The sequence below is a fragment of the Crinia signifera genome, chromosome 2 (assembly GCF_055691185.1).
Source record: "Crinia signifera chromosome 2, ASM5569118v1, whole genome shotgun sequence".
Taxonomy (NCBI): domain Eukaryota; kingdom Metazoa; phylum Chordata; class Amphibia; order Anura; family Myobatrachidae; genus Crinia; species Crinia signifera.
Genome location: NC_139218.1, coordinates 247,377,468 through 247,521,646, shown reverse-complemented (window position 1 = coordinate 247,521,646; position 144,179 = coordinate 247,377,468). Strand labels below are relative to the sequence as shown.

Sequence of the window (144,179 nt, the reverse complement as noted above, 5' to 3'; positions counted from 1 at the left end):
TTCACAGAAGTCGACATGTGTCAACTTTTTCACTGTAACACCAACATAACTTTATTTAAAAGTAAAACCAATGTGGGGACACATAGATAGTGATTAAAATGCAACATTAGAACATAATAAATATACATGTAATGAGGGTTAAAATGTTGTTTTATTAGGGTGTTTATTAAGGTACTCAATTGAGTTATTAGAAAACAATTATTGAATAACAATTAGAATAATTAATTAAATGTCTTAATTATAGTTGAAAGGGAAGATTTGCAGTGCCATATATGTGAAGGGTATGCCACCCTGCACAGACATACGCTCACTCTCACGATTGGTGACACACGCTGAGTTTTCCATTAAAAAAAAGGCGAGACACGTCCATGCACTGTGGCGTACGCTCCAATATACGGAAGATGTCGGTGTGAAAACGGATGAGACCCGTCCGTATACGGTGGCGTACGCTCTGTTGTACGCCAGTTAACGGTGTCTAAGAGGAGACCCATCAGTATACGGTGGCGTACGCTCAAGTGTACGCCACTCCCCATTGTCGGTGTTTGTGACCGTCCGTATACGGATGTTTTGTAGGCGGACTTACGCTCACCGTCCGCATACGGGAAACGTACGGTGAAACGGACCGTACGTACGTTGCACCGACCGAACCAGAATAAGGTCCATTGTCCTTTCAGGATGCTGAGATACCTGGGATATGAACCCATTACCTGTGCAGGCAGATGCTCCATTAACTATCTTACCCTGACTAGAAATCGAAAAAAATATATTTGAAATCTACCTTGTACTTCTTGAAAAAATCATCAGTATTGCTGCTGAGCAGATCTATCTAGTGTGTAGCTGAAAGAGATTGGTTGTGTGGCACACTACATAGATCTGTGCAATTGCAATGTTGATTATTTTTTACAATCAACATTGTATAAATAGTACAATTATCTTCATCTAGTTAGAAGTCTAATCTGTCTTGTTTTTATGAAGGATTAAGTAGCTCAATGAGGAGGATGTTTAACTGGATTTCAACAGGTTATGGGTTCAAATCCTGGGTATGGCAGCACAGTATAATGTGATATGTAATGTAGGGTATTGTAACCAGGGCTATTTTTGTGCCGGAACGCCCCGAACGCCGTTCCTGAAGCTCTTTTGCAAAATGACGTCATCAGGAACGGCGTTCCGGGACCTCCGCGGCCTGCCCCACTGATGTGCCGCTGCGTGTCCAGCCACCCGCCCGTCAGCTGCCCCTGCCCCTGGTATCCCCTGCACACAGTGAGACAGACGCTAGAAGTCATAGTTCACCTCTAGCGTCTGACAGGAAGCACAGCTTTGCGACTTCCTGGTAACGCTGCAGAGCTGTGCTTCCTGTCAGACGCTGGAAGTGAAAAATGACTTCTAGTGTCTGTCTCACTGTGTGCAGGGTAAGGCAGGGGCAGCAGCAGCAACTGATGGGCGGGTGGCCAGGCACATATTAACCCCTTGGCAATGAGCTAAAACCCCAGGCAACGGAAATTAACCCCCCTTGGCAATGAGCATTAACCCCTGGCAAAAATGATTAACCCCTTGGCAACATCCAATAAGCCCTGGCAACGCATATTAACCCCTTGGCAATGAGCAAGAACCCCTGGCAATGGACATTAAACCCCCCCTTGGCAATGAGCAAGAACCCCTGGCAATGGACATTAACCCCCCCCCCCCCTTGGCAACGAGCAAGAACCCCTGGCAACGGACATTAACCCCCTTTGGCACTGAGCATTAAACCCCTGGCAACAAATATAAACCCCTTGGCAACAACCAATAACCCCTGGCAATGCATATTAACCCCTTGGCAATGAGCAAGAACCCCTGGCAATGGACATTAACTCCCCCCCCCCCCGGCAACGAGCAAGAACCCCTGGCAACGGACATTAACCCCCCCCCCTTGGCAACGAGCAAGAACCCCTGGCAATGCATATTAACCCCTTGGTAACGGACATTAACCACCTTGGCAACGGAAATTAACCGCCTTGGCAACAAGCAGGTAATTTATAATTTATTAGAAGCCTTGCTGTGGGGGGCAACTTGGTGTGGCATAGTCAGTGTGTATCGATTTTTGTGTAACATCCCATTTTTTGGGACGGTCCTGCGGGAATTAGACACATGCATGTGCATGCATCCAATCAGGCAGGCAGGGGGGCTGAAGGCATGGCCAGCAGTTCACACAGCACTGGCCATGTCCTCACAGCAACAAAACTGCGCCCCAAAAAATTAGCTGCGTGCCTACGGCACGCACATATACAGTTTTCCTTTCTCCACTGCAAAAGTTGGGAGGTATGTATTAGGTGTGAGGGGCATTGCAATGTGTGGCATAATGTATCAGGGGCATTACAGTGTGCAGCATAGTATCATAGGCATTGTGGTGTAGTGCATCATGTTTCAGAGAAATGGCGGTGTGTGGCATAATGTGTCGGGCATTACAGTGTGCAGCATATTGTGCAGGTGCATTATGGTGTGCGGCATAGTATCAGGGGCATTGGTCAAATTTTAGTAGCTCTGAGTGTTTGTACATAAGGAATTCTTTGCTGCTGGCAATAGTGGGAGAAGAGGCTGGATGTGCTGCTAAATCTAACCGAACACCCCCCTGCAGCCTACCTAACCTCCCTTCCCTCTGACAGCCGAACGAACCCTCTCCTCTCACAGCCACAACAATTTATGCCCCGCCCCTTTAGTAGCTCCACCCACATCACCGCCCACATCTGCCCCGCCCACAGTTCCTGAACATATTTTCCTACAAAAATAGCACTGATTGTAACTGAATAACAAATACCACTGAATAAAAGTACATACATGTTATATACAGAGGATTTGTGTCTAAATCTATTTTCTGACAGTGTTTTATAAATGCGTGTGTATATTACAAACACACACATATATACAATGTGGGAATGGGCATCATAGCATGAATTGCTATGATCCGGGATCAGTTTTGTGGTGCCAATCACCCATGGGGGGGGGGGGGAGAATTCTTTTTCTGGCACGAGGCACCAAAAAGTTTTTTTATATTTTAATATACCGCAGTTTAAGTTTTATACTCTTTTCAGTAGAGTAGGCTCACTTCCATTTATAATTGTTTGACATTTCGAAGACAAGTACTCTGATTGACGGGAAATAAGCCAATCAGTGCCCTATAATTCTGAAGTGCAACATGAAAATAGTTTTATTTTGAAATGACAGAAAATGTGTGTGCACCGCGCAATCAACAGCGGCTGGCACGGGGTTGTCAGACCCCAAATAGAAAGAGTTAATAAAAAGGGAATGTGCCAGCGCTGGCTGTTCCAATAAATGGATCAGATGGTTCTCAGAAAATATAACCATTTTAATAATTAATAAAAACACAAGTAAAATATAATATATATTAATCTAATATATTGATGCGTGAATCTTTAGACTGAGAGTCCAAATTGCATTATTTAAAACGTATATCACCGGGATATTTGAACTTAATGGTTTGTCATATATTGCTGACAAATATTTATATTACCATCCTGATTGGTCTGGTCGATAATTGGATGTATCCAGACGAAAGTGACGTGATAGTCCTGGGTTGCCCTATATTTTCAAGGGCTCAAGGTTCCCACTTTATACAGTCCTTCTCTTACTTTGCTGGAAAAATTACGGATTATGCGGTTATCCCAAAGAAGATTGGTCCAGATGTTAATGGCGAGGGACATCTGTGGGTGGATTGGACAGGTCACTATATTTTCAGAGATGGTGTCAGCAAACCAATTTAGTGGAGCTCAATGCGTTTCCCCGGAAAGTTGTACATCCGGCTTCCTCAGGAGCAAGTGTATTTTGAAATGAGGAACCCGGAAACGTTTCTATAATTAGTTACAGTAATACTGCAGTATGTATGTATACCGGTAAGTTTAGACAGGCTAAATCAGTGATAATGCTAAAAATATAATGCTGTGTACAAAGTTTTGTTTACATCTCATGGTTAAGTTTTATGCTATAATTGTAACATTATGATATATATGTGGTTTATCATGCAACTAAACAAAAAAATGTAATTGAATTTCACAACTCATCTTAAATTGTCTGTAATTTCAAAAATAACAAACAAAGCATAATCTTTTATTCATTATGTGCAATAAATTACATCAAATTGTTAAAATTAACGTAAGATTAATAAGCTTGTTCAACCATATGTTGAATGCAGATGGTGCTCTACAATAAGAGCACTTGTTTCTTGGCACACTGATCACACAGACCATCTTTTACTGTGCAACCCTACAAGGAAGTGGGAAGGTTCTCATTTTGTGATGGTTCATATTAAGGGGGAAATTTACTAAAGGAAATTTGTAAAAAATAGGTGTATTTGTATCCAGTAATACACTTAATTTTGACATTTACTATCCCGAAAATACGGCAATTCGTATTCGTATTGATGTGCTATCAATACGAATACGAATTGCCATATTTTCGGGATAGTAAATGTCAAAAATAAGTGTATTTCTGGATACAAATACACCTATTTTTTACAAATTTCCTTTAGTAAATTTCCCCCTTAATATCCCGAAAATACGGCAATTCGTATTTGTATTGATGTGCTATCAATACGAATACAAATTGCCGTATTTTCGGGATAGTAAATGTCAAAAATAAGTGTATTTCTGGATACAAATACACCTATTTTTTTCAAATTTCCTTTAGTAAATTTCCAATGTCTAGAAATTCACTATTGTGCCATCTGTAAAAGTGTGCCTCACATGAAAAAAAATCAGTCAACTGTAAAAATAGTCTTTAAACCACACTTTTTTCTTTAAGAATTTAGATATAGGTACTGAAGTTTTGGGACATCTGTAATTTTGATGATACATTGCTCATTTGTAAATACATAACATGTAATATTCCTACTTAAAACAGCAAGGGCATTTCCAAACACAAATAATGTACCAAGGGCCTGATTCAGGTTAGTTTAATGGACAAATCATGTACACTGCAGGAGGGCAGATGTAACATGTGCAGAGAGAGTTAGATTTGGGGGAGTTATTTTGTTTCTGTGCAGAGTAAATACTGGCTGCATTATTTTTACACTGCAATTTAGATTTCAGTTTGAACACACCTCCCCATATCTAACTCTCTCTGCACATGCCGTTGATTGCTGAAGAGATGACGTGTGCATATGCATAGCATGTCTTCAGTGCATGGAGGGAGCTGGGGGCTGCCAAGCTGCTAAGCCATGCCCCCTCTCAATGATGGCCATGCCCACCTGACATGTAACTCTGTCCCCTTCTCAGGTCCCGATTTTAAGGACACAAAGGTTGGGGTTTATATATATATGTATGTGTTAAAGTCCATATCCAGAATCCTCCCAGCCTTCCTGTGTGGAGTCCAAACGTATCCTTCTTATCAATGGATGACTGTATATTGTATATCCTCCAAGGATAATGCACTCACTAAAATAAAGAACTAAGATGGGACTATAGTGTACTAAGTTAAGTAGGTACAGTGGGTGTCATTAGTAAAACAGGTGATGGCCCCCTAGTTGCTACGTCCTTCACCATTTATATAAAGGTGTGCTCAAATTAGTATATACAATATTCACCCCAAAGTGAAGTTTTAAGGGCTAGGAAGGATTTCTGCGAAATGCCCTTTAGTACATTGAGGTGATACTAAAATAATGTTGCTTAATATGCCCATTAAACTTAAAGATCACTTTAAATAAACAAAATTAACTGAAGCATCAATGATCATTTAAGGTTTCATTCCATATTGCAGCATACATGTATTACTGTGCTGCTGTCAGTCTCGAGCGATATTACAAGATGCATTCCATACTTAATAAAAGCTCTTGGGATTTATTTAACATAGATTTGATTTTAGTGGCACTCAGGGTACCTAGCATTACTTACTGCTTGTCACTGTCACCATAGGCAGATCTCCATGGAATAATGCTTAAATGAATTATTTATTTATTGCCAATAGTTGTACAGTATGTGAGAGGATTGCTCACCTTACATGCACCAAAGAATAACTTGAATTAATTTATTATTACTGTTAACTTGTAAGGACTGTATAAGCAATCGTAGCCTACAGTGTATGACAGCAAGTTACATGATGGATGTTTTAAGGGAAGAGAAATGAGTGGGTGATGGAACTATGCAAAAGAAAATGAAGCATTGGAAGAGAAACACACAAAAAGAGAATTAGAGACAAATTGAAAAAACCAAGACAAGGGGTCATTTATGATCAAATTGTGTAACGCATCTGGATAGAAAATTAGTTTTTCATTGTTCTGACATCTACACTTTGTATGCTACCACGCGCTGATCTGTGCAGCAATTTGGCATCTCTGGGTAATGTACATATCAGAGAGCAAAGCGGTTTCTCTTACACATAACAATTTAGTTTCAATTATGCACCACTGTGTGTGTGTCTAAATTCTAAAAATGAAATTTCATGGTATTTAAACAAGATGTAGAGGAGGAGATGATGACATTGCAGACAGGAAGGTGCGCCACAGCCTGCAAAAATCTATCATTTATCTGTGGATGTTTCCCGTTAATCTACAAAGTTTACAACAATGTTTGTACAGATGATAAAATTATGATAAAATCAAATTAAAGTCAAATTCAGCAAACTTCAGAAACTGTATAAAATATCTGCTAACCTCCCATGATTGGGAAAGACAGTAAAAATGGATGTGGATATAAAGGTAAAGTCACCGCTAGGCATAAAAGTATAGCCCACCCGATCCCCTCCATAACTCCCAACTTTCAGCTACTGTGTTGAAGCACTCTACCATCTTGCTGGAGGTGCATCTGCGGTCTTATGAACACTAGACCACGCGCCCATGTGTGATAATATAGGTACATGGCAATGTTTCTTGCTCCTGTTTTTCATAATGCTGGAAATATCACCAGCCTCTTCCGGAATCAAATGGCATCCATACACTGCTGCTCTGCAAATAGAGCATGGTACCGAATCTTTCCATTGGGCGGGATGCCCGGAGGGAAGACCTGAAAAATAAGGACATAGAAACCATGAAGGAAAAGAAACATGAGAATGATATTGTACAAACGCTTCACCCTATGTAAGTTTGTGAAGACGAGTAAAAAATGGTCAGGGCTGTTATTATAAAGACTCTAGAGGGAGTGTTAGTAAAGATGTTGAGGAAGGTAAAGTGGATAATAATCTGCCATTGCAAAGTCCTTTGGTAACTGATTGGGATTTTACAGTTGATGATTCTGACTATCCTGTCCCTGAGGAATGGGGTATAGGAGAAGTGAGTATGATTGAAAGCTGTTCAAATGACTATATCCCTGAGAGTGAAGAAGAGGTTGCAGTTAGTCCCAAAAGACAAAGGCATCCCCCTCAGTGTTAACATATGACCAATTGGGGGTGCCCCAATATAATCCAAGGTTTTAGTTATACTGAAAGTTTGTGTTAAAAAAGATATAAGTATTTTTATGGTGATCCAACTTCATATATTTCTTTGGATCCCCAGGGGAAGTATTGTAACTCTATACAGGAGTCATCGTAATAAAATGTAGAAGGTAAATATAGGTACTGTAGTTATCTGAGGTCAAATTTCTGGTAAGTGACATGCATAAGTCAGTAATTTGAATTAAATATAAACGTTGGATCAGCATTTGTATGTGCGAATATGGTACTGTAAACTAAGCAACCACATGTAATATTACAAGAAAAATGTTCAAAAGGTGTATGATATGGATTTGTTTTTTTTAATTAACATTGTTACAGTGTCACATATATTCACATTTCAGTAACCTACCTTAACAATGGAAAAGAGGGTTACACGTTTTAATGGCAGCCATAAAACACTGGGCGTTCCCCTTCTGCCGCCCGCCCCTAGCAGACATCGGCCCACCTGTGTTCACAGGAGAACTCACAGCATTTTCATGGGGACGCCCCTTGATGCCAGACCCTGCCCATCCCCATCCTTCCCCTGCCTGTCTGATAGCCTTGGCAAGTGTGATACTTGCCAAAGTCATTCGCACAGGGGGTCTGCACATGCGCAAATTCTCCCACGCGCATGTGCAGACACAAACAAACAGAAACTGTGAGCAGATTATCAGTAGTATTGTCGGATACAGAGTCAGCGGGCTTTTGGGAAGGAAATACTGAGCTTCAGTCCCAATACAATTTATTATTTTAAAGATAGAGGGGTAATGGTTCCTTTGGTCCATGTAGTATTGTGACAGTTAACAAAACAAAATATAATTGCTGCTGCTCATAACAGAGTCCCATCCCAAATGTCAGAACATTCCTGGTCACACATTATAGCAAATGAAAGTAAACATGCTGATTTGTCACATCACGTCAGTTCCAACACTGGTTGTCTTGGGTATGGGGGATCCATTATTTAGGGGTTAAACAATTCTTTAAATGATTCCAGCCCTAGGCAGAACAGTTTGGGACTGGTTGCCATTATGGCAGGTGGCACTGTATCTCCCCCTGCTATATAGTCAGCTAATCAGCTGGTTCAGCATGATGCTGATTATTGGAAAATAAGGGTAATACCAATACAAGCCTAGGCTGAAAGGAAGGTGATTATGTTCATCTGTGCAGTGCTTCACCCAAACTCACCTGCCAGTTGTATTATTTGGGCAGGTTTGCCGGTACTAGTGTAGTTTCACGGCGCCACTAAATCGCATGCAATATCGGGTGGCGCCGGGAAACTACACAAGTACTGGTTTGTCATTATTTTAGGGACAGTTTTCAAAATGATGCATAGCAAGTCTGCATAATCTATACTGGTCTGTGTTACAATATCGATAGTTGCTTTGGTCATGTTTTTTGCCTTTAGTAAATAGTTTGTTTACAACACCAATGTAAAAATGACTAAAATATGAAACCCAACTTTTGGTAACTATCCTCTTAAGCTTGTATTACACTGTCTACTAGTATGTATATAGCTGCATATGCTCCCTATAGATGGTAAGCTTGCAGCAGGGCCCTCCTACCTCCAAGTCTGTCTGTTGTTGCCCAGTTTGTCTTATCACTGTCTACTATTGTAAAGCGCAACGGAATCTGCTGCATTATATAAGAAACTGTAAATAAATAAATAAAATATGCTGTTCAAGGGGTTCAATCGCAACAGGGAAACAGGCAATTACACATTTGTGGCTGAAGTGCCATTTGTGGATGAAGTTTGTTTGGATCCTGAGAAAAGCGACTTTGGTCATTTCTTGTTGGACTGGAGATTACATAAGGAATTTTAAAAAATTGTTAATGGACTTCAGACTAACAATGGTCATCTTCAATGTTGAGGAGTCAAACCATCAACATGCAGCATGTTTACAAGGATAGGTCAACCTGATGAAGTTTCTCATTTTCATCAGCGACCATCACTTGTCGCTGATGAAAACAGGACACGAATTATCGCTCTGGAGCTTTTGACTGATAAAATCAGCATCTGATCTGTGTAGTTTTACTGTAATTGTTCAATTAAGTGATATGTGCTCAGAGAGGGTAATATAATACCATCAACATTCTTACATTTATGTTTCTACATAACATTTATACTGTATGAGATAATAAAGAGTTACTTACAATAGGTTTCTACCTACATTAAAGTATCGTTAAAGGAATCATGACTTAAGCAGAGGAAAACTCAGTAAGTAAATTTTAATAAGTTAAATTATCAGGCAGTGATAACTGTCATCATGAACATGAGGAACTAAGAGCAAAACAAGTACATTTCAATGCCAGCATTGTGTCGCAGTCAAGCCATCAAGCCGATACAGGGGAATGACCCAGTAGATATTATTTCATGAATATTGCTTTTTTTTTTTTTTAGCCCAATGGCTCTTTTCTTATTCAAAAGATAAACGCACCATGGGAAACAGTGAGATCAGCAAATATAAACCCAAAATAAAATCTACTGGCCTCATTCAGAGATGTATGCGAACTGTAGGTCCACTTTGTAACTTCTGAACATGCCAAAACTGCAATGAGCCAGCCAATTAAAGTACAAGATATACATTTCCTAACTGGTCAACATGGGGCATCTAACTGCACCAGTAAAAGTGCCAATCTTGGGTCACAAACGAGTATAGCTGATACATATGAGCAATTTACTAAAGATAAATATAAAAGGAATATAAATTAAGAATGTTTGGAAGCTAGACCCATTGTGTATTTTGCCTTGTTTGCTGCACTTGTCTTGGGCAGTGTGGTTGGCATAGCAGTTATCATTATTGCCTCAAAGCAATGAAGTCTTGAGTTTAAATATAGATTGTAATATATATTGTAAGCTTCACTGGAGAAGAGACTGATGTGAATAGCTAAAAGCACTGAGAATATGTTTGCACTAAATCATTCACCATGAACCCCTTGGGTGGTATACCCGGAAATTTTCCTGGGCTCAGCTGCGCTGCCGCAGTGAGCTGTCCCGGTAAAATTTCTGGGCATACCACTATGCTGCAGTAGGTGCGCGCCAGCTGTGCATCACTGGTGCACCACCTCTAGGCCCCCCCCAAGCACCTCCACTCCGGCGATCGTACGCCAGAGCTCCCCTGACCCCTACCGCCAGCCGCTATTCACTTTACAGCAGTGACAAAGGCGACAGGCTCGGGGATGTTCGGGACGGCTTGGGGGGGGACTCGGGAGCGCTCAGGAATTCAGGCGCCCGAGTCCTCCTGAGCCGCCGAGAACATATCCGAGCCTGTCGTCTGTGGTCACTGCTGTAAAGTGAATGGCGGCTGGCAGCTGGGGCAGCGGTGGTGTGTTCTGTGGTGGGTTTTGCTGGGGCAGGACAAACCTGCCCTGGTAGGTTTGTCCTGCCCCAGCAAAACCTACCACTCAACGGGTTAAATAAATAAATAAATAGGTAGACTGTTCTCAGTCTTAACTGTATGAATATAGAGATGTGCTTTAATGTTTTGGTTTACAGCATAAACTTCTACTGGTAACATCATCAGCTCACTGTATTTCTGTCTCTTTACAGAGTTGTATAATTATCTTGAAATACATTTATATTTTGACATCAGTGACATCATATAGTATAGTCCATTGCTACTTAACATGTACTTTGACTTCCAACACAATTTAAGTCACGGGAACATTCCAATAAAACTGACTAATAATGCACACATTTCGTATAAGATAATGTTACATACCGTAACCAAGGAAACATGGCCATCATTATAGCTTTACAAGAGATATGTACAAGGCAGCTATGCAGGGATGCTGTATCTTGGATTACTTACTGTATGCTACAGTATTTGAAAATTTACATTAACGCAGAAACGCAGAGTTTAGCACTAATAAAAAAGAATTGTACCATGTAATTTAATATATTGTATTTAATTCTGAAGTGGAAAGCATTTTCCTGCCCCTAATGATAATTATAGTCCATGAAACTTTATTGAACAGCCATTGTATGTAATTTTACTTCAAGAAGTTACTTCATGAATGTAACATACTCAAATATAAAAGAATATATGTCAATCTAGATAATCAGGTAAAAGAAAATATTCTCTGTATTAAATAGCTTCTATTGTAGAAAATCACATTACTGGAACAATATGCAGCAAGGAATTATATTCTCTCTGACTACTTTACGGACATATTCTTGCCTAAAATACGATTCTAATGTGAAATCATTGACATTCTCTAGAGCTTTTTTTCATTGTAATATATTCTCTACAGATCCGTGTATTTCTTGGCTTTTTTATGAATAATCTATCACTCAAATCCTCAACTGTATGCTCCTGGTTTTACTATTCCATTTGATATGATGAATAGTACTATGATAATCAAAAAATAAGCTCTTATATCAAACACATGGGTAGATATTTTAAGTGCAATAAAATATAAGAAAAACAAAGACATATTTATTGACTGCATTAAAAACAAAACCCATAGACGTAATATTTTAATGCTTAATGAATAATGTTATTTGAACTGGAATTTATCCAAGATAAGGCAACATGGTGTACAAGGATAGTACCATCAATATTACAGTTTTAAAGGCTAAATCGGAGTATAAAAAGAAGTAATTGAATGAATGCTTTCTAATATGCAGTGACAGGGAAGCCTCTCGTATTATATCCAGTTTATGTTTGAAAGGCTGATGAGAAATGTAAATATCTCTACAGAAACCATATTGCTACAAAAGGAATCAATCTGCTACAAGAAAAAAGCCTTAAAGAATACCTTCTAAACCAAACCATTGTCATTCAGTGCCAGTATTCTACATGAACAATCTATCATTACCTTTACAATAATATAGAAATTCCCTATGGAATTTGATGTAACACATTAGGGGTGAGTTTTATTTAAATTAAAATGTATTGTGTGCATTATATTATTATTATTATTATTATTATTATTATTATTATTATTATTACTTATAGACCACTTACTAATATTCTGGGACACAGAGGTGGCAATGACACTGTTATTATTGATTTCCTAGAATGCTGGTGGGGCTAGAGGCTGTGGAACAGTTTCTTTTTCCATACCTCCCAACATTTACAGATTGTGATGCGGCACTCATGCAGGGGTGCTCCAGAAAGGGGGTGTGGCATTGCCAAAAGGGGGCACAGCTTTGGGGGAATGCCGCAATCACAAAACAGGTCAGGTTTTCATCACTGTGTGGGCATGCCCAGCTCTCTGTGAGCTGCTCTGTCTCCAGTGAATATTATGCGCATGTGCCCAGCATCTGTTCACTAAGTCTCTGCTAAGCAGAACAGTGAGTGATAGGGGGACTCTTAACTGCCCACCCTTAGATATATAAAAAAATCTAGGGGCTCATGTACAGAGATACACTGTACCGCCAAAAAAATGTATGATTCCAGCCAGGATTGCATGGGCAACATAAACACAAAAGCTTAGAGAGCGATAAAGTGGTGAGAGATATAGAAGTAACCAATCATCTCCTACAGTAACTGCCATATTATGTTACAGTCTATTGGGCAGATGTATTAAGCCTTGACAAGAGATAAATGCAAGAGTGATAAAGTGCTAGATTCTCTAAGCTTCAAAAGTGATAAACAGCCAGCCAATCAGCTCCTACCTGCCATGTCACAGACTGTGTTTGAAAAATGTCAGACAGGAGCTGATTGGCTGGCTGTTTATCACTCTCCATTTTATCACTTTTAAAGCTTAGAGAATCTGGCCCAAAGAAATATAAACGTTCAGCCAATCACATCCTAACTGACTTTTCCAAACACAGCCTCATACATCGGCCCCTTTATCACCCTTGCATTTATCTCTTGTTAAGGCTTAATACATCTGCCCCTATGTTTGAAAAATAACAGTTGCAAGTTGATTGTTGGTACATTATCTGGTTTGTACATTATCTCTCTCCACTTTATCCTGTTCCAAGCCTTGATACTGTAAATCTCCCCAGAAATTTTACAACCAGAAAACAGTGGTATAGGCACGAGATTGAAAGCAGAAGAAAACAGAAGTATATGATCCTGGTTTATATCAGATGGTGGCTCAACGATGGTAGCAGCAGCAATTACATCAGCCCCATAATGCATTTACTAGTTAAATAAACTACTTATACATCAGAAGCTAAGCATGAACTATATTGGAATGCTCAGCTCTTGGGAAATATACAAATGTCCTGACTATCCGTAAAGCTAAAGTATTGAATTATTTTGACTACATTAGAAATATACTAGAGCTGGCATGCTTCTATTCTCTAGCCCTTTCCCAACAGCACAGCAATTACTTTGTACTTATATAGTATTAGACTGACATCTAGTGGTAGCAACTATAATTTCAGGTAGCGATAAATCACAAATAACACATTTTCTTGCTCAGAAAAAAATGGATGTTTCAAGTGGCTGAGTGTCGTTTGTAGGAGACGTGCTTACAACCTAATTTGGGCACTAAATAGACAATCAAACATCATTTGACATGTGAAACTACCCATCAATATATCAATCACTTTTCCTTGTGATCCCACATACGTGGAAAACTACTTGCAAGTTAAGGAACACATGACCGCACACAGGTCTGCCATAAGAACTGTGGGCCTTATTCTGGTTCGGTCGGTGACACGTACGTACGATCCGTTTCACCGTACTTTTCCCATACGCGGACGGTGAGCGAAAGTCTGCCCACAAAACATCTGCATACGTACGGTCACAAACACTGACAAAGGGGAGTGGCGTACACTTGAGCATACTCTACCGTGCACGGACGGATCTCCTCTTAGACACCGATAACTGGCGTATAACAGAGCGTACGCCACCATTTACGGACGTCTCTCGTCCGTTTTCCCACCAACATCTTGCGTATATCTGAGCGTAGGCCACAGTGCACGGACGGGTGTCGCTTTTTTTCAATGGAAAACTCAGCATGTGTCACCGATCGTGAGAGTGAGCGTACGTCCGTGCACGGTGGCATACCCTTCACATATATGGACCTGCTAATCTAGCCTTTCAACTATAATTAAGAAAATTAATTAATTATTCTAATTGTTATTCAATTATTGTTTTATATTACCTCAATTGTCTACCTTAATGAACACCCTAATAAAACAACATTTTAACCCTCATTACATTTATATTTATTATGTTCTAATGTGGCATTTTAATCACTATCTATGTGTCCCCACTTTGGTTTTACTGTTAAATAAAGTTATGTTGGTGTTACAGTGAAAAAGTTGACACATGTCGACTTCTGTAAATTGAGTGTCCTGCTGTTTAAAGTATATAAAAACACTTACTGAATGTGTGTAAATGGTTATAAACTAACTACCTTGGCATATATAAGCAGGTCTTAACCCCTTCCCGACATATGACGTACATTTACGTCATATGTCGGGTGCGGGGGAATCAAGCCAGCTCACGGAGTGAGCTGGCTTGACAGAGAGCAGGTAATGGCTGTATATTACAGCCAGGTCCCTGCTCTCACGGCCACGAGCGGCGAGTTCGCCGATCGTGGCCGTTTAACCCTTTAAGCACCGCGGGCAAAGCGACCGCAGTGCTTAAATAGCTGATCGGAGGGGGGCGCCCCCCTCCGGCGCCGATCGGGGCCCCCCGCAGCGAGATCGGAGGGTGCCGATCGGTTGCCATGGTAGCCAGGGGTCTAATGTAGACCCCTGTGCTGGCCGTGTATGCATACCTATTACATCCTGCCTCAGGCAGGATGTAATAGGAAGTGCATAAAATCACTACGTTCAGCCATAGAGCTCTATGGCTGAACCTAGTACAGGCGATCGCGCCCCCTAGTGGTCAAGTACACTAGGGGGCCTTGTAGTAAAAGTAAAAAAAAAAAAAAAAAAAAGTTTAAAAATAAAAAAAAAAAAAAAAATATTAAAAGTTCAAATCACCCCCCTTTCCCCATTTCACAAATAAAAATAAATAAAAAAAAAAAAAAAAAACATATTTGGTATCGCCGCGTTCCTAAAAGTCCGATCTATTAAAATATAACATTAGTTATCCCGCACGGTTAAAGGCGTAAACGGAAAATAATTCCAAACGCCAAAACTACGTTTTTTGGTCGCATCGCGTACCCAAAAAAAAATAACTAAAAGAGATCAGAAAGTCGCCCATATCCCATAATTAAATTAATTAAAAAGTACACTTCAGCCCGCAAAAAATGAGCCCTCACCCAGGTCCGTAGGTGGAAAAATAAAAAAGTTATAAGCCGCAGAACATGGCGACGCAACGCAAATTAGAAAAACCGTAAAAGTTGCGATTTTTTTTTTTAGTGGTAAAACATAACGAAAACTATATAAGTTTGGTATCACCAGAATCGTAACGACCCATAGAATAAAGATAACCCATCATTTTAAACGAACTATGAACTCCAAAAAAACCGTAACCAGCGCAAAATTGTGGAATGGCGTTTTTTTTTTTTTTTACCCCACATTGAATTATTTCCTGATTCCCCAGAATATTATACGGTATAGTAAATGGTACCATTACAAAGTACAACTTGTCCCGCAAAAAAAAAGCCCTCATGTGTCTATATAGCCGGAAAATTAAAAAAGTTACGCTTATTTGAACGCAAGGAGGAAAAAAAAAAAATAATTAGCATAAAAGGCAATGTCGGGAAGGGGTTAAAATGAATCTTACCTACAATTAAATCAACCTTTACATGTAGAGAAGTGTAGAAAGATATGCTTCCAATGTGTTTGTGGGCTGTGTGTGTGGCTTGCAGGTAGTGAAATAATGGTTTTCACTTAATAGACTGCAGCATTGCTTATTACATTCAGGTGTATGAGTTTGAGTAGTAATCAGCGTTAATTAGCAGACCCAGGTGTCCGCTCTCATACGGTATCTCTAGGGGTGGTCTGGAGGTATCGTTGGCGTCCGCCTGTTTTCTGACTGAAATGCACTGTGCTTTTGCCGATCGAGCGGTTGTAGCACCGTACATTTTTTGGTGCACACCCCCGTGTACGCCCATGTTTACGCCCAGTTTTCCTCATTATTTCGGCCGCTCCCCTCAACACGCCTCTATGACGCCCACAATGACCGTACTCTTGTGGACAGGTTTTTTCGCACGAAAAGACCGTGAGCGGTGTGAAGTCGGCGCGCCTGCGCATTGCGAAAGGTACGCATGAGCAGAACAAAAAAAAAACGATCCGCCCGTTTACGGTCCCACCGTAGCAAGCAGAATAACCCCCTGTGTTAGGTAATGGCACGTTACCAAATGATAGCGCATCACTTTAGAGAAGCCAAGCACAATCTATCCAGTCTACGATAACGCATGATTAATTATATTCCCTCCTTATTAAGGGGTGGAGATTGGGGTTGGCTCTGCTTAGGTCTGACACTTGAATCCAGACGGGTTCAATGTTTGGATGTCATTTCCCTTCATGATTTCAATGGTATGATTTCATTATCATATTTTCTATTTAAAAATAGAAAAATGTACATACTGTATAATTATTTATTACTATTGATTAAGCTTTTTATTTGATGGAACAGTTTTGACACTTTATACAGTGCTGAGCTTACTCTAATGTATAAAATGCATTTCAATCTCTATTCATTAAGTATCTATGCAAAGCATTATCTGCTATTACTGATTCTGCAGTGTTTGGGAGGTTGCCATGGAAAATGTTATATGCACTGTGCGATGCCTGATTCAGACCCTAGTGGTGAAGTGCAGAAAACACATACGCAAGCCCTGAAACTGCGATCACATGTGATCACAGTTTCAAAGGTGGCAGTGGGCAGTTATGATGCAACAGGGGGAAGCGACCAACAGTTTTGTGGGAGTGGTCCGTACAAGGTTGTCTTATCTGGAAGGCTTGGGAGTGAAACGGAGGCTAGGTGCTTTGATATATGGTTTTTGCATAGACGACAGAAGGGAGGACAGCAATTGGATAAAAGAAAAAACTGTTTTAATAAAGATACGATGGTACAGAAGATGAGGAATGGCATAAGGATAATGCTGTAGATAATGAGTAAACAAAGTCAATGATATGCAACACTTATTGTAGAGCTTGCAGGTGATTCGGATGAAGAGATGACTTGACTTGAAGATTTGAAGTAATAAATGAAAACTTGAAGAATTGGATGATTGGATTGCCGAATTGGATGATTGAATGATTGAATGAAAGATTGGATGGTTGGATAATTGGACGATTGGATGATTGGATGGTTGGATGATTGGATGATTGGATGACTGGATGGTTGGATGGTTGGAAGAATCTGGGAAGGGTGTGCTGACAACCCTAATAGCTGTAACCAGGAGGGATCGCAGAGGAATAACCGTCAGGCTGGAGAAAGGATGACCCCTTTTGGGGGCTAACCTTGTCCGGTCCGTGAAGGCGGCAGCAGGAGGTCTGCGATGTGATGGTTGAAGATAGCGGGTGTAGCAGGATACCGGATAGAGTCTCTGGAACTAGAAGTAGCAGCGCTACCAGCAGCAAGGAGAGTCAGATGCCTAGCATAAGGACATCATTGTACTGACTGCTGGTTTGGCCCAGCAAGTCAGTATTTGAAGGGAGAGCTGCACTGTGATTGGTTGAATGGAAATTGGCAGTGCAGCCTGATAGGAGAATCCAACAAGATGGCCGCCGCCAGGGGGGGGGCGACAGGTTTCTGAAGCAGGAAATGTGTGCAGCATGCACCAGCCAGCATGTCCAGCCAGACCCAGACAGGACACAGAACACTATGGCAACTCAGGCCCCACGCCCCACGCCGTCCAGGCCCCGCATGTCACTGATAGCGGAGGTGAGTGCCAGAGTCTGAATTACCCTGTTAGGAACACCAGGGGCAGCCATGGCATGGGAGGCGTGAGTGGCAGACATGGTGGTCGCGACAGCACCCCTCCCTTTACGAGTGGCCCCAGGACACTCCTTAGGCTTAGCTGGGCATTTCCTGTGGAAGATTTTGATTAATCTGGGTGCGTGTACCTCTGTGGCATTGGTCCAAGACCTCTCTTCCGGGCCATAGCCTTTCCAGTCCAGCAGGTACTGTAGTCTTTTGTACCTTATACGAGAGTCCAGGATGTGAGCCACTTCATATTCCACGCCCCTGTGAGTAAAGACTTTGGGAGATTTGGGAAGACCAGCATGATATTTATTCAGAATTAATGGTTTGAGCAAAGAGATATGAAACGAGTTGGGAACCCTTAAATAATGAGGCAATTTCAATTTGTAGGCAACCGGGTTGATGATCTGTGTGATCCGGAACGGACCGATAAACCGAGGTGCAAACTTCATTGAAGGGACCCTAAGGCGAAGATTTCGAGTGGACAGCCATACCTTATCACCTACTTTCAGGATAGGAACTGCTCTTCTCTTTCTATCGGCAAATCTCTTGTACCTTTGTGAGGCACTGTCCAAGGATTTCCTGACTTTCCTCCAGTGATGACGAAGTTGCTGATGAGTTAAGGTTACCGCTGGCACAGATGTCGACAGGAGCCACTGGAAATCAGGAACCTTGGGATGGAAGCCATAGTTAATAAAGAAAGGAGTGGAAGCAGCAGATGAATGATACTGATTATTATGGCCAAATTCAGCCCACGACAAAACCTTGACCCAGTCATCCTGGGAAGAGGACATATGTAAGTGTAAGAATGTCTCTACATCCTGAATGACTCTCTCTGGGGGTTATTCTGGTTTGTACGTTATTAACGTACGCCGGCGGATCTGTTTTTTTTTTGTTCTGCGCAAGTGTACCTTCCGCAATGCGCAGGCGCAGCAACTTCACAACGCTCACGGACGGGTCTTTCCGTGCGAAAAAACCTGTCCGCAAGAGTATGGTCATTGTGGGCGGCGTAGGGGCGTGTTGAGGGGAGCAGCCGAAATAATGAGGGAAACTGGGCGTAAACATGGGCGTACACGGGGGTTTGCACAAAAAATGTACGGTGCTACTACCGCTCGATCGGCGAAAGCACCGTGCATTTTGGATACAAAACAGGCGGCCGCCACCGACACCTCCAGACCACCCCTACAGATAATGCATGAGAGCGGACGCCTGGGTCTGCTAATTAACGCTGATTACTGGTCAAACACATACACCTGAATGTAATAAGCAATGCTGCAGTCTATTAAGTCTAAACCATTATTTCACTACCTGCAAGCCACACACAGCCCTCAAACACATTGGAAGCATATCTTTCTACACTTCTCTACATGTAAAGGTTTGTTTCATTTTAGCTAAGATTAATTTTAAGACCTGCTTATATATGCCAAGGTAGTTATTTTGTAACCATTTACACACATTCAGTAAGTGTTTTCATATACTTTAAACAGCAGCACACTCAATCTACACAAGTTAACATGTGTCAACCTTTTCACTCTTATACAAACATAGTTTTTTTTAATTATGATAAAAATACATAAACCACATCTAACAGCTACAAGGATGTTTCAGCAATGTTTTAAGGCCATGGCCACTGTTTAGTTAAAATGTATTTTTATTAGGGTGTTCATTAAGGTAGACAATTGAGGTAATAGAAAACATTAATTGAATAACAATTAGAATAATTCATTTAATTGCCTTAATCATAGTTGAAAGGCTAGATTAGCAGGGCCATATATGTGAAGGGTATGCCAGCGTGTACGGACGTACGCTCACTCTCACGATGGTTGACATACGCTGAGTTTTCCATTGAAAACAGGCGAGACCCGTCCGTGCGCGGTGGCTTTACGCTCAGACAGCCGTAAGCTGTCGGTGTGTTAGCGGAGGAGAACCGTCCGTAAACGTTGGCGTACGCTCTATTGTACGCCAGTTAGCGGTGTCTGAGAAGATCTGTCCGTGTACGGTGGCGTACGCTCAAGTGTACGCCTCTCCCCTTTGTCGGTCTTTGTGGCCGTCCGTATGCGGATGTTTTGTGGGTGGACTTTCGCTTACCGTCCGCTTACGGGAAACGTACAGTGATGCGGAACATACGTACGTTTGGCCGGCCGAACCAGAATAAGGTTCTCTGTTTGATTAGATTGTGGATGGTAGGCTGTACTAAAGTTGAGCTGAATTTTAAGGACTTTACACAATGCTCGCCAGAATTTAGCCACAAACTGTACCCCTCGATCAGACACGATCTCCTCGGGTAGTCCATGGACTCTGAAAATCTCTTTTATGAATAGATTTGCTCGTTTTGGAGCTGAAGGTAATCCCTTCAGAGGTATGAAATGCGCCATCTTTGAAAATCGATCAATAACAACCCATATGGTGTTATAACCATCAGAAGATGGCAGATCCGTAATTAAGTCCATCGACAAATGAGTCTGCAGTCCCCGTAGAATTGGGAGTGGCCTCAATGGCCTACTGGCACTAGATTTGAAGATTTATATTGGGCACAATGAGGACAGGACGCAATATAGTCTTGTACATCTTTTTTCAAAGCAGGCCACCAATACTTCCGCGACAAGAATTCATAGGTCTTTTGAACCCCTGGATGCCCGGAGAATTTAAAGTCATGGGCCCAACACAGAACTTGACTCCTTGAATTAGGTCTAACAAAGGTTTTACCTTGAGGCACAGATACTTGCAGTGTGGTTGTAGCAAAGGCACGAGGATCCAGAATTGGACTTCCCTCAAAGGATCTGGACTCCTCCTCTGTCTCCCATGACCTAGAAAGAGCATCTGCTTTACGGTTCTTTGCTCCTGGAGAAAAAGATAATTTGTAGTTAAATCTGGCAAAGAACAATGCCCATCTGGCCTGCCGAGGGTTGAGGCATTGCGCATTTTTAAGATAAAGCTAATTTTTGTGATCAGTAATAACATTAATGACATGAGCTGCCCCCTCTAGTAAATAACGCCACTCTTCTAGTGCCATCTTGATGGCCAACAGTTCCTGATCTCCTATGGCATAATTCTGTTCAGCCGGGGAGAACCTTTTAGAGAAAAACCCACAGGGATGTAATTGTCCATCACCTTTTGCATGAGAGAGTACAGCTCCTACACCAATGGCAGAGGTGTCAACCTCTAATGTAAAGGGTGATGTGATGTTTGGTTGAGCCAGAACTGGTGCTGTGATGAATTTTCTCTTGAGGATGGTAAAGGCTTTGGAAGCTTCAGGATCCCAGTTGGAGGGTTTTGCATCTTTACGAGTGAGCGCAGTGATGGGGGCAACAATTGTAGAAAATCCTTTGATGAATTTCCTATAGTAATTAGCGAATCCGAGGAACCTTTGGACCCCTCGGAGAGTGTGAAGTTGAGGCCATGACTGAATTGCCTCTACTTTGGCTGGATCCATTTCTAGACCGGAGCCTGACACAATATACCCTAGAAAGGGTATGGATGATACCTTGAAAATACATTTTACAATTTACAAAAAAGAGGATTTTTCTAAGACGTGACAGTACCTCTCAAACAAGTTCCTGATGCTCCTGACAATTACTGGCAAATATGAGAATATCGTCGAGGTAGACCACAACATGCCTATACAGAAGATCTCGGAAAAGTTTGTTCATGTAGGACTGAAAAACTGCTGGGGCATTACTCAACCCAAAAGGTATAACAAGATACTCATAGTGTCCATCTCTGGTATTAAAAGCATTTTTCCATTCATCTCCCTCACGAATGCGGATTAAGTTGTAGGCTCCACGCAGATCTAATTTAGTGAAGATGGTCGCTCCCTTAATTCGATCAAAAAGTTCTGTGATGAGTGGTAGTGGATAACGATTTTAATGGTGATTTCATTTAGGCCACGGTAGTCAATACAAGACCGTAACCCTCCATCTTTCTTTTTAACAAAGAAAAACCCAGCTCCAGCAGGAGAAGATGAAGGACGAATAAACCCTTTGGCTAGGTTTTCCTTTCTGTATTCAGACATTGCCTGTGTTTCTGGTAAGGACAAAGGATACGTACGGCCTCGTGGAGGATTCTTGCCTGGCAGTAACTCAATGGGACAATCCCATGGTCGATGAGGAGGTAACTTGTCAGTAGCTTTTTTGGAGAATACATCAGCAAAGTCTTGATATGAGGTACCTGAGGTAGGTATGTGGTCGACTGGCATACATCTGAAGTCCCTAGTTTTTCCATCCTTCATCGTCTGAACTGTGACTCAAAATTTATAGTTTACATCACCACATGTCCTTGCAAAAAAGTATATGTGGGGAAGACTGTGAGAATGCTAAAGGAAAGAATTGGGATGCATAGATCCTCCATTAAGAAGGCACTGAGTGCTAGTGATGCCAATACGCTCCCTGTGGCGCGGCACTTTGTTGACGCGGGACACACAATGAGGGATTTCAGATGTATGCCAGTCGACCATATACCACCCCTCAGAAGGGGAGGAGATAGGCACAAATTACTACTACAGAAGGAGTGCCAATGGATATATAAATTGGCCACACTATCACCCTCTGGACTTAATGAGGAGTTTCCACTTTCTGTATATTTGTGACATTCATGACTCATAGAGATATGTGAACTGTCAAGAATGTGATCCTATTTCTCACTTTTGTACATATGAGCACATTTATGTGTGGTGCTTCACTATAGTTGATATGACTGCTGGAGTGGAGGATCGACCTGACAATGTGTACTTGCAACCATGTACCAACTGAATATATTGCTCCTTTTATGATTGATGGTTAAAGTACCGGGTTAATAGGCTTATATGGATAGGTGTAAATTGCCTCCTTCAATATGGCCGCCCGCTACGCTGTTTGCACTGTATCTAACAGACACCGCACACAACCAAGATGGGGGTGCATGTCAGGATGCGTTCCGGAAGGGTATGCAGGTGACGGGGCAGCGATGCTGCTGTGCGCCTTCTCCCTGATTGGTCCGGCGTCCACAGGCGATATCTGATGACGTGGGTGATGCGGCGCAAAGTGCTGCGGTCCACCTCCATTATCCTAAGGCCTGATACACCTGAGCCTATCGGTGAGTGCGTGTAGTACTGATTTACATGGTGCGGATACACCCATTGATTACCATGGAGCTCTCCCTAAACAACCGGCCCACTACCTTATTTGGGCTTCCGATGAGGTGACGCAATTGGGGCTCTGACCATGGGTTGGTTGATCTGACACACACAGCAGGTAGTAATCCATTGATTTCATGTTTGGGTGACTATATAACATGTTTCTGTATCAGTTGATGTGGGTAAGTCTGTGAGAAAGGCTTAGTGCCGAAACAGGTCCGTCGACTGCCGACTATTTGACTAATGAAGTCTGATATGGATGGGTGAATATGCTTGTGATCCCCTACCGTCATTCTGTTTCTGTGTCACTAGTTTGAGTTAAAGTACTTGGCTGATACTTGAAACAAAATATATAAAAAGTATCTTTGTGAGAGATTTACACTGAAACAATTGGAGTGCTGTTTTGCTTATATCCTTGGATATACTGTTTGCTTATAATACCTTCTGGACTGGCACCTGAACTCTATAAACTACCCTAAGAGTGCGGATTCCCCCAAGTATATATATATATATGAAATCTGTACCTCCCAAAACACAATTATTAATATAACATTTATATAAAATTTCTTTAAAATTTCATTTTCTTAAGTTTTCGTCCACAATGATTAGGCCCAGTCCATGTCTGGAAAAATATTTATTTTATTAAAGATCAGAAACCCGACGCGTTTCGTCTAAAAGACTTCATCAGGGGTGATCACAATTGGAAAAGACAAATTCATGCAGCTGATCCTGGTATGGAATATTTCTGCTGATCGAATAATGTGTTAAATCACAATTTGGAAAAGACAAATTCATGCAGCTGATCCTGGTATGGAATATTTCTGCTGATCGAATAATGTGTTAAATCACAATTTAGGTCTAAATGGTAAGATCCGATAATAAGATCCGATAGTTGTAAGATCCGATAGTGGACCTTTTCTGAACTTCGATGAATTTGTGGATATCCTTTATAATATCAGGATAATGTATTCTATGACCTCCTCGCTCTGCATCCAAAGTGGGAATCATTCCCACTTTGGATGCAGAGCGAGGAGGTCATAGAATACATTATCCTGATATTATAAAGGATATCCACAAATTCATCGAAGTTCAGAAAAGGTCCACTATCGGATCTTACAACTATCGGATCTTATTATCGGATCTTACCATTTAGACCTAAATTGTGATTTAACACATTATTCGATCAGCAGAAATATTCCATACCAGGATCAGCTGCATGAATTTGTCTTTTCCAATTGTGATCACCCCTGATGAAGTCTTTTAGACGAAACGCGTCGGGTTTCTGATCTTTAATAAAAGAAATATTTTTCCAGACATGGACTGGGCCTAATCATTGTGGACGAAAACTTAAGAAAATGAAATTTTAAAGAAATTTTATATAAATGTTATATTAATAATTGTGTTTTGGGAGGTACAGATTTCATATCCAGTAGCGCACCCCAATCCCCCCTCTTTTCCTATTTATTACTATACTGTTCCTCACTAACAGGAGGAACTTTGGTGGTGCTGCACACACAAATTAGCGCAAAAACAGAGTCAATCCCTTTCTTCTATATATATATATATATATATATATATATATATATATATATATATATATATATATATATATTTATATGTGTGTGTGGAAAATGCCCCTAAATGCTCAGTAAATAACATCATCTCTGAGGGATCCCCTGTTAGATGACCCAAAGTTTAGAAATGGAAAGAAAATATGGTTTCAGAGGGCGCTGAAAGTTGACAGATATAAACAACTGTATAATTAAAATATAAGGGTAGAAATTATAGGTAGAAAAATACCATGCAAATTAGTAAATGAAAACCATTTTTACACCAAAACACTGGGTCATGCATGGGTTTTTGGACCCGGCGGCGGGAGACGACATCATCTCCAAGCACCGGTAAATCGCCCAGCCAGGACCCCCGCAAAGCCAACTGATACACTGGGGCAAGTCCAGCACCCGGAAAAGCTGATAGGCTGCCTCAGCCTATGTGCGCCCCCATCCTCTTTCTGTCTGTAAGGTGAATGGATGCTGCACACAGGCATCCATCACTTCCTTCCCAGCTCCACTACTGTCTGCATAGTACTGCAGCGGAGGCTGTATGCGCCCACTGCCCAACCTCCGGACTGCCGTCGGGAGGTATGGGCTCCCCCATTGGTGTAAATGGGTCCTGGGTCAGATAACCCAGATGACCCCCTGAACCCGGGTCTCATCAGTATTCAACCTAGAACATTTCCCAGGTTGAATTGCCAGGTAACAGGACCCGGGATATTTTTTTTTTTTAGCTCATTTGCTCCCAGCACTGACCCGGGTTAACTCGGAAATTACCGGAGTTATTGCTTTGGTGTAAAAGGGGTATTACTGAGATGGGAGTTCTATTGAAGATGGCGTTGAGGTGTAATAGGATTTAATTTTTTACACAGTTAAAAAATCCCACTACTCAGCTGGTACTACAGTATCTATGTGAAGCATTCTCTGCTACTACAGTAACAGCAAATGAACGGCAGCGGAAAGCAATGATGCGGTATCGCACATCAGCGTTCCCCGCTCTTCACCAGGGCATACACACTAGGCGGTTGTGAGCTGAAAGCAGCTCAAAACACCAAAAGTGAGCTGCTTTCAGCTCAAAAAAGTATTTTCTCATTTCCAGTAGATCATGCTGCTTCCTTGTATAATCTATATTGAAACAATTTATATTTCTGTCCACCTGGATAATTGTCTATGGTAATATTGAGATCAATAATTTTAAATCTATAGTTAAGAACAGAAAAGCTAAACTGTCAATATTAAAGATGTTGAAGATTCATTCAATAATATTTTTTATAATCAACTAAGTAAAGTTCAATTTAAATTTTTGTAAACATAAAATATACACTTTTTGGAAAACGAACACCTAATAAAAATATTTGAACATATAAAGGATACACAGAGGGATAATATTTAAAAAGAATCCACCCCAAAAAAACTTAAGTACAGTACTGCCCCTAGAGTGATGGAACAAAGCAGCTCTTCTCAAACTGTCCTCTGTTAGCAGGACAGAAACATAGAGATAGTTAGAAGTAAAGGATATTAAGAAGGCGCTTTTTTATATAATCGCTGATGCCAGTAGAGTTGGTACATATTTACCAACTGATGCCAGTTAAATTAGTGGATACCTGAATACCTTTCAGTTTTTACAACAGGTTTATTGAAACAATTTTCATTAATACATATGATAAAACATTTTTTGGTACTTGTGTATTATCACGGCACCCGATTTAATATAAATCGCATACGATATCGCATACGATTTAGCGGGCGATTTGCGACGGATTGCGAAGCGTGGCGAGTGGACGCGGTACGCGTCCTCCCGAGCTGTTCATACCCCCACTATCCACGTCGGACGTGGAAATGATCCCAAAGTGTGGCGAGGGGACGCGGAATACACGTCAAGTAATCCGTGTCCCCTCGTGGGGCTTGCTGCGCTCACCGTGCTTTGGGATCATTTTACGCGGCCACTCGCCACGCTTTGGGCTCAGTGGCTCGCTGCGCTTGCCACGCTTTATAAAATGAATGGTACTTGTGTATTATCACGGCGCCCATCACATACCATCGCATACCACTAAATAAGGTATGCGATGGTATGCAATGCGATATTCGCATTAAATGATCTAGAATGTACAATTAAATATCGCATATCATCGCATTCCAGCAATTGGCATGCGATGCGATGTGATTTTTTATTGTACAAGCACCCTGATGGGTGCTTGCAATGTTAAATGCACCTCCATTGTCAACGCGAACCCCACTATTAACGCCAACCCGAAGTGTGGCGAGCGCAGCGAGGCCGCAAAGTGCGGTGGTACGCGTCCTTCGACCTTTATATACCCCCACTATCCACGTCGGCGTGGAGTTGGTTTTAGATAGTGTGGCGAGAGCAGCAAACCAACGAGCCCAAAGTGTGGTGAGCGCAGCGAGCCCTGTGAGGGGACGCGGATTACTTTACATGTATTCCACATCCCCTCGCGGGGCTCGCTGCGCTCGCATCGCATGCAGTATAGCAGCATGCGATGCATGCAATGCGATTTTTAATTGTACAAGCACCCTGATGGGTGCTTACAATGTTAAATCCACCCCCATTGTCAACGCCAGCCCCACTATCAACGCCAACCCGAAGCGTGGCGAGCACAGCGAGCACGCAAGCGGTGGTGGTACGAGTCCTCCGACCTTTTCATACCCCCACTATCCACGTCGGCGTGGAGTTGATTTTGGATAGTGTGGCGAGCCAAGGACCCCGAAGTCTGGCAAGCGCAACGAGCCCCGCGAGGGGACGCGGAATACATGCAGTATGATGAACATCGTGGGCGCCGTGATAATACACAAGTACCAAATGAACTCCACGCCGACGTGGATAGTGGGGTATGAACAGGTCAGGAGGACGCGTACCGCATTCGCCCGCCGCGCATCAGGCTAACTTGGATAGTGGGGGTGTGCAATGATGGAATAGCCGATTTTTGCATGCGATTTGTGGCCGATTTGTGGCCGATTTGTGGCCGATTTCGCAGGCGCCGTGATAATACACAAGTACCCATTTTTTTACAAAATAACTAGCCATAAATTATATAATTATTTTTTTCTTTAAGTTAGCGGAAATGGATTTTTTAACCCTGGATTTTTTTGAGTAAAAGGATTCATTACCGGTATTGACACATTTGTAAATATAAAGTTTTTTATACTTATTTTCTTTCTCTCAATCAGAAAAATAATTGAAGATTTAAAAAGAGTTGTACAGGAAAATAAAGATTATATGAATAAACACTTCTTCCCCGGTTTACCCTTTCAGTATGTTAATTGCTTAATTAACATCTGGCTTGATGTTGGAAAACCCGCATTTAGTTCATCAAAGATATAAAGAACAAAATAATTTGCAAATGCAGTGCTTTCATTATAAAAGTAGTTAGTACTCACCTAAAGTTACAAGTTTATACAAGATCCAAAGTAACTTCCAAACTTTGGATAAGTATTCAGATTCTCTTTTATATAATTTTTTTAAATTATTTCACGGATTTCTTCCTGCTTCTTGCACTAGCTGCAATAATTACCACTGGCCTAAAAAGAAGCTGGAATGGCGTACCCTTGAGTACCATCATAGCTTTTTTACTTAGTAGATGTACAATGGGAAAATCAAAAGTTGGATTCAATGGGTGAGATTTAATAGGATGAGAGATTCAGAAAGTGAGAGATTTGGGAAGAAATCTCCAGGTTTTTTAAAGCGGCAATCCTTTAAAATAAAACTGGTTTTGCAGTGTAAATGATTGCCACTTTAAAAAAACTGGAGCTTTCTTCTCAAATCTCTCACTTTCTGAATCTCTCATCCTATTAAATCTCACCTAGTATATCCATATTGTACTATCCATATGGGAAAATGTATCATTACCATGGCCCTAACTGTGTGGAGTTTGTATATTCTCCCAATGCTTCCGTGGGTTTCCTCCAGGTACTCCGATTTCCTCCCACAATCAAAAATTAACCTTAAGGTGCCCATACACGTTGCGATTTCAGCATGCGTTCTGGTACAATATTCTAAAGCATAAAAAGTATCGGTACTCTTTACTTAGAAGGGCGCCCATCTCGGCCATCTCGGGCATTGAATGCACTAAAAAATCAGGTGCGATGCGACAGACGAGATGCCCGAGATTTCCCATAGGGAACAATGTTAAATGTCTCAATTGACCCGATTTTCCTGTTCAATGCCTCAATTGACCCAATTTTTCCATAGGAAACAATGTTAAATGGGCCACAGAGGCCAAATAGGCACCCTGAAGTGAATAATGGCCACCCGAATTGTTAACGCCACCCCACGATCAACGTCAACCCGAAGCGTAGCGAGCGCAGCGAGCCCGCGAGGGGCGGCGGTACGCGTCCTACGACCTTTTCATACCCCCACTATCCACGTCGGCGTGGAGTTGAGAATAGAAAGTGTGGCGAGCGCAGCGAGCCACCGAGCCCGAAGCGTGGCGAGCGCAGCGAGCCCCGCGAGGGGACGCGGATACCTTCACAGGTATCCGCGTCCCCTCGCGGGCTTCACAGCTGTCCGCGTACCCTCGCGGGGCTCGCTGCGCTCGCCACGCTTCGGGCTCGGTGGCTCGCTGCGCTCGCCACACTTTCTATTCTCAACTCCACGCCGACGTGGATAGTGGGGGTATGAAAAGGTCGTAGGACGCGTACCGCCGCCCCTCGCGGGCTCGCTGCGCTCGCCACGCATCGGGTTGACGTTGATCGTGGGGTGGCGTTAACAATTCGGGTGGCCATTATACACTTCAGGGTGCCTATTTGGCCTCTGTGGCCCATTTAACATTGTTTCCTATGGAAAAATCGGGTCAATTGAGGCATTGAACAGGAAAATTGGGTCAATTGAGACATTTAACATTGTTCCCTATGGAAAATCTCGGGCATCTCGTCGGTTGATCGCACCCGATTTTTTAGTGCATTCAATGCCCGAGATGCCCGAGATTTTTTACTAACGATGCCCACGATCAAAATCGTGGGCGCCCTTCTAAGTAAAGAGTACCAAATTATCTTCAGGCAGTTTCATGCTTCATTGTATCGCATCAGTTTTGGAGTACATGCAATGCGATGCGATGTCCATTAGTGACTATTAACTTTTTTAAAAAGAGGATAAAATCGCATCGCACCCGCACAGTACAGTATATTGCATCGCATCCCCTTCCAGTGCCAAAATCACACAGCACATGAATATCGATGCGTGTATGGGCACCTCTAGAATGTCTGTGTGTGTGTGTGTGTGTACATGTGGTAGGCAATATAGATTGTAAGCTCCACTGGCGCAGGGACTGATGTGAACGTTCAAATATTCTCCGTAAAGTGCAGTAATCACATACTATAATGTGAGAAAGGTCAACAAAAGCTTGTCGGCATGGACATGGTCGATACTCAAAAGGTCAACAGGAGTTTTTCAGTGTCTATGTCGCAGCCATGCTTTGGGCACAGTGCCTCGCTGCACTCGGCACACTACTTATCTTCTCACTCTGGGGTAAATTGACTAATATGAAAAACCTAGTTTTTCGTATTAGTATTTCCCCTACGACTGCATACGACTGTTTCAGTCGTATGCAAAGTCGTGTTCCGGAGGGGAATGTACAAAGCAGTCAGATACAACTGCTTTGTAACCCTCCGATGGTGTAACCATTCTTATTAGCTGGCCATATATACGGCCGCTAATATGAATTAGTAGAGGCAGTCTGCACGGATCAGTCAGATCCGTGCAGGCTGCAAGGTGTAAAAAAAAAATAGAAAATTAAATAAATAAATTAAAAAAAACAGGTCCCCCCCACAGCTGTAACCAGCACCAGGCTGAAAGAGCCGGGGCCGGTAATTAAAAATCAGGGAACCCGACAAATAGGGGTTCCACGATTTTTAACAACCAGCCCCAGGCTCCAGGACCAGGTCTGGTTCCCAAAATACGGGGGACAAAATGACTAGGGGTCCCCCGTATTTTAAGAACCAGCCCCAGGCCAAACCAGCCAGCAGGGTAATGCCACAGCCGGGGGGAGACTTTTTATACAAGTCCCCCCGGCCAAAGCATTAACCCCCTGACCAGTCAGCCTGGCCAGGGGCCCTGGGGGAGTGGGGACACCCCCAATAAAGGGGTCCCCCCCCCTCCAGGACTTACCTGACCAGGCTGAAGCCTGGTGCTGTCCCCGGTGACCCTGGGCTGTGGTCACCGGGCTGATCTTGGTGTAAAAAAAAGATGAATAAACTATTGTTTTAAACTGTGGAACTATGAGTCCCAGCAAGCCTCCCCTGCAAGCTGGGACTTGGAGAACCACAAGTCCCAGCCTGCGGGGCATTAAAGGGCCCACTGGCACTTGTAGTTCCACAGTAAAAAATTAGTTAAATAAATACACACTGACACCTGAAAAATAAAAGTTTAATACATACATTACACACACACTGATACTTACCTATCTTGATCCCGTAGGTAGGTCCCAGAGTCTTGATCCGGTGCCTTGTCCTGGTTCCGGATCCATGTCGTCATTCTTCATCATATCGATCTTCATGTCGGCGTTGGCGTCAGGTCCGGGTCCGAAGAAATCCATGGTGGACCTGTGGAAGGAAATCCAACTTACCTAGGTCCTCCATGGAAGTTCTTCTGGCTTGGTCCGACGTAGTCCAGGCCTTCTTCCGTCTTCTTCCATCTTCTTGCTTCTTATTCACGCTGCCGGCGACTCCAGCAAAGCTCCCCGACTGTCAGAGCCGCAGAGATCCTTCCTCCTCGGCGTCTGTACTAAGAATGAATTCTGGCCAATCAGAAGCCGCCTAGCGGCCAATCAGGAGCCAGGAAAGTCGGCTTCTGATTGGCCAGAATTCATTCTTAGTACAAACACCGAGGAGGAAGGATCTCTGCGGCTCTGACAGTCGGGGAGCTTTGCTGGAGTCACCGGCAGCGTGAATAAGAAGCAAGAAGATGGAAGAAGAAGGAAGAAGGCCTGGACTACGTCAGACCAAGCCAGAAGAACTTCCATGGAGGACCTGGGTGAGTTGGATTTCCTTCCACAGGTCCACCATGGATTTCTTCGGACCCGGACCTGACGCCGACGTGAAGATCGACATGATGAAGAATGACAACATGGATCCGGAACCAGGACAAGGCACCGGATCAAGACTCTGGGACCTACCTACGGGATCAAGATAGGTAAGTATCAGTGTATGTGTAATGTATGTATTAAACTTTTATTTTTCAGGTGTCAGTGTGTATTTATTTAACTATTTTTGGTACTCTTTACTTAGAACAGCGCCCACGATTTTGATCGTGGGCATCGTTAGTAAAAAATCTCGGGCATCTCGGGCATTGAATGCACTAAAAAATCGGGTGCGATGCGACCGACGAGATGCCCGCGATTTCCCATAGAGAACAATGTTAAATGTCTCAATTGACCCAATGTTCCTGTTCAATGCCTCAATTGACCCGATTTTTCCATAGGAAACAATGTTAAATGGGCCACAGAGGCCAAATAGGCATCCTGAAGTGTATAATGGCCACCCGAATTGTTAACGCCACCCCACGATCAACGTCAACCCGAAGCGTGGCGAGCGCAGCGAGCCCGCGAGGGGCGGCGGTACGCGTCCTACGAACTTTTCATACCCCCACTATCCACGTCGGCGTGGAGTTGAGAATAGAAAGTGTGGCGAGCGCAGCGAGCCACCGAGCCCGAAGCATGGCGAGCGGACGCAGACAGCTGTGAAGCCCGCGAGGGGACGCGGATACCTGTGAAGGTATCTGCATCCGCTCGCCACGCTTCGGGCTCGGTGGCTCGCTGCGCTCGCCACACTTTCTATTCTCAACTCCACGCCGACGTGGATAGTGGGGGTATGAAAAGGTCGTAGGACGCGTACCGCCGCCCATCGCGGGCTCGCTGCGCTCGCCACGCTTCGGGTTGACGTTGATCGTGGGGTGGCGTTAACAATTCGGGTGGCTTTTATACACTTCAGGGTGCCTATTTGGCCTCTGTGGCCCATTTAACATTGTTTCCTATGGAAAAATTGGGTCAATTGAGGCATTGAACAGGAAAATCGGGTCAATTGAGACATTTAACATTGTTCCCTATGGGAAATCTCGGGCATCTCGTCGGTCGCATCGCACCCGATTTTTTAGTGCATTCAATGCCCGAGATGGCCATGATGGGCGCCCTTCTAAGTAAAGAGTACCCTATTTTTTTTACTGTGGAACTACAAGTGCCAGCGGGCCCTTTAATGCCCTGCAGGCTGGGACTTGTGGTTCTCCAAGTCCCAGCTTGCAGGGGAGGCTTGCTGGGACTCATAGTTCCACAGTTTAAAACAATAGTTTATTCATCTTTTTTTTACACCAAGATCAGCCCGGTGACCACAGCCCAGGGTCACCGGGGACAGCACCAGGCTTCAGCCTGGTCAGGTAAGTCCTGGAGGGGGGGGACCCCTTTATTGCGGGGGTCCCCACTCCCCCAGGGCCCCTGGCCAGGCTGACCAGTCAGGGGGTTAATGTTTTGGCCGCGGGACCTTATATAATAAGTGTCCCCCGGCTATGACATTACCCTGCTGGCTGGTTTGGCCTGGGGCTGGTTCTTAAAATACGGGGGACCCCTAGTCATTTTGTCCCCCTGTATTTTGGGAACCAGCCCCGGACCTGGTGCCTGGGGCTGGTTGTTAAAAATCGGGGAACCCCTATTTGTCGGGTTCCCTGATTTTTAATTAACGGCCCGGCTCTTTCAGCCTGGTGCTGGTTACAGCTGTGGGGGGGACCCCACTCTGTTTTTTTTATTTATTTATTTTTCTATTTTTTTACACTAAAGCCTGCACGGATCTGACTGATCCGTGCAGGCTATAGCCAAATACGACAGGAACATCAGGGTGTATTTTCCTGTCGTATTTGCGTGGGTGTTTTACACCAATTAGCAGCCTTATTATCAATATTCTTTTGAATGGTGATTCCTGTCGTATCCTATCGATGGTGTAGACATTCGTATTTGTAAATACAAATACGAATGTCCCATCATTAGGAATACAAATTGTAAAAAATAGGTGTATTTCTGCCTACGAATACACCTATTTTTTACGAATCCATATTGGTAAATTTCCCCCTCTGTGTCCAACTGGATAGTAAAGTATGAACCAAATCGTCTACACAAAAAAAAAATGAAAAACTTGTGACGACCTTTTGAGTGTCAACCAAGGCCATGTCGACCTTAAGCTTAAGCTGTCATATTTCTGTCAATGTCGATCCAGGTGTCAACCTAGTCACTGTCGACCATTAGTGGTCAACCTAGTGACTATGAACATAGATATTGTTGACCCAGGGACCGCACACCGTTTTATCATGGACTTTTCTTTGCAGCTTTAGGAGAAATTTACCTCTGCTGCTTTAATGTATGTGGCAATCCCTGCTCATCAGCTGACACAGGTAATTGGTAAACCACACAGCTAACTGGATTCCCTCCATATTTGTTTTCAAATTTTTTAATCTTTATTTATATTTATTATATTAGAATCATGTAAAAGGTAGTTCAATGTCTTTATTTGGAAAAGTCATTCATCACCATATTATAATTAATAGTCATTCTCCCGCAATCAGCTGTGTACCTTTCCTTATAAACAAGGATATGCCTTTGTTAGAGGGAGAAGAGAAAGGACCTTTAGCAAAAAGCACCAGAGTATCAGCAGACAAATCATTAGTTACTACAGAACTTGGCCCGAAGACAACAAAATCTGGTGCCACCTATGATGGCACAACAACTCAATACTGTCCCTTCATGACAATTGGTGACCAATTACTTGTTAAACCAATTGACATAGAAGACCTAAATAGGATCATTAAACACTGCCCAAAACCCTCTGTAACCGCGGCAGGAACCATTGCCTATCTGAAGAAAGCATGTGTAGGCAGAAATTACACCCATGATGACATAAAACTGATTGTCGATAATGTAATCGACCATCACCATGCGTGGGATTGGGATAAGATCAAAAGTTTCAAAAACATTACAACCACGGTAGGAACAGCAAACTACCCCTTAAATAATTCAGACGCAATAGCCACAATGTGGACAGAAATAGAAGCAGGGATGACCAAGATCTTCAAAATGAGGTCCTCATTGCCTGTCGCAGTGGCGTGTAAACAAAAACCCACTGAATCAGTCACTGAATTTTGGAAGAGATTTAAAAGATGCTGGACTGAGGAAGCGGGACTATTTCTTGAAATATTCCCCTTACTCATTTCCACCTTTATCAATAACCTACACCCCTCCATTTCCACGCCAGTTAAACAAAGTATCTCTTCCTGGACTTCAGACACCCTCCAAGAATTTGAGACCCATTTGTATGAAAAGGAGGCAGCTGGATGTTTTGACATGAAAAAGACAATTGTCACAACACACAGTTATCAACAAGACAACAGGGGCCCATCAAATAGACAGAGTAGGGCACCCCAATATGGTCAAAGGAAACCCTTCAGACCACCACAAGGCCCACCACACCAACACCATCGGGCCCCTCTTTACAATAGAGATAATAACACTGGCACAATAGCAAAAGACACAACATGTTACAATTGTGGCCAAGACACACACTGGGCTAGGGAATGCCCATTCCCACCCCAAAGACCACAACAACCATATCGACCTCCACCAGGCACACACAGGTCTCAGCGACCACCATCTTTCACACAAGGGCCACCCAGAGCAGCACGTGGCCCCACACCCGTCCAAGAACATGTACGTTTTAGAGTTGATTGGTCCGACCCCACCTTGTGACGGGGCCCGAAGGAGGGTGTCCTATCTTTTGTACAATTCACCACACACTGGGAAGACGCACCCCTTATCACTTTATATGTTAATGGAAAGAAGCTACCCTTTTTGGTAGATAGCGGTGCCACAACCAGTGTCCTGTGTTCATTACACTATGATGGTGAATTGCAAAAGACTACTCCTTCAATGGGAATCAATGGGATACCCACTGACACTTATCTGACTGACGAACTGACCATACAGTCCATGAACGGACATTACTTAGGAGAACATCAGTTCAGGGTTATTTCAGAATGCCCTGTCAACTTGTTGGGAAGGGATCTTTTCAACAAATTCCACATCTCCATTACACCCTCACCCAAAGGAAGTGGACTTCACGTCACTTCACCACACTTCCTAATGTCCCAAGATTCACTTGATACCTCAATTGACAAAATCAATGCAGAAATTTGGGCCAAGGGTCCCTATGACACAGGCCTCATACCCTGTACACCATACAAAGCCAAACTCAAGCCAGACTCTAGTCACGTGTACAGCAAACAATACCCTTTATCATCAGAGAAAATTGACGGTCTTAGACCAATGATACAGGAGTTTTTAGAAGAAGGCATACTGAGATATGTGATCTCACCATACTGCACACCCATCAACCCGGTCGCTAAGGCTGATGGAAGTATTAGATTTGTACAGGACTTGAGGAAGGTAAATTACCTCATAGTCCCAATTGCACCAATAGTGCCAGACATTAACACACTCATTTCAGCCATCCCTGCAGACGCAGCATTTTTCACAGTTGTAGATCTGAAAAATGCATTTTTCAGCATTCCAATAGATGCAGAGACCCAATTACTTTTTGCTTTCTCTTTTGAAGGTAAACAAATGACTTGGTGTCGTTTACCACAAGGCTATATTGACTCCCCAGTGGTCTATAGCATAGTCCTCCAAGCCACATTGGCACCCTGGCACCCCCCCTGTGGTTCAGTCCTGCTACAGTATGCAGATGATCTGCTACTCTGTAGTCCAACGGAGGAGGCCAGCCGGGAAGATGGTATATCACTATTGAACTGGTTATGTGAATGTGGACATAAAGTGTCCAGAACAAAAATGCAATGGTGTCAAAAGCATGTCAATTACTTGGGTTTTGTGCTCTCTGAGGGAGAAAGGAAAATCAGTCCACAACGCATACAGTCTGTACTGGGCCTGGTCACCCCAGCTACCCAGAAGGATATGCTGTCTTTCTTGGGTATGGTAAACTACTGCAGACAGTGGATTTCTGATTGTTCCTATTACGATAATATCTTGAGACAGTGCACACTCAAAGACAAACCCAAAGTCATACAATGGTCAAATGAAATGTTTTCTGCATATGAAAAGCTCAAAGCAATGTTAGTTAAAAGTCCCGCGCTTGGTCTCCCCAACTATGTTTTGCCATTTCATTTGTTTGCAAGGGACACTTGTAAAACTGTGGCGGGCGTGCTCACCCAAGGTCATGGAGGCAAAATGCGCCCTGTCGCATTCTTTTCAAAGGTAATGCCGGTCACTGTACAAGGAATGCCTGCTTGTCTTCGAGCGCTGGCTGCCTGTGCAATGGTTGTTGAAATGGCTGCCACACTCACTTTAGGACACAACACCATCCTTCACACTACCCACAACGTCCTGTCCATCTTAAAAGGCTTACATACGCAACACATGTCGGCCCAAAGACTTAGTGGTTACGAGGTACTCTTACTAGGTAACCCATCACTTGTTATCAAATATGCTACAAATACAGAAGGACCTGTGCCCATACTTAATGCCCTTTTAGGCTTAAAAGGACCTGATGACGAAGCACCTCCCCCACATGACTGTTCTCTGACAATCGACTCAGAAACTTCACCCAGAAGTGACATGTCGGCTGTACCCATACCCGACGCCGACATAATTTTTGTCGACGGCTCCTGCAGTCGACCAAATGACAAAACATACCAGGCAGGCTACGCAGTAGTTAAACTTCCTCAAACTGTCCTTGAAGCAAAAGCAGTTCCTCTGCAATCAGCACAGGCTGCTGAGCTAATCGCTCTCACCAGAGCTTGTCACTTGTACACAGGAAAACCTGTCAACATTTACACAGACTCCAAATTTGCTTATGGCGTTGTTCACGACCACGGCATGATTTGGCAGCGCCGAGGTTTCACAGGCGCTGATGGAAAAGGCATCTCACATGCCCAACTTATTGCTGACTTATTGCACGCAATCACATTGCCCTCACACATTGCCATTCTCCATTGCAAAGCACATACTGGTGGAAAAGATGATATCTCACGGGGCAATGCCCTCGCTGACACTGCTGCAAAACAAGCTGCTGCCACATCCACATACAACCTCACACTTACCATAATGTCACCACCGTCACTAGAAGACACATACTTACTTACAGAATTACAGGCAACTGCCTCTAACTCTGATTTATCAGATTGGACATACCCAATTCTGCAGAAGAATCCACGGACTGGATTAATCTGCAAAGAGGGGAAACCCTGTATCCCCCAAACAAGTGCCTCACTGTTCATAGCACACTATCACGGAGTAGGTCACCACAGCAAAGTCACGACAACACTGCTCCTCACCAATGATTTTTACATCACAAATGCAAAAGAACTTGTCACCCAATATGTTAGTAGATGTATTGTGTGTCTTAGAAACAACCCTAACAATCCCAATAAAGCAAAACACCAACATCTTGAATACCCCACCACTCCGTTTACTCACCTGCAGATTGATTTTACCCATATACCAGGTACAGGGAAACAGGAATACGCTTTGGTCATAGTTGATATGTTCTCACGCTGGCCGGAGGCATATCCAACAAAGTCCGAAGATGCAAAAACTGTAGCCCGCATTCTCACGCAGGAGATCATTCCGCGCTGGGGATGCCCGCTACAAATCAATAGTGATAAAGGTTCTGCTTTTACTGCCAAAGTCACTGCTGAACTAGTTAAAGCCCTCCAAATAGATTGGAAATTCCACATTCCGTACCACCCACAGAGTTCAGCTATTGTCGAACGCATGAACCGCACTTTGAAGGATAAATTGAGAAAGGCTACTGGGGGCACCTTCACAAAATGGAAGCAAGTCCTTCCTATTGTGTTAGCTGAAATAAGAATGACGCCACAAAAGACTCTAGGTTACTCCCCTTTTGAAATACTAATGGGACGCCCCTTCCCCACCCCCTGGGCAAGGAAACCACTAGTCACACAAGCAGGAGATTTAGAAGTAATCAGAGAAGAATATGTAAGGACTTTAATACACAGACTAGACGAAATTGAACATGAAGTTGTACTTAAAAATCCTTGTCATCCACAGAAACCTACACATCCATTCCAAGTCGGAGACAAAGTTGTGGTTAAAGTCCTTCCACGCAACAAGAATCCAGGTGATTTCTCCTATGGTCCTGAGACAGAGGTGGTCGCTGTGACAAGAACTGCTGTGCTCACCGATGACAACCCAACGTGGATCCACGCATCCAGAGTGAAGAAAATCCCTACTCCAACTACTTTCGACACAGAGGTCGACACTGATCCTGAGATTGACACAGACCGGACCAGTGAGGTACTAACGGGAGTTAATAACTCTGACCTCCTACGAGGAGAAGAATTGCCGGTAGGGGATCCAGACATCGAGGAAAACGGAATTCCTACTGAGGCCGAGAGGACCCTTGAAGGAAATGATTCCCCCTATCTTAGCTCTGCTGACTTTACTCGCTCTTGTTCTTTATAATTTCTGTACCGCAGAAGTGGATATTACCAGTCAGGATGATGTGCTTACCCTTTGGTACAATTCATCTACCACTCGCGTGGCCACTTACCGAATAAACTATGATACGGTCATACCTAGTAACATGTGGTCCATGCCATCCAAATCAGCTCTCAGCCAGACTAAAAATGTATATATTTGTGTCACAGATGATTATTATTGGGGAAATAACTGCAATTATTGGGGAGCAGTGGGGTGGAATTCAGGTATCGACTGGGCATACAAACCCACCTTGGCTATTGATCGAAAGGATAAGTATGGTAAGCCATTACTTTCTAGGATGACTATCACTAAGGATGACGGTAGATATGACTATTATTGCACTATAAATATTGAAAATCCCAGCCCCAGTGATGCTGGAATGTATGTTCTAGGGGTATGGTGGGGAGGTGGATATGCCAGTGATAGACAACAATTCTATCTCAAAGATATGTTTAACAATCAGGAATACCTTTCCCTCCGTAAGCCACCATCCCCCGCCAGGCCCCAGCCATTATCCCCATTCAAACCACACATAAGTACCTTTAAAGATATGGTTGCTATCAGTAATCCCACATATGAGGACACCATGTCCATAGAGACAGGTTTAGCTGATGTGAATTTTTGGTTAGAATGGATGAAATACAATGCACGACAGACTAACCGAACTGACTGTTATGTATGTGCTAAGTCCAGACCCCACCTTGGTACCGTCCCCCTTAACATACCAGAATCAGAGGATGAATGTTTTTTTACCTTATACACTGGCAATAAAACTAAAGATAATGAATGTGAGTTATGGAAGAAGAACTACCCCATCTTAGGAAAAAACACCAATCCAGGTAACACAATCACCATATATCCAGGCAACTATACTTGTTACTGTTCTAATGTCACTAAGGGGGTAGATCTGAAAACATTCCCGGATGGTTACTGTGCCATCCGTAGGTATGTAACCTTACCCATCATGAAGAAATCCCTTGGTGACATTTATTTCATTTGTGGGGACATGAAAATTAGAGCAAAGCTTGACAGTGTATGGAGAGGCGAATGTGCTCTCTCAAAAATCATTATGCCTATCCATATTTTGCCAACAGCCATTGAAACACCTTCACCCCTACCTGACCCACACCCTAGACAAAAGAGAAGTACCCCACTGGAAAGCTTTGACCCACACGTATACATTGATACTATTGGTGTACCCCGGGGTGTCCCAGACGAGTTCAAGGCCCGAGATGAAGTGGCTACTGGCTTTGAATCTCTGCTGCCCCAGGTTACAATCAATAAGAATGTTGCATGGATAAACTATATGTATTATAATCAACAGAGATTTGTTAATGATACAAAGGATGCCTTGAAAGGTATTGCAGAACAACTGGAGGCCACATCACAGATGACATTCCAGAATCGCATGGCCCTGGATATGATCTTGGCCGAGAAAGGTGGTACATGTGTATACATAAACACAGTTGCAGGATGTTGCACCTTCATTCCTGACAATACAGGTCCCAATGGCAAAGTCACACTAGCCATTAAAAAATTAGAAGACTTATCCCGAGAGCTCAAGGAAAACTCAGGTGTCACTGACCCCTGGGCTGCTTGGTTCGGCTGGATGAGCAACTGGAAACATGCCTTAACTCAACTAGGTATCATTACACTTACTGTACTTCTGTTCATCATAATCGTTGCTTACTGTATTTTTCCACTAGGCAGGAGAATAGTTTCCAAATATCTAGGTACCACAACACCTGTTGCTATTATGTATATTGATCTTTCCTCTGAAACCCCTACACCCGATGACTATGCTACATATGTGAGGGAACAGCGTATTAAAAGGAAAAGCACACGTGAGAATCAAATAATTTAAATAAATTATGATTCTAAGAGGGGATTGAAAGGATTTATGCACCATTTTGTATGCTGTTCTCCATCTTGTCTCAAATGCCTTATAGTGAGTGGAAAATTACAAGTTTCTATTCTGCTTTGTGACAGTCTGCTGCTGCTCAAGGCTGCGTTGCTCAAGGTTATTTCCTGTAAGATGTATTTCATATGTTTTCTACAAAAACTGTCTGTTCTCCCATGTCCTTGTATGATAATAACATATATCCCCTAGACAGTAACTGGAACTCCTCCCTGCTACACCCCTGTATCATCCAATCATCTCTTGTCGAGCCCATGCATGCTATACTGTATAAATATGCTGTATGTGTAAACAATAAACCAGTGTTGTACCTTGCATACATGATGGTCTTCTTTTCTGATCAGCATATACAGGGTTAACACTCACGGAGCTCTAAGGGGGGCCACCAAATTGAGGAAGAAGGGATAAAGGAAGATTGGTTAAAGTCCAACTCCCTATCCAGAGGTAGGTTAGAGTCCACCTCAGGAGGTAGGTTAAAGTATCACCTCCTAACAGTACATAAGGACAATCATAAGCTTTTAATGTGGTGTGTATACATATATATGGGATGGAAGGGAGGAGATCGAGATGGAAGGGAGGAGATCGGGAGCAGTGCGGCCCCACACATGCTATAGATACCGGGCATAGGACAGCGTCTATAGCATGTGCAGGGCCGCGCTGCTCCCGATCTCCTCCCTTCCATCCCACCCAGCCCGGGCCGCTGACGCCACCACCGACAGACAAAGGTTGCCAGCATCTATTGATCCTCATTTGAGGGGAATCATCTGTTGATGAGTAACTGATGTGAGTTATTTATTATATATTGACACTAATATTGTTATCACCTAAGCACCGTGCACACCACTCTTTTGTGTATTTTCTTGGTCTTTTGGACCTAAGGGTGAAGGTCCTGTGTGTGTTAAGGCTGCACTGGTGTCACCTGCACCAAAGTGTTTGAACAAATCCAATTTTTTATTAACTCTCTTAGCGCAATGTTCCTACTTTTGCTTTATAACATATCCTTACATTTAAACTTGCCTCCTAGGTTATTTGAACTAGTCAGTGACATTATACATATGTACAGATGGGTCAGGTCCCATCTTTGCAGGGGATGGCGCTGGCGTCGCCAGCCGCCATCCCCCGCCAGCGCCATGGCGATGGCGAGAAGGGGACGCGCGCGCACGCGCGCGCCCCTTCCGACGGCGCTTCCATCCGTTCCCCGGGTCCCCGCCGGCTTGCCGGCGGTAACCCGGGGTCCCCGCCGCCTGCCCGCACCCCCCCCTAACCCCCCCTAACCCTGTCCGTCTCCCTGAGGCGGAGACGGACAGGGTTTCCGTCGCGCTAGCGACGGAGACTGAGACGCGCGTGCGCGTGAGACGCACGCGCGTCTCAGACTCCTCGCTGGCGTGGCTGCTGGTGAGTCGCCAGCGCGTACGTTCTGGCGACCCGCCAGCAAGGATGAAAATAGTAACATACTGTATGATCTACATGCCAGGCTTTGCTGCTAATATTGCCACTTGCTTTTATCTGCTATTTTAGTGACTCCATTGTCTTTACGTTTATACTGCCTTTACTCTGTGTGTAATATTCTCCCATGCATTTTGCGGCCAGTAATGACAAGAGGGAGAGGGCCCCCCTGTCTAAAGTGACACAGGCGCCCTAAAGACTTATAGAAAAAATGTTTAAAAGTCGACCACGCCACAAGACTGCTGCACTGCAGACACCGGGGGTTACCAATCCCAAAGGTACAACATGCACAATCAATGGTGGTGTAAGCACTTGTGCTGTCTCAACAAGTATGTCTGTTTTTTCCTCTTAATAATGCAGTGGCCTCATCAGGGGAGTTTTACACAGACATGCAGGAATAGAGACAAGGGAGAACAGGTCAGTGATGTTCACTTATAAATAAACTAATAAGGGTTCCCCCTTATAAACTGACCTGTCTGCCAAGCCCTATAGGCATATAAAGGTTTTTTCGAAATTGTGAACTTTTTACATCTGGAATAAAGTCTTTTTTTACCTGTTCTTGGACTACCATTGATTCCATCCGGAGCCATTACGAATTGACGAGGTTCCCATTAGAAAAGAAACCTTTCTAGGAATATAGGGCCCAACCTAAAGGTGAGCTTGTTTTTTTGGGGGGGAACAAGGGACCAGAGAACAGTATAAAAGAAACCTTTATATGCCTATAGGGCTTGGCAGACAAGATACTAGCCTGTATAAAAAGGGGCAGAGAAGCTAGGGACACCAAAATAATTATTCCACTGCACAAGGCACTGGTTAGAACTCATTTAGAATTTGGAGTACAATTCTGGGCTTTTCACTACAAAATCGAAATTCTAGAACTGGAAAAAGTCCAGAGAAGAGCAACCAAGGTAATAAAAGTTTTGGAGTAATTAAGCTATGTGGACAAATAGCCGAATTAGGAATGTTTTCACTGGAAAAGAGATGATTGTGGGGAGACATGCTTAACATGTACAAATATATTGTGGGCCAATATAAAGAACTGTCAGACACCCTATTTACTTTGAGGTCAGAGACTAGGACACCTGGGCATGCACTCAGGCTGGAAGAGAGGAGATTTCGTACCCTCCAAAGAAAAGGCTTTTTTAGGGTCAAGGCAGTAAAAATATGGAACTCTCTTCCAAAAGACACAATGGGGAGTATTCAATGCATTTTTTTCTCCATGTGCAGCAAATCCTAAACTGCACAGTCGCAGGGTTCCGGAGCCTGTCACCCTATTCAACGCTGCAGGGGCTTGCTGCCCCTGATGGCAAATTTTAACCGCAGGGAGCCGGGGGATGGTCGCAGGCAGGGAAATGTAAGCCTCCCTGCCTGCCCCAGAATTTGTGGGGGAGAAGGATAGCTCCTGTGGACACAGGCAGCAGAAGCTGCCACCCCTGGGAGAGCTGGCAGGGGACAGGGGTAGGGAGCCGCTTCACTGGTCCCGCTCGTAATAAGCCGGGACCAGTGTGAAGTGAATATATAAATATTTAATGAGCGGCTCCCGGTACCCGGCCCCCTGCTGGTGAATGTGTAAATAATTTTTTTTATATATATATATTAATGTGCTTCAAGCACATGAATTAAAATAAAATGCCCCTTCACAGCAAAAAAATTTCAGATTTTTTTGACACCAAAAAAATTTCAGATTTTTTGACACCAAAAAAATTTCAGATTTTTTGACACCAAAAAAATAAATAAAAAAAACCTTTCTTTTAATGGAAAAGATGTTGAATGCAAAACGGTGAATCAGGGCAAAAATCAGGGAGAAAGCAGTTCTCCATCCTAGCATTGAATACGGCGAATCCCAGTGAATACCCCATTGAAATACACCAGCGAATTGCAGCGAGCATGAGAACTGGCCGGCATTCACAGTTCGCTTTCGGCGAACAGTGAACATTGAATAGGGTGAATCAGATTTTAGGTGAAAAAGATTCACTACAAGGAGTGAAAACAGCCCAATTCGCCGAAAAAAACAAAACGGTGAATTGGGAGCATTGAATACAGGCCAATAAATACATTTTAATTAAGGTTGGACAAGCATTTATTGTATAACAACATCCAGGAGAACAAGCTGTAAACATAATTTAGCCTAAAGTCGAATTGAAGTAAAAATTTGAAAAGGGGATTTAACATCTAGACAAATCTCTTTAAGGGGTCCTGTAAAAGGTTGAACTTGATGGACGTGATGCTGGGTACACACCAGGACGACTAGGGCACGATTCTGTCAATTTAGATCCAATTCCGACCGGTTGTATGCAGATTGTATGTACTTTTGTGTGTTTTTGTCATTTATTTGATCCGATTCCGATCCGATGCGCGTACACGCCACTCGTTTGGTCGCATCTTTGGTCCTACGTGCTGCAGGTAGGATCCGTCAATCCCAGGCCGACCGACCGTGTGTGTGTGTATACATATAACCATTGTCCACCATTGCAGTATTCCATGCACTCCTCTCTGCTAGGCCCCATTCACCTGTGTGTGTGTTTGTGTATATATAGATATATACATATAACCATTGTCCACCATTGCAGTATTCCATACACTCCTCTCTGCTAGGCCCCATTCACCTGTGTGTGTGTTTGTGTATATATAGATATATACATATAACCATTGTCCACCATTGCAGTATTCCATGCACTCCTCTCTGCTAGGCCCCATTCACTTGTGTGTGTGAATAGCAATCTGCACAATAAAATGTATAGTGGTTTTCATAAAAGTTTATTAACATTTTAAATACTTAAAACATAAGAACTAGGTAAACTGGTAACTATAACTATAAAAATTTAAATATGAAACAAAACATGGATATTACTATAACAACTAAAATGTTTTTATCTTTTTACAGTCCCAATGTCAAACGCAAAGGAACAAGAATTTTTAGAAGGGTTTATCGAGAAATATCGTTCCCATGAATGCCTGTGGCGAACAAAATCAAAAGAGTATTCGAACAAAATGAAAAGAACCCAAGCCTTGGAGGACTTGTCTCGCTACAGTCTCCCATTTCACCCAGAGGCCAATGTAGAATGGGTGCGGAAACTCATCCAGAATCTGCGCACGGTGTTCTTAAAGGAACACAAGAAGGTGGAGGCTGCAAAGAAGTCTGGTGCTGGAGTCGACGAGATGTATCAAACATCGCTCTGGTACTACGACAGGTTGACATTCACCCTCAGCCAGGAGTCGATGAGGACAGGAGTAGTCCTGATGGTCGAACACGAAAACCAAGAAGTCACGGCGCAGGAGGAGGAGAATTCGCAGTCTGTATCGGTGAGTCTATTTTTTGGGCTATCTAATTGATTCCTCCTGCCAATCCACAGCCCCCTCCCCATTAAAGTAGGCCATGTACTCTTCCCTCACCTGTTTGGCTCGTGCACTCCCTGTGAAGTGTTGTGGTTTGCAAGGAGGATATCTGCACTACCTCCTCTGGCAGATCTTGGTCTTCTTGGAGTGCTGTGCCTGTAGCCCTTTGCTGTGTGGCTTTTCTGCGGAGCAAATTGTGCAGGACACAGCACGCCATGACAACCCAGTCAATTTTGTCCACCCTCAGGTTAATGGCAGTGTGGAAAATGCGAAACCGGCTAGCCAGGATGCCAAAAGCATTTTCCACAACACGCCGTGCCCTGGATAGCCTGTAGTTAAAGATCCTTTTGTCATGAGTCAGACCCCTTTGCGCATATGGCTTCATGACATGCTCGTGCAGGCCAAAAGCCTCGTCTGCCACAAACACAAAGTTAAGCCCCTGTTTAGTTTCCTGGACAGACGGCAAGTGAATGGTGTTCGCTATGAGCCTTTCGTAGAACTTTGTGTCCTTGAAAGTGCCACCATCCGATGCACGGCCATTCCTTCCTACATCCAGGAAGATAAACTCATAGTTCGCATTCACCACAGCCATTAGTACAATGCTAAAATAGCCCTTGTAATTAAAGTAGTAGGAACCACTATTGATAGGCTGGGCTATGCGGACATGTTTGCCATCAATGGCTCCACCGCAATTTGGAAAGATCCATCGCTGTTTAAACTCCTCTGCGATGACTTTCCATTCATTCACGCTGGTAGGGAACTGAAATTAGAAGTAAATAGAATTGATTAGTAAACATGTTCAATTTTTTTACAGCTTGGTGACTACCCACCTGCAACCCCAGACCTGTCTGTCCTATCTGATAATGCATGCACATCGAGCGAAGCTCCTACTCCGGCACGCACTCCGCCACCCACCCTGGAACCCACTCCACCACTCCCCCGTGCCAAAAAAATGCGTGGCAAAGGAAAAAAAGAAGCAGCAGCACATGAAGAATTTATGATGCGGGCACAGCAAGTCCTGCAAAGAAACCCAGACAAACATGACAACTACTTCACTTATGTGGCAGAGTGTGTTCGCAACATGGCTCCGGACCAACAACTTACTTTTGAAAAGTTATGCATGGAGTTGGTGTATAATGGCAGTTTAGGGTATCTCAACAGTGGCACTAAAATAGTTGGCATGGGTAGTGTACCAGACAAACCACTGTCATTAGAATCACCAGTGCCTACTCCGCCTGCCACCGTACCACCTACCACCGTACCAGGCCAGTCGAGTACACTTCCAACACATACCCAGTCAACACCTACACAGCCTTCTCAACCCCCCCAGTACCGTCAATTCTACAGTTCTCTACTGATAGAAGATCCAGAGTCTCCTGTTTTTGAGGATCTGTCTTAAAAAATAGGCTATTTTATCATTTACCATCGACATGGTTTCAGCTGCAGGTATGTGATGGCCACTGCTCACATCGCGTATGGCGCACATCAATGGGGCCAGGACCATTGCATCTGCGCCATGCGCCATGTGGGCCGCAGCCTTTACATATCTGCAGCAGACATCCTCTGCCACACAAGGGCCACAGTGTCTTTTTTTTATATGCTGCTACCTGTACTTGCATTACCAGAGGGAGAACAGGATTCTCCTCAATCTGGAGAGCAAACTCCATTTATTGCCCTTTTGTCTTTGCCAATAGTATGGGGTACTGTGCGGCAGACATGGTTTCAGCTGCAGGTATGTGATGGCCACTGCTCACATGGCGTATGGTGCACATCAATGGGGACGGGGCCATTGCATCTGCGCCATGCGCCATGTGGGCCACAGCCTTTACATATCTGCAGCAGACATCCTCTGCCACACAGTACCTTATCCCTACTGTTGTAAGGGCCTGTTTCAGAAGTTACCAGAGTGTCTTTTTTTTCTTTTTATATGCTGCTACCTGTACCTGCATTACCAGAGGGAGAACAGGATTCTCCTCAATCTGGAGAGCAAACTCCATTTATTGCCCTTTTGTCTTTGCCAATAGTATGGGGTATTGTGCGGCAGACATGGTTTCAGCTGCAGGTATGTGATGGCCACTGCTCACATGGCGTATGGTGCACATCAATGGGGACGGGGCCATTGCATCTGCGCCATGCGCCATGTGGGCCGCAGCCTTTACATATCTGCAGCAGACATCTTCTGCCACACAGTACCTTATCCCTACTGTTGTAAGGGCCTGTTTCAGAAGTTACCAGAGTGTCTTTTTTTTCTTTTTATATGCTGCTACCTGTACCTGCATTACCAGAGGGAGAACAGGATTCTCCTCAATCTGGAGAGCAAACTCCATTTATTGCCCTTTTGTCTTTGCCAATAGTATGGGGTACTGTGCGGCAGACATGGTCTCAGCTGCAGGTATGTGATGGCCACTGCTCACATGGCGTATGGCGCACATCAATGGGGACGGGGCCATTGCATCTGCGCCATGCGCCATGTGGGCCGCAGCCTTTACATATCTGCAGCAGACATCCTCTGCCACACAGTACCTTATCCCTACTGTTGTAAGGGCCTGTTTCAGAAGTTACCAGAGTGTCTTTTTTTTTCTACGTATATGCTGTTACCTGTACCTGCATTACCAGAGGGAGAACAGGATTCTCCTCAATCTGGAGAGCAAACTCCATTTATTGCCCATTTTCTTTGCCAATAGTATGGGGTACTGTGCGGCAGACATGGTCTCAGCTGCAGGTATGTGATGGCCACTGCTCACATGTCGTATGGCGCACATCAATGGGGCCGGGACCATTGCATCTGCGCCATGTGGGCCGCAGCCTTTACATATCTGCGGCAGACATCCTCTGCCACACAGTAGCCCGTACTTATTGGGAAAGTTTAAACTGGGTCATACATACTTAAATGTTTATATATAGTGTGTGTTTTTGTACAATATCTTTTATATATGGTATTATAATATATTTGTGTTGACACAATAAATCTATTTACTATTTTACATGTTTTACATATGAAAGGCCTAAAAAACCTGTTTTTGTCCTAGGCCTAAATTATAAATAAAAATATTTTGTTTGCACAATAAAGTGTACGGTGTATTTTTCATCCTTACCTTGCAATACTAGTACTGCAGCACCTTCACAATGGCTTTGCAGGTCTCCAGGATGATGAGGCCCAAAGCTTGCGGGGAGATGAGGGATCCAAACTTTAGGTCAGCAAGAGACCGTCCTGTCGCCAGAAACCTCAGGGTCACCACCAGCCGTTCCTCAGCAGGGATAGCCATGCGATACTTGGTATCCTGCTTCTCGATGTGGGGAGTCACCAGACGCAGCAATTCCTGGAATGTGGCATCATCCATCCTCAAGAAGTTCCGAAAATCGTCTGGGTTATTTTCCCTGATGTCCCTGAGCAGTGGCATGTGCGAACCAATCTGACGCTGAAGTAGCCACTGCTTTGTCGAGCATGATCTTTCTCTCCTGCGCTGGGCTCTCTGGCGCCTGAGCTTCAGCACTGCATAATAGAGCAGGTACTGCTGCTGGTGACTACCCATCACTGCATTCTCCATAGTGCACGGTTAAAAGACACTTTGTAATGGCAGGCAAAACAAAGTAATGTGTAAATAGCTATGTCCAGCGTTCAGCAGGTATAAACCAAGCTTCACTAGTAACAAAGCAGAAATACACTGGTTTAAAATGGCTGCTGCTATTCCTATCCCCCTCTGCTAGTCCAGCCCCTTCATTCAAATTTCAAAGGCCAATCTGACGACGGTCGCATGTGTTCTTACAAAAAAAACAAAAAACAGCGATCCGACCGTCTTAACGACCATCGCGGGCGCATCGGGATCGGATCTAGATCGTTCCGCAAAAAAAACACAATTTTTGCTAATCGTTTGCTGGGGACTGCCTGGGAGCTCCCGGGAAGTCCAAGGGAAATCGTTCCATGGTCGTCTATCGGTCGTGGACGACGGTGGTCGTCCTGGTGTGTACCCTACATAAGTCTTCTTTCAAACCTAAAATACTATGTTACTATGTTAATGTAGGAGTGTCTGATTTTCTGCCTAATGAGCAGGTAAACACCGCCCGCGGAACACAAGCGATCTCAGACTAGCATGCAAGCAGATGCATTCACATACGCATCTGCTCACATGCGGCCGCTTGGGAGAGAAATCAGTCAATGGTCGCTCACCATCAAAAAAAATTTCCCCTTCGCAGATAAAAGTCAGTCTAAACTGAATTTCATCCTGGCCAGAGAGTCAGTTGTACGCTCCAAGCAGGCATTGGCAAACCCATGTTTGCAGGGGTCCGCCCATAAAATGCTGGGCGTTCCCCTGCTCCCGCCCTCTGCCCACCCATCCAGGATCGAACGCTTCAGCAAGTGTGAAACTTGCCGAAGGTGTTCACACTGGGGGTTTGCGCATGCGCATATTGAGGCATGCACAAGTGCAAACCCCAAACATCGGACAGGGGAGCGAATTCGGCCTGCAGCAAGCAGGTCTGGATCACCCACTTAGTGTGGGGACTTAGTATGGGTGTTTCGAGGTCAGGGATATACAGTAGTCCAGTCGTGGACACGTTTTTCTCAGTAATTTACATCGCTATCTATTTTGTACAAGTAAACCTCTCCAAAGTGAAGTTGTTTGTAAAAATAAGGATAAATCATATGAGGCTTTTGGTGGATTGGGCATCTAGCATGGCCGGATTTTATTTAAGCTCCCAACTGGGATAAAAATAATCCAACTTCATCACCTGAATAATCCTACAAATTGGATATCAGGTAGCTGATAGCCTGCGGAGCCTTCTGTTACCTTTTGGGAGCTGAAACTACTGTTTGCCACCGGAGTCCGACCTCAGAGGCTTGAGGTCTTTATGACCGCCCTTGCTCAGGGCAGTCAACAGAGCTCCAGCGGTACACTAATCACCAGGACAAAGCTCTGCTAATTCACAAATCCCTACTCTGCCTTCTTTACCCTGCTTTAGGGCTTGGATGTTCATCCCCTATGCTACTGAACCTACTCAGCTGCCACCCTGTTTGCCCTGCCCGCTCCAGCTGCCGGATGGCGGCTGGCTCTATTGGTGGAGGATCGCCAGGAGGGGGAAACACCTGCTGACCTGTACAGCTTCAAGTGGCTGGGGCTACCTCTCTGTTGTCCCTGCAGTCCTCTGAGTCATCCGTCCAGCACCTGTGAGACTCTGAGCACTGGCGTTGCTCCCCCCTACGGTGGTATGGCTCCAAAGGAGCCATGATTATATACACAGTCATCAATAGCGGCCGCTAGAACCTGGACTTGATGAACACCACAGCTTCTCTGGTTTGGTGCTTCTGCTATCTTCTCCGCTTACCTTTGCTCAAGTGCCCAGCTGCAGTACACCCGCAGTGACACAGTATCAGAGGCTGCTGGTTCCCTGCTGTCTTTGCCTGCATCCCGGAGTGATGTCTGGCCGGGGAATCCGAAAAAGTCTGGCACAGAGTGGAGAAGAGCCATCGACACCATTTAGATTGATAGACACCTGGCACTGGCAGTTGGAGAGGACAGAGTGAATCAGTGCAGAGAGGTATTAGAGAGTGGTAATGACACAGTGCACACTGCTTAATTGAGACACTGCTGGGCTACAGTTAACTATTGGGACATAATTCTCAGTAGTACTATTCCCAAATAGTACTTTTGGGTAACAGTTACCCCTTCTTCTTGGACTGAGAACAAGCAGGACTACACATTCTATTCCAGTTCTATTTGCTGTACAGCCTTTCTCCACACAACACCAGCGGTTTGGTGTCGGGTCATCCCCTTTGCTTTTTTCTCGTCCTGGGATCCTTCAGTGTTCGCTGATTACGGTCAATGGACTTTGCTATATAAATTACATTATAGATTTATGGGACTTTTCCTTATAATTACTTTGCTTACTTGTTCGTATATGTATATGTATGGCAGTACGGATGTTGTAATGGTTAGCATTACTGCCTCAAAGCACTGAGGTCATGGGTTTAATACCCAACATGGCCCTAACTGTGCGGAGTTTGTATATTCTCCCCGCGTGGGTTTCCTCCGGGTACTCTGGTTTCCTCCCACAATCCAAAAATATACTGGTAGGTTAATTGGCTCCCAAAAAGATAAATAAAAAAAAATAAACCCTAGAATGTCTGTGTGTCCATGTGCATGTGGTAGGGAACATAGATTGTAAGCTCCACTGGGGCAGGGACTGATGTGAATGGTCAAATATTCTCTCTGTAAAGCGCTGCGGAATCTGTATGTGCTATATAAGAAACTGCTAATAAATAAATAATAAATATGTATCCTGTGTCTCATTGTTTTACTGTACACTGCTGTTAACATTTCTTTTCTATGTTAAACTTTGTAGCTGGGGAGTTCCTAGCTAGAAACACCTGCTAGTTTTGCATTATCCCATTTGATATTATAGCTTTCAGTAGTTTTAGGGAAAATATAATTAAATCTAGCAGAGGTGATACATGGGTGACATCTATTGGTGTCTGTTGTCATAATACTTACACCATTGTTGCTGCCTGGCGGAGTCCCAATCTGTGTGCTTGATAGGTACTTTGTAAATACTGTCAATCCATCTAGTAGTTTCTCCACCCTAATCATTTCAGTGCACCATTGTTTTCATTAATATTGCAGCACCTCTATCTTGTGCTGGTTCAGGACTTTTGTCTGACTTTGTATAGACACCTAGTGGCACCCTTTATTGTTGGCTTTGTATACTGTTTAGTATTGATACACTCCACCACGTCACTGAGACGGATTTAATAATGCTTTCTTTTGATTCTGGGTTTGACACTGAGCTGGCGAAAGCTATAACTTAAACCCTTTTGCCCACATAGATAGGTGGATAGAAAATCTAGACGCATCTCTCCATATTGCAGACCATACAATTGAATCGATATCCATTGGTCTTGGTGAATCGGAGGATTACATCATACGCATACCACACCAGCGACTTAATATGCATAGGAAGCAGACTGTCTCTCAGCTAGGCCAAAATCATTTTCCCCACGTCTGCAGAAGCTGATATTTGCCATAGTCAGGATCTCTAGACTTATTTTAACCCCTTCCTGACAGAGCTAGTTTTTGCGTTCCTGACAGAGCCATTTTTTTCAAATCTGACATGTCTCACTTAAGTGGGGATAACTTTTTTTTGCTTTTACTTATCCCAGTGATTTTGAGATTGTTTTTTCGTGACACATTGTACTTCAAATTAGTGGTAAATTTGGGTCGATACAGTCTGTGTTTTTTTGTGAAAAATACCAAAATGTCGTGAAAAAATGGAAAATTTAGCGATTTGCAAAATGTTAAATTTTCTGCTTGTGAGACAAATAATCATACCACTCAAAATAGTTAATAACTAACATAGACCATATGTCTACTTTATGTTTCCATCATTATTTCAACTTCCTTTTAATTTTTTGGGACACTAGGAGGCTTACAATATGAATAGCAAATTCTCAAATTTTCAAGAAAATTTCAAACACTGATTTTTTTAGGGACCAGTTCAGTTCTGATGTGACTTTGAGGGACTTGTATGTGAGACACCCCCATAAATGATGCCATTTCAAAAACTGCACCCCTCACAGTATTCAAAACAGCATTTTGGAAGTTTGTTAACCCTTTAGGTGTTTCACAGGAATTAAAACAAAGTGTAGGTGAAATTTCAAAATTTCATTTTTTTTGCAGATTTGCAATTTTAATACATTTTTCTAAGGAACACAGTACATTTTACTAGAGAAATGTGACTAAAAATTGATTCCCCCAATTCTTTTGTTTTCAAAAATATCCTATATGTGGCCCTAGTGTGCACGTTGACCAAACCACAGGCTTCATAATAGAAGGAGCACCTACTTGATTTTGGAGCCTCCTTTTTATGAGATTATTTTTTAGGCACCATGTAGGTTTCTAGGCACCATAAGATGCTAAAATTTAGGAACCCCCCCACAAGTTACCCCATTTTGCAAACTACACCCCTCAGGGAATTTATCTAGGGGTATAGTGTACATTTCAAACCCCCAGGGGTTTCACCAATTGTGGTACAACTGGGCAGTGAAAATGAAAAATTACATTTTTTACACAAAAATGCAGTTCTGGCTCAAAATTTTTCATTTTCACAAGGAATGAAGGAGACAAAGCACCCCAAAATCTGTGCCCCAATTTCTCCCGAGTACCGCAATGCCTCACATGTGACCAAAAAATACCAGTTGGGTGCATGGCAGGACTCAGAAGGGAAGGAGTGATTTTTGGATTTTGCAGCTCAGATTCTGGTGGAATTTTGGTGGGTGCTATGTCGCATTAGCAAGACCCCCCAAGCACCAATACAGTGGAACCCCCCCACAAGTGACCCCATTTTGCAAACTACACCCCTCAGGGAATTCATCTAGGGGTATAGTGTACATTTCAAACCCCCAGGGGTTTCACCAATTTTGATACAAGTGGGCAGTGAACATGAAAAATTACATTTTTTTACACAAAAATGCAGTTCTGGCTCAAAATTTTTCATTTTCAGAAGGTATGAAGGAGAAAAAGCACCCCAAAATCTGTGCCCCAATTTCTCCCGAGTACGGCAATGCCTCACATGTGAACAAAAAATACCAGTTGGGTGCATGGCAGGACTCAGAAGGGAAGGAGTGATTTTTGGATTTTGCAGCACAGATTTTGGTGGAATGAATGGTGGGTGCTATGTTGCACCAATACAGTGGAACCCCCCCACAAGTCACCCCATTTTGCAAACTACACCCCTCAGGGAATTCATCTAGGGGTATAGTGTACATTTCAAACCCCCAGGGGTTTCACCAATTTTGATACAAGTGGGCAGTGAACATGAAAAATTACATTTTTTTACACAAAAATGCAGTTCTGGCTCAAAATTTTTCATTTTCAGAAGGTATGAAGGAGAAAAAGCACCCCAAAATCTGTGCCCCAATTTCTCCCGAGTACGGCAATGCCTCACATGTGAACAAAAAATACCAGTTGGGTGCATGGCAGGACTCAGAAGGGAAGGAGTGATTTTTGGATTTTGCAGCTCAGATTCTGGTGGAATTTTGGTGGGTGCTATGTCGCATTAGCAAGACCCCCAAAGCACCAATACAGTGGAACCCCCCCACAAGTGACCCTATTTTGCAAACTACACCCCTCAGGGAATTCATCTAGGGGTATAGTGTACATTTCAAACCCCCAGGGGTTTCACCAATTTTGATACAAGTGGGCAGTGAACATGAAAAATTACATTTTTTTACACAAAAATGCAGTTCTGGCTCAAAATTTTTCATTTTCAGAAGGTATGAAGGAGAAAAAGCACCCCAAAATCTGTGCCCCAATTTCTCCCGAGTACGGCAATGCCTCACATGTGACCAAAAAATACCAGTTGGGTGCATGGCAGGACTCAGAAGGGAAGGAGTGATTTTTGGATTTTGCAGCTCAGATTCTGGTGGAATTTTGGTGGGTGCTATGTCGCATTAGCAAGACCCCCAAAGCACCAATACAGTGGAACCCCCCCACAAGTGACCCCATTTTGCAAACTACACCCCTCAGGGAATTCATCTAGGGGTATAGTGTACATTTCAAACCCCCAGGGGTTTCACCAATTTTGATACAAGTGGGCAGTGAACATGAAAAATTACATTTTTTTACACAAAAATGCAGTTCTGGCTCAAAATTTTTCATTTTCAGAAGGTATGAAGGAGAAAAAGCACCCCAACATCTGTGCCCCAATTTCTCCCGAGTACGGCAATGCCTCACATGTGACCAAAAAATACCAGTTGGGTGCATGGCAGGACTCAAAAGGGAAGGAGTGATTTTTGGATTTTGCAGCTCAGATTCTGGTGGAATTTTGGTGGGTGCTATGTCGCATTAGCAAGACCCCCAAAGCACCAATACAGTGGAACCCCCCCACAAGTGACCCCATTTTGCAAACTACACCCCTCAGGGAATTCATCTAGGGGTATAGTGTACATTTCAAACCCCCAGGGGTTTCACCAATTTTGATACAAGTGGGCAGTGAACATGAAAAATTACATTTTTTTACACAAAAATGCAGTTCTGGCTCAAAATTTTTCATTTTCAGAAGGTATGAAGGAGAAAAAGCACCCCAAAATCTGTGCCCCAATTTCTCCCGAGTACGGCAATGCCTCACATGTGACCAAAAAATACCAGTTGGGTGCATGGCAGGACTCAGAAGGGAAGGAGTGATTTTTGGATTTTGCAGCTCAGATTCTGGTGGAATTTTGGTGGGTGCTATGTCGCATTAGCAAGACCCCCAAAGCACCAATACAGTGGAACCCCCCCACAAGTGACCCCATTTTGCAAACTACACCCCTCAGGGAATTCATCTAGGGGTATAGTGTACATTTCAAACCCCCAGGGGTTTCACCAATTTTGATACAAGTGGGCAGTGAACATGAAAAATTACATTTTTTTACACAAAAATGCAGTTCTGGCTCAAAATTTTTCATTTTCAGAAGGTATGAAGGAGAAAAAGCACCCCAAAATCTGTGCCCCAATTTCTCCCGAGTACGGCAATGCCTCACATGTGAACAAAAAATACCAGTTGGGTGCATGGCAGGACTCAGAAGGGAAGGAGTGATTTTTGGATTTTGCAGCACAGATTTTGGTGGAATGAATGGTGGGTGCTATGTTGCACCAATACAGTGGAACCCCTCCACAAGTCACCCCATTTTGCAAAGTACACCCCTCAGGGAATTCATCTAGGGGTATAGTGTACATTTCAAACCCCCAGGGGTTTCACCAATTTTGATACAAGTGGGCAGTGAACATGAAAAATTACATTTTTTTACACAAAAATGCAGTTCTGGCTCAAAATTTTTCATTTTCAGAAGGTATGAAGGAGAAAAAGCACCCCAAAATCTGTGCCCCAATTTCTCCCGAGTACGGCAATGCCTCACATGTGACCAAAAAATACCAGTTGGGTGCATGGCAGGACTCAAAAGGGAAGGAGTGATTTTTGGATTTTGCAGCTCAGATTCTGGTGGAATTTTGGTGGGTGCTATGTTGCATTAGCAAGACCCCCAAAGCACCAATACAGTGGAACCCCCCCACAAGTGACCCCATTTTGCAAACTACACCCCTCAGGGAATTCATCTAGGGGTATAGTGTACATTTCAAACCCCCAGGGGTTTCACCAATTTTGATACAAGTGGGCAGTGAACATGAAAAATTACATTTTTTTACACAAAAATGCAGTTCTGGCTCAAAATTTTTCATTTTTAGAAGGTATGAAGGAGAAAAAGCACCCCAAAATCTGTGCCCCAATTTCTCCCGAGTACGGCAATGCCTCACATGTGAACAAAAAATACCAGTTGGGTGCATGGCAGGACTCAGAAGGGAAGGAGTGATTTTTGGATTTTGCAGCACAGATTTTGGTGGAATGAATGGTGGGTGCTATGTTGCACCAATACAGTGGAACCCCCCCACAAGTCACCCCATTTTGCGAAGTACACCCCTCAGGGAATTCATCTAGGGGTATAGTGTACATTTCAAACCCCCAGGGGTTTCACCAATTTTGATACAAGTGGGCAGTGAAAATGAAAAATTACATTTTTTTACACAAAAATGCAGTTCTGGCTCAAAATTTTTCATTTTCAGAAGGAATGAAGGAGACAAAGCACCCCAAAATCTGTGCCCCAATTTCTCCCGAGTACGGCAATGCCTCATGTGTGACCAAAAAGTGGCAGGACTCAGAAGGGAAGGAGTGATATTTGGATTTTGCAGCACAAATTCTGGTGGAATGATGGTGGGTGCTATGTCGCATTAGCAAGACCCCCAAAGCACCAATACAGTGGAACCCCCCCACAAGTGACCCCATTTTGCAAACTACACCCCTCAGGGAATTCATCTAGGGGTATAGTGTACATTTCAAACCCCCAGGGGTTTCACCAATTTTGATAAAACTGGGCAGTGAACATGAAAAATTACATTTTTTTACACAAAAATGCAGTTCTGGCTCAAAATTTTTCATTTTCACAAGGAATGAAGGAGAAAAAGCACCCCAAAATATGTGCCCCAATATCTCCCAAGTACGGCAATGCTTCACATGTGACCAAAAAATACCAGTTGGGTGCATGGCAGGACTCAGAAGGGAAGGAGTGATTTTTGGGCTCAGATTCTGGTGGAATGAATGGTGGGTGCTATGTGGCATTAGCAAGACCCCCGAAGCACGGTGAAATTATGAACCTAATATTCCATAGATGTGTGGTATATTTTAAAACACTCCTTTATACATAGGCCGGGTTTGTCGGGGCAAGTGTCACACTGGAAAATAGTTTGCTTTCTTATTCCCTTTTTATAGCAAACTTTGCACCTTTTTTGTGTCCTGCCCTTTTTTCCAGTGGAGGGGATTTCATCAGGAAAATGCTGCCCTGGTACAATACGGGGGCCAGTACTAGAAGTACTGGGGCCCTCTGCCTGCTGGTTCCCAAATATTAGGCCCTTTATGACTTCCTCTTGAAAGTGCATAAATGTCCCCCTCTGGCCGGTAGAACGGAATAGCACGTAAGCGTTATACAGTGCCATCTGGATGATATACACGGCCACCTTCTTGTACCAGATTTTTGTTTTCCGCAGGGCACTGTACGGCTTCAGTACCTGATCTGAAAGATCCACTCCGCCCATGTACCTATTGTAATCCAGGATACAATTAGGTTTTGAGGTGTGGGTACTGGTACCTCGTACAGGGACGGAGGTGGTACTGTCTCCGTGAATTGTTGTCAGTATAAGGACATCCCTCTTGTCCTTATATTTGACCAACAACATATTTTCGTTGCATATTCCCCTGCTTTCACCCCTTCTCATTACTTGGGCAATGTGCGTTTTTGGGAGGCCTCTTTGGTTCTTGCGCACAGTACCGCAAGCTGCTGTACCTCTTGAACCAAGGGCCTTAAACAGGGGGATGCTAGTGTAAAAGTTATCCACATAGAGGTGATAACCTTTATCCAGGAAGGGGTGCACTAAATCCCAGACAATTTTCCCACTAACACCTACGAGGGAGGGGGGGCATTCTGGCGGTTCAATTCTTGAATCCTTCCCTTCATAAACCCTAAACCTGTGGGTGTACCCTGAGGTGCTTTCACACAGTTTATACATTTTTATGCCATACCTTGCCCTCTTACTGGGAAGGTACTGGCGGAATTTAACCCTTCCTTTAAAATGTATAAGGGACTCGTCGATACAAATAAATTTTTCAGGGATGTACACCTCTTCAAATTTGGCACTGAAATGATCAATGACCGGCCTGACTTTGAATAGCCGGTCAAAGGTGGGATCATCTCTGGGTGGGCACTGTGCATTATCGGTGTAATGTATAAATTTAAGAATTGTCTCAAATCGAGTCCGGGTCATGGCCATACGGTAAAATGGAGTACTGTACAGAACATCTGTACTCCAATATTGCCTAATTTCTGGCTTTTTTACTATGCCCATATGAAACACCAGACCCCAAAACGTCATCATCTCTACTGCATCTACAGGGGTCCACCTAGCAAATGATGACGTGGGGTTTTGAGCAATAAACTGCTGGGCATATAAATTAGTTTGGTCCACCATTAAATTTACAAAATCATCAGAGAAAAATAATTTGAAAAAGTCAATTTCTCTGAGACCTGTGGAATCAAATTGGATTCCTGGCATGGCCAAAAACTCAGGAACCTGGGGCTCAAAATTGTCTGGTGGTGGGGTCCATACGAGATCAATTGTTGGGGGGGGGGGTCTCAGCTGCTCTACGGGGGCGTCTTTGAGGGGGTCCCTCATCATCAGAGGAGGAAGAGGAGCTTAAGGCGAATCCTTCAAATTCCCCGCTTGCATCACTGGCTGTGTCAGAGTCAGAAGCAAGCAGGGCATATGCCTCCTCCGCTGAATACATTCTTCTGGATGACTGGGATGACATTTGGGAGGACATTTGGGAGGACATTTGGGATGCCATTTTTATTTTTGTGTTACTGGTAGTGAAATGTTTCAACACGTGTATAGTGTAGGGGGGGGTACAAACTTTATTTCAACCCGGGGGGTATGTAGTGTGTATGTAGTGCAGAAAAAAAAAAATACTTTATACCAATAAAAAAAAAAAAAAAATGAAGGGGTTAAAAATAAAAAATTGAAGGGGTTAAAAAAAAAAAAGGTCCTGCGCCAAAAATTGAGCACAGATGTTGGTCAGTAACGTCTGTCACTGAACAGCGCTCAAAGGCAACAGGAATTTGATCAAAAAAAAAAAAAGATCAACCCTGTGCCGAAAAAGCTGATCAGTGATGTACGTCACTGATCAGCGCACAGTGGCCACAGGACACCCACAAAATCACAGTGTGTGTAAAAAAAAAATTAAAAAAAGACCCCACAGCACTCACAAAAAAAAAAAAAAGGTGATCAGTGATGCGACACTGATTACCAGTGAGGTGCAGCAGGTGCACAACCTTTGGTGCAACTGACAGTGCAACTGACAGGTATATATAAAAAAAAAAAAACCTCTGCACCCCCAAAAAAGTTGCTGATCACCTCAGATATAGTGATCAGCACAAAAGGCGGGGGCAGCAGACACAAAATTTAGCACTCTCTGTCACTATCTCTCACTATCTCTCACTATCTCTCACTATCTCTCACTATCTATCACTCTAGGACACTAAAAAACCTGCACCCCCAAAAAGGGGGGGTAGCAGACACAAAATATACACTCTCTATCACTCTCTGTCACTATCTCTCTCTATCTCTCACTATCTATCACTATCTATCACTATCTATCACTATCTATCACTATCTATCACTATCTATCACTATCTATCACTCCATGACACTACAGCAGCAGCACTGACAGGTATATCTATATATAAAAAAAAACCTGCGCCCCCAAAAAGTTGCTGATCAGTTAATTTATACTGATCAGCACAAAAGGAGGGGGCAGCAGTCAGTTATATAAAAAATATATAGCACAATCTGTCACTATCTCTCTCTATCTCTCTCTCTCTATCTCTCTCTATCTCTCTATAACTATCACACTGCAGCAGCACAAAATATAGCACTCTGTCACTAGGCCTCTCTATCTATCTCTCTCTCTCTATCTCTCTCTATCTCTCTATCTCTCTATCTCTCTCTCTCTATCTATAACTATATCACACTGCAGCAGCACAAAATATAGCACTCTCTGACACTATCTCTCTCTCTATCTCTCTCTATCTCTCTATCTCTCTCTATCTATCTCTCTATCTAGCTATTACACTGCAGCAGCACAATTTCACAGCACAGGAAGGCACAAGTAGCAACAGGATCCAGGAAGCATCCAGCACACTACAAGCACAGATCAAGCAGTGATCAAGCAGTGATGAAGCAGTGATCAGGTAAGTATGGAGCAAGGTTCTGGTCAGTATATGGCGGCAGGTGGGCACGGTGACCGCACTGCACGCTATTCCAGACCGGAATGGCGTCTGCAGTGCAGTCACCGTTAGTTTAAACCCCCCTCCATGGCTGTGATTGGTCCGTCGGTCCGACGGGCCAATCACGGCCTTTGGGGGCGGGCGGGGTGAGGTGGGGTGACACCAGTGTCACCCTTACACCCCGCGGTGATTGGTGCTGTACTTTACAGCACCAATCACCTCCGATCCCGTGTCACCGGCGAACGTTATTCGCCGGTGACACAGGAAAACGCTGTAATTGGCTGTTCACACTGAACAGCCAATCACAGCGATCGCCGACGGGGGGGCGGCATCGCAGCCCCCCCTGGGCATGCACGGACATGTCTGCTGTCAGGGACAGCAGACATGTTGAAACTGTCACCGCGTCTATAGACGCGGTGACAGTTTAAATCCATGACGTACATTTACGCCATGTGTCGGGAAGTGCTTCCCGACCATGACGTAAATGTACGTCAAATGTCGGGAAGGGGTTAAGACTCCTTTTGGACTCCTTGATTGAACAACCTTCCCACTGCCCTCAGTCAATCTTATGGGATACCCTAAATATTGAAAAAGTTGGACTACTCTGTCAACTTGATCGGGGTACTCCATGCTGTCCTAAAGTCCCCAATGCTGTAGACATCTCGCGTCCTTTAGCAATGAAGATCTTGGATACCTGGGCAACTGGCAAGACCTACATGGTTAATAGTGGGAGACCTTTTATTGTTTTGTATTTGAGCAATCCTCGAACTCCGGGATGGCTTCCTCCATCCCCAGGCCTCCTCCGTTATTTATTGTCCTTATTTCAGGGCCTCTTTGGCCCAGTGTGTCACACCAGGGGTCTGAGTCATGGAGACTAAGACCTCTGGTGGGGGTCTAGATCGGTATTGAAACCGGGCAGGCTGTAGGAGACCCTTGTGCATATACCTTGCATGACAGTGCACCCAGAGGCAGTAAACAGTGAGTGGTAAAATACAACCAGATTTATTGAGCAGAAGGTTGTAATGATGACAGGCAGTAAAGTATGCAGGATGATATAGAATGGATACAGTCACCGTAGATAGAAATACCTTACGGCCTTGACGAAATGCTAAATCGATGGTGGAACATCGGATGCAGGATGGATTATGGAATGAGGTATCCGGAATATCGGACTGGAGACAATACTGTAGGATCCGGTATATCGGATTTTAGGATCGATGGCGCTACATCGGACAGGATCGATGGAGGAACATCGGACAGGATCGATGGTGGAACAACGGACAGGATCAGAATCCTGGAGCTAGGCTTGGATCTGCTGAGGTGAGTCTGGACAGTGGAGAATGGATCACAGGAGATGGTAAACCTGGATATTCACAGGAGATGATAAACCTGGATCATCACAGGAGATGATAAACCTGGATAACACACTGCAGCAGAGGAGAGACATGCACCAGCAGGTAACACTTGCATATACAAATGACAACTGAAGCACTAGCATTGAAGTGAGCGCTCCCAGAATACTTATATCCACTTCTTGGCCAGGATTGGCCGGGCAGGTATGACAGGGAGATCACTCCAGACAGGATTGGACAAGGAAGACATGTGACTGGGAAAACATGGCAGCCCCCATGTCAGGCTATGGCGGGAAAGAGTGTTTGTAGTTGCCATGCTCGTGGCCAGGAGCAATGGCGGCAGACAGGGAGATTGCTGAGCACTGGACACTGTCTCTGCGAGTGAGGCAAGCGGTGCGCCACGCAGCCGCAGACTCAGCAGCACTGAGAGGACTGGAAGATGACTGAGAGGAAGGCGCACAACACTCAGGACACCGGCTGCATCAGGACTTGAACCGCAAGCTGCGCCTGCGCAGACACTTAGCCGGTAAGAGAGCTTGCTTCAATACCCGGATCGTGACACAGTGACTTGAACGTTTGTTATGTTATTTTTCAACATAGGACTGCTTATCCGGTTATGATCCATTTCAAATGCAGTAGCACACTTGCTTGGTATATTGTTTAATATATTTACACACATGACACTTGTAAGCTTCAAGTTTCAGCTCTTTTTTAGAGTTTTTTGTGATTCTTGCTGTGAAGCCAAGAAGTTTTGGTTTATATTGTTTTGGATGACAGCTTTTTTTCTTTAGTATTTTAGATGTTTATAAAGGAACAATTTTTGGATGTTGACTCCCTTTGATGTCCAGTTTTTTTGTTACCTCGTATTTTAGTGAGTTATTTTATTTCTATTGCCCAGGCTATAGATAATTTAGGACATTGTTATATTAACACATTCTTAAGGCCCCCATACACTATGCAATTTGGTCCCGATTTCACCCGATTCAGATGGATCGGGCAGTGAAATCGGGCCAAATCGCAGGTATAGACACCCGGTCCGACCCAATGCGCGGTCCTGTGCGAGGGAGATGGGCAGGGGGAGCCGGAGCAGGGAGCTGTCAATGCTCCGTCCGGTGGAGGGAGCAGGGGGGGGGGGGCGGGGACGCTTCTAGTAGCGCAGAGGCAGCGGACGCTGCAGGGGACACAGGCGGCAGTAACGTAGAGGCAGGCAGGGGGAGCCAGGAGCTATCAGCGCTGGAGAAAAAAAAAAGCCCATACAATGAATGGGCAGACTGTGATTGGCTGAGCGCTCTCTCAGCCAGTCAGCAATTGGCTGAGAGAGCGCTTAGCCAATCACAGGCCGCCCATTTATTGTATGGGCTTTTTTTTTCTCCAGCGCTGACAGCTCCCGGCTCCCCCTGCCTGCCTCTACGTTACTGCTGCCTGTGTCCCCCGCAGCGTTCGCTGCCTCTGGGCTACTAGCAGCGCCCCCCAGCCACTTGCAGCGTCCTCCACCCGCCACCTGGATGTCCCTTGCCCCCCTGCTCCCTCCACCTTGTAGCTCCCCGGGAGTTGCAAATGATACATCGCATGCATTGTATCATTTGCAAAACTTGGCACATCAGTGCCTAATCGTGTGTCCCCCTCCCGGGGAGCTGCAGGGGGAAATCAGGTCCGACTTGTCCTTAAGACAAGTCGGACTAATGTATGGGGGCCTTAAGATTCTCATTATGCTGATTTTGTCTTGATTGCTGCTTTAGTGATATGCTGTTGATGTACCTTGTGCTTATATTGTCCTCCCAGCCCCACATGGTATAACATCCTTTAGTTTGTTTTGGATTTTCACTAGCATAAATGTAGAATTCAACATGAGCCGTAGGAAAAACGGTACCTGTTCATCTATTAATGTTTGGAAAATTTTGAAAATGTGGTGTAGAAGCTATGCATCATTTCACTTCCATATGCTGAAACATAGTACTCTGACTCACTTGGAAGGTATCAACCCACTTTAATTGAAAGCCATGCAATTATTGTGACTCATTATATTTCAGATACTGCCATTGTATTGCTTCAATTCTTATACTTGTTTATACCTTCTCTATGTAGACGTGCTAACTTTACTTAAGTGTATGACGTATTCTGATGCAAAAGCTTTAATAAAAAACATTTTTTTTTAAAAAGATATATCATATGCTACTTGAGCTTAAGATTTAGGACTATATTGTACAGAAAGCATGTATAAGGTGTTCATAGGTAATGTATGGATAAACTAATGAAAATTTAAGAAAAATTAATAAAATATTGGTTCTATTGCTAGTAATTTACATATATTAACATTACATGGCACAATAAGGTACAATTTAAAATAGGAGAGAATTAGAATATAGTCCATGCTGTTGGGTCATTCTCCCAATAATCCTGGTCATAAACTGAGGAAGACCTATTATTTACAGTACAGTCCTAACACTAATAGACATATTTGAGATGGCTTAAGAAACATGCATACTGCTTACAAACGGGATGCGGTCATTTGGTCGAATGCATTATGGTCGAATGTCATTACATCGAATCCATTAGGTCGAATTGCTAAAAGGTCGACATGATTCTAGGTCGACATGGGAAAAGGTCGAAATGATTCTAGGTCGAAAGGTCATTAGTTCGACAGGTCATTAGGTCGACAAGGTCATTAGTTCGACATTGTCTAGGTCGACATTCACAAAGTCGACATGGGGTTTTTCACTGTTTTTTGAGCCGACATGTGCTGACAGGCGGTATTTCATGCTCTACCATCCACTAGGGCGTGGTGGGAGAATAAAATAGTGTGCCGAGCGTAGCGAGGCACCGTGCCCGACGCATAGCGAGCGCAGCGAGCGATGCGAGGGGATGCAGTGCACTTTAAACTGTGTCCATGTCGACTGTGTTGACATTCAGGTAAAAAAACAGTGAAAAACCCCATGTCGACTTTGTGAATGTCGACCTAGACAATGTCGAACTAATGACCTTGTCGACCTAATGACCTGCCGAACTAATGACCTTTCGACCTAGAATCATTTCGACCTTTTCCCATGTTGACCTAGAATCATGTCGACCTTTTAGCAATTCGACCTAATGGATTCGATGTAATGACATTCGACCATAATGCATTCGACCAAACGATCCCAACCCTTACAAACATAGTCATTTATTACTATGTGAGTAAGTTAAGTAGGATGCTAATTATTCTAACTGAACAATTGAAATATATTGCCTTTTTTTATCTTAAATAGCTGACAAATGACAAGCAAATCCCAGTATTTACATAACTTCTACAATGATAAATATAAATTCACAGCAAAATATTATGTAAATATAATACAAATGTATCACAATATGTGTAAAGATTCTTTACTTATCAATACAGTACGTCATAACAGGTAAAGATAATAGTACTACGAGACGTATCAGGGGCTTCTGGGTGTTTCAGTGGGTGGAATTATTCTAATGCTGCACCCCAGATACAGAGCCGCTAACCCCTGAGAAACCTCAGGGAATTAGAAAAGATGTGGGAGCGCAAAGAAATTAAAGTATGGGGACCCGTATATTATGGGACAAATTCCGCCCCATCCCCGATGTTCAGGATTTTGTGCATAAACAAACCACGGAAGCTGACAGGTTCAGGGCAGGGCAGTAGCGCACGCAGGGGGGTTTCTGAGTACACAGAAACCCCCCCCAGGAGTCTGAAAGCTGAGGGTCCCCTCTTTCCATACGTACAAGAACCGGAGATATCTGACTTCAAAGCAGTGGGCCCCATCCAAGCCTGTTAATTGCTCTTCCCAGTCAGATATTTCAGGTTCTGTCTGACTTGAGTTTTTCTGAGGATACATTACAAAAGCTGGTACTCTCCCTCTTTGATGGATACTAGTAGCTTGTATCTACTGTTCCCAGAACCGGAGATATCAGCCTTCCAGCAGCTGGTTACTGCTCCAGCTCCACACACCTGGTATGTAGTTTTATATTCTCATTGGCAGATTGCTCTGCCTCCTGAACTCTGATCCCCTAGTCCCCAATACTATTTGGTAGGTGGGATTCTCTAGTTTTTAATTCCATTAAAATCTAAGAAATTTATTTCCGGGAACTGGAGATATCTGCAGTCAAGCAAGCTGTCCTCCCACCAGAAAATGATGAATAATAAGCCCACTCCACTATACACCCCTCCTCTGCATATTAAACATCCGCTACCACCCTGGAAGTTATGTATCAGTGCCCCTTCATTCAGCCCAATGCCCCCTTCTCCCACCTCATCTCCCACCATCTGTGCAGTAAAAGGGTAATTAGTGGAAATTACTCATCCAGGCCCTAAATGCTGAGCGGTTGATATAATACCCCCTACCACCCGCGGGACATTTAAAGCTTCCCCCACACCTACCGCTGGAGGATTGGTAGGGGCCCCAATACATTGCTATGCCCAGGGGTCTACACTGCTGTTGATGCCCCTGTATGTATATGTATGTATATATGTATATATATATTTTATTATTATTATTATTATTATTATTAATAAACATTTGGTCTATCTATATTACTTTACCTGACCCGGCATATACTGGGTCACCTAAGTGTCCATCTCCGTGCTTTGCTCCGCCCCTCTGGAAACCCCCTTCTGCAAATCCTGCGTTTTCCCCTGCAGGGGGTGAACACAGGGGTACGCCCAGAGCCGCCACTAGTAATGTTGGGGCCCAGGACTGACCTTCAACCCCCCCACCCCCATCTAATGCGCCGGCTCCCGCCTCCCAATTACTTACCAGAGGTGGTGTCGGCGGTGCATCAGCATCTTCTCCTGGGACTCAGGGCTCGGAGCACTCACTGCAAAGTGCAGCCTGCAGAGCGCCAAGCCCCTCTGTATCCTAGGATGGGCTCTCTGGAGGCTGCACTGTGTATTGTGCGTGCCTGGCCGCCGGAGCCGGGTGGGGGCATTTGTGCGGGGGGAAGGGGGGTGCTGTGCCACTGTGGGCAGATTCCCGGGCCCCTCCAGAGGCTGGGGCCCGAGACAGTTGTACCCCTGGCACCCCCCTGTCCGCGGCCCTGGGTACGCCTAGCGTTTCATGGGCGTGCACTCAAAAACAGTGCACCCAGGAAAATTCTGGGTGTACCACTAAGGAATGCAGGTCAAGGTCTGCTTTCAAGGCAGTCTAGACTCACTCTTATTACTGAAGGGGAGAAAAATAATTCGATGGTGAGCAACCATCGAATGATTTCTCTCCCATTCAGGCCAAATGTTATCGAATGGGTATGCAAATTCATCCGATGGCATGCCAGGGAACGGGGGATTCGGAGATAACAACAGGTGGCGTCAACCTGTTGACTATGCTCTGTATATATGTATCAGGCCTCATATGAGATTTAATTGCACAAATACAGTAAATATACCTTAAATAAGGTGAAGAGCGCAAAGTTCTACAGTACCAAGTAATAATTCGATAGTACGAAATAAAAGAGCACTAGTGCCTCCAATACTATAACATTAGGGGCTATGCCGGACTACGAACATTTTGCAAAAAAGTGTACTTGTTTAGTTTCACGGTGGCAGCGTCTCAGTCGCAGCAGCGTCTGTGTCCCCTTGCGGGGCTCGCTTTGCTCGCCCACGCTACGGGCTCGGTGGCTCCCTAGGCTCGCCACGCTATCTAAATTCAACTCCATGTCAACGTGGATAGTGGGGGTATGAACTAATCACGTTGGCATGGACTTTATTTTAAAAAGTTTGCTGAGCACCGAACCTGGAAGTAGCAGGCGGCCATGCTGACGCCGTGAAACTAAACAAGAACCCAAAAAAGTTACAGTTTCAATTTATATTTACAAGAATACAAAAAAGAACGTCCTATATTTCGGGTGCACCTAATCATGTGTAAAATTTTACTTTTATTAAACAATGTTAAAAACTGCAAAATATTTAAAAATGATACAAGACAAACAATTAAGTAGGAAAATACAATTGATTAAAATGAAGGTGGCAGACAGACAGCACTCTCAACTACACTTATAATTTCATGAACGTCTGTGTGTATCGCCTAGACTCTATTGTGTTTTGACATGCGGTGTTTATCACAGTATAGCCCTAATTACACTGGCTCAATTTTTGTGCTGGATCACATTACATTGCTCAGTATATCACAGACAAAGTAATCCCATATTGGTTTAGTAGCATATACACACATTGCCTGTGTAGGGTTCCCTTAGTGGGATATGTATTATAAGTCAGTTTATCTGGGCAAACACTCACTATGGCAATTAATCACCCACTGCAGTCCCGCATGTGGGGATTAGAGTCAGCTTTTAAACCAACAGCTCCCTGTCAGCTGAGCGTGCTTTAAAAGTAAGCACGGTGCTGCACGGGTGCAATGGGGCTGGATATCGGGGTTAATGTCCCACCATGTAATCCCAAGCACCTTTACAAGGGCTTTAGGGTATGAGCCACTTGCGAACACATAATCAGTAAATACAATGGTAAAGAAAATAACAAATTGTAAGAGCGCTGATCAGCCTGCGCACCGCTAGCTGGCACGCGCTTCGCAGATCAGCTTCTTCATGCCCCGATGGATGATGTAGGTAGAGGAAATCTATTCTGTCTTTCTGGGGTAGTTTGAAAAACTTTTCCCTAAGCTTAAGAATCACAGCATCATGCTAAGTAGCAGAGAATCTTCCAAGGGTAAAGTAGCCATCACATAACATAAGCAACCACAATACTCTTCTTGCAGTAACTCCAGCAGTCATGGACATAGCTGAGAACAAGATCAAATCAAGAGATGCTTTACATAGAAATTATGCAGAGAGCGGTTGAATTTATAAGTTTTTATGGTACTTGTTTCCTAGAACGGCGCCCACTAAGCTATTTGCTTAGTGGGGTATTCTGCGTAGGGAAATCGCATCGCATGGGCCATTTTAGTGCCGTGTGATGCGATTTTTTCATGTAATATTAGGTATACAATAAAAATATGATTGTATGTCATAAAATGACATCCTCCCCCCCCCCCCCCCCCACACTATCCACACCACCCCGAAGCCTGGCAAGTGCAGCGAGCCCAGCGTGGGGCATAGGTACACGTCCTACAACTTTTTCATACCCCCACTATCCACGTTGGCATGGATTTGATTCTATATAGTGTAGCGAGCGCAGCGAGCCACAGAGCCTGAAGCGTGGCGAGCCCTGCGAGGGGACGTGGAATACATGTAAAGTTATCCACACTATATAAAATCAACTCCACGCCGACGTGGATAGTGGAGGTATGTAAACGTCGGAGGACGTGTTCCGCCGCCGCTTGCCACATTTCGGGGTGCCGTGGATAGTGGGGGTGTGCGTAAAACATCATTGTATGTCATACATTGTATAGCTAAAGTAATGGCATCGCACACCTATAAAATCGCATGTGATTTTGCGGGAGGTGCGATGCGATCCCCTGGGGCACACAGAGCAGTGAATAAATTACATTTAAAAAAATCGCATTGCATCACACGGCACTATAATGGCCAATGCGATGCAATGCGATGCGATTTCCCTTGCGTACGTAGAAAATCTGAGCGCCGTTCTAGGAAACAAGTACCGTTTTATTTTTTTAAATTGAAATCTTATCTTCTAAATCAGTATGTATAGAGCTCCAAACTGTGAGAGTCCTAGATGCTAAAAATAGATACACTCAATTTTAACCTTTTCAGTGCCAAGTGAATTTGGAAAAACAGGTGAAATTGCCAAAAAAACTTTTGTTATTCATTATAATAACTTGGGCCCTTATTCTGATCGGTGCGGATATTCCCGAATTCTTACGGTGCGGCCCGCACGCCACGGTGTGCTGCCGCGTGCGGCCATCGTCCGTAGAAACGCCCACGTGTCCTCCGCATTCGGACGGACTCACTCTTTAAGAACAGGGCGTGTTTACGGACGACATACAAACCATGCGTGTGCGGGAGAAACACTCCGATTCTGCACGGTATTACAGAGTATTACAGAGTATGCACGGGAATACCGCATCCGAACGGGAGTCAAGCGGTGCTTCCGCACGTAAGCGGAGTATTTACGCCAAACAACCCACTATTATGTCTATTCTGCAATACATCACATGACCCACTTATTCAATTACCTATCCTCATACAAAAATGCTTATTTGGAATTGGAATCAATTAGATGCCAATATATCCTTACAAGCATGCCTAACACATGCATTGCACACATTAACCCTTACAGCAATTGAAGTGCAATGGTTTCAATTAAAGCACTGACAAGCGTCCTATTAGTGAGTAATGAGTAAAGGAGTCGATTCTATTGGGTTCAGGTGTTAATGCTTGTAGTCATTAGGCGGTCCGTTCGCCTACCGCAGGAACGAGTGGTGTCCGCAAAGCAATAGTAGCCTTTTGGACACCGCACATTTCTTCCCTTTTTGTTCGCGTGCATTCGGAGTGGTATCCGAATGCACGCCCCCCAACATAAGTGTACTCCCCCGTGTCCGCCCATGTTTCCGCCCCGTTTTGCCCACTTTGAAACTACGCCCATGTGTCATTCCGCATGACGCCCATAATACGCCCATATTTCCCGACTGATTGCGGTGAACAGTTTTGTACGGGATTTGCCCGAACAGGTACGGAGTCAAGGCGTGGCACATGCGCGTTGCGTTCTCCACGCATGCGCAGACGCCGTAAAGACGCGATCCGAAAGTATGCGGAAAAGTACGCGTCAATCAGAATAAGGGCCTTGTACTCTAACTTGATAAAAAAAACACAATTTATTACACATTCAGTGACCAAATTAAAATTAAGCAGTATTCTTATATTGCTATGCAAATAATAAAACTTTTAGTTAATAAAAACAATATAAAGGGGCTAGTGCACTAGACTTAGAGTCCCATGATTCCTGGTATAATGGAATGGTATATTTGGGGGATCTGTCCATTCCTATTGAGCCCTTTGGAGCACTCCCAAGAAATATAATAAGGGGATGTTTGTTTACCGTCCACTCTTGGGGAACAGTCCTGCGCTGTTAGCGGCCTCCTCAACAGGTATGTAGGCTGGTCCAAGTTGGTGTCCAGTTTACTTTGGAGTGAGCGCTCAGAGCTTGTTGGAATTGGCTCCTGTGCTGAATATGGTGGAGGATTCAAATTAAGGGCTGGTTCAGATGGATCCCAATCAAGGATGGTGGATGTATTCTGATTCCAGGATTCAATAGGGTCTGGGTGGCACTCCTGACACGTTTTGCTGTATTCCACAGCTTTATCAAAGGATAGCTGTAAGACAGACAGGAGTAACACAGAAAGGGTGGCAGTGAGCATAAATAGACTGTTAGGATGAAAGATGGTTGGATTTTATGCGGAAGGGTGGGAAGATGATCAGTACTGGTAAGGATAAAAATAAGTACTGGTAGGATAAAAATACACAATTGTCACAATGCTTAATTGATAGTGATCTCGCTTAAAAAAGACAAAAAAAATACATAAAAGAACAGCATCTCAGCCGTTAGTGCATACTCCAGTAGTTACACTATCCTAGAACCTCAGTTGTGGGTAGGTGCAGGGGCGGCAACAGAAATCTTGGGGCCCTCTACAATGATACTTCTGGGGCCCCCTACCTAATCTTAAATCCACACAACCCTCTTCTGCATGAGCCTCATTTAACCTTTCGCTTCTCCAGATCCTGCTTTCAGGTGCAGATTTCTCTCATTATCCATCCTGCTGGCATGGTTCCTGGCTGCTGCTTCCTGCTGGCCTGTCACTTTCACAAAAGAATGCAGAGCACTACGAGCAGGCAGGGCAGGTAATTTGCAGAGTGCATGCACAGTAAAAGTACAGGAGCCAGAGACTGAGGCAACAGCACCAGCGGCGGTTGAGCACACGGCCTGTGGCCCAGACTGTGCGCACACACAAAGTAGACGGCTCTGAGCGCCGAGAGGCAGGGCGCACACACAGCAGACGGCAGTGGCACACAGTGAGTCAGTCAGACTCAGCCACACACAGATGGTCAACAGTAGACGGCCAGGCCGTGAGGGTCACTGACAGGCCAGCTAGTAAAGGTGGAGGCTGTTCCGGGGCATGAAAGCTCTGGGGCCCTTCAGATTGCTGGGACCCATCACATTGGTCCCTTGACCCCCCCCTGTAGCCGGCCCTGGGTAGGTGAAGCATAGCGCACTGTCCAAAAAATTGAACATTTAGAGACATTACACCTCATTGGAACTTATTTATACAAGGAATAATCATTTCTTTAAACATTTGTTCAAACAAGATAGCTATGAATTGTGTATTTTTAATCCTACCAGTACTTATCTGTATATTTTAATTGTGAAGAATAAATTTCTGATATATGCGATTTTGCGGCAGGTGCGATGCGATACCCTGAGAGAGCAGCGAATAAATGACATGAAAAAATCGCATCGCATCGCACATCGCATGTCACTAAAATGGCCCATGCGATGCGATGCGATTTCCCTACGCAGAATAGCCCACTAAGCAAATAGCTTAGTGGGCGCCGTTCTAGGAAACAAGTACCGGAGCAGCATATAATTAGAGTAATCCCTAGATAAATACTATTTTGTTCATTGCTTCTGGTATCAGTATATGTGTTGTACTTTTATACATATCTCTGCCTCTTTCACTCCAGAACCTTACTGCCCATGTCCTTCAAGTAGCTCCATGCCCTGTGACCCTCCAGCCCCCTCTAGCTCTGTCTTCAGCTAGCACAGAGCCTACTTCTCTTAGTGGCTCTTCTTCACTTCAGCATAGGTAATGCCATAACATCACATATGACATGCCAGGAGAGGTAGCTGCTGGGACCTGTGGAGGAGACGAATACCGCCCAACAGATGTGTGAGTACCATGAAGGTTGGGCCGCAGGTGGAGAACTCTGAAGCCACCATGACCTGAGAAAAGGGGAGTTGGCTGCAGCGCATCAGAGACATTAGCGACGCCTGCATCTATTATAGTGGGTGGCCATTAACCATTGATGACTCAAAATCATCGATGGTTTATGACCGATGTTGAATACTTTTGCCATCGATGGGGGAGAACCAGATGGTTTCCCTACATCGATGGCACAGCAAAACCTATGTTTTGCTTTATTTATTTTTTTTCAAAGTGCCGGGACATGGAGCATAGCTCCGCCCCCGACACCCGCGAAGCCCCACAGGCTAATCACTCACACATAATAGATGACCATCGTTATGTAAAACTATCGATGGTCACCCGTTGCATAGTTTTACGCTATCAATGGCCATGTGCACTTTTGAAATCGATGGCAACCATCGATGGCAAAGGCACCAATGGCCATCCCTACTTTACAGGGCCTTGGTGCAATAAGGACCAAAGTGTATCAAAATGTCTGTGATAAGCTAAAAACAGAACAGAGAATTACAGCAACATTGCAAGTTTTTCCTCACACCCCATTACGCTGCTCAAGTAAAAGTGACGTCGCAGCTACCGTAAAGGGCCAATATGATTACACGTTTATTCCTTCACCTGTAATTAAATTGCAACCTATTTACATGTCATTATTTTTTTTAGAAACCAAGCCAGCAAACCTCATCATCTGATATGTCCCTCTGCACATCCTTGAACAGAGGTTGAACTTGAACGAGCGCCTGCACCTAGCGCTATCAAGCTAATCCCTTCTATACTGCTGCATTGACAACGTTAGAGGAGATTTTATTTTCTTGTTTTGCTTTATTTGTCCTCTTTTGGTCCCCTGCCCCCCTTGCCTGATAGTTCTCTCATTCCTCCTTACTCTTTCCCTCATACACTTCTTTTATTACAATTGAGACGTACTTTCCCATATACACATGCAGTAATTATACTCCGCTCCGTATCGCTGATGCCCAGCGTCACGAAATGGAGGACCGCCGTGTACCCATAGCGCATGTGCCGCCAGCAGCAGCCTCGGACAGCTGCCGCAGCTCAGTCTCGGGTCCCCCCTGCAGCGAACAAGACATGCGCCGGCAACTCTCGCGTTACCTGGGGGCGAGCGGAGACGCGAGAGTTGCCGGCGCATGCGCGCTGAGCACGGTGAGTCCCGGAGAGGTGCTGGTACTCAGTCCCGGCGTTGAGTACCGGCTGAGGAGAAGCGCTGCTCTCCTGTCACTAGTAACAGAGGGACAGAGTAGGGACGCGGCCCCGGGATGCTCCGCCTGCCCGCACGGCGCATGCTAAAGCAAATATCCATTGTTTGATCTCCGCGCAGACTTTCTGACGATGTGTTATAGTTAGTTTGGCTGGGCCGCTATGATGGTCTAACTGTGATGCATTGTGTCATGCAGGTTACAGTGATGAAAGGCAGCAGCAGTAGCAGCAGGAATAAGGAGCACTCAGCAGCTGACGGGGACGGGGCTGGGAAACGACCAAAGAGAAAGTGCCTGCAGTGGCATCCGCTGCTCGCTAACAAGATCCTGGACTTTTCCGAAGAGGAGGAGGAGGAGGAAGAGGACATAGATAAGGTTGGTGGCAGCTGCATGCATGCACGGCTTCATCCCTAGCTGCGATCGTGCGGGGATGGGGCGAGAGCAGGCATGGTGCACACAGTACGTGACACCCCTCCGGGGCCGCCCGAGCAGGGGGACGGCTGCATCCTCTGCACATTCGCACTCCTGCACATATGGCCCCAAAAGTTATGCAATGACTTGTAGAGGCGGCAGCTACCTGCAGTCAACTACACATCCATTGCTAATGGCATCCGTTCTAGCCTTTGCAATAGGAATGTTGTACTTTATATTGATTTTTCAAGTCTTTTATCAGCCATCACAAATACTGGACTCTATTATTCCCGATACTTTATATATAATTACTTGCTTATGGTCTCTTCACTACTCTTGATGGCCAGACAGGGCTACTGTGAGGTGGCCCAGCAGCAAATAGCCTGTACAGGTCCCCTTGGCTCCTCCCACCGTAGTATGCTACATGTTATTCCACACAGCAGTGTGACGGGGGGGGGGGTCATTGGATAACCTACTTGTTTTTTTAAATAAATTGTATGTTTTATTACTATTGCACACATTTAATTCCACCAACTGCAAAATTATACTTAATTTTCAATTTCCTTATAACTGTATATAACTTATGACGGGGACCGCAGCCGATATAATTAGCATGATATAATTAGCAATATTGGCCGCTCGTCCAGTTACTGTGTGTACATAATGAATGATATCGCCCACCAATATTGTTTAGTGATGTCGCCTGGACCTGTTGAACAGGTAGGTTGTTTGGCTATATAGCCAAATTGACCTGCATATTTAAAAGACATCAATCGTCAATAACGATGCACGGGAATGTGCATCGTTATGATATTGCGTTGACACACTAAACATTATTGTGAGCAATATCACTCAGAAACCCCTTTCTGAATAATATAATTTACAATATCCTCTTGTGTGAATAGGGCTTTATGCTGGATAAACACCTAAATATTTCAGTCCAATGTATGCGGTGGAAACAAAGATCTGGTAATGTATGGGCGCATATGAGAATTGAACGTTTGCTCTTAAATGCTGGAAAACAGACAATGGTCATTTTAGACAAATTGGTTAAATCCATTTGATTTAACACATTTCTGAACAATAATTTTCGTTCATTTGATCCCATACGTGACCAGATTTTTGTTCCCACTAGGCAGATTGGACAGATAAATCTTTAGGTGTGTATCCAGCTTTACATGCCTATATTACATCTAAAGTTAAACCATCGCAATGATGCGGGGTGAGGCAAAGCCTCTCCGGTCATACTCTAGACTAAAATTCTATGAAAAATACAAGGAATCTATTATAAATATAATCTGTGTATTTTAATAATTTCTATATGCATGAACTCTACCTTTTCAGTACCGGATATACTGCTGCACCTTTGTATAATAGAGAGTGATAAACAACCAGCCAATCAGCTCCTACCTGTCATTTTTCAAACCCAGCCTGTAACAGGACAGTTAGGAGCTGATTGGATGGTTGTTTATCGCTCTCCATTTTATCACTTGTTGAAGCTTGATACATCTGGCCCATTGTGTGTAAATCTGTCTCTGATGCTAGCCAGTGCCCCTCCCCAGCCATTTACCTCCCCACAGGTCACTGAACCATGCGTTATCTTTTTTTCGTCATAATCTTATTCCATCATTATGAGGCCTTAAACAGAAAGGATAACATGCATTCATTTGGGGACAGTTTCTGCAGATCTACAAAATCTGTTTCTGTAACTATTAAATTAAGTCTGGATGGTTCTAGAAACATCACACTATTCAGCGGATGTATTGCTTATGATAGATAAAAAAATATATATATATATCAATTTCATCAGCCTTTTTAATGTCTTGTCAATAAATACTCAGTTATACCATTTTCAGACATAAGACCTGGTAACCTTCTTGTGTTTTTGCACCAAAGAGTTGTTGTTTTTTTTCCATAGGAGATTAAGATGTACTAAGTGATAAAATGGCTGCCACTTTATCATTCCAATCAGCTCCTAACTGCCATGTTACAAGCTGTGTTTGAAAAATGACAGTTCAGAGCTGATTGGCTGGTGGCTTATCAGTCTCCACTTTTCACGGCTTAGTGCATCTCCTCCTCAATAGGATGCCTGTTACAAAACATTGCTAAAACATCAGGAAAAAGTGCTTTTTGCTCCCAATGTTTCATCACACCTAATTTACTACCCCCTAAATCTTAGACCTGGCAAATTTCCAGGTCAGCCCCTTATAGTTATTAGCCTGGTTTACCAGTCTGATGTCATGTCACAGTCATACATGTCATACACACACACATATGTCTTACACACAGTTGCATGTAATATACACACGTTATATATCGGTCACCAGACCTCACTATAATATTGCTAGGCTGCACCTGTCGCTATAACTCCACAATGTAGCATGGATTGCAGCAGTACACATTCTCCATGCAGCACCAAACACCAGCCGGAGGTTTCTAGAAGCAATCTGGGAGTAAATTCTGCATGTTTCAGATAAGCCGGATTGTGTACCTGGCCTGAAAGTCCCAGGAAAAAACCCTGTTTATTAGAAGGGGCTCCAACTTGGGAATGCGTTTGCGGGTTGGTGCCTTTCAGACCTATATAAGACCCAGGTAGTTTGCATGATCCATGGCAACATCCCCAGAAACTTGCTACAGTATGTCTGGCATAAGTAGAGTTATGTTATAGTGTGGGGATGAACAGAGCTAAATACAATTTCCATGAGCTTGAAAAGAAGAATTTACATCTTAAAAAAAGAAATAAATAAGAAAGCTGCACACACTGCGCCCATGCTGTAGGGAGCAGGCAGATATACCTGTGGCTATTGGGACTGGACCTGTAGATCTGTACTGCTTTTTGTTACTTCAAATTTACATAATGTTCCTGAATGTGATTGTTATAGTTAATGTTAAAATAGAATAAGCAACCATAAATGTATCTAGAAGAGAAGAAAGATAAAATAGAAACCACATTTTAATAATAATAATTAAATATTATGTGAAATAAAGGTACTCTTTACCTAGAACGGCGCCCATCGCGGTGATCGCGACATCGCGGGCAGCACATAAACGGCCGCGACGCGATGCCCGCGATCACCGCGATTTTCCCATAGGGAACAATGTTAAAAAGTCAGATTGATCGCGATTTTGCATTCAATGCCTCAATGCCCGCGATTTTACCATAGGAATCAATGTTAAATGGGCTACAGAGCCCAAATAGGCTCAATTAACCCTTAAATGTCACCCCAATTTTTTTACGCCACCCCACGATCCACGCAAACCCGAAGCGTGGCGAGCGCAGCGAGCCCGCGAGGGGCGGCGGTACGCGTCCTCCGACCTTTTCATGCCCTACTATCCACGTCGGCGTGGAGTTGAGAATAGAATAGTGTGGCGAGCGCAGCGAGCCACCGAGCCCGAAGCGTGGCGAGCGCACGCGGATACCTTCACAGTTATACGCGTCCCCTCGCGGACTTCACAGGTGTCCGTGGCGACGCGGACACCTGTGAAGCCCGCGAAGGGACGCGTTTACCTGTGAAGGTATCCGCGTCCCCTCGCGGGGCTCGCTGCGCTCGCCACGCTTCGGGCTCGGTGGCTCGCTGCGCTCGCCACACTATTCTATTCTCAACTCCACGCCGACGTGGATAGTAGGGCATGAAAAGGTCGGAGTACGCGTACCACCGCCCCTCGCGGGCTCGCTGCGCTCGCCACGCTTCGGGTTGGCGTGGATCGTGGGGTGGCGTACAAAAATTGGGGGGACATTTAAGGGTTAATTGGGGCTATTTGGGCTCTGTAGCCCATTTAACATTGATTCCTATGGCAAAATCGCGGGCATTGAGGCATTTTACAGTAAAATCGCGGTCAATCAGGCTTTTTAACATTGTTCCCTATGGGAAAATCGCGGTAATCGCGGGTACCCGATTTTGATGTACCCGCGATGCCCGCGATTACCGCGATTTTTTACCCCCGACGCCCGCGATTCTGATCGCGGGTGCCGTTCTAGGTAAAGAGTACCGAAATAAATACATAAATAAAGCATAACAGATGAAAACAATCTCATTTAGAGGTGATGATCAACAGCATTTTTGGAATGTTAATGAACCGGTCCAAAAGTACTTTCAGGTGCATGAAAGTCCTTATATTGGTAATTTATTAATTTGATTACTGAGAGTCAGATGTGGTAATTTATGGCGGGGGGGGGGGGGGGGGTTCAGCGGCTTCCTCAGAGATAAATGTATCTATACAGAAATAACGGGCCTCAGCTTCCCAACAATATGTTTGGTGGTGCTGTTGCAGCACATGTCTGTAATGGCATTTTCAAGTCCTATGGAGGTGGGTGGGGGTGGTATAAAGAGAACCCCCATCCTTTTAAAATTATTTTGCTCCTTTGCCTCCAGGTATGTTTTCTCCTATTACTTTGTCTTCTCCTATTACTTTGTCTTAACACAGAATATACTCCATTAAATATAGAAAAAAATGGATTGGGACAGCGCTGTGCAAAATAGTAAGATTTATTAAAAAAAAAAAAAATTATAATTTCAATTTAAACAGTGGCCAACAACACAGACAAGACAAATCTACACTGTGTAGCGTTCAGCGGCTTCCTCAGGAGGTATGAGTTTACCTAACAAGGCTTGATGTAAGCTTATAACCAAGTAAAACTTCCCATCTGGGGGCAAATAACTAATTTGAGCAAAAGCTCTATTTTTATGTATGTTTGTCTTGTCTGTGTTGTTGGCCACTGTTTAAATTGAAATTTGTTTTTTTTAATAAATCTTACTATTTTGCACACCGCAGTCCCAATCCATTTTTTTCTGTTTTTACATACTTTAAGGGGTTTTGGTAAATCCCCCTTTAGGTGACAGCTGCAGTGCAGAATAATCACAGCAATCAGCGCTCAAAATATATTTCCATTAAATATAGTCTCAATGTCCCGTTTTTCAACTTACAAATCTTTTGCAGAAAAATGACATGATTTGGAAAGTTAAAATTGTTATATTACTTTAGCGCTCTATTTAAAAAGAAAAGGAAATCTCAGTTGAACCATGACCATGCAGTGGGATGCAAGTAATATGCCGGCAATTGGGATACCGGTAGTCGAAATGCCAGTGATGGAATCCTGACCAGCGGCCACAACACTGATGCCGGAATTCAAACATCAGTGGAGATCTTGACGCTGAAATCCCGACAGCCGGAATCCCGATCATAAGTATGCTGGGTGTCGTAGCATTAGGTGGGGAGATAACTTTAGGCACTATGGCGGACTTGTGGTGTGGCTTGGCCGGGCATGTGAGCTGATGGAGGGAGAGAGTGCTCCGCAAACTCCTGTAAAAAATCCTGCCTGAGAGATCCTTGGTAACCCACTCTCAGTTGCTCCGGAAAGGTCCCATGTGTCGGTGGAGCTGTCTGGGGTCCGGCTGCGGGTGTGCTGTGCCTGGGTCCTGCTCTCTGTTCTGCCATCTTCCTCTCCGAGCAGTTCCAATGCAACTGCCATCTTGGTTCTCTCTGTCGGAGAGGAGACTTGCGGCTGGAGGTCCCATGGAGTCTGATATCTGGCGGCGGGTGCTGGCTGAGCGGGTTGGGGTGCTGATCCTTGTCCCCAGTGGTGGAGGCTGCATAGCTACAAGTGAGTGACCCGAACGGGGCGGTGTGGGGCCCAGGCTGTGCTTCTGGAGGAAGGGGTGCAGGAGGATTGCCATATGTGCAGACAGCATTAGCTCACTGAGAACTGAGGCGCCCCTCCTGCATTTACTATACAGTCCTCTATAATCCTGTTGGGCGGGCAGCTGACGTTGTATTAAAAGCCACAGTGTTTGCTGTATACTTGTGGCTGCATTGCGACTGTTATCTGGAGACAGTGTGCTGCTGGTATTCTAGGCACAACCTTTAGTGCAATATTCCAAGATTTGCTGCCTGGGACTTCTACTGGTGTCTCTGCTACCAATACATGTTCTATACTACCTACATTTACAGCTATCCTCTATTGTCACTGCAAGACCCCATTGCGCATCTACTATACTGTACACCATAGGGAAAACTGGCCAATCAGCTACAGCATCTAAGCTGGAAAAGTATGCTGTAGCTGATTGGCTACAAACACCCCCCCCCCCCCAACACCCCCCCCCCCCCCCCCCCCCCCCCAACAAATACTGCACGCCATTTCAGCCTCTGAGCAGAGAGTGATGGATAAGATAGGTCAGGTACTGGTGGAACTATCCCTAATCAGGCACAATATGCAAGAACTCTGTGAAAGAGTTGGGGAAATGGAGCATCTAATCTCTGACCTGGAGGATGTCACTAATCCTCTGAAAACTACAGTTGCTGCTCAAATGTCAACAGTCAAGGTGAAACTCTCAATATGGAGGAGTGCCTGAGGCAAATTAATGTGCGACTGGTTGGCCTGCCGGAAAGCTGAAGGTTCTACACTATGGCGGGCTTAGGGGGATGGAGGAGGGGGTTTTAAGGGGATTTTAAAATCCCTTATTGGGATTTTTCTTTAGTGGAATGCTGCTGTTGGTTTTCTGACTGACTAAATCCTATCTTCCTGTCACTCATACTGATTCCCATGCAGCAAAGATCCGGGGCTCCTCTTGACATCTTTTGCAAAAGCAAAACCCAGCATCACATTTTTGTTGATCTCTCTCTGCACAAGCACATAGCGAGAATTTTAAGGCATGGTTCTGAAACTTCATATTTTCTTTCTTTTTTTATTATTTAGTACCAGATAGAATCTGATTGGTTACCCATAGCAACAACCCATCTTCAATAGAACTCGCATCTTAGTAAATACACCCTATGACATCTATAAATAGATATCGTAAGCTCAAAATCATTTAGCCTCTCTAATTACCACAGCCTTGTAGCATTGCTTGGGGGCAATTTATTTGCACTTAATCGGGATTTCCTCCTCCTCCTCCTCCAGAGGATTGAACAGAAATGTATTGTAAGTTGGGTTTCTGCGCTTACCGAAACAGATGCAATGGACCAACCCATGAGATAAACCTGAGAGTGACATAATTTTATTAACACTCCTATGGTTCTCTATAACATCCTATTTCTAATTGTGCTTTCCTTAGTCCTTTAGATCCCTTTCCAAATTTGTTACATGTTTAACCATTTTCTTTTTTGGGGGGGGAATTTTTTTTTTTTTTGTTCAAGTTCATGAAAAACAAATGTAACTTATCTGAATTACTTGTTATTTCATTTCTATATCATACAATGGTAGTGTTCACTCTAAGATTTTTACGGCAGGGTGCTGACCACGAAGCAGGGCACATTTTTCAATCGGGAGGGTGCATTCTACATTAGAAATTTGCATTAGAAACAAAAAAATCATCTATTAAAAACACTGCGTCAAGATTACACCCATTACACATTGTCACACTCTCCTATGCCCATTAATATTTTTTATTATCAGCTATTTATATAGCTCACACATATTCCACAGCGCTTTACAGAGACTATTTGAACATTCACATCAGTCCCTGCCCCAGTGGAGCTTACAATCTATATTCCCTACCACATGTACTCGCACACAAATACATTTTAGGGTTAATTTGTTGGGAGACCATTAACCAACCAGTATATTTTTGGATTGTGGGATGAACTCGGAGTCCCCTTAGTAAACCCATCCATGCATAGGGAAAATATACAAACTTCACACAGTTAGAACTATGGTAGGAACATATGACCTCAGTGTTGTGAGGCAGTAATATTAATCATTACACCGTCCATGCTGCCCATATTCTGTCCACCATCGTAAGGCCCATTCCGCATGATGGCACATAGGAGCCTCATACCTACATGACCCTCTTCAGAGGCTTCTCACTCAATGTCAGGGGTATTACATGCTCATTGCCCAGGAGGTATTACATGCTTGTTGCCCAGGATGGGAAAGGTAGACCTAGCCAGCCTTACTGTCTATAGAGAGAGGGCTTAGCCGGTGGAACGCGACAGCTGCTACTAGCGGGGAGCGGGCTGCATTTGGAAGAGTTGACACTGCTCTCGGCAGAGAGGAGTTCAGTGGGGGGGTGAAGGGAGCTGGGAGAGCTAACACTGACAGCCGCAGATGAGAAAGTTGGGCGTGGTGGGCAACGGAAGAGCACACAGTGCCACACAAAAAGTGCAGGGTGCATTTAAAGGTTTAATGAACAGGCCTGTCACCCTGCTATATAAAGGTAAGCATGGCACCACAAGGATCCCTCTTTAGTTAGTAGACATATTTCTTAAAACTGTGTACATTTCCATCCTGTATTAATAGTGCAAGCTGTGTATAGAGGGACATAATGTCACTTGTATAGTGTTCACGCTATCATGTTTTTAGCAGGGCGCTCTGCCTGATATTAAATTAACAAAATGGTCTCTGCTCTTTAGCAGCACCCTGCTATAACAGCCTGCCATCCTGTCACCACTGCGGCATGAATAGATGATGTGCACACAGCATCTATTCACATTAACCTGAGAGCTCAGCGGAAGCCCAGCATCTCCATAGTTGCCGGGCATGCCCATATCAGTGACTACATTGTCTCATCCACATTGACAGCTCCATTCCACCCCCATTTTGCCCCCATACCCCTGTGCCCTGCCCTGATCCAATCCTAGTGGGATCACTATTGAAGTTCATATTGCACCTCCTATTAATTAATCTCAGACCTTTCTGGTAACAAGAAATGTACTCCTGAAATATAAATGAGGTCTTTTCTGTCACGGATAGAATCTCAGTCCGGTATACAGGAGCAAAGTAGCTGTGCGATTTTGCACAATTTTATCCGATTTCATTGTTTCGGGCCGATATATCATTTGAAAAGTGTCAAATCGTTTGTGTTTTCTGCCCGATGCGTGGTCCCATGAGTGCCAGATAGGAGCCCCTGGATCGTCGTACTGCAACAGTGATTTAACGTAATCGGATGGAAAAAGGAGTGCTTTTTGTGCATGCGATACATCGTATGCGATATATCGCAGGAAGTATGACTGATGTTTACAGTCCCTCTAGCCCCACTAATCCACCCCATCAGATATATCTTATGGTACAATTGTATACCATAAAATATGTCATGTGACTTATCTTGGCTTGATAAATCACATGAGATATATCTTATGCAAAATTGACACCAAAGTACAAAATCGGATAGAATCACTGCCGGGAAGGTCCAGGGGGAGTACAAAGGAAATTTCATCCGACTTCAGGGTCAGATAGATCATTGTAATGTATGGAGCCCTTAACTTAAATGACTATTATATAAAGTAGAAGTAGCCACAGTAATGCTGCCCATACATATGTGAGATATTGCATGCAATCATTTGATTTCGTCCACATTTGGCCGATAAATGGAATGATTGCATGCATTTTGAAGGGGACATTCGATGCGATGTGCTGCACATAATATTTATTGAATTGCACGCACAATCGCTTGTGGTTTTTAACCACATGCGATTGCTCAAATGCAATCAGCGTGGGGACTGCAGCGGGGACCGGAGGTGGCGGAGGACAGGAACGCTGGCGGGCAACAGAACTGGCGGAGGACAGGAGCGCTGGCGGGGAACGGGGTACATACTACATACCTAGATGGGGACCGGTGCTGTCAGGCGGTGGGACTCAGCAGCGGCAGCATGACTTTAAAACACTGGATGGCCCTCTGATTGGCTGAGGCCGCTGAGAGAGAGCTCTCTCAGCCAATCAGCGGCCGCCTGAATGTGATGCCGCTGATTGGCTGAGAAAGCTCTCAGTCTCAGCAGCCTCGGCCAATTAGAGGACCGTCCAGTGTTTCAAAGTCCTGCTGAGTCCCACCGCCTGCCTGGCAGCTCCACCGCTCTGGTCCCCAGCCAGGTACGCACCCTGCTCCACACAGCCACTTCCAGCACCCGATGTCTGGCATGCGACATCGGGTGCTGCACTGGGCACCACTGGATGCGATGGGACATCGCATTGCGATGTCCCATCGCATCTGATCGCATAAGTGTATGGGCAGCATAACATTTAGTATGTGTTAAATGTTTCTAAATAAAACAAAACTATGATCGCTAACTTGATTTGCTCTTTGTGTATTTATGATTTTATCATAAAGCGGGATGGAGACCAGTGTGAGGCAGGATAAGTGTTTTTTTTTTTTTAACGTGACCTGGTGACTAAGGGTATGCAGTCGCTGTGTATTTGATCATATTACTGATTTCCCAATGTTGAAACCAAACATTATCAATAATAGGCTATACACTGATTAAAGGGTTTATAATATGAGCAGCAACAAATGTACTGTTGCATAAGGAGTGCTGTTTAGTGGTTCAAGTAGTAGTGAGAGTTAATTTCAGCCTATTGCTTTGCATATTAGTAGCTACATGATACACTACAGTAGATGTTAGCATGTACTCTGTAAACATTTCCAAACATAAAGGGTAAGATACTAGGAAATGATTATAGCATAGGACACATACTAGAATATGTGGTGAGTTATTGTTTATAAGTGGTGTTAGCTTAGTCAATTGTATAATATGTGATGGTGTATAACCTGTAAGGCAACAACAGATTTTCAAAAGAGGGATACATAGATTGAATCTGTTACACATCATTATGACGCCATAGCAACTTCCCCCACCCCATGACACTAAGGGGGGTATTCAATGTGAGGGTCACGACAGTCAAGCCTGCTCGACCGCCGTGACCCAGTCCCGTTCTCGGTCAGCCCGACGGAGAACATGCAGGTGGGATTCAATGTCCCGCCTGCCGGGAGTGAGAAGGGGCGTGGCCTTGAGTTGCGGTCGGGAAGAGGCAAGCTGCAGCCGGCAGCTTGTCCATTCCCGGCCGTTCACTGCAGAACAAGCCCAACAGCTTGTGATGTCAGGCTCGTTCTGCTCAATGCTGTCGGGGAAGATAGCATTGAATAGGGCCCGGTGGGCATCTCCGTGACGGGAGATGCTCCCTAGTGATTGAATATCCCCCTAAACCTGCAGTTACAGCCCATCACACAGATGCACTGTCCAATCACACACAATGTCTGCAGTCGTTCCAACTTTGTTTTCAGTGTCATATTCTTTTACATTGAATCCTGTCAAATACTGCTGAAGTAAAGGAATAACTTTACTGTTGCAGGTATGCCTTCTATAAAAACTATACTGTATACAGTATTGTGCCATTTATAGTATGGTAGAGTGAATATGTTCTTGACGCATAAGAATATGCTAATTACTAGGAATAATGCAAGGATGGAAGAGCAATTATAAGTTCTGGGAGGGTAAATTGCATGTTGGAGTTGACAGTAAAGTGTGGTTTGAGCTTCAGCTGCATGCCGGTGTGTCCTATAATTATATTGGGGTGATGGTTAGGGGGTAGGGCATGTCCACAAACTGTATTGTGCGTAAGGTATGTTCTAACCCTAGCCATGTGATTAGCATGTTGTCATACCCTTCTTCAAGGTGTAGTATTAACATGCAGACATTTGCTGGCATTTTTAGCAGATTGTTTGCACATCTCTCACAGATGTTGGCACTCAAAGGGTTAAAATAAGGAGAGTACAGGTAGTAAAAAAACAACTGTAATTATGAAATGTAATTTTTAGTTTCAAGCTTAAAACTGAAATACAAGGCTGTTCTCCAGAGCAGTTCTCGCTGGAAGGTTTTTCAAGGCTCTAGATTCAAACATTGGTGTCAAACTAGACTATAGCGCAAGCTAAACAACCGCGAGTTCTAGGCAAACCCTCTAAGTCAGGGGTCCTCAAACTATTCTACTATGGGACCCCATTAGACAATAAAAATAATTCCGGGACCCCAGGAAGTGACTGCAGAAGGCCATCACAAGGTTAGCAGACAGCACATACATGGTGGCAGCATTATGAAGGCATAAAATGATAGTCTAAAACATGGGTCTTCAAACTACAAATCCCAGCATGCCTTGCCACAGTTTTGCTATAAGGGAGTGTTAAAACTGTGGCAAGGCATGCTGGGATTTGTAGTTTCACAACATCTGGAGGGCCACAGTTTGAAGACCCATGGTCTAAAATAACAGACAACTCAATAGATTTTTCAGACTCCTTGAATCACTGACTGAGAATAGGAAAGTCATCAGCCTGATGGTCAGCAACAAGGTTTGAGAACCGCTGCTCTAATTCATATTCCACAATACAATAGATTTCCACTTTTACTATTAAGCTACTATATTTAAATTGTTTCTACATGCAATTTTATAAATATTCGCAAATAACACTTGTTTTCTATGCTCATTTCAGCCTTCACTCGGGAGTGATAGAACACAAGTCTGTTGGATGCTTTGTCTAGAATGTGCTAACAGAATGTGTCTGTGACACGCCATCACTAGCCTTCTAGTCAGAAATTATGTCTTTGTACGGTACATTGCTGTGTCCAGCTTCACCCATTCTGCATTTAATTTGTGTGGAGGGATTATCAAAAATTCCTTTTAATAACCAGTGTGATTTCCCAAAAAAAAAAAAAAACAGACGAGCAGAGGATTTAAATAACTTCAATGACGGTGGATTTAACTAAATCTCTTTAAATGAGAGTCCGGATCATACCAAACAACATAAATATTGGGTGCTGTAGGCTCTTGAGAACTGAATTAAAAATGGAAAGGCTTTTGTGCTTTTTGTTACACATTTTTCTTTTTGGATAATTTAATTGTTTTTTAAGTGGGTTGTTGTAGCAGTGTATATTGCAGTTTAATATATGTATGACTTTGCCATCACGTGCTAAGGAAGATTTTTTAAATTCCTCAATCCACTAATCCCCATTTTGCAAAACCTGTTTCTCTTCTTGCTAGGGTAGTCCTACTTAATAACCTAAATTATGACGTCAGCAGTTGTCATGAACAAAAATTTGTCATCATTTAATAACTAATAACAAAGCTGTTATATTGAGTTGGGAATTTTTGCTATATAAAATGTAGTAAAGGCAACATAAACATAATTTTATAAGTCAATTTAGACATATTGTATTTTTAATATGTACATAATTATTTTTCTTGAAGGTCCATCTTATTGATGCTGATGGCCTAGAGCATGATGTTGATGAAGTTGAAGACAACGAATCCCCTGATCAGAGAGCTCGGCGACCTATGAACGCTTTTTTGTTGTTTTGCAAACGTCATCGATCTCTTGTTCGTCAAGAGCATCCTCGGCTGGATAACCGTGGTGCAACAAAAATATTGGCGGATTGGTGGGCTTATCTGGATCCTAATGAGAAGCAAAAATATACTGATATGGCAAAAGAGGTATGTTTTATATTGAATTGTGTGCAGATATATATGCTATTATCGTGAATCCAGTCTGATTGATGCACTTAACAAAGTTCTACTTTGGAACCTAAAGTCTTTATGTTTTTAAAGCGCTGTTTGTCCTAAAGTCACAAATAAGGTACTAACTTTCTGGGACTTCTGTCAGGGAGGTCCTAAGGGCAGCTACAGGGGTGGGTATAGGGTAGAATTTGACAGACAATATCAGGGCACCAATGAACAAAGTAATATGAAATTACATCATCATGGCACTGCACACTGCACTGCATAAGAGATCAAGTTATGGAAGAGCTGGCTATTCCAGCATCCAGGGCATCTTTGGGGCAATTACACATGATTAAGGTACAGCATGCCCCTGTGAGCTGCCCAATTTTCATGTCATTGCAATGCGTTTATTTTTCAGTGGCTCTTTAGGAAAATATATGGAGCTGAGCTTTATAGCTGGTCATACACTTACATGATTTGGGCACTTTCACCAGATTTCAGACTGAGGAATCATGTGAAAAGTGTCAAATCGTATGGGTTTCACCTCCGATTCCGATCTGTTGCGTGGTCCATTGAGCATCGTATAGGAGCTGGAGATACCATCAAGATTTGTGGGATACTGGTGTATATTCAATGCGGATGGCAAGCCCCTGATGGCGAGCTATACGGAGAGCATTGCCGATAGCCCGCCATCAGAGTATTCAATGGCCTCCCCTTCACTTGCCATGGGGAAAAAAATGGCACTCATGTCGTCGTATTGCATATGTCGATCTTTTGATCATATGTTATCAACATATACATTGTCAGCCATCCGGATACCCAGTTCAATTTTTCATGACATGCACACTTTTTTTTTTTGAGTGGGAATATGTGAGGTTTTATTTATTTTTTTTGCAAAAAAGGCATTAGTATAAATCTGAAATCTAGGCTATAATTCTGGTTGGCTCGCAAAGCAGTGTGATTTCATTGTTTTGTGAGTATTGTAGTGCCATTTGCCCGAATGCTCGTCCCCCATTATTAGCATATTTTCCCTGCAGTGCTGCGAATGGATGATATGCATATACATCCATTTGCAACCTTACGTGGGTGGCCGAAATCATTTCATGGTCGCCGACCATCAAATGATTTCAGAGGTGCTTGCTAATCTAAGTCACTCTCTGGTGACTTAGATTAGCGGCGCCCTGCTCTGAGAACAGGGCGGGCAGCTGATATCCAGTGACATCAGCTGCCTGCCCCTGGAAGGCAGGATGCCGCATCCGTTCACTTGGGGGTGCCAAGAGTTTGTCGTGGGTACTCCCAGGAAACGCTAAACACCCCCTGCCCCACCTCCTGTAAGCCCACCCCACTGTGAGTTCCTCGGAGACTATGAAAGTCTCCAAGGGCGCCCGTAGAGAGGACCTGCACATGTGCATATTCGCTTATGTGCATGCGCAGATCTTCTGCATTGGTCCCTGTTGCGAATTTGCTATGGGGTGAGCCATTTAGAATGAGGGCCATAGTCTTATACATATGTATTACTTCATACAATTTCATTTCCACAGGAATTTATTAGAATGCAGCCAATGAGACCTCTTAATTTTCTTAAATGCTAATGTCATCTGAGCCAACTGCAATAAAAATAGCTGAAAAGGTAAAGGTGTAAAATGAAAAGTTCATATGTTTAACTTGTTGTGTTTGGAGCCCTTCTTGGAAGAGGCACAATTTTCTTATCGTACGAGCCACGCGTCTGCTATTGTCTCTTGATTTACATTTACTGATCTTTACAAGGCAGTTCGCTAGAGTGCCTTAGCAACTACTTTGTTGGCTTTCTGTCCGATAGTCAAAAGATGCCCTTGGTGTGTCCAACTGGAGATTTTGTGGTTGTAGGTAAGCTCCAAAAATAGGTAGGACTATCTGTAAACGATACTGGCGGGTAAGCAATCAGGAGATACAACGCTTATTGACTCAGGGGGTCAATATCCTTGGTGTGTTTTGACTTGGTCCCTAAATTCTGAAAAATTGGATGATGGGGTAACTGCTAACAAGCAAGTCATTATGATCTGCATTATGTTGTACTTGACTGATCATTTGTTGAAGGGGATGGTCTGGGTTTTTTTTAGGGTCCTTGGCATGGACATCAATAGATTCCAATCATGTATTCCAGGCTCTTATGGAAGTATATAGCCTACTGGGCTCCCACAGGAGGTAGTTGGTGAGCATAGTCCCAATTCATGAGTGAGCTGCAGATTATCATATATTCAGGTTCAGACGACACATCCCAAAATGCAACTTTCTTAAAAGTGGATTAGATAATTAAACCTATTCTTTCCCATAAGGTATACAAAGCTTTCTCTACAATGGGCTAAAGTACCGTTTTACACAACATATCCCCATCAATGGATATTTTTTAGTTACATAGAAGTTAAGGCTGAATAAAGACGTGCGTCCATAGAGTTCAACCTTTTATTAGTGTATGATCCATTTGCTACATCCCTTTTAAATAAGTTGTGTATTCTGATTTAATTTTAGACAGATTATGATTATTGTTTGTACCCTGGATGTTATTACCCAATAGATGTAGATAGGTGTCCAACCTTATTTTAAATGTATTTAATGTGTCTGTCGACACCATTTCTCCAGGAAGAAAGTTCCACAATTTAACTGCCTTGACCGTAAAGAAAGTTTTTCCCTCTAATACGGCCTACACACATGCCGATATTAAGGCATTTTCTAAGCGATTTTGCTTAGTTTTGCAGTCGCTTAGCAAATGCCCTCATATCGGTGTATGTGTGGGGGCTGTATCGGCATCCGTGCGCGTCCCCGCGCGTCTTTATCGGTGGCCGAGATTGATGGACAGTGTCCATCAATATCGGCATCGGCAGTGTTCTCCCACCGGAGAACACTTGCGCTGTCCGCTCGCTTAGCACACAGAGCTGACAGCTCGCTCTGTGTGTGGGCTGTCAGCTCTGTGTGCTAGGCGATAGCGGCGCAGAACAGCCCTGCACACATCGGCATGTGTGTAGGGCCCATAACGGTACAAAATCTTCTTTCTTTTAAACGCATACCCTTGTTTCCTAGAGTCCTTCCTCAAAACAAAATGGGTGCCTGACCGTTCCTTATATTGGCCCCTGATATATTTGTACATGTTAAGCATGTCCCCCCTTAAACGTCCAGTGGAAACAATCCCAATTTGTCCAATCTGTCTTCATAGCTTTATTTCTCCAACCCTTTGTTGCTCCTCTTTGTGCTTTTTCCAGTTCTACAGTATGATGTCTTTTTTGTAGTGCAGGGCCCAGAATTGTACTCCATATTCTAGATGAGGTTTAACCAGTGGCATAATTACATTTGAGCCCTTAGTCTCCATGCCCCTTCTTATACTGGCTAGTAACCTGTTGGCCTTATTTGTTGCTACATGACACTGAGCACTACGCCCCAGTTTGTTGTCCATTTGGACTCCTAGATTTTTTTTATCCAGTTCAGATTTACCCAATGCCACCCCGCATAGGTTATAACTTGCACACTGGTTATGTCTCCCAAGATGAATAACCATGCATTTATTAACAATGAATGTAATTTTCCATTTTTTCCCCTCCAATTTTGTAGCTTATTTAGATCTGTCTGAAGCATAGAGGCATCCTTGATTGTTCTAATCACCCTGCTCAGTTTTGTGTCATCAGCAAAGATGGCAACATTGCTGAGTATACCCACCCCCTAGTCCCAAATCCTCCATTTTATTTCCCATCCTCTTATGTGGCACAGTATCTAAAGCCTTAGCAAAATCCAGGATGTCTACAGGATTTCCATTGTCTAATGGTGTGTACACACTGTGAGATTCCTTTGCTATTCGACTTGTGCTGTCCCGGGAGCACGCATCAGGATCGCAAGGTAAAAAAGCCTGTGCGATCTGCATGCGATCCTGATGCAATTTTGACTATGTAGTCAAAATCTCATGCTGGATTGTATCGTGTGTACACACCATAAGTTTTATTGCTGACTTCTTCATAACAGCTAAATTCCTTTGGCACAAGTGATTTTTTTTTTTTGTATTATTATTTTTTTAATTTATTTTTTAACAAACCCATGTTTGTTATTACTGATTACACTATGCATCTCTAAATGTTTTTGTGAGAGGAAAGGCTTCCAGCTTAGTGAAGGATCATATCCTGGTGGTGTCTTAGGACCTTTATCATGCTTATGTTGGAGACATTACCACGTACATATAATACAGTACATTATTTGTACTTGCCTTCATATAAGACAAAAGAATGATAATGATGTTTTTTTATTATTATTACATTTTATTTATAAGGTGCTATAGTGGTTTGCAGCGCCGAACATATGGCAAATATTAGAACAGTACAGGGTACACATGACAGAAACTAAAACAGAGCACTGAAGCACAATTTATAGTACACATAATAGCTGAGCTGTAGGGAAGCAAAGGAATTGTCCAAAGACAGGTTGACGATTGTAAGTGAAAAGAGATGCTGGTATAGAAAGTCGCTGAGTTTGTGAGAGCTGTAAAGGAAGTGCGAGAGAAAAGGGCCTTGCTCCAAGGAGCTTACAGTCTAGAGCTGGGGTAGCCAACTCCATTCCTCGAGAGCTACCAACAGTGCACGTTTTCCAGATCTCCTCACAGAATCACAAGTGAAATCATTAGCTCCACCTGTGGATCTTTTAAAATGTGTTAGTGAGTAATGATTGCACCTGTGCTGCAGCTAGGTTGTCTGGAAAATGTGCACTGTTGGTAGCTCTCGAGGACTGGAGTTGGCTACCACTGGTCTAGAGATAGGTTGACGTTGACAAAAGGTCCACATGAAAAGGTCCACATGAGTTTTTTGTGAATTTTATTTTTTTCCCTCTTTTGTACTTTTTCCACGCTTTACAATCCAAGTGGACTACAATTTGGAACGGTAAAGTGTGCCAAGGGAAGTGAGGTTCCATGCCCGAAGCATGGCGAGTACTGCTTTACACTAATTGGGAGTCCATGTTGGCAGATGTGAAAAACTCAGGTCGGCTATTGTCATGTCGACTTTTTTCACATGTTGACATTTCTGAGTCACAAACTTATTGAGGTCCTCCTACTAGTGGGAGGTGGGTGCCTTTCTGGGACCCGTTGAGTTATGTAAAAAATTAGCACCACAGTACAGTGCTTATTGCTAAGCCTGTAATCAATTTAATGGGCAAAAAACGTATTAAAGCCATGAAATGGTCTCTTCAGAGTGAACAGATGTTCACCCAACATAAGTTTGCTCTTGGCAGCTTCATAGACAGAGAGGCAAATACTGCCTCCTGTCAAATGGTTACAATGTTACATTACTGTCCATGTCTCCAGCCGTAAGGTGCATACACACGGTAAGATTTCGTCTATATTAGAAAAAGCTACAAGATTATACACTTTCTAGTCAAAAGAAGACTTTGTAGTAGTGCTTTTAATACTTTACTGAAGAACGCTGTTTATTCTTTGGAATGAATACACATCAATTTGTTTTGTAGCCTTTAACCACCGGATAAGCATAAATACTTATGTTTTCTGTTGAGCAAGAGTCCACCCACTGTCCTGTAGCCAAGCATTTTACATTCACCGTTAGCGGGAAATGAGCCAGACTCTAAGCAGGACGTATGAGCCTCTTGGTGCCAGCAACTACCATCAGTTGGGACAGGATACTGCTCTCTATAAGGACACACTGAAGCTGCTCTCTTCTGTCTTCCTCCATAAGGCCCATACACTAGTAGGATTTGGGCCTTCTTTGCATGATTTCTACCCATCGGGCCGATAAATCATGTATAAAGTGTCATATCTTATGTCATTTACTTTGGATTCTGATCAGATGTTTAGTCCTGTGCACATTGGATCGGATACGGAGATTGCCATGGCTGCCACCAAGATACATTGTATCCTGGATCAGTGAATTGGATCGAATATGATTCATCATATTCAAAAGGAGCGCATATGATGAATTCTACTGTATATTCTTAACAAGGAAAGCTATTTAGCCAGGCTCCTCAGGCAGTACATATCTGGAGGAGGCGGAGCTTCTCTTGACTGGCACACTGGGACTTTCAAGACAAAGTTAGAGGAAGGGGGTAGCCATCACACTACTGCCTGCATGTACTATGACTGACAGCTCAGAGTACCTCAGTGTAGCATCAGAACTGCAGTCATCCATCATTTTGTGCACCGGATATATAAGTATACGTCAGAGATGGTGGGTCTGCAGGGTATTCGCCAGTCTCCCTCACTGACAAGCAGGTACTCCTTGCCCCGCCCTTCCAACCAGACAGCCTGTGCTGTGTGGCCAGCCACTCTGTGTGTATGCATAGTGATCCACAAAGCCTGCAAAAGCTGCCTGCTGTCACTGCGATTATTAGCCCCAGCCAGATAGGGGGGAGAAGTGGTCGTTTCCCACCCACCCCGGACCTATCTTCTTACCAGCTTCACTTTGTCAAATGCTAGAGGAGTGTGGGACAGGCTCACGTGATGTCATGACCCCACGCAGTGCTATTCAGGGATGTTTAGAGGAGCAGTAATGGAGTACAGCACCAGTATTAGTGATATCGCTGGTCGGAACCCCGTTGAGGAGCCTCTGTAAAGCATTAAAAGGACAAATATCTTTGTGACTCAGGGTCGGATTTCAGGAAGGCCTGACAATTGGGACCAGCCGGGCCCTAGGCATGTGCCTATGTTGCCTGGTGATAATTCTGGCCCTGCCATGCTGCCCCTAGTGCACTTTTAATTGCTCAGTTAATACATAAAAAAAAAATGTAAGCACATGCAGTTCAAGAAGCACTAGGTGCATAAAGAACATAGCGTACTTTTATACATCTACTCCTATGTGTTTTAGTATGGCCCCTTAAAAATCTACAAGAAGATGCAACCATATCTGTTAGGACTGGCGTTCTCCATTACATCATAAATCCACCAGCTTTTAGACAATGTTTATAGAATTTGACGTCCGATAAGAACCACTTGGCCCATCTAGTCTGCCCCTTTTAGATGGTCAATGATAACAGAGAAATCAGAATATTGTGGGGTTTTTTTGTTTATTGTATCTTCCCCAATATATAATCTTTATGTAGAATATTATTCAGCTATAGAAGAGCTTTAAAAAGCAAACAAAAAGAACACTCACCCTGTACAGATGCCCCAATGTTGAGCCAGTCCCCTTATTGGCACTTCTACTGCATCCTCTAGCGGTCAGTTATGCCCCTTTCAGACCGCACTTTTAAAACGGTAAATTGCCGTTTTTTTACCGTTTTAAAACGGTAATGTGTGCGGTCTGAAAGGTCCAGTCCCACTTAACCGGTTAGAAAATGCCGTTTTTTCTAACCGGTTAAAATGCAGGGTCCTACCCGTTTCTGAACCGGTATTTTAGCGCAAAAATCGGCTCAGAAACGGTATTTAGGACCCAGCCAATGAGCTGGGTCCTAAATTCAGCACAGTGAATACTTAATGAGCGCTCATTAAGTATTCACAGCACTGGAGCCCCCCCCGCGCGTGTCGACACCCCCCGCGCGCGTGTCGACGCCCCCCGCGTGTGTCGACGGCCCCCCCGCGTGTCAACCCCCCCCGCGCGTGTCGGCGCCCCCCCCCCCCCCGTGTCGACTTACCCCGTGCCGGTATCTCCGTTGTGGTTCCCGGCACTGCAGCTCAGTATGCTCGGAAAGCACTTATGAAAAAAGTGTCTTTCAGAAAATGGCTGCCCCCCATACGGAAGACAGTTTTTTTAAACAGGGTTTCCTATGGGGCAGCCATTTTCTGGAAGACACTTTTTTCATAAGTGCTTTCCGAGCATACTAAGCTGCAGTCCACAACGGAGGTACCGGCACGGGGTAAGTCGACACGGGGGGGGGGGGGGGCGTCGACACGCGCGGGGGGCGTCGACACGCGCGGGGGGCGTCGACATGCGCGGGGGGCGTCGACATGCTCTCGGTCGACACGCGAGGGGGGGGGGGGGAGCTGCACGGAGGGGAGGGCTGAAGGCTGCACTGGCTTTGACCCTGTATTTGGAAAGTTTCCAAAAACGGGTCTGCCAGTGTCAAAAAATCGGCACTTAAACGGTAATATACCGTTTAAGTGCTGCGGTGTGAAAGGGGTTTTATCTGGCAGACCCGTTTTTGGAAACGTTTCCAAATACAGGGTCAAAGCCAGTTATGCGGTCTGAAAGCAGCATAAATTACCTCAAGTGTGGTGTACTCCATTTCACTTGATAGCCTTTTGTCAAACAAGGCCGTAGTTAATGAAATGATATGTCAATTCCTGGCGTAAACATCTATAATATTACAGTGGTATACACATGACAAAATATCCCGGTTGTGATTTTTTTTTAATGTGGTTTCTAGACTTTAGAGAGATTTGCTTTTACTTATTGACAAACTGAATTTCTACTCTGGTTCTGTGGGAGATTAAAGTGCAGAATATGTTCTTGTTTTGTGTGTGCATTTAAACATACACAATTACTGTATTATGTATTCTAGTATTGCAGTGTATCATGCAATTAATCACAACTGTGCACCATTGGTAAATAGTTTTCAGTTATTGGCATATGGGGTTAGTTGTTTGATCATTCTGTACTAGACAGATACTGTATGTATTTACTTGAGTGTTTTACTTGATGTAGTCACTAGATGGTGCTGTGTTTTTAGGTGAAGGCATTTGATTTTATTCATGCTGAAAAAGAACCATGAAAGGTTTTTATAGTAAAGAAACTGTCTTGTATAATCAAAAGGAAGTTAATATCTCTATACAAAGAAATATGAGTTCACTAATTTCTGATGTATGATGTGCTAGTAGGACTTGCTATGTTTCCCTGTGTGATGAAACCATATTGATAGATAACTATGAAGTCTGCAGCAGCTATCTGAAGGGATATGCTGTTATAATAGCATTTGTTTATTATTCAAGGTCATAGTTTGTATGCTACAAAAGCAGATACATGTCTTGATATGTTAATTATAAGTTGGGCATAGGCGTGCGCACATAGAGTGTTAGGGGTGCACAGGCACCCCCTAATGCTGTGCCCACCCTTATATACTTTTGCTTTTTAGAACTGGTATTCCATTAAAACAAGTGCCCATCAATCAAGTATGTGTGTTTTGCATTGTTAATTGTAATAGACCATTGTCATATCACTACATACCTGCGTCATCCATATCACTACATACCTGCGTCATCCATATATGATAATGATTTTATTTGCATGTACTGTTACACAGAGTAATTAGAAGATTAAAACTGAAATAGGCCAGAGATTATGGTGTGACTGAGAGATGTTTTATATTGTAGCAAGTGCGAATAGCTGATGGTAGACACATCTGATTGGTGGTGTTAGACACACCCAATGGGCGTGTAAGACACCACCTAATGAAATGTGCACCCCCTAATGAAATGTGCTGCGCACACCTATGAAGTTGGGCAGTTTTAAAGGTAATTTCACAATGTCGGCGTTTAATTATTTGTTATAAAGTCTGAGAATAGACTTGTGGGCAGGGCTATTTTTCAGCAGGAACTGAGGCCCTTATTCTAGTTCACTCTTTCTGACAAAATATTTCTTAAATGGACAAAACCATGTGCACTGCAGGTGAGGCAGGTGTAAAACCCCACCCAAATCTAATTATATCTGCACAAGTAACACCTGCCCCACCTGCAGTGCACATGGTTTTGTCCATCTAAGAAATACTTTGTCAGAAAGAGTGAACTCGAATAAGGGCCTCAGTTCCTGCTGGAGCCTGCTGAAAAATAGCCCTGCTTGTGGCATACCATTTTAGAGCATCATTTCCATCTGCAGTCATTGTTTGTTACACTTAACAGTACAGTGTTGTGCATATTCTTTTTATACCTGTTCATGCACTTTTAAATGTGTATTATTTTGAATAATTAACATTTATTGGAGTGTTCTAACTGTTATGTATATTAACTGTGGCAAGCTAATTGGTTGGATCTTGCATCATTTTGTTTTCTTTCCAAGTACAAGGATGCATTTATGAAAGCACACCCTGGCTATAAGTGGTGCCCAACAACTAATAAACCAGTGAAAGCCCCTTCTCCAACTGTAACAACCAGGAAAAAGATATGGACCTTCCCTCCAGAATCTGTTAAAGAAATTCCAAGCCCCAAGAAAGTGCCGAAAGGAGAAGACCTGCCACAGCTCAATTTTGGCATTGCAGGTGAGCTGATCTTATTACCAAAAATGTTAGGTTATTAAATGTTTGTCATCGTAGGGTGGAATTCAATTTGATGCAGTAATTCATTGCAGGGGCTATTCAATTACAGTCTCGTATTATCTCCAGGTAACTAACTCACTAATAGAATAGATTATACCATCAGGCGTTTAATGTGGATTTCTTTTCAAGCCTTCTCAATCTCAAAAATTTTTGATAAATGCACCTGTGTGTGTGTGTTTTTTTTTTTTCACTGATGCCAATTCACTTTGTCTGTTTTGGTTGAACTGGCTTCGCAATTTCTCTGAAAACGTTTAAAACAGAGTAATTTGCTGATCCACAAGGTTTTCAACTGTGCCCTTTTTTTGACTAGTCGAAAAATCATTACCTTGATTGAATAGGTCGAATCTAAATTTGACCTAAAAGCGGCGAAGAGTGCAGTTTTTTTCAAAAATCAGCATTTAATTGAATACTTTCCTCAGCCTTACAAACTACAAACATTGAATATTGATGGATAATCATTCTATCTAGTCTTCAGATTATTGACTATGAGTAGGTAATGTCTTGTAATGCAAGTCATGCAGTAGCGTGCTATAAATTGTCTATGGTAACTAGGGCCCACTGGGTGACAGTGAAATGGTAAGAGCCAGCTTAGAACTTTAAGCGATGGGATGCTGTTGCAGTCAAAGTGACAAACTCCCAAGCAATAACATCCACTTTAAGCTTGTCATATGTTTTTGACTGATTGTCATATTGGAAGTTGAAACCATCTTCAGGTTCTGACAGAGTTCAAAAGGTTTTGTGCCAATAAATCTTCTTTGAAACTACAGTCTGCATTATGTCCTCTCTGGAGACGAGAGCACCTGTCCCAACTGGTGAGCAACAGCCACAAAGCCCTGTGACGCCTGCACCATGCTCCTATCAGTATGGTGTTCTGGGTCAATTACAAGCTTCTTATTAAATGTTTTTTTTTTTTTTTTAATGCAATTATTAGATTATTACTTACATGGCCTCCATCTTTCAGGAAGAGCTGATCTTTATTTGAGGTTATGCACATTTGCTTTTATTGTTGGCAGGTGTATTTAATTTACCTTTTGGACATGATTATGACTATGATTTGCTAACCCTGACCACAGCTACAGCCCTGTGAGGACAGGCTGTGCACACTTATGTAACCAGGGTAGTGTAGGTCCAGTATTTCACTCCTTTTGCCTAAGAAATGTCTGAGTTTGCAGCATAATATTATTTGAAGTATCTTGATTGCAGGGCATACATCACACATACCTATTCTTTCAGTAAGTGTGTGTATCCAATCTTACAGTTTTGTATTTCATTCCCCTACTATAAATCCTGAACAAATAATACAGAGGTAACCTCTGTTATGGTATGGTTGCCACTGAAGTGTATCTGGGACATCATAGACCTAACCGGAAATGCTAAATCCATTTCTATAGCTAGATTTGTATTTCAGGACATATGAGATCAGCTAGGAGTTGGAGGGCTAATGACCACATAATAAAGTGCATTAAACCTTTCCAAACTGAACAGGAATATTTCCTTTGGGCACAGCCTGTAATGTGTGCCAGAGTCTGTAAACATTAGACTGCTTCAATTGCCATCAACTGAAGCAAAGGTTTTGTTCCATTAATGTCTACTGACAGTGCCTGCAATGCATACTGCGTTTACTTGCAGTGGATTCCTGACAATAATGCAACAAGCAAAAACTGGATTAAGGAATAAACAGAGAGGCTTTGTTATTCTCTAGAAGGGCAAATCATTCTGCATTGTCTCTCAGTTCTTTCTTCCGTGTGATTTTATTTTCCATTTGGGAAATGTACTTTGGCTTTCGGAGTCCGTGTCTATAGATGTCACCTGCCTCTACAAATCCGCCATCTTTCTCAATAAATTCATGTATTAAACTTTTTTCCCAAAACAGTCTTTTACAGTAGGGAAATATGATATAGTAGATTTGTAGTAGCAGTATTATCATTTTTATTAAAAGATGGCTCATTCCCGCCCCCCTCATTACCATGCTTTTGTTTTTAATCGTGTATTGAAAGTCCAGGGTTGGCTTCTTTAACCCTTTGAATGCCAACATCTCTGTGAGAGCTGTTCAAAATATCTGCTAAAAATACCAGTGTCACTTACATTTTGTATTTGAATTTATATAACAAATGTGTCTTTAAAAAAAAAAGATTATATTGCATATAAAAGGTAAACATTACAGGTCATTATGATGAATACAGCTGTTTGCGCGATAATTTTTTTACACCCATTTTGACAAATTCACTTGGCACTCAAAAATAAAAAAAAATCTTTAAAAATGTTTAAAGGGTGATATCGTTAGGGACCTGGGAGAGCAAATTTGTTAACGATATTAAGTGGAGGGTTTTTTTCTTGAGAGGGAGGGAAAGGACCCACTCTCTCAAGGGCCCTGGCGCTGAGAAATGAAAATGTAAGTGGTTATTTGTATAATTTGAACCCTAATGACTGCTGCAGGTGTAAAGAGTCTGCTAAACTCCAAAAAGAAGAATTTCTTCACACAAAAGTGTTGTTTGGGGGATACACACTGCGCTGTCAGTAAGGCGATAAGATTATATATAGGTGTCATAGAATCACGCTGAGAGGACGCACTGAGTTTATGATTTTTTTTTTATAGACAAATAATAATAAAATAGCATAGGTAGGTAAAAAAACAGAAATTGGAATATAATCAACAGACAAACATACAATAAGTAATACTCTCACAAATGAGGCAATAATTAAAAACTTGACATGTTAAAAACAGTCTTGGTAAGATCCCTGATTGAATGGCATCCCAGCTGAGGCATAAGGATGGTGATATATATATTTCAGTATAATCCACTCGGAGTAGCCGCTGGGTATAGTGAACAGTTAGTAGCCTGAAGCAGCAGAACAGTTAGTAGAGCCAATAACCTGGCTTAGCAAGTAAGCTGACATGCAAGAAGTTCCATGCAGGAGATGGCATATATATAATGGGCTGCTATGTCTGCGAGTTAGTAAAGGCAGGAGAGGACAGAGTTAGTGATATGCCCAAATGCAGGATAAATTGCTTGTAAATGCGGTTAATGATATAACGCACTGACTTTGTGTTGTATAATGGCGGCACCTCTGCGGGCTGATTGGGATTTGTTGCCGGAGAGTTCCACAGTGCGGGCGGCTTTCACGTGCTGCGCCGGGGTACACTGCAGCGGTGGAGGCGGAGCTGCGGCCGGATGTAGATGCGGCAGAGTGGATGGATGTAAGGGCGGAAATCTTGACCAAGTCTGGAACAGGAACTGGTGGATGTGAGGCAACGCGTTTCGTCTCCTAGGCAACCGGAGACTTTTTCAAGCTGTATCTCTTTCAAGCTGATTCTATGACACCTATATATAATCTTATCACCTTACAGACAGCGCCACAATATTAAGTGTACACACTAGACAATATTACAAAAGCTATTGTTCAGAAGGCCCAAAATGTACAATATAGTTTCTAACATGTGTACTCACCTTTATGCTGCTCCACGGACCAAATTACTCCTTTGTGTACTGCAAGTTGTCACAGCTGAAACGTATAACGAATTGAGATGTTGCAGCCTGCTGCTAATTAATTAAAAATACTGACTGACTCACACTTGCTGCATATGGCGAGAGTGTGCCACTAAAGTCAATTACTTTGTTGTAATCATGTCTTTCTTTAGATGTATTACATCCTCTAGAAACAAGATATTTTATCCCTGGTTCTTTTTACCTGAATCACCTAATTTTAGCTATGATGTAGAGATGTGCCTTTTTGGATCTTATTTAGTGTTCACTCTAGGAGTGACAGTGGGCAGGGCGCCGGGGGGCGGACCGGGTCGCTGCCGTCGTTATCAAAGGGGGCCGGGCCCGGCCACCGCCGTCATCAAAGGGGGCGGACCCGGCCCCTCCGAAGCCACTGTGCTGCCGGGCATTGCCGTCTACGGCGACGCTGGGCTTCCCCGTGAGGCTGTTTTAGCGGGGCGCTGCGAGAGGGGCAGGGCGCATTTTGTCCTTTAAAAATCGGGCAGGGCGCAGCGCCCTGCTAAAACAGCCTAGCGGGAACACTATTATTGGCTATCCAACTGTCACATGTTTTGGAGCCAAAACATGTGACAGCCAATTGCCAATAAGATCCCATTTTCAGATCCGGGTAAATCTAGACCTGCACATCTTTAGTCCATTGTTAACTATATATGTTAAAGTTATTGTGTCTAGTTACTATAGTGTACCCAGTTTAAAGGAGCATGTACATAGGGTGATTTTAAGCACTTTTCTAAGCAATCTGATGGATCGCTCTGTGTGTATATATGAGGAATCCAGCAGCAGTTAGCAGTTTAGTTGCATTTCTGGGGAATTCCCAGTGTGCATTCTATATAACTATTATGTTACACTTTCAGTTAAATGAAACTACTTAAATGAAAGTGAAACTATTGATGTCTTTATGTGATATTTCATTAGGGTTTTTTTTTTTTCTTAGGCCCTACAACTTTGTACAGCGGGGGAAATTTAATTGTCTTCCCCCTGCTGCTGTCACTAGATTGCACCCAACATAGCAATTAATTTGTTGCTCCGTTTGGGCAGTTAGCCACAGGAGGACACATTTCAGTTCATCTCCTGAGGTGGCAAGCTGAAATGTGAGAAGTTGACACTTTTTGTGTTGCGCTTATGTAGCCGCTTTACGCACCTAAATACAGTTTGTTTGGGCATGACATCGGTTAAAAACCCCAGAAGACTTCTGTATAAGAAATTAGTCTCTGATTTCTTATTAGAAAATTATTTTATATATATATATATATATATATACATATATATATATATATATATATATATATATATATATATATATACATATATACACATATACACACACACATGGAAACTAAACTACAAATGTACTGAACTGTAGAAGTAGGAACCTACTGTATACACAAACACAAGAAAAGGATTTGTTTTGTAAGTGCGCTCATAACTGTGATATATTTGACTACCATTATTCCATTTACAATACAGTTCTCTACTGGATGTCTGTTTTGAATCATGAAATATATAAAATAAAGTTTATTAAGAAATGTGCACTAAAATACAGTATTACAAAACCTGTTCTTGATGTCTAAAGCCATGTACACATGGGACTCAGTCCCGGGTTTTTCGGCTGAGCCCTGTGTGTATCAAGATGTAGTCAGCCATCAGAGATGTCTAGTTACATCCTGCCAGCCCGGGAGCCGTGGCCAAATACACAGTGTAGCAAGAATATTCTTGCCTGCACGGTCTATTTGGCTGGGCAATAGCAACGCTGTGGGAATCGTTGTCGCCCGCTGTGAACGAACACACGGGACCATTCAGGCAAACCTAAGTGATTTTGCCAATGTAGCCCCATGTACACCCCTTTACTTTTAAGTAGGTGGATAGTTGTCTTTGTACTGTATCTGCTAATTTTAACCCATATATCACAAATGTTATATTTATACTGCCGACTTCCTGCAAATGGCCAATGTGTCTTTCTAGGGTACTCTTTACCTAGAACGGCGCCCAAGATTTGGATCTTGGGCATCGCAAGGTAAAAAATTGCGATGCGACCAAAAAATCGCATGCGATGCGACCGACGCGATTACCGCGATTTCACATAGGGAACAATGTTAAATGGCCCAATTGACCCGATTTTACATAGGGAACAATGTTAAATGGCCCACAGAGCCCAAATATGCACCCTCAAGTGTGAAATGGCCCCCCCAATTGTTAACGCCACCCCACGATCAACGTCAACCCGAAGCGTGGCGAGCCCGCGAGGGGCGGCGGTACGTGTCCTCCGACCTTTTCATACCCCCACTATCCACGTCGGCGTGGAGTTGAGAATAGAAAGTGTGGCGAGCCACCGAGCCCGAAGCGTGGCGAGCGGACGCGGATACCTTCACAGGTATCCGCGTCCCCTCGGGTGCTCCACAGGTATCCGCGTACGCTCGCCACGCTTTGGGCTCGCTGCGCTCGCCACACTTTCTATTCTCAACTCCACGCCGACGTGGATAGCTCGCCAAGCTTTGGGTTGACAATTGGGGGGGCCATTTCCCACTTGAGGGTGCCTATTTGGGCTCTGTGGGCCATTTAACATTGTTCCCTATGTAAAATTGGGTCAATTGGGCCATTTTACATTGTTCCCTATGTGAAATCGCGGTAATCGCGTCTGTCACATCGCATGTGATTTTTGGTCACATGCGATGCAACCGTCTCGATTTACATTTTAACATGTATTTCTATGTGAAATCGCGGGCATCGCATTGGTCGCATTGCATGCCATTATAATGGCATGCGATGCCCGCGATGGGCGCCGTTCTAGGTAAATAGTACCCTTTCTAGATAAGGGATCAATGATTTCTTTCTTTTAGAGTTATATGGGTATATGATATTCCTCTATTTTTACAGCCAATCATACATAAGGTTGTGGTGCAATTACTGGTTTATTGTACAACTCCAGATCTTGCATTTGTTAGGGAAATCCCCATATCATATTTACAACAGATCATAATTATTTTATGATCCAAATTTTATTTAGAAAATTATCCAGAATTTTGCTTAATTTAAACGACAATGAACCATATTCGTTGAATACCCTGTCGGCGAGCTATCAGCACCGATAGCTCGCCGTCAGGGCATTGAATACTGCTTGTTTAGTAATCGCTCTCGACTAATATTTGTATTCCACTGATGGCATAATATAAATAAAAGGCTATGTAAAGATCCAATTCTCTTTATAAATCAATGCTGTAGCTAGTATCTATCTATGGTGGTTATTTTAGACCTGGGGTAGCCAACCCTAGTCCTCGAGAGCTACCAACAGTGCATGTTTTGCAGGTCTCCTCACAGAATCACAAGTGAGCTAATTAGCTCCATCTGTGGATCTTTTAAAATGTGTCAGTGATTTATGAGTGCAGCAGCTAGGTTGTCTGGAAAATGTGAACTGTTGGTAGCTCTCGAGGGCTAGGGTTGGCTAATACTGTTTTAGATGCATTACATGGTTGAAAGAGAACAAGCCGTTGAGTAGCTTATCCAAATACCCCGCTTTCCTATACTGTGATTTTCTTATGTGAGTGCATACTGCTTTGTCTTTTAATCTACCCAGCACTATATAATAAATAATACATTATATATGTGTGTGTGTATATGTATGTATGTATGTGTGTATATATATATATATATATATATATATATATATATGTGTATATATGTGTATATATATGTATGTATGTATGTATGTATGTATGTATGTATGTATGTATGTATGTATTGCACGGGTTCATATAGTGATATTTTCTCATGTTGGCAGTGTAATTATATTTCCTGCATATTGCTGCATCTCACCATTAAAACATACGAAACAAATGCATTCACAGCTGTTCATAGTACTGGGTTTCAAGCCTATGGGCAGCTTTTCCATATCCTTCACTCTCTATGCAATTGGCTATCACTGCCTATTTCATGCAACCCATTGCTGTGTGTATGTATGTATGTATGTATAGATCTATACCAATTACAGGTGTTTATACCAGTTGTTACTGGGTTACAAGCCTATGGGCAGCTTATCTATATCCTTTCTTTCAGTGCTGTATTTACAATATGTGCCTTTTGTACCTATTCAGTTGTATCTCTATATGTAGAATAGTGGAACATCATAAACCCATATAAGCCTAAATGATAACATTGATCACTTAACTATCTGCAAATACAAATGGGACATTTGTCAACCTGAGAGCGCTGTATGAATATCTACCAATAGGGGATTGAGGATTTGTACACAGTTAGTGTGAAATATTTAAAAAAATACATAGTTTAATGAAAAAAAAATTATATTGTGACGTATGTGGTGAAATCAAGAGGCGTTAAATAGCTACTGCAGGTGATGTAATATTTTATTACACATTTTCTGTATCTTGGATGGTATCCCAATAACCCCCAGTAAAACAGCAGGAGCGAAAAGCTTAGGGGTTTTTTTGTTTTTTTTTGCTATTCTTCAAATTATTATTTATTCTTATTATTTTATCGAGCCATCCAATTAGATCGTCTGATAAAAAGCACATTTTGTCTGTGAAACCTGTGTGTTTTCAGCAACCAAATCCCCGCTTTAGGTGAAATGGAGCTGCTTACAGGGATTTTTCTTGCCTTCTTGAGACAAATAACCAACACCACACGCCGGTTTATCAGGGCTAATTGGATAGCCCACGTGAGCCAATTATCAGCAATTCATTATTGTGGGTACCTTTTTATACCACGCTTTTTGTTTTTTATATATTTGATCAATTCAATCCAATAACCATTAGAAAGCATTTTAATTTATACACCTAATGTTACACTTACTCACAACTCTAATTAGAACATATACACAAACAAAACAGAGTTGTTTTGCCAATCAGAAATGATTTGAGTTAATTAAGATATTTGACAAGTTTGAGAGACGACCAATTACAGAACTGAAGGATGGAGACTGGTGTGAGAGTGATCATATGTTTGTATGACCTTTGGATGTCCTTGCTAGTAGAAACCTACTCTACAGTTAGCAAAATTTAATTTAATACAAGTATACCTGGCCAATAAAGATGATTCTGATCACTCTGGTACTCAAATATGATAGTTTGATTTTGTTTTTTTTTGTCTGTTTTTTTTTCCAATAAGATCCAACGCAAATGGGAGGACTTACTATGCTGCTACTTGCTGGTGAACATGCCCTGACTGCGCATAGAGATCAAGCTTTGACTGCACAAGTAGAAAATACCGTGACAGAGGTGTGTATTCACTCCTTTAAACATTATACATTATACAGATGTTTTAGGCTTAAATGTAATGTGCAACAAAACAATGATGTAAGAATTTACAGTTCATAAATGACACAGGGAAAATGCTGTACTGATATAAATTTGATACCATAATGCATAATCCACTGATGGCCAATAGGTGGCCCAACAAGCCCAATAGCTTTTGCCTACCTGTTCTTCTCATATTCAAAAGGCATGGGACCAGAAATATTTTGGATATCTGATTTTTTTTTCTGTACTTTATAAAATTTTCATACCTTTGTGAGATATCTTGGATTGGACCCAATTCTAAACACAAAATGCATTTATGTACCCTATACACATATCCAAAAAAGGATAAGTTCATAAAATGTGTTTATTCATGTTCATATATGGGGTATATTCAATGCCGATCAGGTGAGCTATGATGACGAGCAGTGCCTATTGCTCGCCATCCTAGCCCGCCCTCAGTATTCAACTGACCCCCCTGCACTGGCCGTTTCCACCTCCCTATTTCTAAAAAGTGAGGTGGAAACAGAGTGTGCGCCCATCAAAACGGCGAGGCACGCTGCTATGTGCAGCAGGCGCACTGCATTAGCCATGAACATTGCCATTTGGGGTCCCCCGAGCAAAAACAAGCCATCCTCACCATAAAAAAAAAAACTTTGGCAGCCGCACTGAATACACCCCTAAATCTGTCATGCTCGAGAAATTTAGAGAATTGGATTTTCAGATATGGGAGACTAAGGGTATTCAGGTTCACTCCTAGAGCACATTTGGTTGCTAATGAACAAAACCATGTGCTGCCGATGTACTGTGCAGAGAGATAGATTTGGGTAAGTTATTAGTTGTTTCTGTGCAGGGTAACTACTGACTGCACTGTTACATCTGCCGTAGCTGCAATGCACATGGTTTCCCTGTGTCACTGTCTGCTTTGGCGTTTCTAGCACAGGTCTGGTTTGCATATCAGTGCTCATATACAGACCACACTGTGCTAGAAGCACTACAGCAGACAGCGACACCCCAGGCAGGGAAGAGGAACTGCATGCAATTTCAAAGATGGCGGGTGCTAGAATGAACACTAATATATACTGCGTGCATAGCTTTACTTATTCTGAGGAATGTGATGTTGCCATTAGGGTTACTATTTCTGTAGATGAAGTTTTAGTATGTGACATATAAGGTGCTAATTGTACAATAGCAGTATGTTTGTTTTCTGTAGCACAGATTATTTTGCGTGTGCTCTTGATCAAAAAATTGTGCATCTGTTTGGTATTTCTAAGGGTAATGAGGCCCTGGGGGCATACAGTATAAAAAGGAAGATAAAAATTCAGCTATTAATGGTAAAAAGGATTGGAATTATGTTTTAATTGTTAAAGGATTGTCCAACTACTGACAAACCCTCACCTTACAGGTCACCCCAGTGCAGTAAACATTAAAACCACCCCATGGTACTTCTTGCAGCATCCAAAAATAATAATACATGTAATAACCTCTCCAGTGCTCAGCACTTGTAGGTGTTTCATCTTTGATAGAGACTGTATATCTAATAGCAGCGTATTGTTCATTTTACCTGAGTTTCTTAGGTTCACCTTCCTGTGGCTGGCTCTAGCCTCTTTCATATAATACTGTGCTTTACTGTGAAAGCTATTTGTAGTTCTTTGTAATAAATTGCCCTTTTACAATGTAGCACTTTATTGTAATCCAGGAGATGAAACCAAAGCGTGGGGAACTGTATCAAATGGAGGAATAAGCAGTTTGCACAATGCCCAACTCTTGTCAGCATTTAGATATTGTGGTTGGTATGTAGTCACTGGGTAGACAATATCTAGGTTGACCACTAATGGTGACTAGACGGACACCTTGAAATGGTCGACATACCCAAGGTCGACATTGACAAAAGGTTGATACAAGCTTATGGTAAAAGGTCACGTTGTATTTATTTATTTTAAATGTGGTTTTTCATACTTTACTATACAAGCATCGAGTGGAAATATAACAGTACCAGAAGCGTGACGAGTGGATGCGGTACACTTATACGGTGTCCATGTCAACATATATTGCCATAGACACCAGAAAACCTGAAAAACTCATATAAACTTCATTCATGTCGACCTTTTGTCAATGTTGACCTTTGGTTGTATCAACCATTTCAAGGTGTCAACCCAGTCAATGTCGATACTTCGTGGTCGACCTAGTGACTATTGATCTAGACCAGGCATGTCCAACGTTGGCCCTCCAGATGTTTTGAAACTACACATCCCAGCATGCTTTGCAATAGTTTTAGCATTCTCTAATAGCAAAACTGAGGCAAAGCATGCCGGGATGTGTAGTTTCACAACATCTGGAGGGCCAATGTTGGACATGCCTGATCTAGACTGTCTAACATTTATACCGTAACCGTGACTGCCTACCATTTAGGTACTTGTTTAGTTTCACAGAGGCAGCGTCTCAGTCGCAGCAGCGTCTGTACCCTTGCGGGGCTCGCCCATGCTACGGGCTCGGTGGCTCGCCACTCTATCTAAAATCAACTCCATGCCAACGTAGGTAGTGGGGGTATGAACCAATTCATGCTGGCATGGACTTTATTTTAGATAGTTTTCCGAGCGCTGAACCCATAAGTAGCGGGCGACCATGCTGCCACCATGAAACTAAACAAGAACCACCATTTATACTGTAACCATTGTGGTTAACAGCTGGAACTTTCAAACTTGGCCAGGATTGATAGGAATGACTAATTTGTCCTCAATTTTAGATTTATGTGGTTATAATTGTTCTGAGTTCTTGTTCTGAGTTTTTAACTGCACTGCAACAGCAACTTACTTTGTATATATACACAGATGTCTTCAAACATTGCTCAGATAAAGGAGCCGGACTCTTTTCAGCCCACCAAGAAGTCCACCTTATTTGAATTTGCAGAGGTATGATGTTCCATGTAAATATATTAATCATAGAAACATATTAAATCTAGTGGGTAATGACTTTTCCTATAAGCAGCGATGAATTCAACACAAGATCCTTTAGGAACAAGGTAGTGCAACGTGCTAGTCTCTCACGGTAGGACGGAAGCAGCGCATAATTTACCATGAGTAAAGGTGATCTAGTGCATACGCTCTGAGATTAGGTAGGCAGATTTGCAAGCAATATCCCAATGATAAACTTTATCACAGGTGAAGCACAGGGTAAAGAAGATAAAAATACAACCGAGTATATAATGTCACCTTTTACTTATGGTAAATGTGCTCTTCTCCTTTCCTTTACAGCTTCATTTCAGCTATGTGTGTAATTCATCTGATTTGCCTCTTTTAACCTTTTTATATTGGTTTCTTGTGTGTACAGTGGACTGTCAAATTTGGATATAGGTTGCCAAAGGAGATCTAGCCTGCTTGCATGCTGAATTTAGCATGATCATTCTTTATTCTAAGTGTATTTTTTTTAATGCTTTTATCCTGTTAGTGCTGTTCTAAGATGGCACTGAAGGTGCCCACACAATAGAATGGGGTTTTTTTTGCCGATCGGGCAATTTGTGACTGATCGGCCGACTGGGCGAGTTTTCTATGGGGAGCGCTCCCTAAAAAAAACTCCACACTGTCTCCTGGTACCAGGCAGCACCGCTGAGCACTTTGTCAGCCGCTGCTCGGCCCGGCAACCCGACGTGATGTTACAGTCCCGTCGCAGACTGTAACACAACAGCTGGAGGGGAGAGGTGGAGGTGCGGCTGAGCAGAGGGAGCCGGGCAGCGCTAAAGCTAGCTGATTTCAGTGATCAGCTCAGCGGCGCTGCCCGGCGCTAATCAGTGGCAATCCCCAGAATTTTCCAGGTTTGCCAATCTGGGCACTGAAGCATAGCCCAGAAAATTCTCAGGATTACCACTGAAGGGGTTAACATCGCATATCTTTCTAGTGTGTGGGCACGTGTTATTGAGATAAAGCTACTTCCTTAAAACTGGTTATATAGGTTTCCCCATGCAAATGCTGACAACCTGCAGGATAAAGCTTACCGTAATATGGGATAAATGGTGAGGCGAGTCGTTATCAGGTACGGTCTAAAATGGGTCTCTGGTGTTTCCTAAATAGGTCCTTTATAAGAGCGAAATAAGTTTGCCCGGTACTTGTTTCCTAGCACGGCCACAATCTTTGGGATCGTGTACCTTTAAGTTAAGGTACACGATCCCCGCGATGGACCCGATTTCCTTTGAAATCAGGTCCATTTTGCCGGCAAAGGAAAAATCGGGGGCATCGCGTCGGTCGGGACCATTAACATTGGTCCCGACGCGACCGACACGATGCCCCCGATTTTGCCATAGGCTTCAATGTTAAAATATTTTTTAACATTGAAATCGGGAGCATCGCGTCGGTCTTGGGCCATTATTATGGCACAAGATGAGATGGACTTGATTAAGTCCATCTCACATAGGAAAAAATGTGAAATGGGCCAATATGACCCATTTCACATTATATATGGCCCCGTCGTCACCCCACGATAGACGCCAACCCGAAGCGTGGCGAGCGGCGGTGCGCGTCCTCCGACCTTTTCATTCCCCTACTATCCACGTCGGCGTGGAGTTGAGAATATATAGTGTGGCGAGCCACCGAGTCCGAAGCGTGGCGAGCGGACGCGTATACCTGTGAAGTTATGCGCGTCCCCTCGCGGGGCTCGCCACGCTTCAGGCTCAGGGGCTCGCTGCGCTCGCCACACTATATATTCTCAACTCCACGCCGTCGTGGATAGTAGGGGAATGAAAAGGTCGGAGGACGCGCACCGCCGCCCCTCGCGGGCTCGCTGCGCTCGCCATGCTTCAGGTTGGCGTCTATCGTGGGGTGGGGTTCACGGGGCTAAATTTGGGGGTCTAGGGAATATTTTACATTGAATCCAATGTAAAATCGGGTCCCAGGGACCCTATTCACATTTGATTCAATTAAAAAATCGGGTTGGTCGCGTCAATCGCATCGCATGCGACCAAATCGCATGCGATGGACGCGATTTTTCCGACACGACCACCCAGATGGAAATCGGTGTGGCCTTGCTAGGAAACAAGTACCGTTTGCCCTAGCAAAATACAAAAAGCAGACAGGTGTCCACGTGAAAACCAATATCTTCCTAAACACACAAGACATACTGTATTGATCTTGGTGATCATGCCTCCAGAGGCTATTTCAGGGAATGCCTACAATACTGATAATATTATCACCTGTGCTTACCAGTAGGAAGGAGAAACTCTCACAGCACAATTATAAATGTATGGATTCTGCTGATGGGGTAATATATGATGCTGACAAATGCTGTTATAGGTGCATAACTTATGCTCTTTTGGGGGCGGGGGGGGGGCAGGGGCGGATTTAGGGATGAGGGCGCCCCTAGGCACAACAATAATGTTTACTAAGTAGGACAGTTTATAGGGGCAGTATCTGCATGTCCTGTCCATTTACACTCTATTTAAGATGGAATATAGTACAGTACAGTGGATATTTTGCAGTTATTGGTACATTTTGGGCTGACAGTACTATCACAGGCATCCAAGTGCCGCCCCCAAACATGTGCCGCCCCTAGGCACGTGCCTCACGTGCCTAATGGGAAATTCGGCTCTGGGGGGGGGGTTGGTATATCCGAAATGAGAAACACAGGTTTCTCCTACCTAGTAAAACTAAAGAATAGCGTTATATATATATATAATAAGTACATCATGGGTCCTTCGATGGCGGTTTAGTCAAGTAAAGTGGATGGGGTAACAGAGTCAGATAAATGATATCTGGGGGACTGTACTGTAGAGCTGTTTCCCAAACTCCACCATTACACTTCAGGTTTTAACTGTCAACATTGACTACATCTGGTTTGTGAAGTACTGGAATATGTGGGTGCTGGGGATAAGATGGTTAAAGGGTGTTTGAATTTGAAAGAAAGTGTGGGAGCCAAAAAAGGAAGTAGGATTAGATGAGACAAAAGGAACACTACATACAGCAGTACCATGAAAATGTATATCTGGGTAATAAGATGAGTGTACACTTACAAATATACATTTATAAGAATATTATTAATTAATGACTATGCGAAATAATAAGTAGTAATAAGAGTATAAGTAATTGTGAATGAAAAATGCAGTAATTTATCAAATGCTTTTGGATGAAAGGCTGATGGTTAGGTTTCTTCTTTTTGGCCAATTGTCATTACATAAGATATGCTTTATATATTCAGCTATGCTATCTATCCAAATCAAAAACAAAATGAAAAACGTAATGCACATAAAATAAATGCAGCATTTCATACTGAAAATGAGCTGATCCTTCTGAGGGAGCTTATTAGCTGCAAGTTCTGACACTGGGACCATTAATGTAGACCTTAAACAACCATGATCCCAGGCAGAAATGTTACTGTAACACATTTTATTCTGGCGGGCTATAGCTCTAAAAGAATGGCAATATTAATAGCATTATATTTGTATGTGTTTGAAAACTATCCCTATAATTCGTAGTATATTTTTTTAAATGATGTACAGAGCACAAATGCTGTGATGTATTAAGGCAGTGGTTCCCAATCTGTGTGCCGTAGCACCCATTATTGCCTCTGGACACTTGCAGGAGTGCCACGGATTGGTGGTCCAGGACCAATCGAACGGATATATGGTTTTTAGTATTTATGGTCCATTTAATAGGCAAACCACTATTTGTGGCTTCCAATCCTAAGATAAACAGAAGCAATTCATGTCCCTCACCACATATATATGACCCTATGAATGACATGTAAACACAATTTACTTAAGGTATTTTTTTCTCTTCTGAATTTCTCCATAAGCAACGTTTGGCTTAGGGGGGTGCCATGAAAACAAATAATGATACACTGGGGCACCCTTTTTTTACAAAAGTGTGGGAACCACTGTATTAAAGGGAAGGGTTTTTTTGGGACGGTGTTTTTTTGCTTACTTTACCACTCGAAAGTTATTGGTGTGGTTTTTTTTCCCCCAGATTTCTTCTAGCACATCACATACAGATGGCCCGTTACCTGCTAAGCGATGTGAGAAGTCTGCACTCTTCCAATTTGCTGAGGTAAAAAATAAACCGGGTAACACAATTTTACCCAAAATGGTCTGTATGTTTGACTCTCTCTCTCTCTCTTTTTTTTTTTTTTTTTTTATTCTGACCTGGGGTGGGTTGTATTGGAATCCAAGATCGCTGAACGTGCAGGATGCCAGTCGAGGGAGCAATCATTCACAATGACCAAAACCATACCTTGTATGTTTGTAAAAGTCTGGCGCTCTCTGACTCCATTACATCCCACCCCATGTTTTTATAGCGCACAATGATTTTACTTAGCGCTGTACAATTTGTAACAGACATTATATACTGATGCAAACTGCAAATCTGTGGTAATTTCAATGTATGGTACTTGAGAACTATATATTGCTTATAGATCTATGTTTCTATAGACCTAAATATATATCTACCCAGAAGGATCCACTTCCCCAGGGCTTGGTTTCAAAAGTTGTGTGAGATGTCTTCTTCAGAATTCCTAAGTCTACTGAAATACAAATTACCCCTGTACTTACCCACCACCCCTATCATTGAACTACTAATTATACTGTATATTGTTATCCTTACAGTGACATTAAAGTGACCTGGATGACCTTGCTTATTACATAATTACTGAAAATACGATATTATTTATATATTTTTTTTTTTTTTAAATATTTCTTTATTAGTTTTACATTATACAACATTTTACCATACATTTGACCCCCTCCATATATAAGTATACAGAAGTTATGATCTTACATATTATTAACAGGAGTCATCAAAAAAGACATTACCAATACATACATACCCACAAAGACAATAGCGCCTACCTCCCTACTCCCCACGTCCACCATATATGAAGGGCAGGCGGGGTGAAGAGCAAAAAGGATTGTCCCCTCCCCCCTACACTCCACATGCCTCCAGCAGTTCTCCTCAGTTAATTTGCTCCTCAACAGCCGGCTCTCAAATACTCCAAAGTTCCTCGCCTTCACTCATATTTAGTGAGGTTTAGTTGTTATATCTTTACGTCTTACGTGAGGGCCGGCTATTGAGGACCCAAACTTTATAATTGATTACAGTAATAATGCTCAATGGAAGGACACACGAATAAGGAATAAAACATACAAATAATAAAAGAAAAAGTGTGTAAATAGCGTGTTTTGATTTGTGTATCTTTATAACTAAAGTCTACTATTTTTCCAATATATATCCACACATTCCATTATATATACTTCTAACTACGTGTTGCACTGCTTTAAGTACACAACCCAAGATCGTGCAGATCAACAACTTTCTAATATACTCGCAAAGTGTAAGTGACAATAATTATGATTTCCCAGCCCCCCCCTCCCCATCCAATCCCTCCCCTAACCCAATATCTTACTCAGACTTATTATCTCATTATGTGCCCAGAAATTATTTAAATATATATCTATTCTCATATTTCTAAATAACGTAAATTAATTTTACTTCAACTAGGAGTCAGCTATATAGGATGCTCCTTTATAATATAAAGAGTGAAACCAGCTCCCCCAAATTAAGTGAAATTTTTTAATATTATTCCTTAAGAGGTAGACCTCCCTCTCATGATCAAAAATCATATTAACCGTGTTTATCCATTCCATTTTATCTGGTGCAGTTTTTGCCATCCAGGATCTGGCAATACACATTTTAGCAATTGAGCCAAGGTTGATGGCCAATTGCCTTAATTCTGGAGAGTTCCCTAGATTGTGCCAGATGCCCAGTATCAGGGCCCTAGGCTTTAACTCCTGATTCGGGACTCCCAATTCTAGGAAAATGCCTATTATATCCTGCCAGAATTTCTGCACAAACTCACACTGCCACACTAGGTGCCAGAAATCACAGCCCCCTGCTTTGCATTTTGGACACAAGTCCCCATTCTCCCGTGAAAATCGATTAATTTTTATGGGTGTATAGTAGATTCGGTGTAGTATATTATATTGTATTTGTTGCAGCCTTACTGAGGCAGTTGCTAATCCAGGTATCCTAAGGGCCTTTTCCCAATCCTCTTGAGTTATTTCTGGGATATCCCCAATCCATTTTCCCAGGAGGTCATCTAGCTGATAGTTTTGTGCTAGAGTGGAAATGTATTTATAACACTTAGATATACTTTTCGTGGCATTTAGTTTCCTTATAAACTTTTTTATTGGGTTATCTTTAATTGATATGGGAAGCTCCTGCATATACTTCTCAATAGCACTTCTCATTTGCAGGTACCTAAAGAACATACTGTTAGGCACATCAAACTCCTCACGTAGTCGTGAAAAAGGTTTGATTCTATTTTGAGCTATTATGTGCCCCATATTATTTATTCCATACGCTGACCATACAGCAGCACCCTGCTGTTTATCTAATTCCACAAAGGAGGACAGCGAAGCGAAATTAACTTCTGGGTCTATATCTCTGTAGTCCATTTCCCTATTCAACCATTTCCATACTTTAATAGCTTGATTAAGTATCTGTGGGTGATTTTTGCGACATCTATTAGTTAGAATGGCTTGAAAAGGGGAATGGCCAGGGACGGCCTTGTTTATTAAGATTATTAACTCAGGGGATTGGGCCTGTTCATTTATCCATTCTCGAAGATGCACCAGTTGCGAGGCCGCATAGTACCTCTTGAAGTCTGGTAAAGCAAGACCACCTTGATCTCTAGGTTTCATTAATGTCTTAAGTTTGATTCTAGGGATTTTATTTTTCCAGATAAAGGAAGTTAACACTCCGTTTAACTTTCTAAAGATCGTATCACTAATATAAATGGGGGAGTGTTGTAGGAGGTAAAGCACTTTTGGTAATATTATCATTTTAATAAGATTAACTCTACCCATAACGGTTAAGGGTAATTTAAGCCAATTTTTACATCTATATCTAATTTGCTCTATGACGGGGAGAATATTATATGTTATAAATTTAGTTGCCTCTTTCGCAATCACCACTCCCAAATAATCAAGTTTTTCCACCCTGGGAATAGCCACCCCATCTCCACTACCCCAAGAGGTATCAGTTGACTTTTCCTCTATCAATAATTGAGATTTTTCTTTATTAATTGTTAATCCTGAATATAAACCGAATTCATTTAAGTTATTCAAAACTATAGGCAGGTCTACTTTATAGTTGATCAATATCACCATGAGGTCGTCTGCATAAAGAGACAAGGTTGCCCATCTCCCCAAACCCTTGTTTTTCGCAAAGTATCTTTCTAAGCTTGCAAGCCAAAGGCTCGATAGCTATTGCAAACAATGTGGGGGATAATGGGCAACCCTGTCTCGTCCCCCTATAAATGGGGAATGGATCGGAGACATATCCGTTTACAGTAATTCTAGCACACGGGTTATGGTATATGGAAAAAATCCGTCTAATAAAACAAGGTCCAAAACCAAATGCCTCCAGGGTACTCCCTAGATATGTCCACTCAAGGGTATCGAATGCCTTATTGGCGTCAAAAGAGGCTAGTGCTACATCTCTACCAGTAATTTTCCCGGCTTGTAGGAAGGTAAACACTCTACGGATATTAGTAGCAGTTGACTTACCCCTCCTGAAACCGGTCTGATCATTGTGAATAATTTTATCTATCACAATGCCAAGTCTATTTGCTAAGATCATAGCGTATAATTTAGCATCCGTTGTTAATAGAGATATAGGTCTATACGAATCTACCTTTAGAGGGTCCTTGCCCTTTTTCAGAATAACCGTAATGACTGCTTCTGTCATAGATTGTGTGAGAGTATCCTCCTTCTCCATTTCTTGGAAGAAATATAGAAGCCTCGGGGCTAAACTAGCACCGAGGGTTCTATAGATCTCCGCTGGTAACCCGTCTATGCCGGGAGCTTTGGCAAGTGATAACTCCTTTATAGCCCCTTCTACTTCCTCCAACCTGAACGGGGATTCCAAGAATTCCCTATCTTCAGGGGATATGGTAGGGAGATCAATATTATTCAAATAGTTTCTACATTCACTATCCCCCTTTGTGGTTTTAGATTTATATATTTCCTTATAGTGATCCACAAAGACTTCAACTAGTCCCGGTGTTTCACTAACAATTTCCCCCGAAGGTGAACAGATTTTAGTAATTATATTTACAGGTTCTTCTGTCCTGGCAATATATGCCATTAATTTACCTGCCTTGTCAGAATGTATATATCTTTTATGGGATTCTTTTAGTAACCTATATTTCGCCATGTCCTGAAGGTGCGTCACCCATGCTCGTTTAGCATTTAGCCACTCCAGTTTACTGGGTTCTGAATGTTGTAATAAATAATTCTGTTCGGATTTTATCATGGTCCCCTCTAATGCTAACGATGTTTTTTGAAGTATATCTTTTGCGTATGCTACTTTTTTAATCAGAGTGCCCCGTAAATAAGCCTTAAAGGCTTCCCAGACCATACCGGACTTCGCAGAGTCAATATTAGTACCAAAAAACCCTTCGATTTCCTGATCTAAATCAGTAAGGCTACCGAGCCGGGACAGCCACACTGGTTGAAACCTCCAATACCGGTGCCCTCGGCACGGCTCGGGATCAAGCTGTATAACTAGGGGGGAGTGGTCAGAGATACCTCTGGCTTTGTATTCAATTGAGGAGATTTTATTAAGTAAGGCTATAGATGTAAATATAGTATCGATCCTGGAAAAGTTGTTATGTGGGAGAATAGCATGAAAATTGGCTCCCCTTTGGAAACTTTTCTCTCCAGACATCGTGCCATCCCACCTCCTCAATAAATTTAGCAAGGGAGCTTCTCCCCGAAGGGGTAGATTTCCTCGGACACCATATGTCCAATCCGTAATTCATAACCATATTAAAATCCCCCAGGCATATTAAGGGGCTATCTGGTCTAGCTGACACAAACTCCAGGGCTGCTTTTAATACATCAAAGCTAAATGGGGGCGGGACATAGACTGAAAGCAAAGATAGTCTAGTTGTACCAATTATTCCATCCAGAAATACATAGCGCCCATTTGGGTCAATCTCTACTGCTAGATGTTCATACGCCACCGACTTTTTAATAATTACTGAGACACCACGAGAGGCCGACGTGAACGGTGCATGATACATCTGCGCGATCCAGGGACGTTTTAAGGATCGGAGTTTTTCACCACACAAGTGGGTCTCCTGCAGACAGATCACGTCGGCCCCCAGGGTCTTACAATAATTAAGAACCAGGGATCGTTTGATTCTATCATTCAAACCCCGCACGTTCCATGACATAATCCTAATCATGATAGTAATTATTTACCATATTCAACCCGTTATAGATGACTATAGATTGAAGATTACTATACCCAAAAAGGTGTATTTGGGAAAAAAGAGTAAACTGAGAAGAAGCATCTTCCCCCCCAATCTGTTGATTTAAAGCTGTAAGAGCAAATAAGTAGCAAGATAGGGACATATATCGGCAGGCACATAAAAAAACAAACAACACTTAACATATACCCCCCCACCCCCCTCCCTGTATAACCTATCCCATTAGGCATACCTACAGCAAATGACCCCCAATTACCCCCCTACGTACCTTCTAACGCTTGGGGACCTTTACTTAATGACCACATCAAGCACGGCAGGGAGCCCCAGCACTTATAATACAAATTGAATATACACAGAAATATATATACCACACATTTCCTGGATTCTATCCTTTCAAGGCTATTTAGTCCCTAGATCCTCCCACCACCCCCCCAGACTCCATTTAAAATTCTTTCAAAGCCTTTTTTTTTTTTTTTTGTCCCAGTATCCAAGATTTACATATATCACAGGAGTTATCGATGGCTATTATCGGCCAGTTGGCTTCGGCCGGGGTAGAACTTATCCAGCCACAATGCTGCCTCCGACGCGGTGGAAAAGAAAGTTGTTTCCCCATTGGCCACCACCCGGAGTTTAGCAGGGTAAAACATAGCATATTTTAATTCTAATTCTCTCATTCTACTTTTGACATTGCGAAATTTAGCTCTGTCTCTTTGTACATCTTGTGGCAAATCCGGGAAAACAGAGACTTTGGATCCATTATGACCAAAGTCAGGTTTTGTACGAGTCAGTCTGAGAACTTGATCTCTGTCCCTGAAATGTAAAAATTTCGCAATTAGGGTGCGGGGTAAACCCCAGGGACGGGCTGGAATTCGGTGTGCCCGTTCTATAGAAAAATGAGCCGAGAAATTTCCCTGTCCGAGCTCACTCTTTAACCAGTCCTCAATGAACTTTTCAGGCTCTCGTCCTTCTATACGCTCCTCTAAGCCGACAAAACGGACATTATTACGCCTTGAGCGCCCTTTAAGATCCGTAAGTTTCGCCCGTAGGTCCGCCATTTGGCCCGATATCCCCACTACCTGAGCCTGTAAGGGAGTCACAATATCTTCTGTGGCCGAGAGTCGCTTTTCCAACTCACAGACCCTGTCTCTAGTTTTTTGTGCGTCATCCCGTATCAGCATAATGTCCGACTGAAGTTTATTAATCTGTTCGGATAGTCGCGTTTCACAGGAATTTATCGCCTCCAATACTTGTGCCAGAGTGACTTCTGGTGTCTGCACCTGGATGGAGGGCTTGGAGGGAGTGGTCTGTGGCGTGGCGGGCTGGGAGTTAGCCGTGGAGCGGGCATATTTTTCTAAGCGGGCAGCCGCTGTATTTTGACCGGTTTTTCCCATCTTATCACCAATTGCAGTTATAGTGGATAAACTGGTTAAATTATAGCACTTGTTAGCTTGCTGCCAGGACCAGCAGGAGTTTCAGTGCCCACTACTTATTACAGCCTCTTTATCCCCTGATACTTTCTAACCTCTGGTGGCTAGTACAGGTTTTTTAGTGTAGTATAGTCAAGCAGTGTCTCACAAAAATTGCTGCCAAGGAGAAACTTCTCCCACTATTTCTAACAAGTCCCGGTCACAAAGTCCTGCAGAGTAATATATCAAAGGTACAGCACCTGTATCCTTGTAGCGTTGCAGGATTGCTTTTCTCAGTGTCCAAGGATAGAGGGGGATCTTGATATACAAAGTCCCCAACGTCCACTCTGCCCGCTTGGCTGGTCCACTGGCTGCTTTCACCTTTTTCCTCCTCCTGCTTGAATGCTGAAGAAGCCTTGAGGAGACAGGGCTGCACACCTTTTTGCGCTGGCAAACTGTTCGCGCCTTTCAGCTCTCACCGCTGCGCTGCCTCAGGGCAGCTGGGTCCGTCTCGCAGCCCGACTGGCTGCCTTCCTGTGTCCCGGCCGGATGACGCGGCGGATGACGCGGCAGATGACGCGGCAGGTCTCCGTGGAGTGACCCGACCACGCTGCAGACGGAGGGGATCACGCCGCTGCCAGCCCGGGACGTCACTACCCCTTGCCGTCTCTCAGCTCGAGCGGTACAGGGAAGCTTTCGCCGGTATCAACCACCTCGTGAGTATCGGCGTCCGCTGCATCAAAAAAGTATCGGAGTCTGATAACGGGGTGAGGGTGAGAAATTCACATGTATGGCATACAAGCGTGCCGGAGCTCCCGCTCCCGTGTCCTCACGTACGTGCTGCCGTGGTCACGCCCCGAAAATCCGATATTATTTACAAATGACTTTGAATTTTATAGAAATAATGGTTTGTTTTTTTCTTCTGTACAGATCTCATCAAGTACTTTGCAGATCAACTGTCCCGAGCCTCCAAAGCGTTGTGGAAAATCAGCCCTTTTTCATTTAGCAGAGGTAACAATAATATAAGGACACAGTCCTACATGTTTTCTGCATTCAGGGAAGTACAACTGTTCAGCTTTATGTGAGAATATAAATATTACAGCTACTGAAAGATTATTTTAGTAATATCTTTTATTTGTATGGTTTTACAAGGGTCCGCATCACCCATTTGAAGACTACATAAACAAATAGACAAAACAGAAACAAATATAGAATTTAGACTATCTGCATACAAGCACTGTATAGTCTATGCAGCCAAGGCTTTCTGGCTGCGATACGGGAGCGGACATCGGGATCGCAAGGGTTAAAACCCATACAATCTGCATGCGATCCAGATGAGATTTTGACTATAGTCAAAATCTCATGCACATTGTACAAGTGTCTACACACCATTACAGTTCAAGACAATGTAGGACAAGTACAGAGTATATAAACTTGGCTATATCAACAAACACAAAAAAAAAGCATCAAGGTGGCAGAAAACCCAATGGATTAGATGATGTTGTTGTTGTTGTTGTTGTTGTAGGGAGTATGGAGTAAAACAGGGGTCCGGTCCTCGAGAGCTACCAACAGTTAACGTTTTCCATGTCTCCTCACAGAATCACAAGTGAAGCATTTAGCTCCACCTGTGGATTTTTTAAATGTTAGTAATGAGTGCACCTGTGTACCTGCAAGGTGAGCTGGAAAATGTGAACTGTTTGTAGCTCTCGAGGACTGGAGTTGGCTACCCCTGGAGTAGAAGATAGTTTAAGTAAGAGTTGGAAAATTATATATGTTATATTTATGTTTTCCTGATGGTAGAACAAGACATCAGGTTTAAGTTTATTTTCAACCATTGAAACGCCTCTCACCACATCCCCCCCACCCCCGCCCTTCTCCTCCTTCCCTCTATTTTATCCTCATGTTTCTTTATCTGTATTATCATTTGTCTACCCCTGCAATGTCTTTCGTCTTCGTCTGTCTTTATTTCTTTTAGAAATGAGTCTTGTTTGTGACTCACTTTATATTACATATGTATCAGTACATATAACATAAATACTGTACTTTATTGCAACATATCTTACCTTAGGTTACATATTGTACTATAATGTTACATCGATACCAGAAAATCTCGCTCATAACAGATGGAATGATTACAATGTAAAAATGTAGTTTAAAAATGTAGCTCAATCTTTATTGCATTGTAAGTTATCATATATCTGCATATGACTGTGATAATCTATGTTTTTATCTTCTTTGGAAAAAAACTTTCAATAAAAAGTAATTAAATAAAAAAAAAGGTACTTGTTACCTAGAACGGCGCCCATCCCGGGCATTGCATGTATATCGCATGCCATTATAATGGCATGCGATGCCCGCGATTTCACATAGAAATGAATGGTAAAAGATAAATCGCGTCTATCGCATGCGATGCGACCGACGCGATTACCGCAATTTACATAGTGAACAATGTTAAATGGCCCAATTGACCCGATTTTACATAGGGAACAATGTTAAATGGGCCACAGACCCCAAATAGCCACCCTGAAGTGTGAAATGGCCCCCCCAATTGTTAACGCCACCCCTCGATCAACGTCAACCCGAAGCGTGGCGAGCGCAGCGGTACGCGTCCTCCGACCTTTTCATACCCCCACTATCCACGTCAGCGTGGAGTTGAGAATAGAAAGTGTGGCGAGTCCCGCGAGGGGACACGGATACCTGTAAAGCCCGCGAGGGGACGCGGATACCTGTGAAGGTGTAGGTACCTGTGAAGGTATCCGCGTCCTCTTGCGGGGCTCGCCACGCTTCGGGCTTGCTGCGCTCGCCACACTTTCTATTCTCAACTCCACGCCAACGTGGCTAGTGGGGGTATGAAAAGGTTGGAGGACGCGTACCGCCGCCCCTCGCTGCGCTCGCCACGCTTCGGGTTGACGTTGATCGTGGGGTGGCGTTAACAATTGGGGGGGCCATTTCACACTTCAGGGTGGCTATTTGGGGTCTGTGGGCAATTTAACATTGTTCCCTATGTAAAATCGCGGTAATCGCGTCGGTCGCATCGCATGCGACTTTTTTGGCTGCATACAATGCGACCGACGCAATTTTTTTCCTTGCGATGCCTAGGATCAAAATCGTCGGTGCCGTTCTAGGTAACAAGTACCAAATTTTTTTTTAAAAAAGTAAGAGTTGGAAAATCACATAAGGGAAGAGGGCCCTGCTCGTGAGAGCTTACATTCTTAAGGTGAGGGGCAGACTGACTGGTGACACGGATGGGGTAGACAGTAAGCATGGAACATGAGCTATATCTTTTCTCTCTATAGCTGTTAATTGGTATATAAAAGAGAAATATCTGACATTTCTACTTCTTGGTTATTCTGCTGACTTTGTAAGAAGCATAACTTACCAGTATCCAAAATGTTGATTATATTATAAATTAAGCAGTAATCCGTGTCATGGAAGCTGATTGGATGAGCACTGTTGACGATTGTCAGACTCTTCATCCCAATTTAAGGTGCTGTCAAGTTTGGAGCAAGTGCGGTGTTACGTTATCACATTATTAAGCTTCATCATTTGCATTTGGTTAGCCATATATAAGTACACCTCACTTCTTTTATTTTCCCATTGTATGACTGATGTGTTTGTTGGTTTCGAGTGTAGATTTCCTCAAGCTCATCACATTCCGATTCATCCGCATCAGCTAAGCCGTTTGGGACATCAGCATTGTTTCAGCTTGCAGAGGTAATAACTGTAATGCCTAACGGCAGCTCTTTTATAGACCTGAACGCCATAGTACTTTTGTCTCATAATTTTTTTATTACTAATTTAAAACGACTACAAAACACTTATCCCTCTTCTTGAAAACAGAACAATGAAGGCATGATGCACCCTTGTTTCACACTATATAGAGCAAAGGGTATTCTCCCATATAAAATTTCTCAATCATGAGTGTAAGGTGAGGTTGAACAGTCTCTTATATCACTCGATGTGCCCCTAAATAAGTTCTCTGCCAAAATGCAAAAGTAAACGTATATCTGTAGTAGGACCAAAAGACTGTCGCCTCTGGTCTAGTGCACATTCAAGTCATTTTGTGGTGCCAAAATGGCTTTGTGCCCTTTTAAACAACCTGGAGTACCTCCTAAAAATGTTGGCCATTTTCTAATCCCAATAATATTCTCTCTGCCCTGCTCCTTAAGACCGTGCGCCTAATCCGCAATTTGCATGGAATGCCCTCACTATTCCCACCTTCTATTCTGAGCCTAGGTAGACCTCTGTTCTTCCTTTAAATGCTGCCATCATGATAATTGGTGCCTTGGTAAGTATCTGGGAACATCTGTGCAAAATCTCAGTTTGGCTTGTAGAAATTTGACTTTCCATTGCACAGCAGATATTTCACACTTTAGAAAAAAAAATGGTAAATGTTATACGCACACTCACATCGTAAGTGTGTGAAGAAGAGCATCGCTCCTGTGACTACATTAACACAGGATAAGAACGCAGGTTCTAGTGAGAACCACCATTTACACTGAATGTCAGATTCTAGAAGTAATAAATAATTACATCTGTGGTTTTGGCAATGAGAACGCCCGTAGCCAGAACTAGAAGATGACAATTGTGCACTCCCCCCTACCCCAAACTGCTGTCTTTTATACAAGTGTACAAGTGCCCATAACTCCAGCCTCTGGAATGTTGGAGGGGTGGGATACAATGTTATTGCAGCCAGGAGTGTTGCAATGAAAGTGCTAGAGCTCTTCACAACTCCTGGAGTATTTAAAGTAGATTTTGACTGATATTGTCCATTTCTTTATAGATGTGTGTGGCCTCAGAAGCCGTGAAAATAGAAATTTCGGGAAACTTAAATCCAGAAAAACTGAAGGATTTGGCTGTTGGAGAGGAAGACGAAGACATGAATGATAGCGTTGAGAAAGAATGTTCCAGTGTTTGTGAAGTGGAAGAATTTAGCAATCTTAAAATTAAAACACACAGGTCCTCTTCCCCAGAGCACTTAGACTTTGTTGAACTCCTTAAACAGGACAAAATTAAAAAGAAAAAGAAGAAAAATAAAACCGACCATGAAGCTGCTGAGAAAGGATCTCCGAAGAAGAACTGTAAAAAAAGACAGTCGTCAGAATCCGACATTGAAAGCGTCATGTACACTATAGAAGCGGTTGCAAAGGGAGACTGGAGTGTTGAATCGCCTTCCGTATCTTCAGGCAAAAAAGTGCGTACTGCTGCTAGTCCAAAACATAACTCCTTAGACTGTAAGCCAACTAAGAAAAAGGCAAAAGCTAAAGAGAAGAGAGTGCTAAAAGATAAATCTGCAGAGACTACCAAAGACTTGACAGAACCAGAGCCCATAATTATGACACCTGCCATGGAATCTTCTGCTGAATTCCAGGAAGACCTAAAGGACGAGCCTCTGTCCCCTGCAGAGGATGTTCCAATGCTGTGCTTGCCATACATGCTGAAGATTGAGGATGATGATGTTAATAAAAGGTCTGAGGCGTGTGGGTCAAGGAAGTCCGAGAGAACCTGTAAAGGGGCTCTTTATAAAACTCTGGTCTCTGAGGGAATGTTAACAACTTTGCGAGCCAATGTTGACAGAGGTAAGCAAATTCAGTGCTCTCTCTCTCACCCGCTCTGCCATCACATGACATTCTGAGAACCTGTGTCTGGCAGCCTTGCTTGTTGTTTTTTCCTTAATAGGAATTTAGAAAAGGAGAGAATGGTTTATAGTAAAAAATTCCCACTCATCTTTCGCTCCACAGGAGTTCATTGCTGTGTTAAAGTACAACTGTACATTTGGTTAGGTGGTATGATGGAACTGTATTGTCATACAATTTATACGATTATTAAAGATGTCTTCTGAATCATACAATAAATAATATGTGACTAGAAAAGGAAGGTTTTCATCTCTGCTTTCATTGATGTATAGGTAAAAGAAATATTGGAAAAGGTGGCTCATCTGACCACGAGGGCTCTTGGAACGATGACAACTGGACCTGCAATCAAAGTGGAAATAAGAAACTGAAGAAATTAAAACCAAAGGAGGAAGGAACCGTTGGGTTTGTTTCATTTGTTTAAATTATCTTTATGGAAACATGAATAGGTTTTAGATGAAAGAAATCCTAACCTAAATATGTGTTGGCTTGTGAGAGAGCTTCACTGACAAATAACAGTAATTTGCCTCTATATAATTTTTTGTCAGATTTTCCAGTTATATCCCATTGTGACATTTTGAAGTGTGTGTGTATGTATATATATATATATATATATATATATATATATATATATATATATATATATATATATACCCCTATGCCGTAAAGAGGGGGGGGGGGGGTGGAGGCAGCCGCTGGGAGCTTGTGGTGCCATTTTGCAGGGCAGGTTGCGGCTGCTGAATATTTTAAAATGACTGACTGGACGTTGATTGGCTGAGAGAATGGCGCATGAGGACATTTTTTAATGCTCACTCCTGGGCAGGTGGGGCACTTCTCTCAGATGTGATAGGTGGTCTTTCACTAAATAAAAATGTTCATTAAACCATAGCAGCCAGTCTGCAATTGAAGTGATCAATGTTTGGCAAGTTGGCCAATGACGCAAATGTTGAACTTGTGGGTATATATTTTTACATTTTGCAATCTCAACAAATGTTTTTCTGCTATAGTAAATTGCCACGGCAGCTGTACTTCTTTTTTTTTTTTTTTTTAGGTGGTTAATTCCTACACATGAAGATTGAATAGCTCATTAATATTATTATTGGTCTACTTTTTGGATTTTAGATCGGCAAAGCTGGAAGAAGAATTTGAGAAGAAGTTCAATAGCCTTCCGCAGTACAGCCCAGTTACATTTGACCGCAAAAATGCTTCATTTCAGAGAAAGAAGAAAAAGCTTGATACTGAACAAGCCGAGCAAGCGAAAGCAAACAAAGGTGGTTATCCAGTAGTATTGTGGTCATGATGAAGTTGTACTTATAGCAGATATACCTTAGTGAAGGGCCAAAACTTTTACATATACTGTCCACACGTGCAGCACATGACCAGCGTGATTGCTTAGGCATAATCTTAATGTTAAACATTAAACCATTGATTACCCTAACTTGCAGTACCATTGATTACCACCTACTTTGCCTAGTGCTTGCAAAGGAACTGCATTATAGAGTTTGCTCATAAATAAATCTCTTAATTTAGATTTAATGAATGGGAAGTATCTATCTATGTTTTGAGCTTAAGTAATTGTCACTTGAGGAAAAAAAGCTGCACACATTGAATATCTGATGGCTGCAAGTCTTTGGTTACCTTCACTTAGACCACACATGCTGCACTGTGTAGCACAACAAGGGGGCATCTTGTTGTCTCCATGTGCATTGGTAACTGGCCATAAAGTGAAGCATCTGTAGGGAAAGTAGTACAGAAAAAGAGAACTGACAAATACTTGCAGATCTCTGCTACTCAGATCCCTTTCTTTTGTATGCATGTTAAGTTCATGGCAGTTACCTCCACCCAGACCGCTGACATGGGGGGGTCAATCCATTTTGCAAAGCGTCCGAGTTGCCACAGCATTTCCACACTAACAGCAGCATCTGAACTTGTACCCCTCACGGGCAGAAATCAGACTGAATTGGCACAAAATTGCTCAGAACCCTATCGGTCTGCGGGTACGTTCTTGCGAGTTTGAGCTACCCGTAAAGTGTGGCGGCTGCTGCTGCGATGATTGTCGCTGGTGCAATGTCAGTGCAAACTATTGTATTTGACCCCACTTTTTTGTGTTTTTTTTTCTAATCTCTGGTAATTGAATTCACAAAATTCAGTTTGCATGTATATGTTTGCAGTGTGATTGACATCTGGCATGTGTCAGTTAATTAATTTATCTGGTAGCAGAAAAATCTATTGCAGTGCTGCGTTATGATAAGTGCACTGGATGGAATTTGCTATATGTCCTTTGTTAGCCCTGTGATTGGAAGACCATTTGACACATTCTACATGTACAGTATATAGGAGCTAATCGGAACTGAAAATATTTTGGTGATGATCAAGAAAACAATTTCTTGTGCTCAATAGCAAATGTAGATACAATTTAAAGCATTTCAGACTGACTATAAGTATTTTTACTTACTATGTTTCAGTGTGATTATTTTGTGTATAGCACATTTTTTTCCCCACGGTTTTCCCTAAATCCTTCAGTTTTTTTTTTGTTTTTTTGCAACATTAGCACTAAAAAGTTCATGTCCTTTCCTTTTTCTTAAAAAAAAGGAAAAGCACAATATCAACCTAGGTTCTATATTCACCTTTCACTTGAACCCATACTTCTAGATTTCATATAAATACAAGGCACCGGCTATAAATGGGAATACATGCATAATGTGATTTCTAGAGGGATTTGTGGATTTATTTTCAAATGTATTTATTACACTGCATATAATATTTAATCTGGACCAAAACTATTGGTTATCTATTTGGTGTCATTTTCTTTCCTCAGTCACGCATGTATTTTTTTATATTTTTTTTATTATGACTGGTGGTAAAATATTTACAATAATATTAAAACTTTATTGTGATGTTTTATTTAGGTTTGGGTTTTATTACTACAAATATTATAAACTGACATGACAGTGTAATAGGGCCTACACATGGGGTTATTTCAGGGCATTTTCTAAGCGATCTTACTAGATCACTTAGAAAAGGCCCCTACATCGCACTGTGTGTATGGGTGATAGCAATGCGCAGCCCCATGCGTTGCTATTGGCCAGCGATTAATGTCCAGCATGCTGTATAAATCTAGTTAATCGCTGGTCATGGCCAGTGTTCTCACTGCAGAACACTGGCACTGACCGACAGTTCAACACAAATCGCTGACACATCGCTGTGCAGTAGGCCCCTCAAGGGGAGTTTTCAATACCGGGTTCAACTGTCAGTACGTCCCAAAAGTCAGAACCCTGGCCCATTTTGGTCTGCTCCCTAGTTTATTGGCAGGCTGGATTCAATGTTCCACCTGCCGATCGATGAAAAGGGGGCGTGTCTGCAAAAACGACCGTGGATTGTTAAGATCCGGCCGTGATTTTGATAATCTATGGCCGTTTCGGCAAAACTGTCCCGACAGCTTTTAAAGTCCAGTCCATTCTATCGTGCTGCTGCTTTAATGCTGTTGGGAACAACCGCATTGAATAGGCGCCCACCGCTAGTTCTCCTTGTCGGAAATAGCAGTGGTAATTGAATACTCCCCTAAGTCCTAGATCCAGTTCTTTTTGCTTCTTCCCACAAAGGACAGGAGGGCAAACAAATCTTTTTTATTTGTAATCTTACTGTATGAACTCTTATCTGCAGGTCCCATACAGTCACAAAAGAAGAACCTGTTCCACAAAATTGTAAGCAAATACAAAAAAAAGGAGAAGCAAAGCGTATCCGATAAAGGTATTTGAATTTCACACTTTAGATTTGGGATTACTGTAAATAAGCATTTCATTGAAAATTATGGAACCAAATTATTATTTTTTTAACAGTAAAATATTTTTCTTTATTAATTGTTACTTGTGTGGAGTATAAGGCATTTTGGGCATTGCATAGAATTTTTAGGGCAGATAAGAAAAACTTAACCCATCTAGTCTCCCATGGATCGGATTGGGAGTGTCCACACAGATAACTATTCTTAACTTAGGGGTCGATCCTATTAACCCCGAAGGGTGCGAGTTGCCGTTTAAGTGCCGTTTTCATGCTGAAAACGTCACCCGAATTAACCCCAACTCGCACCCTTCGCTGGGCCGAATTCACGGAAATTAGCTTGCACCCCTATGGAGGTGTGTGCACTTTTCAGCGAGTCTGGCCCGCCGTAAAGTGCGCCCGGGTTCGTGATGATTCGCACTCGGCGAATCATCCGCACACATCGGGGATAATAGGATCAACCCCTCTGTATGATCAGTCTTCCTAATAATAATTATATCTGGCAGATCAAAATAGTGTAATAGTAGCTACCAGTGTTTTTGGAGATGCTCCCAGTAATGATCAATAGTGACAGTAAAGGAAAAAGATAAAGTATTCCTGTTTTGGGGCACTCAGTGGCATGTTGTTCAGATTCTTAACATATCCTACAGGGAGTCAGTTATAGGTATAAAATTACAATTTTACTTTTATTAGTTCACGTGTTAAAATAGCTGAAAAACAGCGAGAGAGAGGTTGTAATGTGTAGAAATCAAAATATTTCAATCAATTCTGCCACCACCGCCGCCCGCTAGCGCTACTGTGGCTGCAGATTGTTTAAACCACTGGGCAGCCCTCTGGCTGAGCTTTCTGAGAGGGCTGCCAGTGTTTTAAACAATTATGCTGCCACCCCTGACCCCCTCTAGTGCTACCTCTAGCGCTATGCTACCCTCTTCCACTCCACCATCGGTCCCTATGGTCCCCTTTTCCCCAAACCCCACACCGCCAAAAGCGTCCCCTCCGCCCCCCATCCACGGATTGCATTTGAGTGATCGCATGTGGTTAAAAATCTATCGGCTTGCCATTCGATAGATAGTATCAATATTGAATGATTGCATGCAGTGTGTATTGGTAGAATTACTCTCTTAATAATATCCTTTGGAGAGTCCCTTTTATGTGCAGGGCTCTTAAATTAATTCAAGAATCAGGTAATATGATTAATATTGCAACAAATTAAAAATTTATAACATTTTAGTAATTTCATTCCTATGTGGCCCTGTCGATTGCTGTTAACTGAAAATACCATTAAGTGATTTATATTAGACAGTATAATCCACTGTCATAATATTTATGGTTTAACATGAGCAATCAAAAATTGTTACACTGCCAACAATAGTTAATGTACTTAATTCCATCCACCACTGTGGTATTAATAATACAACCCAATTGTTTTTATTTTTACAGGTAATTTTCCACTATGTTATGAGCACTATTCTATGTGGTTCTGAACCACAGATCGTGTGATCCACCCACTACATTAATCCTTTCCCACAGTAGTATTATTGCTTAATATTTCCCTGTATACAGTATGTCTTCATCTAGTTATGTTGCTAAATAGTTGGGTGGGTTGGCACTGTGTCTGCGAGTCGGCATGTGATTATGGACAAAATTATAAAGCAGTGTCACTGTTTATTCCACTTGTCAGCATGTATACTTAGGTGTATTATCAGGTACTGCAGGGTTTAACCTAGATATATTAGTGGAGCGGTATTGCATATAGTTATAGTTGTTATTGCACCTGGATTAGTGTATTATCAGTCACTCCACAGTTTATTAGCACACATACAGCTGGTTCCAATTATACACAAGGTGACTGTGTAATACTGCTGCTTACTGCCTTTATTTTTAAAGGGACCATCGATAGCGTATCAGTAATTCTCTGTAGCTGCATGGTCTATTATTCACGTAGAACCGCTTTTAAACCTGGATATGTTTTTGAGGCGGTATTGCAGGTAGTTGCGGTTGTCATTGCACCAGTATTCGTGTATTCCCTCCTTTACAATTTTTTAGTCACACACAAAGCTGACATCAGTTATACATGTGGTAACCAAGTAATATTACTGCTTACTGCAGTTCTTACCAAAAAAGGGCCACCACTGGTGTATTTAGTATTCTCAGTAACTTGATCAATTTGTTTCACTCGCTCGCACGTCCCGCTGCACCTGTCCATCAGCTTGGCAGGAGGGAGCTGGCATCAGTGCTTAGCTGCCGCTTCAGGGAGGACGAGCAGGGAGCAGGCCGACGGGAATGGAGCGGTGCAGGGCCTCTGGAAGACTGGGGCATGCGCGTGTCTTGTGCGTGCGTGCCCCCTTCCTGGCGTAGGATGGCGATAGCCTTGCTGGGTTGTGAGCCGCTCTAACGAGAGCGTCTCCATCTGTGATTAGTTTCCATTTGTTTTAATAGTGGCGTACTTCTGTTATCGGTCACACATCTGTGAATTGCAATATATTCACAAATACATATGATAATTAGAGGGATCTGATAGCGGCCCAGTATATCTTGTTACCGCTCTAGGACCAGAGGATCAATTACATTTCATTGTTACGTATTAAGTTAATCTGAGGACACAGAGTAGAGTGCACATTAAAATCACAGCTCCTATGTACAATAAGCAAGCCACTTGCTTTTAAAGAAAACAAAAACCCTTCATAGGGGATAATGTGCATTGCATGTTGTCTTTCAGCCATAACAGAAGACATGACCACAGATGATAGCACATTGAGGGGCAGCTCCAGTACTGTTCCTCACATTCCAGAACCTACAGCAATTCATGAACCTTTGGTTGGAAGTCAGAAGAGAAAAGCAAGAAAAAACAAGATTACACATCTGATTAGGTCTATGGATTGTCAGCCTTCAGTAGGTCATCATTTAGGTAAGACTGAGCTCTGTTCCACAGAAAAGGTTATGAAGTATCTGTCTGTAGATCTGGTGCTAGATTATCATGTACTCCATAGAAAAAGTTATGTGCTAGATCAGTAATCAACCTTTTTACCTTGCGGCACATTAAATAAGATTTAAAGATTGCCAAGGCACACCATGAGATCCCCACAGGGCAAAACACATTGGACCCCACAGGAAAAAAAACAACCTATTGGCTCCCATATAAAAATCAATCACATTGGTCCCCACAGGTAACAAAAATAAAATACATTGGCCCTCTACATGAAAAGAAGAGACCAGTAAATAACAGTTGAACTGGTGGTGGCTGTAAACTGGTTTGGGCATCTCTAGATCTGGGGGTACACTTGAGAACAGCTCAAGGCACACTAGTGTGCCACGGCACAGTGGTTGAAAAACACTGTGCTAGATTATCTATTTTATCGATACCATTATGAATATGCCATGCTAGTCTATTCCATATGCAATATAGATTAGAGTTGCTGAGATGTGACTTTTGTTAACTGTGAAATAACACTTCATGAACTTTATTCAAGTTTGCATGAAATTGCATTGTTCTGGGGAAAAAGGTGCTCACAGGTCTTGAACTCTACATTTATCCAAATCAGAGCAGTATAGCTTAGTGTTCATTCTAGCACCCACTATCTTTGAAAACCCATGCAGTTCCTCTTCCCTGCCTGGGGTGTCGCTTTCTGCTGTACTGCTTCTAGCACAGTGTGGTCTGTATATCAGCACTGATATGCAAACCAGACCTGGCATTGGTGGTGCTCAGCTCTTATCTTTCTTAGCTTCCTTCTTGAGTATCATTAGGCAGACTTGTGTATTGGTGTTGCCCTGAGATACAATTCTGTAATTCTGCATTAAATAACGTTTTATTCAGCATTGACATATTAATGGCAGAGAAAATCAATAACTCTGTTTCATGGATGAAAAGCACAGTAATACGCAAGAAAATGACAGAATAATATATAGTAACAAACAAAACAATGTATAATCCACATAGGTTAAAGTCATCTAATGGTGAATAACCTGATTAGATCTGTCACGTCAATCTTTCATGACAAAATAACTACATAATAAATAGAATGTCATTTTTAATGAATAAATAAATTTGAAAAATATCGTGTGTGTGTGTATATATATATATATATATATATATATATATATATATATATATATATATATATATATATATATAATTAATTCATTAGACTTCTAATAAAAGGTTGAAAAACTGTTAATTTCTCAGTGGATTTAGAGATGACTAGAAAACATTGTAGTGTTTATTATTTCATAATGGCGGCAACATTTATTGTCTGCAAAGCAAACTGGTGTTCATTCTAGCACCTTGTGACTTATACAATTATTGCAGTTTCTCCTTCCTGCCAGGGGTGTCACACCCTGCTGTGGTGCTTCTACCAGTCTACTTGGTATCTCACATTAAGATACCAACCAGATTGTGCTAGAAGCACCACAGAAGACAGAAACACCCCTGGTAGGAAGGAGGAACTGCAAGAATATTACAAGATGCAGGGTGCTAGAATGAACACTTGTAAAGTATAGGCCTGATTAGGTTTGCAAACAAAGCAAAAGCACACAAATGGGCAAAACCATATTGCACTGCAGGTCCAGCAGATGTAATGTGCAGAGAGATTTAGATTTTAGTATGTTACATTTTTTTAGTGCAACTTAAATACTGGCTGCTTTTTCAAAAACGTTGTTTTTACAATGCAATTTAGATATCCGTTTGAACGCGCCTTAACCAAAACTAAAAATTTTTAGGTCCTAGTAGCTGTAATTTCATCCTGAAATAACGGGGGCACCATTCATAAGCACATTAATATTGACCCATATTAAAATAACTTTTTATGGACACTAATAAAATATTGTACTATTCCAAAATAACTAGCAATGGGACTGTGTGCATGGTCTGCTGCTCTGTCCTGCTCCCTACCCCTGCTTTGCTGCTGCATAGCCACCTCCTGTTGGGTCCTCTTGTACTGTTAGGTTTTATCCATTGAGTAGGAACCGCCCCAGCTCCCGCTGCACAGACCTTAAAGAATTATTATATACAGTAGATTGCAGCTGGGGGGAAACCTAATGCCTCCATATTAAAATGATAATTGTTTTATTACCCAGTTATAAAACAATGCATTTAACGTCCTCCTAAATAAAAAAGGAATACATTCAAATTCTATTCATTTATTAGTCTGCCTAAATTATTATTTTCTCCTAAATTAATGAATGAATCTTTTTGTTCTGTTTTGCCTGACACAACTGGTTGTAGGTTTGGGACTAGCAAACTAGATGTCCCATGTGGTTTTTAGCCCGGAAAGTTCCAGTTAGTCAATCTGGGCAGTTTGTGCTGAAAACTACATGCTACAGTATATGTGTGGCTGTTTGCAAACTACCAATAAAACCAGTGTATAGTAAATTTTCCCACTTACAGTATATGCTTATTTTTCTTTACAGATGGAAACATTCCCCCAGATTGTTACCAAAATAGCTGCAGTATGGAGGGAACTTGCAGAGCAGAATTAACCATCTCTAGAGAAACCGGCATTGAACAGAATTGCAGTATTACTCAAGACATGCCGGCTGTGTCTGCTTTCTTTAGCCTGGCAGCACTGGCTGAGGTAGCCGCAATGGAAAATGTTCACAGGTAAGACAGATGCCTTTTTTCTCTTTCATATTTTTCCTAAGAGATTACTGTACCATCACTACAAATGTGTAAGTAGTTCTAGTTTAGAAGTGGCCAAACCTGTGCTCAAGCTCTACCAACAGTCCATGTTTTTCAGGCAACCTTTGGATGTATAGTAGTTCGTAATGACTACAGCCTGTGCACCAGCGTGGGGATATGAAAAACTTGAACGTTGGTAGATCTTGAGGACCAGTTTGGCCACCCTTGCTTCTACACTTACCCTCCTTGAAATTGTCTTGTTGCTTGTTTCTTTGTCTATTTGTGGCAAATCTCCTGAGGGTGGGGTTGTATCACTAGGTCAGGCATGTCCAAACTATGGTGCGAAAATTGACAGAACACCACACGCTTCCTGCGCCTCCACCTTCACATGTATATAGTAATAAAATGATACAACCCTTTAAGCTCAGGGGATACTTCACATGAATCTTTTCATCGATTTGTCAGTATAATTCATATGAAACAAAGAGAAGAATGGATCATAGCGTAACAAGATTTAATTAATACAATAAAATCCAAGCAAACATTGGAATCCCTCCAGGGATACTGTAAAAAAAATACAATTACTAAAATAAAATGAGAACCTTATTGAAAAGAGTTCTCAAAAATCAATCAGCATGAGGATCTACATAAATCTTGACGTGGTAAAGGATCTGTATTTACCCAACAGAGTGGAGAACTAGATGGAATCAGTTCTCAATCAAGCATTTCAGGAAATTCCAATTTTCCTGGCTGGCTGGCGTCATATGTCCAAACTATGGCTCTCCAGCTGTCGTGAAACACATCATGCCTTGCCACAGTTTTGCTATTAGGGAATGCTAAAACTATTGTAAGGCATGCTGGGATGTGTAGTTTCGCTGGAGGGCCACAGTTTGGACATGCCTACACTAGGTGATGTTTGCCTAGTATTGAATATACTGGAATCAAATCAACCTGTGTCCATGTTCCATATAACAATTTTTTGCTACTTCTACATACACCATCCTACTAATGTAAAATTTGGCTTTGTTTTATTAACCAAATGATTATTTGTTTCTCCAGGAGTCCTAGATCCTCCCACTCAAGAGATGGTCAGAAGAAAGAAGTGCCCCAGGCAGCTGTGCTTATTTCCTGCGCTGACCAGTGAAGCTTCTCTTTGACTTTTAACTCTATATTTAAATCTAAGCCTTGAGCCTTACCTAACAAGGCCGAATAAATCCATGAAATAGGCAGAAATGCTTTTCACTTGAAGCAAAAAGCTTGGGCTTTGCCCTTAGAGTCCGTATTGTTTTAGGCCTACTAACGGAAAGAGATGGAAATGATCATGTATTCCACGGTGGATGAATTTGGGCTGAAACGTGAAAGGCCACCTGGGTCTCAATAGAGCAGGTCTTTGAAGTAGAGTGTGATACAAGTTTCATATTATGGTTATTTAAAAAAAAATGATGCACTGCACTAGTTAATAGATATCCTTCGTAATTTTGTAATTAAGATTTACGTTTGAAAAAATGGTTTATAAAATAGTTTATGGTTACATTTATATTGAGACTAAGTTTAAAGGATGTTCCAGGAAGATCTAAATTGTAGGCTCAGGTGTACCATTGTTAGAGGTACTGTGTGTCTCTTCCGCCACCCCCATCTTCTGCACTTCCGTAGTTTTATGTAGAAAACAGATTCTGCTTGATAGCCTAAGCAGCATGCCAAGTGCCATAAACACAGGCTTTCTGATTGCCACTGACTACTTCATTTCAACTTCAGGAGGAATTTTAACACAGACACAAATGGATTATTGGTTTTGTGCTATGTCAACAAACCGTTTTTTTAATATGCATGTTTTACCCACTTATAAGTCGGAAGCCTTAATAGATATCGATTAGTTCTGTTCATATGTCGAACAACTATTTTTTTCTCTTTTAATTTAAAAAAGAAATCAAAATAGGACCTGTTTCTAGGATAGAGAATTTTATACCACCACAAATATAGACTTAAAAAATGCCCATGGTTTTACCAAAAGAAAACTACTTTCACTGTATGTAATTGGACAGACCTTTCTCTCTGATTTAAACATATCTCAGATAGTGCTGAGGAAGTCCGACTCAAACTCCCAAGTTCTAGTATCATCGAAACTTGTATTTCTATATTTATGAATATTGCCAAAATACAGTTTAACACATGTGCAAACTAAACTAGCATTTCAGTTGAAATCCTTTATTTAGAAATGCACTAAAACTGATGTGTTCTTGTTAACGCTACAATATTCTTGCCCAATAATTTTATTATTGTCCTTGTTTAAAGGTATGTAGGATGTGGCATATTACCTATTCGGTCAGTTATGCTGCTGATAGAATACTGTTCTTTAGTTAGTGGCCTGATGCATGTACAGTAGATCAGGGATAGTTTTCCAGGGAAACAAAACCTTAGCTATGCACTAGCTCTGCGTGTGTACCCACATCAAAGTGATGAAGTGGAGCAGCATTTGTGTTTGTATCTCTTGTGCTGTTACTCTTATTCATCCTTTAGAACTTACAGCTTAGAAAGCTTTTTCAGTAGTAAGTTGTCCCACCAACAGTTTGGGTTGTAATATGCAGTAGAAGTCTTCTTACTACGGAAAGTATTTACATCAAGGTATTCACATGTAGCTAGTTCATGATGACTTGCTCCAGTTACGTATGCTCTTTGGTTCACCTTAGCGCAGCTTGCACTGGGGACAGCAAGAACGTTTGTCCTGCTGGAAGCAGCTGTATTTGGGTATGATATAATGCAGTACATATCTGGTAGTCTCTTTGCTGGTGATCCGTGGTTTCTGTGTGTATAGGTAGCCAAGAAGAACAGACAGGTCCATTATTTGCTTTGCCAAAATTTGGAAGCTTTCGGAGTCTGTCATTTTCTGAGACATGTGAATACCTTCCTTTTAATGGAGAGCTTTCTCTGCCCATTGGACTCCCCTAACCTTAGTGCAGTGGTGTCAGACTCATGGTAATCCAGCTGTTGTGGAACTACATGTCCCAGCATGCCCTGCCACAGATTTTATGTAATGGATTGCTTAAGTTGTGGCAGGGCATGCTGGGACTTGTAGTTCACAACAGCTGGAGGGCCATGAGTGTGACACCACTGCCTTAGTGGGTTGCTTTGTATATATTAAAAAAAGAAAACTATTCTCTTAAGGACAGTGGTTACTTATTTATACTGTGCTCTTACACAGGGAACTCTCTCCTTAGTAACTGGCAGGTAGATTGGGGGATACGGTGATTAGGTCGACCCTATCTAGGTTGACCACTGAAGGTCGACATGACTTAGGTCAACATATGAAATAGCTGAAAAACGGAGAAAACTCATGTCGACCTTTTGACTGTCGACCTAATGCTTCTGTCGATCTTCCAAACCTGTCAACCTTAGCCGTGTCAACCTATTTTCGTGTGTTGACCTTCAGTGGTTGATCCAATACATGTCGACCCAATGACCCATACCCGTAGCTTGCCAGGATGCCTTCCAAAAATGAGGCGGCGAGTGCCGGATCACACATGCATAGATCTGTGGTTGGCGGCACTCCGGACCTAAATGAATGACGCACACCACTTGATTACATACATACATACATACATACATGCATACACACACACACATATATTTATTGTTGTGGGTTTATTGTAGTTCTAGTTTCTTTACTTCACAAATGTCTGTGTGTCGCTGCTAATAAATATATATATTTATTAATGGCAACACAAATGGAAATTTCTGAAGTAAAAAAAAAAAAATAGAACTGCAATTAACCCACAACAATAAAATGCTGTTCTCTACCCCTATGGACAAATTAATGATGAATTCTTTAAATTATTTAATATTTTTTTTTTTGTTTGTTACCACTGGCTACATGTGATGTAGCAAAAGCCTTTGTACAGTTAGTTCCGATTACTAGTGTAAGTGGTGTGATGTATTGCCTTCTTAGGTATACTATGATTTCAAGAATTTGAATATACATAGAATTTGGGTACTTTTACAGCAATAAACAGCTCTGCCTTTTTATAATAATTAAAAAATTAGCTTTAATTCAGATAACAATGCCCACGGTATCCTTGGCCTTTGATTCTGTCACTTGTTCTCTATATACCACAAGCTGAATGTTCAGCCCTTCTTGCAAAAGGCTCGGCTTCCATCTGTTCTTAGCGAACCTCAAACATACATGTTTGGAATGTTCAGAAAGTGAACTGTGATTATTGAAATTCTGTAGTCACTTAGCATTTATAAAATAAGTCTAAGAAAGAATGCTACCGCTGTAAGATGACATTTTACGTGTTGAAGCCAATGATTGCAGTGGTGATAGTCAGGTCATTGTGTAAATGAAAGCATGTACAGTAGATGATACAATTACCTAGGTCTCTCTATCTATCAGATACCTATATTTACTTAGACAAACTATTTAAAAGTGTTGTTACTGGTTATACTTCTGTAAATATGTTTCTGCAGCCAGTATTCTTCCAGCTGATGCAAAATAGTGCGGTCATATAGATTTTTGTTTTTCTTTTTAAAAGCTATTTTTGGTAAAGTTATTATTTGCACCAAAACATAAAATGAAGACTATTTTGAAACTATATAGCATCCACACTGCTGTTTAGCACTAAGTGTTAGACCAGTGTGTCACTATTTGAGGTTTGGCACTTCTTGGATTCTTAATTAGCTAAAAGCCCAAAATCTATTGGTTTACCATTATTGTTTGGCCATGCACCTTAACAATGGTACAAATGTATTCCTTTCCAGAATTTCTGTAGATATATCTATTTTTGTCGAATTGCCCCAGGTAACATTTCATTACTGCTCCTAGATATTTTCTCTATGACTATGGTACCTTTTTAAAAGGAAATAAAATGCTCCTTATTTTATATGTGAATTACCGAGTTACTAAACCTAAGTGGCTTTCCCTTAGAGTAGTGTAGTGACTGTTTTATGAACTTTTGTAGATAATGCTTAATTTTTAAGCTGCTAGGCACTAAGAGTAGCAGAAATCCTGCAAAGCTTTAGTTAGTTTTTAAGATATTTGCCATTGATGGCTCTGAATAAGTGATTTTCAGTAGTTCTATTTGCTAATGCACTGAATCTTTTAGGCCAAGAATTGGTATAATCAGGTAACAATTTATTAGCACAAATTCATAACATTTCACCCCAACATTTCCTGCTTTGAATATTTGTACACATAGAGCAGCATATGCCTGTTTTACACTTTAACCCAGAGCTGGCCTGGGATTGTAGGATTATCATCCATTTCCCAGACTCCCTTGCACCTTTCATCTACCAACGAAGCACCAAGGCATCATTTTAGTGAGTTCTTATACCCGAGTACAAAGTCCGGGGTAGGTGTTCTCACTCTGTAGAAATCAAAATGCACAGGGCTTGTGGGAAAGAAGCCACTATTACCGTAAAGCTCATATGATCATTTTCACAGCAATGTCATTAAGCACTGTAATTAAAATGCCTCTTGGGAAATGTATGCACCTTATAGCTCTTCGAAAACCAAAATAGAAAACCCATCTCCATCGTTGCAATACTTTTAACTTAAGATTACTAAAGCAGTCAAAAAAATATCTATTTTTCTGCACATCCATGTTTCCGAAATCATTCATTTCTGGTTGTGAATCTTTAAATAAACGACCCTGTTAGAACCCTTTGTTTATGTAAAGAGTATACAAAAAAAATGGGGTGTCTTGGTAGCATCAAAGATTTTATAAATGACAGTGTTCCAGTAAATGTTCTCATTTTGTTTGCTTTTAACTTTGTCATTTGTTCGTGCTGTGGTTTGTGCCATAAAACAGTGTTCCAGAGATTCCCTAAAGATTAGTTGAATCAGGTTCTAATCTAAAATATTAAGCTCTAATTCCTGTTACGAGACCAAACGCATTCAACGTTTTTGCTGCAAGTAAACATTTTGTGTTTGACCATGTACCCATAACGATGCTGTGCTCCAAAATTGAATTTATATTTATTAAATAACAATTAACTAATGTTTTTTACAGCTGTGATCTTATTTTGTTCCCAGTCAAGCTCTGTGTAGATTTCTTAAAAAGTTAAATATTTGAGCTGGTAATAAAATGTCTAAATAACTGTATAACAGAACTGCAACTTGTTTTATTTGTTTTTTTTTCTATATGCTGTGACTGTTTATTTTGTAATGATAGTACATAAAACAAAGTGATACAACTTCTGTTACATTTGCATAGTGTAATATCACTTATGCACAATCTGATGTATTGGGGCTCATGTTGGATATACTTTTGTTTATTTTTATGTAAAATACACGTTTCCATACTGCTCGTAAGCACTTATACGGTTCATCATCGTACATATTTTGTTTTATCTTACACAGTCTTAAGGTGCATACACACTGTATTTTTTTTGACCAATTGGTCAAAATATATTTCAGTGGAATTCGACGAATAATTAAGGGCGCATACCCACCAGTTATTCATCAAGGTTGTTCATCAACTGTGCATGCAGCTCACTTTGGATATTTTTCAAAAAGAGCCTATACACTGTAGCTAGATCTTTCATCAACATCTTTCATCCAGGACACTGGGTTCAAGGGAAATTGGTCATCAATGTCTTTCAACAAAATTGGTCAAAAAATGTACAGTGTGTATGCACCTTTACTTGTTTGATTATCTAAGCCAAGTAAAGTACAGGGAAGAAAAAAGGGAAGAGGTGGTTTTGTGTTGCGCAATTAGCAGCTGCTGGCATGGGGTAGTCACTCCCCAACATAACAATACGAAAAAGAAAAGGATTGTGCCAGCGCTGGCTGAGATACTACAAGACGATTCAGTTTATAACAATTTTAATACAATAATAAAAACACGTATAACACAATAAAAGTATTAAAAAATAAATAAAAATTGATTCTGTCCTCCGTTTGGGAATAAAAGCTGTATAAGCTAAAAAAAAATGTTCACTTTGAAACAATACTCTCCAACTTTGTATATATATATATATATATATATATATATATTTTATATATATATATATATATATATATATATATATATATATATATATATATATGTAATTTATATTACCATTCCTTGTTGGTGCTAAGGCTGGTGAGGGTTATCCCACAGACGCAAACAGAAACCACTCACTTAGGTGTGCTCTATAGTTTCAAGAGCTCATGACTCCCAGAGATCACAATTCCACTGGTGAAGCTGATTAATTAGGAACTGGTGCTGTTCGTCCCAAATGCAAAGTCCAGTGTTTGTTTCCTCAGGAAGCCGGAGAATATCCGGGGAAACGCGTAGAGCAGTGGTTCCCAAACTGTGTGCCGTGGCACCCTGGGGTGCCTTGGGGGACTTGCAGGGGTGCCCTGGGTTGATGGTCCAGGACCAATTCAAGTTCTTTATATCCAATATAATAGTAAAATTATGGACAAACAGAAGTACATTTTGTCCATTACAACATAACTGATCCTAAGGATGAGATATAAACACAATTTATTTAATTTAATATTTGTTTCTGACTTTCTCAATGAGAAACCTTTAGCCTAGGGGTGCCGCGAAAAAATTTCTGATGCTTCAGGGTGCCGTGAGTCAAAAAAGTTTGGGAACCCCTGGCGTAGAGCTTTAATCTCTCTCTTCATACTGTATACACCACCCATAGGCTGGTCCATCTTGAGAACTTTTCCTGCTACCAAACACTGGACTTTTAAATACTGGACTTTGCATTTGGGATGAACAGCACCTGTTCCTAATTAACCAGCTTCACCAGTGGAATTGTGATCTCTGGGAGTCATGAGCTCTTGAAAATATAGAGCACACCTAAGTGAGTGGTTTCTGTTTGCATCTGTGGACATATACAACTACCACTATCATCATCCAACCCTCACCAGCCATTGCACCAACAAGGAGTGGTAATATAAATTACAAATATATACAGTTGGAGAGTATTGTTTCAAAGTGAACATTATTTTTTTAGCTTATACAGCTCTTGTTCCTAAACAGAATCTATTTTTATTTATTTTTTAATACTTTTATTGTGTTATATATGTTGTCTTTATTATTAATTAAAATTGTTATAAACTGAACCGTCTTGTAGTATCTCAGCCAGCGCTGGCACAATCCTTTTCTTATACAGTATGTTTCAACTGCAACTGAGCTAGACTCTG

General features: G+C 42.6%; 2 protein-coding genes across 3 annotated transcripts; one reads left to right on the top strand and one right to left on the bottom strand.

Moving 5' to 3' along the window:
- Positions 1 to 68,672: 68,672 nt before the first annotated feature.
- Positions 68,673 to 74,649, bottom strand: LOC146060704 (uncharacterized). Its single transcript, XM_083174226.1, has 3 exons — positions 74,510 to 74,649; positions 71,710 to 71,983; positions 68,673 to 69,493 (listed from the first exon to the last, which is right to left on the bottom strand). The coding sequence occupies exons 1-3, from the start codon at positions 74,600 to 74,602 to the stop codon at positions 69,396 to 69,398; spliced, it is 465 nt and encodes a 154-aa protein (XP_083030352.1). The 5' UTR covers positions 74,603 to 74,649; the 3' UTR covers positions 68,673 to 69,395.
- Positions 74,647 to 142,144, top strand: BBX (BBX high mobility group box domain containing). Of its 2 annotated transcripts, XM_083174224.1 has the most exons (16): positions 74,647 to 74,746; positions 74,998 to 75,174; positions 88,157 to 88,399; positions 98,353 to 98,551; positions 107,230 to 107,339; positions 110,189 to 110,269; positions 114,308 to 114,388; positions 121,949 to 122,029; positions 124,652 to 124,732; positions 125,802 to 126,597; positions 126,927 to 127,056; positions 127,774 to 127,922; positions 130,315 to 130,401; positions 133,148 to 133,336; positions 135,835 to 136,024; positions 137,102 to 142,144. In XM_083174224.1, exons 1-16 carry the CDS (start codon positions 74,672 to 74,674, stop codon positions 137,184 to 137,186), a joined length of 2,754 nt encoding a protein of 917 aa, XP_083030350.1. In that variant the 5' UTR covers positions 74,647 to 74,671; the 3' UTR covers positions 137,187 to 142,144. The 2 variants fall into 2 exon arrangements, with proteins under 2 accessions (XP_083030350.1, XP_083030351.1); XM_083174225.1 differs by lacking the exon at positions 124,652 to 124,732.
- The last annotated feature ends 2,035 nt before the right edge of the window (positions 142,145 to 144,179 follow it).

Excerpts from the sequence above, each read along its gene's own strand:
- LOC146060704 (XM_083174226.1), bottom strand. The coding sequence starts at position 74,602 with ATGCGCTATGGGTACACGGCGGTCCTCCATTTCGTGACGCTGGGCATC. Across the intron at positions 71,984-74,509 it reads CTGCATGTGTATATGGGAAA|CTATCCTTTGATAAAGCTGT; the intron begins GTACGTCTCAAT and ends TCTGTCTTACAG. Across the intron at positions 69,494-71,709 it reads CTGTTCCCCAAGAGTGGACG|CTATGTCCATGACTGCTGGA; the intron begins GTAAACAAACAT and ends TCTTGTTCTCAG.
- BBX (XM_083174224.1), top strand. The coding sequence starts at position 74,672 with ATGCGCCGGCAACTCTCGCGTTACCTGGGGGCGAGCGGAGACGCGAGA. Across the intron at positions 75,175-88,156 it reads AGGAAGAGGACATAGATAAG|GTCCATCTTATTGATGCTGA; the intron begins GTTGGTGGCAGC and ends TTTTTCTTGAAG. Across the intron at positions 127,923-130,314 it reads GCAAGCGAAAGCAAACAAAG|GTCCCATACAGTCACAAAAG; the intron begins GTGGTTATCCAG and ends TCTTATCTGCAG.